The following is a 144,179-nucleotide window of genomic DNA, read 5'->3' as shown; positions in this document are numbered from 1 at the left end:
ACCCAATCTCTGTATGATTTTAATCTACGCATTGATAACGTCCCAAACACTGTCTCACAGGAATTTTTTTATATTTTAAATATTATGGATTTTACCCAACACGTCACACAGCCAACTCACAACAGAGGACACACCCTGGATCTTCTCATTACCTATGGCTTGTCCACTTGTGTGTCCTCTGTTGTCGACTTGGCTGTCTCCGACCACTACTGTGTGTTTTTTAACATCACCGGTTTTATTCAGCGGGAGATCCCGGTGCGAACTTTGAGGAAACACTATCTAACCTCAGAAGTGGCTGCAAATTTTATCAAGGTTTTAGATAAATGTCCTCCTCTGATTTTACCTGCACCCTGTGATTTTATTATTGAACATTTTAACAGTAAACTGAAATCAAGCCTTGATTCTGTTGCTCCACTAACAACAAAAAAGATATTCACCAAATCTACTCCCCCGTGGAGAAATAATGAAATCAAAGAGCTGAAAAGAAATTGCAGGGCGGCAGAAAGGAGATGGAGGAAAAATAAAATAACAATAAACTATCAAATATTATGTAAGCAACTGAAAATTTACAATAATGCTCTAAAGAATTCAAGAAACACTTACTTTGCTAATATAATCAATAACAATAAGAATAATTCCAAAGTCCTATTTTCCACTATTGATCATTTATTTAACCATGATTTTTAGGGATGCACCGAATATTCGGCCACCGAAAATTTGCGGCCGAAATACTTTTATCACCGAAACAATACGGCCGAAAATGTTGTGATGACGCAAACAGAAACCGCGACCTGCACGTGTGTCAGTACCCGATCCACCTGCAAAGCGTCTCCTAAGCAAAGAGGTTGAGACGGACCACGGAGTGAAAACAATGAAAAGTACGCTCTTAGAGTCTGTCAGCACACGTTTCACTGAGATCTATTCGGATCCTCTGCACTTCATCGCGACTGTACTTGATCCGCGTTATAAAGACCATTACTTGGATGCGGAAATAAAGCAGGGCGCACGAGAAATTATCCAGGCTGCGATGGATGCGGAGAACCCGCGTGGAGACGGAGACGGAGCGCGCACGGAGCAGCGCCCAGCGCAGGAGGAGATCAGAGCGCAGAAAAAAAAGACTCGTCTCTCTGTACCAGATGAGGGGCATGCACCCTCTTTGTCTGATATGTTCAGTGAAATCCTGCAAGAAAGTGCCTCAAATAATAATAATAATAATAATAGATAAGCTATTCTGTTCTTAGGCTACTGTATACTGTATGTGACTATCAGATTGTAGCCATATTTCTGCTAGATATTTTTTTAATTAAACTTTAATATTAATTTATACAATTGCAATGCCTTGATTTTAGTAAAGTTAGTACACAGTCATAGCCATAAATGCAATGGTACTAATAATTGGCTTAATTTCTTTCGGGGTTTCGGTTTTCGGTCTTGGTTTCCTCTTTTTTCGGTTTTCGGTTTCAGCCAAGAATTTTCATTTCGGTGCATCACTAATGATTTTAATCTCTCACAGAAAACTCCAACAGTCTCTCTTTGTGAAGAGTTTGCAGACTACTTCAGAGGCAAAATTCATACTATCAGATTTAACATTGTATCTTCTCAAAATATGGTTTTAAATACATCTGAATGTTTTTTTTCACCTGAGGAAACACTGGACAGCTTTGTCCTGGTTAATGCTGAGATGCTTGACAAAGTTTTGTCCACAGTGAAACCCACCGCTTGTGTTTTAGATCCAGATCCAGAAGAGGAGCTTTTAAACATGATGAATTGCTCTCTTCAGATTTCTTCAGGTTTCTTGCCTGCCGTCCTTTAGAACAGCGGTGGTGAAGCCCCTTCTGAAGAAGAGCAATTTAGGTAGTAATGTTTTTAATAACTACAGACCATACTTACCATATCTAAGTAACATTTTAGAAAAACTTGTTTTTATTCAACTCAATGATTTTTTAAAATAATTTTAATATCCTTGAGAAGCATCAGTCTGGTTTTAGCGTAAATCACAGTACAGAGACAGCTTTGCTGAAGATTTTAAATGACCTCAGGTCTAACTTTGATTCACAAAAACTCTGTGTTAGAGCAGCTGGATATAAGTGCAGCCTTTGTTATAGTAGACCACACTATTCTTTTAAACAGACTCAAACACCTGGTCGGCCTGTCTGGTATTGTGCACAACTGGTTCACCTCCTATCTCACAGACAGAACATTTACGGTAACTATGGATACATGCTCCTCAAAAATCCATGAAATGACATATGGTGTGCCCCAAGGGTCAGTTTTAGGCCCTGTTCTTTTTAATCTGTATATGCTCCCTCTTGCCAGTGTCATCAGGAGGCATGGAATCAACTTTCACAGTTATGCTGATGATACGCAGCTGTACATCTCCATGTCTCCTGATGACACAAGACCAATGGATGCTCTTTTTAACTGTATTTCAGATATAAAATCCTGGATGGCAGAAAACTTTTTACAGCTTAACCAGGACAAGTTTTAATCATCGGTCCTGAGGCTCAGAGAGAGAAACCCCAAACCAAACTGCAGGAATTTTCTTTAAATCCATCATCACAAGTGAAAAACCTGGACGTCATTTTTGACTCTGAGCTTGGGTTACTCCCACATATTAAATACACAACTAAAATAAGTTTTTATCACCTCAAAAATATAGCTAGAGTCCGCCCTATTATCTCTCGGGCCAACACGGAGACCAGTCGCCTTGACTACTTTAATGCCCTGCTTTCTTGCCTTCCCAAAAAGATTATTTCCTCATGGAGAGGTGTCGTTCCAGTACTATGGCCCCCGTCTGTGGAACAGCCTGCCGTAGGACCTCAGGGCTGCAGAGACTGTTCAGATTTTTAAGAGCAGGCTCCAGACCCACCTTTTTAACTTTTTTTTTAACTTTTCCGGCTCAGCCACATTTTATTGAGAGGGTGTGTGTGGATGTTGGTGGTGGGTGTATGTCTGTGGGGATGCATTTATGTGATGGGGGAGGAGGGGCAATTGCTTTTAACAGTAAAGGACTTTGTGCTACATTTTACATGTATGAAAAGTGCTCTATAAATAAAGTTTGATTGATTGATTTATTAAATAAAATGGTTGAGATAATCAGAAAACCACAATCATCCTTTAGATTACAGTTAACAAAACTAAGAGTCTATAGCCAAGCTAACAGCTCTGTGAGACTGTACTTAGGCACAGTGGTGCTTTGCGCTAAATGGTAATGCTAATGCTAAAGCTAATGCTAAAGTGCTCATATTTAGCTGCTATATATTTATTTTTTATGTTGTTTTTATTTATTTATTTACTGCTGCTGCACTGATTGCCACCAACGGAAATCTTGAATATAACGTTTACCATGTTCAACATTCTAGTTTAGCGTGTTCCCATGCTAGCATTTGGTAATTTGCACTAAAAACAAAGCACAGCTGAGGCTGATGCAAATGTCATTAGCAATGCAGGCATTTGGTTATAAAACAAAATAGTAAATGAATGACAATTTCGTAGCAATCAATTTTGCACCCTGACCTACACTTAATCCACTCTTCTTGCACTTTGTAATAAGAGGGAAAAGCATCCCCCCCCCACCCCCTTATTTTACAAACACAAACTGCCTCTGCTCCAACATGAGCATAGGTGAATCTACAGCCGTGTGGGCTAATAGGAAATCTCCCAGCCATATATTATAAACTTTGAAGACTCAAACTGGGGAGAGAGAGGGGAAAATGAAAACAAATGAGGTATAAACCCACGTTGGATGAATGTGTGCTATTGAATCAGCGTAAACCCTGGTTATTAATTATCAAATGGGCACTTTAATTGGTGACAGAATATATGGCAGCAACTCAGCCACTATAAAAAAAATCATGTGACAGCTTTGACAGAGGGTCACCTCTTCCGCAATTTCTTTTGAGAATTGACTCTCGCTTTTATGATTGGAATTGCAAACCAGGAGTCAAACTATCAGCAGGAGCTCCCAAACCGGCTGGCATGCGTCCATATGGATTATGAGGAATTTGGATCTGTTAATCAAGCTTGTCAGAAATTATATAAATAACAATTGCCAATTGCTGTGGTTGAAACTAATTATCCACATTCTTTATTAAGCACTGTTTGGTAATCCCTCTAAAGATTCTCTGCAGTGGCATCCTTCCAACAATCACCCCTACAGTCAGCCAGTCACAAGAGAACATAAATTGTTTTGCACGTATACTTCATCAAATCCTGATTATACTCCATCTACTGTTTGCATGGGGTTTAGTACAAGACAGGCCTTGGATAGATTCCATGCAGAGACACAGATCAGATTTCCCCTTCTGAAATGTTCATGTTTTATTGTTTTACAACATTGGATCAAAGTAGATGTAATTAAGCTTTTTTTGACACTGAACAACAAAAAAGGCCCTTTAACATTAAAGTAACACCAGATCTCTAGAAAATACAAAATACATGTTTACATGCATCCCCTTTAATAGAACACACCTAAATCAAAACTGGTGAAGCTAATTGGTTTTAGTGAATACCCCTGGACTACACTCTGTGTATAGTCCAGGGGTATTAGTGATTATAGTAAAAATACAGCTGTATCTGGAAGGTCCATCTTTTGGTGCGTCAGAATCATGGCAAAACTTCCACCATGAAAACGATTGAACACTCCAAGCAATTTGGCAAAAAGGTGACTAAAAAGCACAAATCAGGGGATGGATACAAGAATACTGCTTGAGCAGTCACAGCTTTATGGAAGAGTGGCAAAAAGAAAGCCACTCTAAGGCCTTTCCACACCGGGGGACGAAACAAAATACGGGATATTAGTTGAAGATTGTTCGAACCCTTTCACACCTGGGTTGATGTGGATATTTGCATTCCGTGCATTCCTCTGAAAATTGAAGAGCAGCTATTTTGTTGGTCTTAGTTTTGATTCAGGACACCTATAAAGCAGTCTGTCATGATTAACTGCACTGTAGATTGTCGGAAAACTTCCCATCATCTGTGCACTTTCTGCAGCTTCTCTGAAAGCTTGGTTTACGTACCTCATTATTTGACACTTTGGTATCATTTAACATTTATAACATTTTAAAGTTTTGCACCATCACAAAATCACCATTATCATCATGTTTATTACAATAATAATCCCACAGTAGTCTCTATACACTGCAGATGGGCTTATTGTTCCAAACAGGGACGTCGTTAAGCCTATTTTAGGGGTGCTGAAGCTACCCTAAAATGTTCCTAAGCCCCCCTAAATAATAACACTAACTACGGTGAATGGATCTTCCTTCACCATTCATCTGTGTGTGTCGATGTGTAGTGTGTCAGTTTTAATTACATTTTACAACTGTCAGCTGGTCGAAATGGCAGTGTTAGAGGCTCAACGAGCGCCCCACGCAACAAATGATATCCAGCTATAAAATAGCCGAAAAGTCGGAAGTTAGACAGAAGTATTGAGAGTCGTTGTGCTATCGAGATGATGCACCGTCTCGTTGCATTGGTGTGAACTGGCAGCTTTCAGAGCGTTGCAGACCGGAGCGTTTCAAGTTACTGGAGGATTCATCTCGTCTCGTCGCTATTCTTTGGTCTGAACTCGCTACTGCATGCACACCCCCATACACACACACACACACACACACACACACACCGATACACACGAATGGTGAAGGAAGATTAATTACACTTAGTGAGTGAGTGATGCAGAGTTAAATTGTTAGTTGTTTTTAATGACCTGCTTAGCTTTAGCTATGTTTTCTTGAGGTAAAGGAAAGGGGATATTTTGGTTTTCTATGGAAAACAAGTCTAGCTAGAGTGAACGAGCGAAATACAAGAAATAGTTAGCCTAGCAAACTATCCACAGCTATATATATCTATATGTATATACATAGCCTATCTTTATAATATTCTAAAACAATATCAATCCCCATAGAATGTTGTTGTCACTGAAAACTAAATGTGATAGGGTCCCTGTTAATGCTATTGTAACAGTGTATCCTTCAATTCATTGAGCAGATGGATATTCGAAGATATTTTAGCAGAGAGAAAGAGAAGCAGGAGATTTGCAGGGCAGTTGATTCTGATTGAGGTCAGTTGTGGTCTATAGGTCTAAGAAATGTGTTTTTTTTTTGTTTTCTTCTAACAATAAGCATTTGTTGGCAGGTCTAGACACTAAGGCATAGCCTAAACTAAATTATTTCATTATATATATAATATATGCTAGCTATGTTCTGATCAACTTAACTTTCTGCATTCATTGGCTGTGATAGATTAAATAAATATGTAGATGTTGCCTAAATGTACACTGTAAAAAAAAACAACGTAAAAAAACGGTAAAAAGTCTGGCAGCAAAGTTGCCAAACACTTACCGTCAAATTACAGTAAAAAACCTTACATTATTTTACAGGAAAATTCTTTTTTTAAATACAGAAATTTCCTGTAAATATTTTCTGTATTTTTACAGTCTAACTATTGTAAAATTAAAACAAATTCTTGTTGTAAAACATTTCTAGAATGTTAAACAAATGTATACATCTCTATCAAAACTAAAAAATATTGCAAAAATACCTTACAATTACATAATTTAAATGAAATATGCTGTTTTCATACGGTTTTCTTTGGTAAATTCACAAGCTTATCCAATCCATCCACAAGAACTCCCTGTTAAAGTACAGATTTCTGGATGTAAAACACACAAAAATCATGTAAAAGGACTTTCAAATACCCTCCTTTAGGCGTTTATTTTATGATTATCCAATCTATTTACGGTAAATTCCTGTTTAATACTGTTTTTGTACCGTACAAAAAAGAGAAGATAATGGGATAATACCTTCCAGAAACATTGTAATAATAGTCAGTACTTTATATAAACAATATTTGAGAGTATTTACAAGCAACTTTCCAATATATCTACGTACTTTTACCATTGATTTATCTTGTTTACTTTAAATAAACATTAATTTATAGTTATAAAAGTCAACTCTCCAATATATTTACATACTTTTACCATTAATATATGTTGTTTACTTTAAATAAACATTCATTTATAGTTATAAAAGGCAACTCTCCAATATATTTACACACCTTTACCATTAATATATGAAGTTTACTTTATATAAACATTCTTTTTTTAGTTATAAAAAGCAAATATCCAATATATACACATAGTTTTACCATTATTGTATGGGTGTTCACTTTATATAAACATTATTTGACAGTAATAACAAGCAACTATCCAATATATCTACAGATTGTACCTCATTATTGTATGGGGTTTTACTTTATATAAACTGTTCTTTATAGTAATTACAAGCAACTATCCATATATATATATATATATATACATACTTTTACTATTAATATATGAGGTTACTTTATATAAACATTGTTTTATAGTAATTTAAAAGCACTCTCCAATATATCTAGCCTACATACCTTTACTATTAATATATGAGGTTACTTTATATAAACATTTTTTTTTATAGTAATTTAAAAGCAACTATCTGGTATAGCTACACTTATATCGACTTTCCCTCATTGAGTAGGGGGTTTACTTTATATAAAAAAATGTTGACAGTAATAACAAGCAACTCTCCATTATATGCACATACATGTTTATTTTATATAAACTTTGACAGTAATAACAAGCAACACCAATATATCTACAGACTTTTCAGTGCATGGGATTTACTTCATAAACATTATTTGACAGTAATTACTATTACTATCCAATATATGTTCACAATTTCCTCATTAGTAAATGGGGTTTTGAATGTACAAAAACCAAAAAGGGCTATGTAAAAGTGCATTTGCATCAACTACTTTTACACACAATAAATATATAAATTTTTCTGCTGACATTTTACAGCATTGTCCAATCCATTCACTACAGATCTCTATTTGAGAACTATGAGATTTTAAGATGTATCATACCAGTAAGTATCATAAAATGACCATTTACTGCTTGTTTTACAGATAAATGCACTATTTAAACAGTGCTATCCTTAAAGTTCACATATGAATAAACTTATGGGAGCAAAAACTGTCTGGTACATTACATTGTAGCAAAAGGGGAACTATGGGCAATTTAGGAATTCATACATGTGTGTTCAAAATGTCAGGAAACATAAAAAACTCTCCAAAATCCCCAAACTCAAATTTGTGATGTCATCTGATATAATGTCTGGAGCTTTTTCAAAAACAATGAATTGAGAAAGATTTAAAAGATGACACTGAGAACATCACTGAGAACATCCAGGAGGATGTTCGGAGGTAACAGGTAGATTTTCTGTTTCAGAAATGAAACGCTAACATAGAATAAACATCATTTGTTTTTGTTTTTTATTCTACAAAATTAGTTTCACATTCATTGTCTACGAAGCAGCTTAGTAACCTGATGACATCATAGTTTGAGTCTTACATTTCTGGTTTGTGGCTTTGCGGGAGAGTAGCTCTTAATCAAAAATATCAGAGGTGAGATTAAAGGCCGTTGCACACCAGGGATGTTTTTTCCATGCGATTATTTCGCATGTCAATACATTTTTTGTTGTTTTTGTCACAAGTAGTTTTCACTTATGAGGATCACCAAACAACAACACGAAGGCTGCTGTCTGCTGTCTGAACTACAGACTGTACGTCAGCTAACTTTATTACTCCTTTCAACCTTTACAAAGGCAGCACATGCCAGAAACATTCTTTCTGTTTTTAACTTTCACAATAAGCCCGAGACATATACTACACTGTTTTGCAGAGGGAATTCAATTGAGTATTAACTGTATACTCAATTAGAGTTGGAGGAAACTCAATAAATAGCTTACAGTAGCTTAGTGTTACAGCTTTTCCTGGGACGCACCCAAAGCTAACCTCCGTCCCTCCACTCAGCAGTCTGGAAACCAGACAGGACACCTTTTGGTGATTTTGAGGAGCTGCTAGGGCTGGGCGATATGGCTGAAAACTGTATCACGATATAAGTGTTTCATATCGGTCGATATCGATAATTATTGATATTTTTTATGACCTATTTAAAATAAGGACCAGGAGAAAAATATATTAAATTTAAACATTTTTATATTAAATTTAAACATTAAACTTAACCTTCCTCTGATTATAATCCCCTCAGTTATAAAAGCAGAAATGTCAACACAACCATGGAAATCACTCAAATAATTAAAATGTAAACATAAGTCTAAAATCACAGTGAAGAAAGAATAAGTAAGAACTGCTTAATAAGGTGTAATAAAATGGTGCAAAGTGTTAAATATAAACATAGAGAAACCTGAGAAGAACTATTTTCTGCAGGTTTAGTGCTAGGTTGGTAACCTGGCTTCTGGACAGTGCTCAGCACGTCTGCCTCCGTTATTTCTTTGTAGCGTTTAGTAAGGCGCTGATGCAGAGTACCTCTCCATGGTGGTCTTCTGCTTGTGCGGTGTAGCAGCTGCAGATGTTGGACGTTGCTGGCGAATACGGCTTTGCTCCAAAGTGTGAGCGCGGCTAAGGTGGTAAAACAAGTTTGCGGTAGTGTTGGTGGGGACAACGGTCAGACTTATAAAATCCCCAAAACTGCCATACTGACTTTTCCTGTTTTATCAACAATTTGCTCGCTCGCTGCGGCACTCACTTTCCACTTATCGCTCCACGCCGCCGGTTCTGTTATTGTAGAATCCAACACGACAGCGAGATGTGGCGCAACCAAACATGATACTGTTACATGATTGGCTGTTAGAGTGTCACTCCCTACGTTGCTAGGTTACCAGAGAGTGAGTGCCTTTGTTCATGCAACCAAACTTGCTTTGCAACTTCTGGTTTCTTCCGAAGAAGAAAAAAACAATATATATAAAAAACAAGTTATCGAACGTTTTATCGAACGCATTTTCTATTGATATTGATTACGTGTCTATCGCGATACATATCGTTATCGTTTTATCGCCCAGCCCTAGGAGCTGCTACATTTATTTGTTCTCAAACTGCAGAATCTAGCTGCTGTACAATCACTTCATATCTTCACCACTAATCGCTAACTCTCCTCTGCTCCGACTGCTCTCTCTTTCTCGTCCGCTCACACCACATCTTCCGTCACTTTTTCTCTCTTCAGCGTCTGTCCTACTGACGCGGTAGATGAGCTGGCGCGAACATCCAAAACTTTTATTGAAAACTGTCGCAAATTTGCACCGCTGTCGGTGTGAATAGTTTTGATGTGAAATAATCACAGCCGATTATTTGGCATATTGGCGTCACTTATTCGTCATGCCCCCGGTGTCTTAAGTCACACGTGTAAGTCACAAGTCTTAACCTTCACCGTCTTGAACAAGTCCCAAGTCACTGTGTTTAGACCCAAGTAAGGCTGTACCAACAAAAAAGGGGTGTAACCTCTTGGTTGTTGTTTTTTTGTTTTTGTTTACAAGCACAGACCAGGTAAAGCAGCCGTTAACAATGCAGGGGCCCGTTTCAGGAAGGAGATTTAACAAACTGAGTCTAACCCTGATATCTGAGTTGATTTACCCTGAGATGTGAAACTCTGAGTTTTTGGTTTCAGGCAGCATGAATGGAGCCATGATACTACGATTCACCATGGTAACAACCACAAACAAACTGGTGGGCGGAAATACTCATGCACACATACAGCGAGTTTGAACATGTATTTAGTTAAAAAAGCAACAGAGCGGCTGCTGTAAAAGAGAGAATTTGCGTGGGAGAAAATTGCTGCTGGAGTCAATGCGTTAGTTCCAATATAGTGTATCATATTTAATCATAAGTATAATATTACTGGTGAAATGGTATTGAACCTATAATCTATAAAAATCCTAGGCCTACTAATCCCATTCTGAGGCTGCAGCACCATCATTAACAGAATTATAATTCATAATCTTTTATTTCAAAGGGTTTACATCATTCACCTGCAATACTGTGGAACATCTTTTTAATGGCTGTTACTGGTTTGTGTCCAGGGCTCTTCTGACTAAAAAATGTAATGTAACACAAAGAATGTGCTGGGATGTAGCGCATGTCCACGATGGGAGACGTTAGTGATACGAGGGTGGATATGGTTAGGTAGGCTACATAACTGATAGACTGGGAAGAAAAATGATAGCTATCAAATAGGAAGTTATCTAAAAATTTAAATGTCGGGGTTTCAATATCATCTCCAGACGTATGTTTAACTCCCTGCGAAGTAATACAGCTTCTTCATCAACGGGATCGTCGACAAAAGGAAATGCCATGTTCGAAAAAAAAAAAAAGTTTCATAGTCTGCCTAACATAAACCAACCCTGTTTTTTTATTCATGCAGGTAACAAACTGCGATAAAATGCGCCTGATTAAGACTGATAAATGAATGATGACATGAAAGAGCACTGTGTCAGAGGGAGGAGACTGAAAGGAGAAAACCTGCTCCCGACCAGGCTAGGTTCACAGAGTCCGAGGTTAAGTTACCTCTCTTTCTGAAACGGAAAACCCAGAATTAACCTCATCTCAGGGTTAGCAAACTCAGAGTTTTCACTAAACCTGCTTTCTGAAATGGACCCCACATGTCATTCGGTACCTCCTTCAGATGTATGTGGGTTTGTGAACTCCTTTGCTGCCTCCTTCTTAGCCTCTGCTGGGCTCCCTCTTGTTCTGGGCTATCCTTTTCTCAGCCATCTGATGCACGAGTCTTCACCCAGGCTATTCAGACCATAAAACAGGTTCTCAGGCTGGCTGTGGGACAGCTGTCTGGTCTGTTGACCCTTGTCAAACTGAACACAGAATGAGAGCCATAACATGGGTGAGAAAGATGTGGTATGGTACAGATGATAACGTGTGATACTGTATGGTGAACATCTATTTACTTTAGCTTTCTGTATGTCCTTGATCTTCTTATCTTGGTATCCTCCTTTCTTCCATCTTGCCTAAACAGGGATTAAAGAATTAGGGTGAGATTTGAAAATGACTAACAGTACTATACATTTTTTCAGATTTATTTGTGGAGGCTTCCCAGCATTGACCACCAGGTATTTATTTATTTAGATTTACAAAAATGACAACACATGACAAAAATGAAACTTAAAATACATATTTCATTACAGACTAAGTGCAATTGTCTGGAGGGAGAAACACTTATAAATAGAGCAGGTAGCCTACAGTATATCTTATTTCTCAGTTTGTTCAATTCCCTGTCCATTTATTTTTATGTGGAAAGCGAGAATGGAAAGACAGAATGATAATGTTAATTTGGACACACTGAATCATGAGTGAAAATAACGATCACATTCAAATTAAGATGTGGTCCACAAAGCAGACTCTCCGTTTAATGTCATGTTGTAACTTGTTACACTTGTAAATCTTAAATGAAACAGGGGTAAATTGTTAATTACAACGTGTGGTTCACTGTTCATAAAGTAGAACCAACGTGAAGTTAGTCAGCTAAGATAGATAGCTTATTGAATATTGAGGCATAACCTGGTAACGTTAAACGGCGGTTTTCCGGTTATAAACAGTGATGTTAACTACCTAGCGTTAGGAGCAACGGAGCGTTATAACGTTCAGTTACTAGTATTAGTACCCAGCTAAACAGGCTTACCTGCTTAACTGTCTACTACTAACCTTACGTTACTTAGCAAGTTAACGCTACTAAGTTAACTGCCACCTGTCTTTGTAAGGTCTGTGTTTGCACGAGGAAATAGGAACTTAAGTTAAACATGGAACGTTGACGTTACTAAATTAACGTTAGCATTAGTCAACTGACAAATATTGCTAATGTAGCTAATTAACTGTTATATATTTAGCTAGCTAGCTAACATTATGATTGGTGCATGGTTCACATTCAAGGCTAAAGTTACATAAGGACAGTCTTATGTAAGCACATAAACGGCAAATGCTAACGTTATCCCTACTGATATTTTAAAATTGTGAAAGTATGCAAGTGTTATCTTAACTCGTGTCCAGTTGATATCTCGTGAGGAAACTGCATGTAAATAAAAAGAAAAGTATTACTTTACCTTAAGTGAAAGCTGAATGTGAATCACCGTTGAAAAGTCCTGACTCCTGCAATACGTTATTATCCACACTGTCTCTGCGTCGAGACGAGTTTGACGTTAGCACAGCCCTCCCATGAAGTCAAACAATATCATTGGTCAAGATCGTCTCTGCCCGGTATGATTCATCCAATGATTGTGCAACATTCAATTATTTGGGGTGCACTTTCTTGATATCTGAAGCACATAGACTAAACATGTCAATGAGACTAACGGTAGGGTTCCACACAGCGAAACACCTTGCGAATTTCGGCCAGCGAAAGTTTGCCTCGGGGGGCGTGGTCGCGAAAACAACACGCAAGACCGCAACATTTTTTTAAATGTCCCGGGCTGTCAGAAGACACGGCGGTAAAAATGCACAGCAGCAAACATCGGTAAAATGTTAGCTCATAAATGCTCTGGTAACCTGGCTATGTAGCCTAGCTGCCTTGCTATGCTTACAATGAAATGCAATGTCCGAACATGCTAGCGGGTGACCTGTCGGCTAGCTGAATCATTTTGAGTGTTTAAACTATCTCCAGTGGTCTATTTGGTGGTGTGTGTTCGCCCTGTTTAAGTTCGTGTGACATATAAACAACAATCCGTGTTGCTACAAGCGTCAATGTTTGCCAATAAAACATGTAATCAAACAAATGCACAAGTAGCCTAGCTAGCTAGCTAGCTACCTACCTGGCTAGGCTACAATGAAATCCACTGTCCGAACATGCTAGCGATTAGCCTGTCGGCTAGCTGAAAAGTTCGAATGTTTAAACTAACATATACAGTGATCTATTTAGTGGTGTATGTGCCCTAATTAAGTTTGTGTGTCATATAAAACACAATTCGTGTTGATAGAAGTACCGATGTTCGTGTAGAAACATTTTAATCACATCAAAATTTTCATGATACTGCGCTGATGACCTCCGCCATCTTGGTCAGACTTTTTTTGTAACTCCCGCCTCCAAACACAAACACGCGGACCTGATTGCTTCTCGAGTGGTCCTCATTTGAATAAAGTTAAACTTTCTTCAACTTTATTTCGCTCCCCTCGGCGATTCGCTCTCATCTCGCTCAATCAGGGCGAATTTCGTCTCCATTCAACCTCAATGAGAGCAAAGCGAAATTTCGCTGTGTGGAACCCTACCGTTAGAGACAATTTCTGTTTACATTTCTGTTTAATCAACCATTTTAAGGTCATTGCTTCACGTCCAGATTATCAATGTTCACGTTGATGCTAGAAGCCTTGGTTAAACTGTTGAGCCCTAGCATCCCTTCCCAGTCTTTCACACATTGCATGTATTGCTAAATTAAAATATATATATATATATATATATATATATATATATATATATATATATATATATATATACCACACCAATGTAAAGCTTTATTCATACTGTGTCCTCCCTGCCTTTATTCACCATATATTACCTCAGCCCATGAAAAACTCTTTGTTCCCTTTGACCTGTAGAAATTGGGGAGAGGCAAAATGATTTGAGGGAGCAGTAGACTTCACAATGACCTTGCATTTTGTTCAACACTGTGACTCACTTTGGGTCTTAATATTAAGAGAAAATTGTTTTTACAACATTTTTAACTTCAGAAGGAAAAGAACATGTATGCTACATATTCTATTTGAAGTACACATAAAAAGGAGGTCTGCATATTAGTTTCTGACTGTGGGGAATTGGGAAAAACAGTAAAAACTTCCCAAAATTTCTGAATTGCTTATTTTCATGACATTCATAACAGCCTTTTATGAAAAGCCTACTCCTTCAGTTTTGAAATGAAATCACAGATAATTTCTCAAATAAGCATAATGTTGCAGATGTCCATACGGTTTGTTGATAGGCATGACATTCATAAGAGGGGATAAACTTTAAATGGGCAGCCGCACACAATTCAAGATTCCTTTATTGTTACATTAAATTACAGGTATAGGACCATATCAAGCAACATCTGACATTACACGTATGGCTCTGTTGTGTCTGTTGTGGCGTATCAACGCAGGGTTGAATTAAACTGGATGAGGGTTGGAACTAGCGGAACAAGTTATGTTAGGTGGTGTGCAAGTTAGGCAAGCAGGTACATATTTGAGGTATTGGTGTGCATTAATATTGATTTCTCACCGCTTATAAAAATGTAGCATAGCTGTGGCACAGGCAATCCATTTGTTACAAATTAAACACACATTGCCCAATATGTGCATCAATGCCTGTGTAACCATTGCAATTCAATGGAAGTTGTAGTGTAATTTCAGAGGCAGGGGTGGTCAGATCACCAAGGCCTTGGTGAGGCATTTAAGGTACCGTACATGCATGAATATTCATTCTACCTGACATAAGAGGGAAGCTCATGCTCTGAGCTGTTTGCATGACATAGACAGGAACAAACATCAAAAGCCAGAGTGGACACAGTATAAGACATCCCCACGGACATCAGTAAGCAGTCAATGGAAAAAGATGTTGGGCCATGAATCTGAAATAGGCCCATGGCCTCCACGGAAGTGAAATGAGGCAAGAACATCAGATGCCCCCTAAAATATTAGGATGGTGAAGATGTAGGCTTACGCAGGATGAAGGCTGTCTGGCTCTCTGTGTACTTTATCGTCATCGTGTAGGCCTATAGGGTTGTGGGCCTATGTGATGTGAACTGTGGCTGCACGATTCTTTTGTCAACTAATTCGCCAGACAAAAACATGATTATATAGTGATGACCATATCACAGACTTGGACTAAAATAGACATCATGTACATCCAAGGCTTGTAGTTTAGGTTGACTCTTCTCTCTTATGCATTCCCATAACTGAAGCTATGGCTTTGTTTCCACAAATATTTAGGTGAAAGAATGTTTATTTTTACAAAGACAGATCTAAATACAGCATCTTTGTCCGCATTGGCCCCAGTGGTGATTTGGTACAGTACAGCTTTTTAAGCTTGTGTGCTGCCAAGTTGTTTTAGTGTTTATATTACCATAAATATGCTTGCAAAATATTACAGTAGTGTAGTTTCTAATGTAATTGCATTGATCCAACTATAATTGAGAACAATTACTTGTAGGTTTTTGCTGTGAAGTTGTTGAGGCCATGCAGTGAGGGTTCATGTCAGTCTCATTCAATGCATTAAACGGGTATGGCTGGTCCTACCTGTCTCAGTAGGCTACCTCTGTTAACCCCTCTTCAAATAACTGCAAAGCTAAATACAAGTCCCACTCTATGGCTAGAATTTAGTAGACTTGCATTAAGAGATACTGGACATGATGATGTTTGACAGCGATTAAAACACTAACACACAGTATGTATGAGACCACATTGAATAAGCTAAAATAGACCCTACATTATACCAATATTTACCCTCTGAAGAGTCTCTGATGCATATATTATATGCATATATTTACTTTATAAACAATATTGTATAGTGTTAAAAAGAAACTATCTAATATACTGTACTTTAATCATTAATATATTAGGTTTACTTTACACAAACAATACTTTATAGTGATTAAAAGCAACTATTAATTTACTGTGTATATATATATATATATATATATATATATACATACATATATACATATATATAATATATAATATATATATATATATATACATACATATATACATATATATAATATATATACATACATATATATATATATATACACAGTAAATTAATGGAATAAGTCTGTAGATATATTGAATAGTTGCTTTTAATCACTATAAAGTATTGTTTGTATAAAGTAAACCTGATATATTAATGATTAAAGTACAGTATATTAGATAGTTTCTTTTTAACACTATACAATATTGTTTATAAAGTAAACCCTTATACATTTACGGGGAAAAGCCTGTAGACATATTGAAGAGTTTATTGTAATTGCTGATAAATAATTTACATAAAGTAATGACTATAAAATAATGGTTCTGCAAGTTATTATCACATATTGTTTTTTGTACAGTAGAAAACCAGTATTAAACAGGAATTTACTGTAAATTGATTGGATAATCATGTAAAATAAATGCCTAAAGCTTTTGAGATACTATTAATGGGCTGTCAAATAGGGTAATTTTACATTAATTTGACATGATTTTTGTGTGTTTTACGTCCAGAAATCTGTACTTTAACAGGGAGTTCTTGTGGATGGATTGGATAATTTTGTGAATTTACCAAAGAAAACCGTATGAAAACAGCAGTTTTCATTTAAATTATGTAATTTTAAGGTATTTTGCAATATTTGTCAGTGTTTGTACAGATTTATACATTTGTTTGACATTCTAAATATGTTTTTTGATTAAAATTCTTTTTAATTCTACAGTAGTTGGACTGTGAAAATACAGAAAATGTACAGTAAATATCTGTATTTTAAAAAGAAATTCTTTGTAGAATAACATAAGGTTTTTTACTGTCATTTCACGGTAAGTGTTTGGCAACTTTAGCTGCCAGACTTTTTACCGTTTTTTAACGATTGTTTTTTACGGTTTTTTACATTAAATTTAAGGTTTAACTGTAAAATACCAGAAAGATGCCTCAATTTTACACACCGTAAAATTATGTTGTTTTTTTGTCTTTTTACATAAAATTCAATGTAATTTAACTTTCAAGACCATAAAGCAATGGAATTATCCTGTTAAACAACTATATTATCTCATTATATCAATTTACAGACTAAAACCGTAATTTAATGGTTTTTTTTAAATAAAAGTATTTTTCTGTATTATTATGGCATTAACACTTAATGTGGAAAAAACGGAAAAAATCTGTAAAATTATACAGTGAATTCCAGTGAAATAACTTTTTTTTTTTACAGTGTAGGCTAGGCTAAACATGAGCCCACAGATACACGTGAAAATAAAATGAAAGCAATCCTACATACAGTATATACATACAGTAATTGTTACTCCAAATCTTTTATTCTTTCCGCCATCAGGTTATTATATTTAGACAGTATCCACTTAAAATAGGATCCTTATCAATAGCTTACATGATAAAGTATGCAGCGATGCCTATTTTGTTTCTTTTTTTCTTGTACTGCTATTTGTCATATTTGTTTAACTTACCAACTTATTAGCTGTCCGACCTCTGTTTGTCTGTTTTTGGAGATTTTGGGTTGTTTCATGTGACCAATTTGCATTTCGAAGTCATGAAATTACCATCAGGGTTTTTATCTTAAAGGGTAAGACAGAAGGAGAGTCTGAGGAGTGAAAAGGGTCAAAAGGCAAGCTGCTCGAGGCAGGGAGAGCAAGCGGGTCCAGAGACAGAGGAGCTTGAGCAAATGGAAATAGAGAGAGAGGGAGACCAAACTGATCCAGGGAGAGAGAAAGAGCAAACAGACCTAGATAAGGAAAATGACGAAGCAACTGCAGCAACTCCTTCCAGTAATGTGCATGATTTAGGTGACAAAGACACAGGGCCCCGACAGGTGAAGCTGAAATGGCAGCTAAGTGTTTTTTTTATAAATATTATATATAATCTTCAACTTGATCACTAAGGCTAGTTTGGATATAAAATAATAATAATAATAATAATAATAATAATAAATAGAATTTATATAGCGTTTTTCACAAACTCAAAGTCTCTCTCTCTCTCTCTCTCTCTCTCTCTTATATATATATATATATATATATATATATATATATATTAGGGCTGTCAGTTTAACGCGTTATTAACGGCGTTTACGCAAACCCATTTTAACGTCATAAATTTTTTTATCGCGCGATTAACGCATAGACAGTTAAAGAAGGATTGACATTTTTTCGGATCTAGCTAGACCGGAAGCAAAATTACGAATCCCACTATGGCCACGCCAAGACCCGTCCTACGAAGCAGCTCGATTGGTTGGAGTTAGGCATTTCACCTCGAGTGGTTAGGATAGCGGATTTGTCAGGGGATAGGACCTGAACAAATGGGGTTATGTTACCTTGGATGCCTGGCCAATAGTAGTGATTGAAGGGCGGGTCTTGGCGTGGCCATAGTTGGATTCGTAATTTCACAGAACGGAAACAAAACAGACACGCTGCGGCCGCACACACTTGTTTGGGCTTGCGAGCCGCGTAGCTAGTAGGCTTGTCACGGCGATTAGCTTCGGAGCGAGTAGTGACTCTACAGTCAGTGAGAGAACCAAAGAGTCTCCCCTGTTCTTTCTGACCACGGTGGGAAACCTGGAGCAGGAAAAGTTACCCCTCTCCTTGATTTTACGTTGGTTATGGTTGGTTATGGAGAACGAGAACCAGGAAATGAGTCGGGGGAAACCATAGTCGCTATGATGACCAGCCACGCTCGCCTCAGGCATGAGGCAGTACTATCTGGTGGAAAATGGAGGTAACAGTGTTACATTATGTGACAGATTATTAGTTCCAAGTGAGAATGTGTGAAATTGAACACTACGTATATGCCAATGTTGTTTTCAATAAAAAAAACATTTGCACAAAGCAAGCTGATCCACTTTTCCATGTTGATAAGAGCATTAAAATGAAAAAATATAATGGGACAAAAAGAAATCAAGGGACATTTAGAATAGATAAAAATGTGTGATTAATTGTGATTAATCATGAGTTAACTATGACATTAATGCGATTAATCGCGATTAAATATTTTAATCGTTTGACAGCACTAATATATATATATATATATTATATATATGTGTGTGTATATGTCATTAACCTACTGATCAGCATTCATGAGGTGCTTTGCATTGATTTTTTAATCAGAATTTTTTTTTTTGCCGTACGCCATTTTTGGCTTTTGGGCGTACGTACACTTTTAGTTAGGATCTTATGCACAGTTTTATAAATGAAAACCCAGGACTTGGAGACCCGATCCCAGTCACCCGATTTAAACCTGACACTTTTTAATAAATGGGCCGTTATAACTGATGTTCTCAGCAACAATTCTGAGTTGTTTGAACTACAGAAATCTGTTTAGAATTATCTTAATGAATAATGCAACAAGGACGAAGCATGTAAACTGCGCTGTTTGATTATTCAGAATGGAATGGATCGCAAATGGATCCGAATGAAGAAACCATACAGGAGACTTTCTTTTCTCGATCACCTAATTAATACTGTCCTTCGCCATGGTCTGCATGCTGCATTACCTTACACTTAAGTCAGTGCAGGACAGTCTACCCAGAGCTACGGGAGGAGCTGGAGAGGTATAGCTTTCTCCCCACTGAATTATGCTAATAAAGTAATGATTAAAAAAACACAAATGTTTGATCAAGGGTCCAGCCCGGCCAGGCCTGAGGATAGCGGCGGAAAATATTGGGGTCGGGTCAAGTTCGGGCTTGGGCTCGGGCTCTGGCAGAGAATCTAAACTCTAGTCACAACCCTTATGCAACCTGACAGAGCTTTCACTTTGACTTAAAGCTCTTTTTCGGTTGATCCCTGTCAAAAAATATAGTTTGTTGTAAAATAATAAAATTGATTCTTTTTATATTGGACAAAGGGACCCTTTTCCACCAGCCCAAGAAAGTTATACATAATTTAGGTCAATTTATTAAGAAGCCACTCGGCGGCTGATGAGATGTTGAGAAACGCAACGACAAAACTGAGTCTCTCAGGGCAATAAACAATCCCAGCTAACAAGCCTCCTCTGGCACAAATAAGCACAACAGTGTTGGCAGATCAAATGAAAGCAGACAAACAGAAAAGTTAAATGTGAAGGAGGTTGTTAGTAAGACACACGAATCATATGCACACACACACACACACCACACACATCGTGGGAACGTAAATGTGCTGTTGACGATAGGAGTGCTGCATGAAAGATTGAGTCAATGAGCCTTACTGAAGTAGGCATGCACACAATTATATAATCAACACCATATTCTCTTGCACTTGTAAGTCATTTTGGAGATTTGGGGCTCTCTGCTGTTGCCTGCCATCCATACGGTGTCTGTGCACTGCATCTCTTGGTGGAGCTGAGCCTTCGAAGGCATTCATAGTTTAATCAATTAAACACTGTCACGTCGCTGGCTGGCTAACAAGCAGAAAGGAGGGGGGTTAGGCCTTTCCTCTTCAAAAGAGGCTTGATTTGCTGTGATTTAAGCTCACAACTTATTCAGGCAAAAGTTAGGCTGCATTTTGTAGGATCTGTGGGAAATTCTAAGGTTTCTTGTGTGGCAAAATGAGAAGGAAAACAACATAAAAAAGCTCTGAGCCAGAAAATCAACACATCTCTCTACTGAAGTGCTGAGCAGAGAGACATCTCTGTGAAAATTGTCCCATGCGTGAGTCATCAAGCTTTTACCCACGAGTGTCCAATTTGCATAACTACAGTTGCAACCACCAGGGAAAGTCTGTTTCTCTAAGCAAAGTTCTGTCCTATCTTGTTTCTCAGTAGTTCCAGTCGTCGCCAAGGGAAATACTGCCATCATGTCATGGCTCAATACTGTACAAGGTTGAGAATTAAAGATCTTATATGTAAACAGAAAATACCAACATGATTAGATCATGCAGAATTAGCACTTCCTGATTGATTCTGCAGGAGGGTCACGCGGCAACTCGCATTTCACACTTCTATTGCACCTCTTATATTCAATGATGATTTTCAACCATCTGTTACCTGTAGGTGTTTCATACATACAGTACCAGTACACCACATCACTGCAGAGAGGGTGCTAATCTTAAGCAAGTGAGGCTACTTGAATATACAAGATATTTACATAGGGGCAACAGTGATAGCTGGGCGGGCACCACAACAGAATAAGGTTAACATTGAGGTTTCAAGGCCATGTAACTGATCAAGTGGCTAGGAACATCTTCTACTGACACCAGCCAAGGAAAGGTTGCTGGAGTTGCTTTAATACACTGTTCTACTACCTCCACCCTCAAATAGGAACAGATGGTGAGTTTTGGCAGCGTTTTGTTGGCTGGAAAACACCCTTTGATTGAGATGCCCATTCTTTTACGTCTAAAAAATGATGTGTAGAGAGCAAACAGTGAGAAAGAAGCACAGAAGCAGAGCCAAATTATATCTTGCTATGTATGCAATGTCTTATAGACCATCTGGATGGTTCATTTGGTTGTTCAGGTTTCACTGCACTTCCAAGAAATCTCTTTAACAGTCAGGGTCAGTGAGTACAATCAGCCGTCATGCATTCAGACATGCTGTTTTCTCTGTTTATTGTAGTGGTATCTTAGTTTTATGAGTACATCTAAGTAAAGAATAAAAAACTTGTATTTGCCTGCTACATTAACTGCAGTAATCAGCTAATGGCCAACTTTGGTCACAAACCACAGGGCTCTTCAAGGCTGTGTTATAGTCACCATTAGCCTTATATTGGTAGTGACAGCGCATGTATGCCCGGGTTTCTAAGTGACTCTTGGTAGTGTGCTTTCTAATCCAGTAATTGGTAGAGAGAATGAGCGAGAGAAATAGAGGGACAGAAGGAGAGAGAGAGTGTATGGAGAACACACAGAGAGGATTGACCGTTTTCTCTTTTCTTAATTAGCAGTATTAGACAAAGAGCCCTGGGAGAAGACAGATTGCATCCCATCTAGAGTGAGAGATCACTCATGTTGGAGTGGCCCTCTGCGCAAACTCAGTGCAATGTGCCAGCGTCTGAAATAAAGCCAGTAACCCAAACACACCTCCTATGGCTCTACTGGGACAGGACCTGTGTAGACATATTGACATCACTGGCAACAGAGCTGGGATGGATGGGAAATCAAATCAGTGAAAAGAAAACTATTTATCTGAAACATTTTTGTCTGGATAAATGTCCTTTTCATAAACTATAGACAAGCGTCCGCTTGTTATCTTTGGCACTTGCCGCATGATAGTTGCCACAGTGCAGCCACACACACACACACACACACACACACACACACACACACCATGCATGTTGTGCAAACTGCTGCAGTGGCAACAATTGAATGCGCGTTGGAGAGAGAGGAAAGTGTGTTTGTCCACGAGTATTAAGTAGCAGTACAGTTATAGCTGTGACCGTAGCAGCACAGTCTGTGTACAGTTTACTGTCGCTCCTCAAGACCCAAGGCAAGTTTGCTTGTGCTTGTGTCTCGCTTGCTACCTCAGGGTTACGGTACAGATCTACTTTTGCGACACGACTGTCGCGTGGTGTCGCGACGCCTCCCCTCATTTGTACAATTCAGTTTTTCCTCCATTTTTGCAACGTCCAGCAGAAAAAGGATCCCACGTTCTCCCCGTCTCCTCTGTGCTCTACTTCTATTGGATAGTCGCGTTGCGTTCAACGGATTCATTTGACGCGCTACATTTTCTCAAATGTAGCGCCGCCTTCCCGGAATGCTTTGCGTGCACGTTGAAGTCGCTTGACGTCACCCATAAGAATAGAGTGGAGCGCGACGCGACAGAAGCGTCGCATGGACAGATGGATCTGTACCGTTAGCCACAGAGCTAGCGACAACTTCAGCGCAGGCTAACTAACTTAAGGTGGGCTGGCTTTAAGGTGGACCAGCTATTGTCATTTTAAGTGACAAAACTGCTCCTCCAAGTTTTGCTTTAGTAATTTCACCCTCGCTGCAACCGACAACCGCTAAGCTTTATGCAAATAATTGTGCAATGACTCACTAAAATGAGTGTATGACGTCATTAGCACCTAAGCGCTCTAAAAACCTGGGGAACCCTGAGTAAATTGAATTTTATTACAAAATAATCCGATGCATACTGGAGATTTTCTCTGAATCAGTACGACATCTGGGAATTTTTTCTGCTATTATAGTATACGGTTTCGAAAACGACCATTGTGTATGGCCTACATAGACTTGACAAAGGCCTTTGACACGGTAGACTGCCAGGCTCTGTGGAGCATATTATCAAGACATGGCTGCCATGATAAGTACATCAGAATACTGAGGCTTCTACATGACGACAATCGGTCACAGTGCTCAGCAGCTCTGACTTGTTCTGACTCAGTCTTCTGACTTTACTGTGGAATCAAGGGTCAAACAGCGATGCATCATTACACCCACCCTGTTTGCCATCTTCATTGCTGCCATACTCCACCTCTTTGGCATATAGTTGCCACAGGGGTTCCAATCCTGTACAAAACTGATGGCAGGATCTTCAACCTTAATAGGTTCAAGGCCAAGAGCAAAGTCAGCAACACCATCATCTTGGAACTTCAACACCACCAAATATACTAGGATTCGCCGGATTAGCTGGGAGGAGAGACCCACTAACGTCAGCATTCTGGAGGAATCAAACATGGCCCCCATCGCCACCACAATAATGCAGTACCAACCCCAATAGACCAGCCGTGTCATGTGCATGTCCAACTCACCTCTCCCTAAACATATCCTCTACTCCCAAGTAAAGGAAGTCAGGCAAAAGAAACATTTCAAGGACAATATCAAGGCAATTTCAAATCACATTGAGCAACTGAGAGCAGGGTCGCAAAATTCCGGGAATTTTCAAAGTGGAAAATTTCCATGGGAATTAACGGGAATTAATGGGAATAAACTGGATATTTTTAATATTGCTTGTTATAATACTGTTAGTCTATAACAGGGAACTTAAATGTAGTTGAAAAAAAACTACAATTATTACAAAGCAAAATGTTTATATTTATGTTTGTATACGATGGAGTTTGTGAATGAATTACCCAACATTTCCAGTTAATTCTTGTAAATTCCCATTAATTCCCATAATTTCCATTAATTCCCATGAAAGTTTCCAAATTGGAATGTTTCCAAAATTCCCCAGCTTAACTTTCCATGGAAAGTTTCCAGAAATTTACCAAAAAATTTCCGGTCCGAGAAGAATTCCATGCAGGAAGAAGTTGCACGTCATGAAATGGAACTCGCCGTGCCGCAGAGACAGGCGACAGCAAAGGAGAGCAAAAAAGGCTCAACCACCATCACTTACCACTCAGTATGTGGATCGGCCTCTACAGCCATCTGAAGACCCACAGGTGCAAGACCCTACAGAGAACAGTTATGATGACCGCATGATGATTATGTGTGTGTGTGTGTGTGTGTGTGTGTTTTACCTTAAAACTGCAGTACATGATTCAATGATAGAATGAGTTTTGTTTTTACAAGAATCCTGAATAAGAAACCCTAACCTACTATTAAGCAGATTATATTATCAGTGTTTAATGTGGCTCACAACAAATACTGTATATAAAGTAAGTGCATAAAACATATAAATGAATAATTTCTTTTCATGAATATAGCTGTCCCCCCAAAACACTTGAAATCCTTCACCCTGTAAAAGTGAGAACAGAAATGTGTCTGCCACAGAAAATACAGAGAAAGAGAAACATGCCTTTATTGCCATGAATTTGTTTTCCAGTTTAGTTCATTCATTCTGCTTATGTGTAGCCAAGAGACCCAGTGCAATTTCCCACATTGCGCTGAGGCAGTTAAACACAAAAAACATCCTGCTTTAAGTCCTGCATCAGAGCTTGTAGCAGAATAATTTTGGAAGAAAGATAAGATTGATCTAAGGACATGAACTCTGCTGAAGGTGTCCTCAGCTCTGTAAAGTGCAACAGCCTGATCAATCACACAAATACATCCAAACCAAGCCCGCTGATTATCTAGACAAACAACATTAATCTGAGCTTAGGCTGGATAAAATAATGATGAGGTAAGATAAAATCACTGATGGACTGGCAATGGAATATGTCTTTTTCCTCATCTCCCATGCAGAAATGCAAAGATTAAAGAAAACCATGGAGCTTTTGCTTTTCTTTCTGATGATCCCATATTGAAAAGTGCTGAAGACGATGCCTGGAGGCTTACAGAGTGGGATGGGCGGGGGGTATGGCAGCCCATACATACCAATGACATTGATCCCTGAGCAGGGCCTGTAAGAATGCTGAGATGGCCAAATGCACATTTTTTATTCTGGTAAGAAAAGTGCGTTATGTTCCAACATCAAGCCATCTCTGGGCTGTTTTGATGAGCTGGGCGGTATTTGGGATGAGTGGGCCATTTTTGTGTCCTTCAGTTTTAAAACAGCAGCAGAGCAGACTGGGGACCAGAGAAAAGGCCCTTTATTGTGTTATGTAGCAGTGATCCAGAAAAGGACCCTTCGCTGCTCCCAGTACCTACCCCCAAGGACCCCTGGCTGCAATGTTCTACCAGGCCTTGAATCACAATGCTGTCACTGCAGGGACCCAAACACTTTGAGCTTCATTCTAATATCCTTACACATTCATATGTGTGTGAGGAGTTATACATATTTCATCACATTGCATTATCCATTTCTACCTGATGCAATATTTAATACACTTTATTACCAATGATTTTTCAGCTTCTCAGAATTATTATTATATTATTAGTATGTTTTTACTTGGAGAAAGATATAGAATTTGATGTAGCAATACTAATTATGCTAACTCTTCTTTTGTGTACTTTTTGAAAGAACTTTGAGTATACTTTGGCTTTTATTTATCTTACACATTATAATTCACATCCACTAAAGTATAGCCATGACAAAACGTCTTTTTTCACAGAAGACATTTTGATGATGGCTAAATTTCTTTTCTGTGTCAGTTTCAGGGTCTTAATTAACAATTCCAGTGGTAACAGCCGTTGTAGTCACATCTTTAAAAAGTCATAGTTATCAACAAAAGAATAAAATGTGGGGAGGTTACAGGCTCCTCGTCACTCTGCACAGATCTGATGTTCATCTGCTGCCATGTTTAGTCTCTTCACTGGAGCAGAATCTCCACCAACTTTTCCACCTCCAGTGTTGACCACCCAGAGTAACCTTGCCATTTGACAACATTACTGCCAGAAGCATACTCTTTCCTGCCCTATCATATTGATGTGTTAGCCTGTTACTGTATCTGGTTCATTGTTGCATGTTCCTCACTACTTGCTAGTTGCTAGTAGAGAGAAACCATATTTAGTTGTGTAAACACTTCTATTATAAACAATCATGTTTGTGGATCATTTTTTTCAGTAATTGTAGCTATGGTTTCTTGTACTGTAGCTTGTAGCTTACCTGTCTTTTACAATGTCCAGCTTCAGCTCTGCTTCCATCAAAGTTAAAGGTCCCATGGCATGAACATTTCACTTTATGAGGTTTTTTAACATTAATATGCGTTCCCGCAGTCTGCCTATGGTCCCCCAGTGGTTAGAAATGACGATGGGTGTAAACCGAGCCCTGGGTATCCTGCTCTGCCTTTGAGAAAATGAAAGCTCAGATGGGCCGATCTGGAATCTTCTCCTTATGAGGTCATAAGGAGCAAGGTTACCTCCCCTTTCTCTGCTTTGACTGCCAAGAGAATTTGGCCCACCCATGAGAGAGAGACATCATGGCTTTCAAACGAGAAAAGTGGCAGTTGGTCAAGGCCACACCCCCACCCTCCACCTTGCCCCCCTTGCTGACAAGCCCTCTATTTGGGACTGGCTCCAGAGGGGGGCCCCAGGCTTTCTCGAACAGGGTTACTTCTCCTCTCTATCAATTTTTCATAGGGTCTTTTTGAACCATTCTTAGTCTGGCCCCTCACCTGAGACCACTTTGCCATGGAACACCCTACCAGGAGCACCAGGCCAACAGCCCTCCAGTTTATAAGGACACACAAACCTCTCCACCATGATAAGGTGATGGCTTCCCGAGCTTTCTTGCTTTGAATTAAACTTTATTATTATTATTATTAAACTAGATAATATTTGGCAGTGTTTAGAAGAAAATAATGAGTTTACATTTCAAAATACAACTTGAGAGATCACAATTTGTATGATGTGTATTGTATATGCCTGTGTACAGTACCCTGGTGTGGGTTAACTGTAGTGTAAAGACTCTATGGTGGCACTGTGCAGTACGACCCCTGTCATTTCATGGTTTCCCCATAAGAGGCAGTTTCAGGCTTTACATGGACTCATAATGAAGGTCAATCGGTGGCCGTCATTCTCTGGAGTCTCAAGAGGGAACAACAGTTTGTCCCCAACATGTCACACACACACACACACACACACACACACACACACACACACACACACACATATATATACTCCCAAATACATACAAATATGAAGTACACACACATAAAAGTATGCATAGAAACAATCATGCATGCAGACACAGGCACACTCCCAGTGACACAAAGCCAACTCAGCACAGCTGTGGCTTGGTTTGATGTGAGCATGGTAATCCAGGCAGAAGAGGTCGTTTCCCAGCTTCACTCACGGGTACAACCTACACTCTAAAAAAAATTATAGTGGCTCAACTTTAAAAAATTAAGGTAACAATTTGCATGGACTTTTTTAAGTAGTTCCAACTCAGCCATTATTGAGTAAATTCCCTGATTCTTTTAGAGTCAGACTAACTCAATTATTTAAGTACAATCAACATGACTAACAAGCTTAATTAAAGTAAATCTACTTAAATTTCATGAAAATGTTTAGGTAATATTAAGTTGTCAAATAACTTAATTTAGGCTATTTTAACTTATTTATTTTACTTCCATTCTACTCGGAAATGTCTAATTGTTACCTTAACTTTGTGTTAGTAACTTAATTCACTTTAGCCAGAATAAAATACACATAGCAATTCCTTTTTAATGATCAAACATTTTATTGTAAAAGCAATGTAAACTTATAAACTATATTATTATAGTACTATTTTATAACTTATAAAAAAAATAAACATGCCTACTTAGACAAAAAAAAAAAAAATTCACACCCAAATCAGTTTTAACAGGGAACTTCAGTATTTTCCAACCTGGGCCCTATTTCCCCATGCGTGTGTGCCAGACTGATGGGGAGAAGAATGTCTTTATATAGTCCAGTACTGAGGGAGAGCGCATCAGCCGGTGACCACAAAATGAGCTAAAACGTAGTTCTAAGAGGCAAATGCACACCGTCAAAGTGTGTTCACAAATAGTGCTCTTTTTTCCTCTAACAGGCTCAGGTGGTTACTCTAATTCCTGACAAAAGTATGGAAAGCATTTCCCTTACCCTTCACTTGTTTCGGCTGTGTAAAACCAAGTCTCCTAAGAACTACGTTTTAGCTCATTTTGCAGCTGCCAACTGATACGCTCTCCGTCAATACTGGACCAATTAAAGATATTCTTCTCCCCATCAGCCTGGCACACACACACACACACACACACACATATAGGGCCCAGGTTGAAAAATACCGAATGTCAAAATGAAAAGTGTGTTTGGGAGCTTATAAGTCAAATACTTGCAGGCTTTTACAAGGAAGTTTCCCTAAAAACAAAGGAACATGAAATTAATGTAATGTCAATTTTGCAGGACCAATCCCCTGAATCAAATGCTTCATTCTCTGTGCATGTTGAAGAATACAATACAAATAAAACACCATGCACCATGTGAAAAGGAATACATAAATTAAATGTTGCTGGTGTTGGAAAAAACATATTAAACAGCTACATGTGTTTTTCATGGCGAATAAAGATTAATGTTTCCAAGGGACTTTGTAAATAGTGTCTGATACTTATTAACACTTCCAAAAAACTGGCAAGAACACTAAGCATTGTTATTAGGTGTACCTAATGAAGTGCCAACGGTCAACAGTACAGGTGCTGTTTCTTGCACAACAAAACTTTACAAACATAACAGTGCAACATATCCTGTTGAATTATTTGAGGACAGTCTAATTCTTCACATTTTTATCACAGCAGTTTACTTTTTAAAGACATTACCTTCGGACTGGCTTTCAGCTCATCCAGCTCAAGGAATATCTTTTTTAATACCTCAAAAGTATTTTTCAGTTCTTTTGGGTAGCTCAGGTTGAGTCCGTATATCAGCCCCATTAGCAAGGCACAGGCTCTGGGTACGTCCAGGTCTTGCAGGACTTCTGTTCCCTCAATGAAGATCCTCGCGCTGGTTGGATCAGACATGGTGGCACCTCTAGATATGACAATCTTCATCACTTCATTGACAATATCCCCAGCATCCTGGCATAAGTAGGTCAGAATCAATGTCAGTGTTTTAGTCATCATATTTAAAACAAGAGTAACACAAAGTACCAGTGTGTCTGAACTTTAGCGTCTAATTTACCTACCAACTGCTCTTTGAAGAGATCATCCTCCTTTTCTCTGAGATACACCATTAAGCCACGGATAGCGACCTCTTTTCTTTTGTCCACAGAAAAAAAAAAAATGCTAAACAGCTCCTCTATGAATTTGGGTTTTTAATAATTACATCACTAGGAAAAAACACCAAAGAATGAGGTTTATAAGACTTGGGCTGTACAAATTACCAATCTGTATTGTTTTTAATTAAAATCAAATAATGAATTGATCATTAAAAAAAAAAAGCCTTATATTAAATGTGTTGGCCATGTCTATAATGTTTTTAGAGATCAGTCCTTGGTGTTTCAATTCATTTTAAAACTAAGAAAACTGCTTGCAAAAATCTGAACAGAAATGGGCTTTTGTCTTACTCCATGCTTTTTCAGAATGCAAACATTAACGGCAGTTCAGTGCCAATTAACATTGTTAAGCTACCACTGCAAACAAAAGATACAAAAGACTGCTCTGAAGCATGGTGCTCTTAAAGGGGTGATAGAATGATTATATAGGGTATTTTACACTGTTCCTTAAGGTCTCCTAATGGGGTATGTAACATTGGTTGGGCTGAAAATTGCCCGAATGATATTTTATTAGGCCCTTAACTACCCTGTGAATATGGCTCTATTTGGAACAAGAGCTTTTCTTCCAAATATGGTATGCTCATGAATATTCAGAATGAGCTACGCGCTGATTGGTTTGAGCAAACTACATAGGAACACATGGGAGACTCTCATATTTCAGACACTGCAAAGTTATACATTGTTTATCGGGCTATTTCGTTATTAAATTCACTTCTGATACTTTTTTAAGCGAGAAATCAACTATATAAAGCTCAAATATGGGCCGTTTTACGAAGATTGATGGCTAATTGCAAATTTGGTAAGACTGTGTGTCGGAGTTCAGCCGCCGGTGCTGCCTCTTCGCCCGGCCTGCCTTCCTTCACAGACCCCGGCCTGCTATGAGGTACTTGGAGCTCGGTCACGGCTGCAGCCCACAGCAGGGACTACCAACACCGCTGCCCTGACAGAGATCCAGGGCCTTCAACTCCCCTCTTCCTGCTAGCTAAATGGCCCGTTGTGTGAGAGTGAGAGCGCCGTCAGCGAGCTTGTTACACCAGCAATCTGTTACCACATGTTACACACATGTCACGCCACTTATACAAAATCTAATTAAAGGTCTTATAAAGCTAACAACGGTGTCCGATTTCAAGTTAATGAATATTTGTGAAGACAAAGTGTTTTGTTAGCTGTGACTGTCCCCTTCAATCCTAGCTATGTGTAGCTACAAACCACGGATAGTTAGCTTCCTTTTCGCCTTAATTCGATTATATTTACAGTTTGAATTTACGTCCACTACACAAACACAAACATCTAAATATATGTCTTATAAAGCTAACAACGGTGTCCGATTTCAAGTTAATGAATATTTGTGAAAACTAGGTGTTTCGTTAGCTGCGACTGTCCCTTCAATCCTAGCTATGTGTAGCTAAAACCACCCACCGGATAGTTAGCTTCCTTTTCGCCTTATTCGATTATATTTAGGGTTTGAATTTCGTCCGCCACTTACACAAAATCTAACTATATGTTTATCTTATAAAGCTTATCAACTGTGTCCGATTTCAAGTTAATTTTTTTTTTTTTTTTATCCTAGCTACAAATCACGGATAGTTAGCTTCCTTTTCGCCTTAATTTGAGTATATTTACAGTTTGAATTTCGTCACGCCACTTATACAACATCTCCCTAAAGGTTTTATAAAGCTAACAATGGTGTCCGATTTCAAGATAATGAATATTTGTGAATTCCAGAGGAATTCTAAGAGGAGGCTAGCTAGCTCTCATTGATAGAGCTACATCCAGCCGCAGGCTCTATCAATGAGACTCGCGGACAAGCGGCGTTTATTTCCCCAATAGTTTGTTTAAATAACTCAACACATTATAATTACACACATTAAAAGATTAACTGGAACCTGTGGTAACAGATTGCTGGCGTAACAAGCTCGCTGACCGTGCTCTCACTCACACCCACCGGCATTTAGCTAGCAGGAAGAGGGGAGCTGCAAGCCCTGGAGCTCTGTCAGAGCACCAGCGTTTAGTAGTCCATTATCCAAAACCGGTGACTTTGGCGGCGCGGGCCGTATGGAGTGCTGTGGGTTGCCAGTCGTGGCGGAGCTCCAAGTACCTCAGAGCAGGCCCGGGGTGTGTGAAGGAAGGCGGGGTCGGGCGCGTGGGGCAGCAACACAGGCAGCACCGGCAGCTGAATTCCGACACACAGTTGGACAAAATTTGCAATTAGCCATCCATTTTCGTTAAAGTTGGCCCATATTTGAGCCTTACATAGTTGATTTCTGCGCAAAAAGTTTCAGAAGTGAATTTTGTAATGGAATAGCAGAGATATGCGCGACCTAGATTCTGAACACTACCTGATCTCAGGTCAGTTGTGTAGCCTATGTAAATGTTGGGGCGTGACCGTTCTCTTAATACACCCATGGGCTGACAAAGGTTCCGGTTTTTGGGAGGTTGAGGTCAACTTCCAGCTTTGTTGGGATTCGCCCGTTTTCAGCGGCAGTTTCAAAATATTAAATTTTCATAGTAAAGGGGTGTCAGTGGGACTTTGAGCTTCTATGTATGTCCTATTTACCCACCGAACTGTCGTTATTCAACTATGACAGGGTAAAATCGGTTTTGCATTCTATCACCCCTTTAAGACACTAGCTAGCTAAAAGTATGCTAACTCAACAGTCAGTGAATTAGCTACAAGCTACAACTTCAATTTTAGTGTGTGAAAACAACTTGTGTATGCTCATACAGTTAGTAAATGTTGCAAATAAAACAAAGAAAGATACTCACCAAGACACTTTTCTTGCAAACTCCCGTTTCTCCCGCTCTCCCTTTGTCTTGTAGAAGGCTGGTCAAGCAGCAAAACATGTCCGGGCAAGTTCAGTACTGAACTCAGCTTTTGAAAGATGCTCAGTAGAATGACAAGTAGCACTAACTCAATCCTTTTCTCTTGTTAAGAAAAGGTAAAAGTGTTTATTCATAATCAATCACTTTTCATTATTTTCATTTTGATCTACTTCTTAAAATAAGTTATCAACTTACTAAAACATGCATATGTAACAAATTCAATTTTTTATGCTGTAAAAGCTCATGATTATAAGCTTTACTTACTGATCCCATGAATGATTTTTTAGAGTGTATGATCTTGCTGTCTCTATCTTTCCGTCTCTGTCTCTTTCTCTGCCTCTCTTTCTGCCTTTCCCGGAGCTTCTGTTAGTGCCTCTATCAGGATCCCTTAGTGGCTAAAAGTTCAAGATGTTACAGTTTTTTTCAAATTGCTAACCTGCATCAGTCAATACTGAAGCGGTCCATTTTAAACTCTTCATACAGTCAGCATTACCAACATGTATCTTGGCCAAGCAATTAATCTCACCTCCAAAACTCCAACCATTAAAACACTTCATACATGTCTCAAAATCAGCTCGGTGGACCAAAACCCTGGCAACAAGTCTCACTCAGAAAGCAAACATCTCCACTCAGAACTCAGAGCATATTGGCCTAAAAAAACACTAACAACAGAGAGCATTACATAAATAATGAACTTTTACCTTTGAAGTTTGAATGATTTTTCACATAAATCTGTATTTCATTAAAGAATAAGAATAACAACTTTCACTTTAACTGTACTAAAGTTTATGTTACAAGAATGAATCTGAAATTTGCTTCAATATCCTTTATTTTTTATATATCTGTGCATATAGTCATTTACTTGTGAAAAATAAAGTTAAATCAAAAACCTATTCTATAAATTCCAGAGCTGCAATAATACTGTAATTACAAAAACTCATGTGTGGCCTAATGTTTGACCAATGCAACTAAAATCTGAACTAGTTAGTTGCAGTCACAAATGGTTTTTAATTTTTTAATTATTGAAGAATAAAGGGTCTTTGGGGATATATCAAGACTCCCTATTAGCCTTCAGACCTGTATACATAATATACATTTCTTCCTTTGTGACACTGATTCATCAAAAAAAAAAAAGAATAATTGTAAATGTTTACAGATCAGAAAAACCGACAAACTATTTAATTTCAGATGGACCATGTCTTATCGTCATTTTGAATGACAAGCTAAGATTGGAAAAAAAACATGGGACACAGAGAAAGAGCAGAGATTGAATGGCTTTGTTTTTCTGGCAGCCCTGAGGCAGCATTCAATCCCCACAGCAGTGCGACAGAAGCAGTTGATGGGAAATACAGTAGCTGAAGCAGTTTACATGTGAATATGGCCCCAGATATATGGATGATGCAGAAAAAGCACTCATTAGTATCTTACAAACCATAACACAAAAAGGCTTTTTGCTTTCAGCCTCAGCTTGTTCAGTTTGTTTTCCCTTTGTTCAATTATCAATGTCCACAATGTTGCTAAATTCATGAGCTGTGTTGTATTACAGCTCGATACGCTAAAGCACATGGAAACATCTCTCAGGAGAACTCTGGGTAATGAGTTAGAAAACTGCATTGATAATGTTGACCGTCACTCGCTGGACTGGTATTAATGTGTCAGGCTCGATAAATAATGTGTGCGTTCTCAATTTAGTGGATGCTCCCCTCACTGACCCTCTCACTTGTCTACATCTCACTGAGGCGCTTTCATTATGTAAACCTTTAGTCAGAGAGAGAGGAGACAGAGAGGGAACTGACAGCATTATTTCACTTGTAAAGTTAGAAAAAAAAATCTTTGTTTAACAAGCAAAAGAATATTAGCAAGAAGCACTTTCGGAGGTACTTGTTAGTTGATTTTTGTAATCGCCTCCTAATAATGCTAAATCTTCAAATACAGGCAGAGAATGTCTGCTTGTGGTTTTTATTAGCAGAAATGTTTTTGAAGAAAAACACAAAGTGGAATATTCAGAAAATATTTTCAGCCCAACAACCTACGCAGAAATGGAAAATACAAGACTCTAAAATGGGTTTTCCTCAACAACGAAGATTAGGAAACAAGCTCTGCTGGAGGTTGGGAGACAGAGCAGATCTTAAAGAGAAATGGAGGGATAGTTGAAAGGCCTATGAAGAGATAGAGGCAGTGACACACATCAGTGTGATAGCCTATTTGGAAAATGTTAGGCTCTATATCGCCTCTGTGTTCCTCTCACTTCCATGCGAGAGAACATGTGGTTAGAAACGGGGCTGGATGAGGGCAAGGGAAGGACAAGGTTGATGCACTCGTTTCATTTCTCCTCTCTGCTCAAGGAAAGCCCCTGCTTTGAGAAAACCGCCATCAATTGGCAGCTGTGACCCACTTTTACACATTCATACTTGAGCTACGCGCACTCACAAACACCCACACATGCTGTAATGCATCAGTGAAGAGGAAAACAGAGGCATCTGGAAAAGTCGTCCTTTGGGAGGCATTGACATGATTTGCGGGGGCTCACTGCGTTTCCCATAACTTTGGTAGTGCAGCGCTCTGCTAGGTGACTTCCCAGTGCATTCGCTGTGGCAACTGATGGCTGCACAACTAATTGGTGGAACACATAAGCAGACCAGCCTAGGGAGCTGAGGAATGTACTGTGCCGTACTATAAGGAGGCATGTGAGACCACACAATGTATAAATAATTGCACATTAATGTTTAACTGTAGTTTAAGTGTCTCCTCCGGAGTGAGGCGAAGCATTTAAGTTCCCTGAGGCTCAGCTGGAGCTGAATCGACAAACGTCATCATAGATCTGATGGACGTGTTTGTGGTTTTAGATGTATTTTTTTTTTTCTTATTCCATAACATATACTGCAAGCTCAGGTTATTGTTACTTAAAGCACTCAAAAAGAAAGAAATAACATTTTCACGCATACATTTGTGATGTGGTTTTATATATGTCAGATCGCCCCCAGTGGCAGCATAAAAAAAGATAGTGTGGTACATGTGAGAAGGGTGACGAAGAAACTGACAACATGAAATACAATGGAATTAATCTGATCACAAACACCAGCTGTAAACCGTTACTCAAGAAAATCAAGATGATCACAGATGCTTTGAACAAGACACTGCAGAGGCTTTTTTTTGTCGGTGCAGTTTGTTAATGGGAATAAATTATCCATTTAAAAATGTGCTGCACATGCTGATGCTTCCATGTGGGGGCCAGAGTTTCCCACAGTACCGAAAAAGAACCAGACCCTAATGTGATGCACACGGTGAGGTGATGATTACCAACCTGGTTAATCTGTTCTGCTTTTTTTATAAAAGGATGCAAAGGGACAGGAGAGGGAAAAGATCAGTCCAGCTTTCTCTGTCAGCTAGTGGGGGAGCAACACTGTTAATATGTTTGCAGTATTTAGGAGCAAAACAAATCAATTAGGGGTGCACGATATATCGACTCAGTGTTGTTTTTGCAATGTGATGTTGTGCAATATCAATATCAAAAATGTCCCGAAAAATCCATCGCATGTCTCATGGATGATCTGCTCCGCCGACAAACCGAGCTCAACTCCCTCCTTTTCCGTCTGGAGCGTGTGGAGAATCTTCCTTCCCCTCTTTGATCTGTTGGCCAAAGATGATGGGGCCCTGCAGCTGTTTAACCGGTTTGCCCCCCTCGCTGGCCATGATTTCGAGGAAAGCCTGGAGATGGCTGGGACACCAACATCCAAGGTAGAACACCATTCAAGGCACAGGAGACCGAGGAAGCGTTCCTCCTGCTGTATCAGCCCCCCGCACCACGGGTCTCCCAACGGAGAGCCATCCAGATCCAGCACCCTATGAAACAAGCGATCCTGGCTGTCAGCTCCGATAACCCTTCCTGACGAGCCCCACGACGTTCCCGCTCCAAGCTCCGGTTGCTATAACGAGGTTTTCACTCCGGGCCTCCCCCGCTGTTGCTCCCTATACACCGGTTCCATCCACGGAGCCTCCATTGACCAGCAAACCTAGGAACCAGGGACCCCCAGTGGCTGGTGAGTGTCCAACAACGACCAGGCCCTCGCGTCTGGCCTCCTCCGCTGCCTCCGTCGCAGCCCCAGCTCTGGAAGCTCTGTTTCTCTCTAGCAGCGATGCCGGGCCTGCACTTTCAGCTACTACTGCTAATGTTAATGCTAATGCTAATGCTAATGTAACCCTGGTTAGTTTTATAGTACTGTAATTTACAGAACCTTTTGAATGCATCTTAGTTTCTCGTCTGGTAGTGGAACTTCTGAGCTTACCTGAATGCATCACCTGCAGCTCTTGGTGTGTGAGAAGGTGAACGAAAACAAAGAAAAAAAGAGAAAAACCTTGTGCAGCCGTGCAGCAAAGTGAAGAAGTGCTTTAAAATAGAACCGACGTGATGGCGAAGTTTAAACCACCGGAGAACTTCAACTTTAGAAAGCCGGGTGAATGGCCTGCGTGGAGACAGAGGTTCACACGATTCAGGTCGGCAACAAAGTTAAGCTATGAAGACGGTGACGTTCAGGTTAGCACACTCATCTATGCTATGGGCAATAAAGCCGAAAATATATTCAAAACATTCGTCTTCACGGAGGAGGAAGACGAGAACCATTATGAAACGGTGCTCGCGAAGTTTGAGGAATACTTCGTACCGAAGAGGAACACAATACACGAGAGGGCGTGCTTCCACCAGAGACAACAGAAGCCAGGCGAAATGGCGGAGATGTTTATACGGGCCCTGCATGAGCTGAGTGAAAACTGTGACTTTGGCGAAAAGAAAAATGAACACATTAGAGACAGACTGGTGGTGGGAATCCGTGACAAAGAACTGTCCAGACGAATGCAATTAATGTCGGACCTCACTCTAGAAAACGCAGTGATAATGGTGAGGCCAGCGGAAGAAGTAGCACAACAGATAACCCAACAAGAGCAGCAAGCACAGCACACCGTGCAAGAAAAAATCCGCAGATGAAGAGAGGAGCGATGGACAGCATTACTCAGGGGATTTCAAGTGCCATCGATGCGGGAAAGAAAAACACAAAATCTCAACCAAATGCCCAGCATTAGAGTCGGAATACAGAAAATGTGGGAAAAGAGGCCATTGGGAGAAAAATTGTGTCTCGAAGTTAGTGAGGGAAATCACTCACAACAAGGAAGAAGAGGAAAGCTTCTACCTAGGTGCAGTAAGTAAAACAAAGCAAAGTAGTGTGGAACAGTGGACTGAACAGATTCATATAGGACACATTCCAGTCAGATTTAGAATCGACACAGGAGCAGATGTCACTGTAATGAACGTGAAAACATTTAGAGCTCTTAAGCCTGCAAGAAAGCTTGAGGCGCCCGACGGACCATTGGATAGCCCGGGCGGGACACTGGACATAATGGGCCAGTTCACTGCTAGTGCACTGCATACAAACAAGAAATACATCTTTAACATATACGTCGCAAGAGGGCCTACAGTAAGTAACCTGCTAGACAGGGAGACAGTGGTAGAGATGGGGATGGTGAAGAGAATACAGCAGATTAGGACAGCAGTGGGAATCCAGGGGGGGCTCAAAACCGACCCGCTGAAGATCCACCTAAGAGAGGGGGCTGTCCCATATGCTGTCCACACCGCCAGAAGAGTCCCTCTGCCACTTCTTCCCAAAGTCCAAGCGGAGCTACAGCGAATGGAGGAACAGGGCGTGATCGTAAAACCAAGACCCAACCAACAGACTGGTGCGCACCAATAGTGCCAGTTATGAAGCCTACAGGTGCCATCAGAATCTGTGTGGGGCTCCAAAAACTGAATGAGAACATAAAAAGAGAGAGATACCAACTGCCCACAACAGATGAGACACTAGCTAAGCTAGCGGGATCTACGGTCTTCACGTCACTTGACGCAGCTTCAGGTTTTTGGCAGATACCACTACATGAAGAGAGCAGCATCCTCACCACCTTCATAACACCTTTTGGCAGATACTGCTTCAAGCGGCTGCCCTTCGGAATCAACATCGCCTCAGAAATCCATTCGCATTCGAATTCCAACGCAAGATGAACGAACTGTCGGAGGGCCTGGAGGGCCTGGAGGGCGTAGCAGCGTACATGGATGACGTGATCGTGCATGGAAGGGATATGGCCTCACATGACAGACACCTACAGGACACACTGGAGAAGATGGAGAAGGCAGGCCTTAAGTGCAACAAGGAAAAGTGTGTATACAGACAACCTACCTGTCAAATAGATCAAATAGGTGGACTACAACAATACCACCTCTAAGCCTGCCAATGTAAGTTTTGGTGTGCCACAGGAGTCAGTACTTGGCCCTATTTTATTTTGCATCAATCTACTTCCCCTTGGCAATATTATGAATGCATTCAACATAAAGTTTCACTGCTTTGCAGACGATACTCAACTCTATGTTCCTATTCATGCAATGACCCCACCTAACTGAACCAACCGAACAAACTAGAGGACTGCCTATCCAAAATTAGGAGATGGATGTGCAGAAACTTCTTACTGTTGAATGCCGATAAAACAGAGCTCCTGGTAGTAAGGCCTTCCAAGTGCAAGAACTCAAAAGAGTGCTCATAGATGGTGCCACATCACTGAGAGCAAAACTGTTAAAAACCTTAGTTTTATTTTCGACTCTCAGCTAAACTTCCGAGACCACATTAAGTCTGTTACAAAAACTGCTTTCTACCATCTGAGCAATATTGCAAAGATTAGATCGATTTTAACAAAGCGCAATGCAGAAACTCTGATTCATGCCTTTGTGTCTTCTAGGCTTGATTACTGCAATGCCCTTTTTCCAGCCTCCCTGCATGTTCACTTAGAAGCCTGCAGCTCGTCCAAAATGCAGCAGCCAGGGTATTGACAAGGACCAGGAGATATGAACACAAGATATGTCTTAACCTCACTCCACTGGCTACCCATACAGGCAAGAGCCTTTTAAAATCCTCCTTTTAACCTACAAATCGCTGAATGGCCTTGCACCCTCATACCTAGCCGAACTGATTAACACCTACGACCACTCTGGTCCCTGGGGTGGCCGTGACGTGCCGACGTGTAAGGTGAGCGTATTGTGTCACTTCCGGTGTTCCCGTGTTACAAACGCTAGTTTGCTGCTCCGGCAAAAACTTACTGAACTCTGCTTCACTGTTTAAATTAGCAGCTATTTGCCTGGATTGCATTTGAATTACAATTGTTTTACTCAAGCACTTATACTTAGCTTCACTTACAGCGACTGACTCGCTGAATTTACAATTGTTAAAACACTGTTAGCTACTTTAGCTTAGCCATTAGCAATGGCTAATTCCTCTCCCTCTCCTGCTCTCTCTTGCTCTGTGTGTCAAATGTTTAGCTATTCCCCTGCCTCCTTTAGTGATAACGATAAATGTAGTATATTCGCTGTTTTGGAGGCAAGGCTTAGTGAATTTGAGTCACGGCTCCGCACCATGGAATCAGAATCGTATGCTTCCGTAGCTAGCCAGCACCATGTAGTTAATGCGGGCCAACATACTGTAGCTTCTGTAGCTTCTGCTAGCTGTCCCCCGGCAGACCCCGAAGCAGCCGGGCGAGTGGGTGACTGTCCGAGGAGCGAAGCGTGCGTTAGATCTAGACCAGGGAGTGCACATGATGAAGGTCGCTCTAAACCGGAGCGTCTTCGCCGCCTCTAACAGTTTCTCCCTACTCAGCGATACACCCGCTGAGAAGCCAGTTCTGGTTATTGGGAGCTCTATACTGCGATATGTGAAGCCAGCGGCCCGGCGGCTACAGTAGGCCTACCTACGGTCATATGCCCCGCCCGGGCTGGAGCGGGCGATATAGAAACCCATCTAAAGCTGCTGGCAAAAAGAAAACCGTAAATACAGTAAGATCATACTTCACGTAGGTGGTAATGGTCGTAAATCGGAGATCACTAAAATGAATGTTGAGTCACTTTGTGCATACGCAAGACAATGTCGGGATTCAGTAGTTTTCTCTGGACCCCTGCCAAACCTGACCAATGATGAAATGTACAGTACGTCGTCATCCTTCCAACGCTGGTTGTCGGGGTGGTGCCCAGCTAATGATGTGGGCTATGTGAATAACTGAGGGCGTTCTGGGGAAAGCCTGGTTCGATTGAGAGAGACGGCATTCATCCCACCTGGGACGGTGCCGCTCTCATATCAAAAAATCTGAACGAGTTTATCAGACATAAACCATGACAACCCAAGTTTGATATTAGTAATCAGAGGTGCAGTGCTACGCGCTCTGTGTGCTTCCGTTGGAGCAGTCAGCCCACTCATAGTCTAATAAGCACGGTGTCTGTCCCCCGGCTCAGATCGGTTAAATCAAAGGTAAACGAAAGATGGCTATACTTAACAACCTAATTGGAATTAAAACTACTGCAATAGAACAAAATAGGAAAATTAGATGTGGACTATTAAATATTAGATCTCTGTCTTCTAAAGCAGTACTGGTAAACGAGTTGATATCAGACAATAAAATTGATTTATTTTGTCTTACTGAAACCTGGCTGGGCCATGAAGACTATGTTAGTCTAAATGAAGCCACTCCTCCCAGCCATATTAATACTCAAATTCCTAGAGCTCAGGCCGAGGAGGGGGAGTTGCAGCCATCTTTGATGCAAGCCTGCTAATTACTCCTAAACCTAAATTACATTATAACTCATTTGAAAGTCTTGTTCTTAATCTTCAACATCCAAAATGGAAAACATTACAGCCAATTATATTCGTTGTTATTTACAGGGCTCCAGGTCCGTATTCTGAATTTTTATCTGAATTCTCAGAGTTTTTATCATGTTTAGTCCTTAAATCAGACCAAGTACTTCTTGTAGGTGATTTTACTATACATGTGGACGTTGACAATGACAGCCTTAGTACTGCTTTCAACTCATTACTGGATTCAATCGGTTTCAGTCAGAGGGTACACAAGGCGACGCACTGTTTTAACCACCCCTCGAACTTTGTGCTGGCATATGGTATTGAAATTGAGGATTTAATAATATTTTCGCAGAATTCGGTATTATCAGATCATTCTTTAATCACTTTCGAATTCTTACTACCTGATTATATTAAATTAGATAAAAGCTCCTACACCAGATGCTTATCTGACAGTGCTATAGCTAAATTTAAAGAAGATATTCCAACAGCATTTGACTCTATGTCATGCCTTAACATAACAGAGGACCTGTATGTTAACCTCAGTCCCTCTCAAATTGATGCATTTGTAGACGGTGTTACGACATGCCTACGGACCTAACTTTTAGACTACGGGCCCCCCTGAAAAAGAAGATGATGAAGCAAAGGAAACTAGCACCTTGGTATAACTCCCAAACTCGCAAATTAAAACAAATCTCGCGAAACCTCGAATGTAAGTGGCGTCCACCAAGGTGGAAGAATCTCGTTTGGATTGGCAAGAAAGTCTCAAAACCTATAGGAAGGCCCTAAGAAAGGCCAGATCAGACTATTACTCATCACTAATAGAAGAAAACAAGAACAACCCAAGGTTTCTTTTCAGCACTGTCGCCAGGCTGACAGATAGCCACAGCTCTACTGAGCCATCTATTCCTCTAGCTCTGAGTAGTGATGACTTCATGAGCTTCTTCAATGATAAAATTACAACAATTAGAGATAAAATTCATCACCTTTTACACTCAACTTCTAACGGTTCACCTTTAAACGCAGAGTCGTAGGAAATAAAGACTAGTCTCGACATATACTTAGACTGCTTTTATCCTATAGATCTTCAACAATTATTGTTAAAGATATCCTCAGCTAAGCCATCTACCTGTCTCTTGGACCCCATCCCAACGAGACTACTCAAAGAAGCATTACCTGTGGTTAACACCTCATTACTAGATATGATCAATATGTCTCTATTAACAGGTTATGTACCACAGTCATTTAAAGTAGCTGTGATAAAACCTCTTCTGAAAAAACCCACCCTGGATCCTGAGGTCTTAGCAAACTATAGACCTATATCTAACCTTCCTTTTCTATCCAAGATCCTTGAGAAGGTGGTTGCTAATCAGTTATGTGATTTTCTACATAGCAACAGTTTATTTGATGACTTTCAATCAGGATTTAGAAAGAATCATAGCACAGAGACGGCACTGGTGAAAATTACTAACGACCTTTTAACTGCTGCAGACAAAGGTCTTGTCTCCATTCTTGTTTTACTAGATCTTAGTGCTGCATTTGACACAATTGACCATTCAATCCTGTTACAGAGATTGGAACACTTGGTTGGCATTAAAGGAATTGCCTTGAGTTGGTTTAGGGTCCTATTTCTCTGATCGATCTCAACATTTGTGAATGTTAATGATAAATCCTCCAAGTACGCGTAAAAGTTAGCCATGGGGTTCCTCAAGGCTCAGTGCTTGGACCAATTCTATTCTCCTTATATATGCTTCCTCTAGGCAATATTATTAGAAAACACTCAATTAACTTTCACTGTTATGCGGATGACACCCAATTATACTTGTCAATCAAACCAGACGAAACCAGTCAGCTAGCAAAATTTCAAGAGTGCATTAAGGATATAAAATCCTGGATGACCTATACTTTTCTGATGTTAAACCCTAACAAAACTGAAGTTATTGTGCTGGGCCCTAAACACCCTCCTTAATTACTAGAGATATAGCTACTCTGGATGGTGTTGCCCTGGCCTCCAGCACCACTGTTAGAAATTTAGGAGTTATCTTTGATCAGGATATATCCTTTAATGCCAATCTAAAACAAACCTCAAGAACAGCCTTTTTTCATCTTCGTAACATTGCCAAAATTAGGAATATCCTGTCTCAAAACGACGCTGAAAAACTAGTCCATGCATTTGTTACTTCCAGGCTGGACTATTGTAATTCCCTACTGTCAGGTTGCTCAAATAAGTCTCTTAAGACTCTCCAGCTGATCCCGAACGCTGCAGCGTGTTCTCACAAGAACTAAGAAAAGAGATCATATTTCTCCTGTATTAGCTTCTCTGCATTGGCTTCCTGTTGAATCCAGGATTGAGTTTAAAGTCCTTTTCTTGACCTACAAAGCTCTAAATGGTCTAGCACCATCATATCTAGAAGAGCTCCTAATACCCTATTGTCCTACTAGAGCACTGGCGCCCCAGAATGCAGAGTTACTGGTGGTACCTAGAGTCTCTAAAAGTAGAATGGGAGCCAGAGCCTTCAGTTATCAGGCTCCTCTCCTATGGAACCAGCCTCCGATCTGGCGGGTGGGGCAGAAACTGTCACCTCATTCAAGAATGAACTTAAAACTCTCCTATTTGATAAAGCTTATAGTTAGGGAGTGAGGAGTTGCAGTGTTCACCTAACTGGCCCAACTGCTTCTCTTCATAATTGTTAGATTAATAATACATAACAAAGTAGAGGGAGGCAGGCCAGCCAAGCCAGATCCGGCAGGGGGAGAGTTCTAAGCCCGAAAAAGCTACCTCTCCTTATGACCTGTCTCTCTTAGTTACCTGTTATAGTTACGCTGTTATAGTCCTAGACTGCCGGGGGACTTCCTTCCTTTGACACACTGAGCTGCTCTCTCCTCTCCCTTTCTATTACTGTTTCTATTACTGTTACTATTACTATTACTATTTGTGTGCAGCCCGTCCCAGAAATGCTTGTTACTAATCCTAGCTTCTGGGGAGTTTACTCCCCGGAGTCCTTATGCTTTTTTTTCCCCCAGCGTATTTCCTTGGAGAACGTTGGCACCAAGACCCTGGTTGCAGCTGTCGCCGTGGTCCTGCTGCACTCCCTGCTGAGCTCAGCGATGCCCTGCAATGTCATGCTGCGTCCTGCTGAACCCTGCAGCTTCCCGCTACATCCAGTCACTGTTCCATTATTAATGTGACTACTATCGCCACTGTTCATCACACCCCCAACCGGCTCGTCAGACACCGCCTACCAAGAGCCTGGGTCTGTCCGAGGTTTCTTCCCAAGAGGGAGTTTTTCCTCGCCACTGTCGCACTGCTTGCTCTTGAGGGAATTACTGGAATTGTTGGAATTGTTGGGGCTTTGTAAATTATAGAGTGTGTTCTAGACCTACTCTATCTGTAAAGTGTCTCGAGATAACTTATGTTATGATTTGATACTATAAATAAAATTGAATTGAATTGAATTGGTTACCAACCTTTTAGAAATTCCTAGGGTCAAAAAGATACGGCCACCATGCCTTTTCTTACTGAGCACCATACTTCTGGAATAATCTTCCATTGTGTGTCAGAGAAGCCAGCTCTATCACCATTTTTAAATCAAAACTCCAAACATTTCTTTTGTCCAAACATTATGGACCATCATTATGACCTTCTCTATCTTTTGTTTTTACCCTTGTACCACTTTTTATTTCATTTTTATGTAAATATATATGATTTTAATGTATTTTTTGTATTTTTATTCATAACTTTTACTGAATTCCCTGTTGTACAGTGTTTTGAGACCATGTCTTATGGTGATATTGCACTTGAAATAAAATTGAATTGAAATGAATTGGAGAAGAAATGCAAAGGAGATGCAGAGAAGCTGCGTGAGAAAAAAGAAACAGGCCCTTCAGGCAGACGCTGCAAAATGTGTCAAATTGACAGACATGTTTTCGGCAGTAGCAGGACCTTCATCAGCTCCCGTGGCTGATGATAGTGGTGGTGGTGTCGGCGGCAGTGGCATGCACAGTGAGGAGGAGACAAAGATGAGGGAGTGAGGGTAGAACCTGCGGTAAGCAGAACTCCTCTTAAAACACTTTGCCCCTTGATCAAACTCAGCCAAAAACAATCTCAGTTACAGCGAGTTACAACGCATTTTAACTCGACATTTAGTGGCGTTTGTTTTTTTTATAATTCACAAGACCGTGAAACATTTCGGCACAGAAAAAAAAAAAAAGTCTGCGAGGATTATTTCCTGTTGCTGGATTCAGTGGTTGAAATGACTGCAGAGACAGATACATTTGCAAATGGACATTATTTTCAAGAGTTATTTACGCTGCGTTGAAGCAAGCTGGGACATCTGTGTCCTGTCAGTGCCGACAGCAGTGTGACCGAGCAACTGACAGATAACAACATGTCTTTAGTCTTGCTACACGTAATATCATTACATTTTATCAGCGGTGGAAAGTAACTATACCATAGGCGACTTTTTATTTTCATTTTCTCCTACTTATTAGGCTACTTCTAGTCCACCACAATTCAGAGTCAAGTAGGCTATTGTACAATTTACTTAACTATAAATTTTATAGCTTTAGTTACTTTGCAGATTCTGATTAATAAATACAAAATAATATGAATAAATTATTATGTATATAGTGGATAAAGATGAGACTTTGTTGATCCTGTGGTGAAATTCACAAGCTACCTGCCGAGTCATACTTCCACTTTTATTTTGGTGAAAGTAACACAAAAGTAGTGTAAAGCATTACAATTCAGAGACAGTAATATTGTAATATAACTAATTACTCTCAAATGACAGTAAGTAGTAATCATTAATGTATTACATTTTGGAAGTAACTTGCCCAACACTTATGAGGAGTATACTGTTTTATTGTATTAATAAATGGCACTTTTTTGAAATATTTAATGTATCAACTCTTACTGTACAGAAATTAATATATCTATATATTTACACTACACTAACATAAGTTGTTTTTATATGTTCACCTTTAAATATGTCACATAAGGGAGAGCTGCTATAGGTGAAGTATACCATTAATAAGCCCCACACCAAAACTCAAAACACAGTGCAAACTTCCAACTACTATACTACTACACAATCCTCAATTAGTTTATATATTACTAAAAATGTTTCAATTTTCATATAGCTCTACATCAGAAAAACACACAGACAATCATAAGATGTATGCCAGATGTTTTTTCCCCAACTGAGTACAATAAGCATAAGCAAATAAAGAAATCTCTTACCAGGTTTGAGATCTCACAAATAAACACATGGAATGAGTATGTAACCTCTAGGTACAGTATATCTAGGTTAATTTGAATATGAATGAATTCATAATTAATGACTTTAACCTGGAAACTGGGAACCACAATATCTGTGCTGGTTTGTGTCCTGTGTTAAACTGTTTAAGAAACGGGCCTGGTGATCTTCTGGCAGGATGTGGAAAGGGGGGCAGGTGCAGCACTGCTACCTCGTAGAGTCTTTGGTCACGTAGTCTTGCTTTGCCAGACCTTCCTCCACAGTGCTGCAGAGGAAGGTCTGTCTAGTCCACACAGCATTCCGGGATGGGAGAAATATGTGTTTCTTACACAGCCGGACCCTTCTCCACAGCGCTGTGGAGGAAGGTCTGGCAAAGCGAGATGTAACCTACTCCTGGGTAAGTACACCTTCGCTTTAGGTTCGTGAGGAGGGGAGTTCAAGTGCAATGAGCAGACACACACCTGGGTTAAAGTTACTTAGACTTTAGTAACCACATGTAAAAACATAAAATGGGCCCATTTGAAAATAAAATAAATTGTCCTTTAAGTTGACTTATTGTGTTTCCTTGGATTTAATTGAAAGTTCCTTTCCAATCCTCGCTTCAAGTGTAAAGTCAAGTTAGTCAAGTCAATAGTCAGTGTGTGGATATCCGAAGAGTGATGACCAGTGGAGTGACTGGTCCAATCCTACCACGAAGCAGATAGGGCATCTGGCTCCTTCAGTGGATAGGATTCAGTGACAGAAATCAACTGGGTTGGCTCGCCATCTATGGAGATCGATGAATCTTCTCCCAGGACTTTTCAAATCCAACCAAAAATGACTTAGTTCTAGGGCTGAAACGATTCCTCGAATAAATTGAATAATTCGATTACAAAAAATCCTCGATGCAAAATGACTTGCCTCGAAGCTTCGTTAAATCAATGTTACCAACGTATCGCTGATGGATGGTGTTTCCGTACAGAGCATTATTACTGTCGCATACCAGACGCGGCTCAGTCTGCTGCTGGCGACAGAGCGTAAATAGTGAGGGGCTAAGAGACAGGCTGGAGAAAACGACAGAAAGTGTCCAAAGTTTGGAATCAGTTCAAACGTAATTAAAACTAAAACTCTGTACAGTGTGTCTACTGCAAAATCAAACTAGCTTACCACGATAATAGAACGACGTCAGTGCTTTAGCATCTCAACAGAAAACATGGAGTCTAACGTAATCATCCATTCCACGAAGCGGACCCGACAAAAGTAAATAACAGTCGTATGGACGGTGGAACTACACCAAACACAACAACTACCAAAATCAAAGACAAGAAAATACGTAGTGGTGACCACGATCTGATCTAAAGAGCTGACGCGTTGACTATCCCTTCGGAAAAACAGCTGATTGTTGCGCATCTCGCTCTCTCTCTCTCTCCACGGAGAAACAGCTGATCATTGATCTAATAGCATAAGTGTAACAGAGCTGTGTGACATTATAATCAAATATATAAATGAAAATAGGTTGAGTATAACTAATATTTACATATAGGCCTACTGTATATACAGATCAGTCTCAGGTTGAAACTTGTAGTTAAGTTGCACAACTTAATGTAATGTTTGTGTATGTTTAATGTATGCCTTAGTTTGAGGTTGATATTTGAAAAAAAAAATCTTTAAAAACAATGTAATATGGCACTTAAATGCACTTAATATGTTTTGAGAGATGATATTGTAAGCAATGTAGGCAATACAAATGTAGTTTTTTTCCAAAAATGTTGCTTTTTTCCCTAGTTTTGGTTGTTTAAAAACGCAAACAAAATTTATCCGATTAATCGATCGATAAAGTGCTAGATTAATCGATTACAAAAAGAATCAATAGCTGCAGCCCTACTTAGTTCCTATGTACTCGCTTATCAAAATTATAATCTGTAACAATTTATTACTTACTTTATTACTACTTTATTACTCTTCTTAATGTATTTATCATCTGGGTTACACCTGCCCCCTCTAAATAGGCATGATTCCCTTCATGGTTGTCTCTAATGGGAAGGATTACCCTCAAATGTTTCAACTAGAGCTTTATTAAAACTTTCTAGAATAGTCTGGGCAAAAGAAAACAGGGGTTTACCTAACTGGGGATAAGTAAACTTTCCTGGTGCCCTTCTCTGGCGTTCAGACTTTCGTAAGGTGTTACGATCTTGCTCTTACGATCTGTACTTACAGGATTAGTAACTGTGGGTGCTTGATCATGTATCTGAGAGACATCTGCCAAATCAGCTGGACTTGGCAGGGGACTAAGAATTTCTGCTATTGCATTATCACTCTGCTCTTGAGAAGACGGCCTTGGCAAACTTGGCTCACTTGCAATCAATGGGTCCATCTCTCTCTGTTCAGTGTGTGGCTCAGTTTCAAGCTCCAGGTTCAGTTGAGCATCTCTCTACAGATTCAGTGTCAACCGGAGGATCATCAGCTGAGTGCTGAGTGAGGTTTGCATTTCCTTCTTCTGCAGCGGAGTTCAGTGTATCAGTATGTCTAGCGTCAGGTACACACACTGACCCACAACACAGACGGTGTACACTGGTAGCTCTCCAGCTCTCTTCTGGACAACATACACATGGGCTCCCATCGGTCAGCAAGTTTATGTTTGCTTCAAAGTCTGAGATTGCATACCAGAACTCTATCTCCCACTTCCAGACAAGACTCTCTTACTCTCATGTCAAACCTCTTCTTGTTCTTGTCAGCCACCCTCTTGGCGTTTTTAACAGCTAAGTGGTCTGTCAGGTAAGATTTCAAGTTTTTCACATATTGGGAATGTGACGTGGATGAGGCTCCTTTGACGGGTAGCCCAATAGCTATGTCGATCAGCAATCTGGGCTGCCGCCCAAACATGAGCTCATATGGGGAATACCCAGTCACATTATTCTTTGTACAATTATATGCTTTGGTCAAAGGCTTGACATACTCACACCATCTTGACTTTTCTTTCTCTTTCAGAGTACCCAACATACTCAATAGAGTACGATTAAAGCGCTCTACTGTGTTACCTCTGGGATGATAGGGGCTTGTTCTTACTTTCTTTGTACCAACTAAGGCACAGAGCTTTGATTAGCTGATATTCAAAATCACGGCCTTGATCACTATGAAGGCACTGTGGGAAACCATAGTGAACGAAAAACTGTTCCCAAAGGCAATGAGCTACCGTGATGGCCTTCTGGTCTTTAGTGGGTATCGACACAGCATATTTTGTGAAATGGACGATAATGACCAAAATGTCCTTTGTGTTGCGGCTATCTGGTTCGAGGGACAAAAAGTCCATACATACCAATTCCATGGGTTGGCTGGTCTGGATACTGACCATCGGTGCAGCCTTCTCTTGCTGACATTTACGCTTGACACACCTTGGGCAGGTTTAGACCTTGGACTCAATATCCGATGACATCTTTGGCCAATAAAACCTGGACCTGGCCAGCTCAAGTGTGCGTTCGAATCCATTATGACCCTCTCTCATCATGGAGACTGGTGAGAACGGATGACCTCAACACAAGCGGAAGAACAAGTTGGTATTCTGTCCCGTTTTCACGCTTTCGTTTCCAGTATAGCAGACCTGAGTCTTTGAGTTTGAAGCGACTCATCTCTCTGACCATCGAAAGAAGCTCTGTCGATTTCACTTCCAGTTCAGGTGCAGATTCTCCATACTCAAGTGACTTAATGATAATGCCAATTGAAGGATCTTCTCGCTGTAGTCTGACTAAATCAGTGTCACTGTGCTTCGGGACTGTGAAGAGACCATGGAAAGACGGCTCAGCATACTCAAACACAGAGGGAACAGCATCTGGGTGAATGGCAAGAGACTCTACCAGACAGTGGGATGGTGCATCCTCATGCACGGCTGCATGGTACTGACAAGTCACCTTGACAACATCCACTGGAGTTAAGTGATGAGTTGTAAATTTGTGAATCCTTAGACTCTCCTCCTCTGAAGAGCTGTCAGTCAACTCCCCATGCGGCCTCCTTGACAGACCGCCCACGTCTTGATTGTGCTTACCCGCGCGATATTTAATATCAAAAGAGAAGGTGGACAGAGCAGCCAATCAATGATAGCTGGTGGTGGTAATAACGGAGAAAAGAACAGAGTTTCTTAAAAGTGTGGGATCTCGGCCAAGTTTTGAGGGCCTCTGTCTTTTGGGGATCCATTTCCACTCCCTTGTGAGAGACGATGTGCCAGAGATAACGTACGCAAGTTTGGAAAAACCAGCATTTCTCCGGGGATAACTTAGGTCCGTTCTCCCTAAGGCGATCCAGCACTTTGGTCAACCGAGCTTCGTGTTCCTCAAGAGTTTTGGAAAAGACTATTATGTCGTCCATGAAAAGCAGCACTTCACGCAGGTGTATATCGCCCATGCACTTTTCCATTAAGCGCTGGAATGTGCTTGGCGCATTCGTGATTCCTTGCAGCATACAGTTCCATTCCCAAAATCCGAGAGGACATATGAAAGCGGTCTTAGCTTTGTCCTGTTCATGCATCTCTATCTGATAGTATCCTGATTTAAGCTCCATCACAGAAAACCACTGTGATCCACTCAGTGCAGAGAATGATTCTTCGACATTGGTAATGCATAAGCATCCTTGGTCGTTTGCATGTTTAATCTCCTGTAGTCAACGCATAAGTGTACGTCACCATTCTTCTTTTTGACGATGACTATAGGTGATTCGGAGATTCGGAGATTCGGATTCACGGATAATGCCCGCTTCAAGGAGAGTTTGAAGATGTCGCCTCACAGCATCATAATCCTGTGGATGGATAGGACGGGGTCGTGTTTAAAGGGCGTCTCATCCTTAAGTTTGATACAATGCTTGACCTTCGTTGCATGTCCGAAATCAAGGTAACGATGAGAAAATATGTCCGGGTAAGCGCTCAGTGTTTGTGTTATGCCATTCTTCAGAAAGTGGGGAATCTCCAAAGTCAGATTTGAAGTTGATTCACTCTGTTCTTGGTCTGGCTCACTAAGGGACTGCTGTCGACTAGAATATTCAGCTGTAGACGATGAGCGACCATGACTAGGGCTTTGCTGTCGACTAATGGGTGTTGTGGGTCTGTATGATTTCGTGAGGGATGCCAAGTTCCGCAATGACTGAGTTAGTTGGTAAACAACAACTTTCTGACCAGCAGGAATGATGCCTGGTTCATGGTGGCCTATTCTGATGACACCAATCTGACCTGTTGAGTTTTGCTTGTGTCTTAGTTGTAGAGTTTTCAAGACTTGGTGGTAACCGCAGTACAGGTTGACTTCAAGGCTGTCATCACAGAACTGCTCATAAAGAGGATCTAAAGTATTGGTGCCGATCAGTACAGGTACACTACTGCTGGACCGAGTATCTGGTAATTTCAGAGTAAGAGTCTGTATATCAGGCTGAGAAGCTATAAATTCTTTCGGGAACTGAATAGTTAGTTGTATGTAGCCTGTGTATGGGACTGCCTGGCCGTTTGCACCCTCAACTTCCAGTATGTTGCTCACTGGGTAAACAGGGTGATCTGTAAAGTGTGAGTCATAAAAAGACTGAGACACACTCGTAACTTGCGACCGAGTATCAAGTAATGCATTACATTCAATTCCATTCACTTTGACATTCACTGTGCTCTTATTTCCTACTAGGCCTCTTGGCAGTTCTCCCATTCTTACAGCTCTGTGTTCGTTTAGTGTTGCTTTTTTCATGACTTTCTGTGTTGGGGTGGGACTTTTAGTTAACTCTGCTCCTATTTGTCCTTTAATAGGAACAGTTACTTTTTTATAGGGAGATCAATGCCAAGCGGGTTTGCTCTTTCCCATGCTTGAAGCCCTTCTTTAGACTCTTTTTTCTTTGCATTGACTAGCGCAGGGTTTGGAGGATCATTGCAGCTGCTCACTATATGCCCATCCTCACCACATTGAAAACAATACCACGGCTTGGGTATTTTAGTGGTGTTGGCAGGCTTCCCTGGTTGTGCCTCAGCACTAGTTGGTTCTTCTGGCTTTGACTTTCCAGCCTGGGGTTTATTTGGTTTTTGTCTTTGGAGTAAAAGAGCGCCGCAATCTGAGCTTGGAGGTCAATTATCTGCTTTTGGAGCTGATTGATTGCTGGGGGGTGGATGGATCATTTTGCGGAGCTGGTAAATCATATTCTGCACTAGTAGACGCACAACCACTCTGTGCTTGAGCCTGAGTTTTTGCCTTTGTGAATCCTAGATGTTGTTTTGCTGTCTGTCTATCTTCTTCTGTGCGCAGAAGCAACAATAGTTCTGCGAAGGTGGGGGGATGATATTTCTTTTGCTCAAATTGAAGTGTATTGATCAAAGTATTATTCCAACACCCTCTGCAGAATTGTTTGAGAAGCTGTCTATCTGAATCAGTGGGTGAAATTGCTTTCACTTTCACAACTTTGTTCAGAGCAGTCTGAAGGTAGGTAGATGGTTTTTCACCAGAATTTTGATTGATGTTCAGAAACTCTGCGAACAGGTTGTTGCCATCTTTGACTATGTCATAGGCAGAATCCAGTAGGTCAAGATAAGCTCTTGGAGAAGAGTGTGGGTCTAATGATTTCACTACAGTAGCAGCGGGGGCTAACAAACTGTCAACTATCTTTCTCACTAGCTGCCCTTTCAGAAAAGCAGGGTCAGCTAAGTAAAACTCTACACTGCTTCACCAAGTGTCGTAATCAGCCTCAGTGCTAGAGCATGGTAATCTGCCTGAAAAAGTCCTCAGCTTGACTGAGTGTGAGTGTGAGTAAAAATCTGCGCTCTTAACAAAATGCTCAACAATTAAGCGCTGCATCTCAGGTGGGTTTAGGTGATCAGGTTGGGTTTGACAGTTGCCAGTGAATCACCTAGGCCTGTGTCTGGTGTGGTGATTCTAGTAGTCCTAATATCTGGGCTATGCTCGGCTAAGTCTGACACTGCTACAACCATAGATATAGAACAATTGTTTATTGTCTATATCTATGGCTACAACAGGGTCTTTCAGACTTTCAGTCTTGGAGGGAGTCTCTACAGTAGAGCTTAGATCGGGCCCAAAAAAATCAAGCCCGACCCAACCCGAGCCCGGCCCGGCCCAACACATTAACTGGAAATATGAGCCAGAGCCCGATTTGAACCCCAAATTTTTTTAATACGTGGGCCGTTATAACTGACGTTCTCAGCTACAATTCAGAGTTGTTTGAACTGCAGAAATCTGTTTAAAATGATCTTAATGAATAATGCAACAAGAGCAAAGCATGTACACTGCGCTGTTTGTTTATTCAGAATGGAATGGATCGCAAATGGAAACGTAAAAAAAACAACGCATTTCTCTGTGAGGGCTTTTCTCTCCCTCATGCTTGGAGAAGTAACAAAAGAGGACATTGAAGGCTGACTATCATCTTTTCTGCCACGGCGAGCCTGCTTCATGTGTCTGCTCATCATCCAAGTCCCTGTGTTTTTGCTGTCATAGGCGAGCAGCGTGCTGCACTTAATGCACTCGACAAAGCCGACACATATGTTGTCACTTCCCACGACTTGTTTAAAATGGTTCCATACCTCCGACTTTCCTCCAAACTTTCTCAAAGTTAATTCTCCTGTTTTTCTTTTTTTCTTTACATCCTCAAGTTCCATGTTGCACTTAAAGGGAAATTTCACCGCTGGAAAGCTGAATATATCTTTAAATTGGGTCACTAATGTAGTAGAAATGTGAAAAGAAAATTGAAATTGGTGTGTTCTAGTGCGAGATAAGCCAGAAAATGTGTTTTTGGCTCATATGGATGAAAGACACCAAATCCCAGAATGCACTTGCTTTGCTGCTGTATGAGGCCACTCCCAAGCCACGCCTACCCTTTACAGACAGACAGTGAGACGATCAACTCAACAAGTGTGTTTTATTGTCATTTCAACCATATACACGAAAAAACGTTTCACCGTGGCTCAAGTGGTGTTACACATTTAAAACATACTTTTTTTTGGCCACAGCTGATACATTATCCGGACTTCTTTCAGCGGATTGATTGATAGCTCCAGAGTGAACAGAACTGTGTCCATGGCAACGCTCTGCTATGTATGGCAACGGTGTGTTATCCTTAGCAACGGTCTGTTATCAAGAAATAACAGACCGCATTCTACATTAGAATTCAACCAAGCCATGTAATAAAAGAAGGCTAACACATAGCTACTAGCATTAGCTCTTGGTGGGCTGTGGTATAAACATCGAGTATGAACACAGCCGTACATTTGCATGGGATGTAGCTAGAATTGTCGGCATTTTACAGTAACAAACTCCACCAGCAGTTAGCAGTTAGTTGGATACAAATCACCCCATTTCTGCAACAGGCAGTCCGGGGTAACACAGCCCACCTCCACTAGTAGTCTTACCCGGTGACCGAGCAGCAGGCTGGATTGTCCACAGCAATATTTCCACAACAACAAAAACACAGCACAGCAGTCTCTGAACTCGCATTGGGAGTTTCGTTGAAGTTGGATGTAGTCCAGTTTGTTTGATGAGCGGACACTTGCAAGCAGGATTGGTGAACAGATGGCTGGCTAGCGTTAGCTTTCCACTGGCACACTTGTTCAACGCTCCCCGCTGATGAGGTCACTTTACCGGCCACAGGAATCGAGCACCACCGCTGGTCTCCGTGCAGGCAAAGCTCGCGTAGTGTGTCGAGTATTGCGTCTGTAATAAAGTGTCCTGCATATTCTCCGATGTGTTCCAATGTATCCCGGTGGTACACGTGTGTGGTAGTTTGAATGCACATAATTGTTGAGAAGCTAAGCGAGGATTCAAGATGGCTGACACTTGTTTTTTCCTCGGCAATCTCCGGAAAAAGCCGACAGTCCAACCCCATTTGGGCTATGCGGAAGTGGCTCCTAGTACAGGCTGTACAACCTCAGATGATGCAAAAATCGTCATTTTGCGTCATCTGAGGCTTTTTTCCAGACCCACAATACAGAGATCTCCCCTCTCAGGGGGACATGAGGGAGGGAAGCATGGTCATTCAAAAATACTACCAGGTTTCTACTGATACAATGCTTATCGGTGAAGTTTCCCTTTAAGCTCCACAATACAGCCCAGCAGCCCCAGTGTGATGTGTGCGAGAGGAGGAGACTCCGCGCATGACACATGTTGCATTTTGTAGGCTAACTGTAGTCTAACTTGTGTATCTTTTTGGACACATTTGTTACTTTGGCCTAAATATAGCCTATATAGATAATATTTCGGATTATGGCATAGCTTTCTCCCCACCCAATTAGGCTATAGTAATGATTAAAAAAAAACACAAATGCTTGATCAAGGGCCCAGCCTGGCCCTGCCCGAGGATAGTGGCGGAAAATAACGGCCCTGCACGGTCTCGGGTCGGGCTCGGCCTCGGGCTCGGGCAGAGAATCTAAACTCTACTCTACAGCTGGTCCACTAGGTAAGTCAGTTGTAGCTGTTGCTTGTACTATTTCAGCCGCTAGCTTTGGCTTGCCAACGAGATCAGTAATCCTAGCTAGTTTGTCCTGTAAAACCTTCTCAAATGACTTCCCACTAAGTTTGGCCATGCCTTTTAACTCAGATAGGAAAGAATGTGTGATACCTGTACCTTTCTCAGAAGAATACACATTGGCTAGGGCATCAACATGATGAACAATGTCAGGGTCTGCATCGCTAACTCTGTCATAAGGCAAACTTTCTTCAAGTGTCTCAACAGCTGTGCCAGACTCAAACTCTACAATAATCTGGTCGCCTGCTTCAGTAACCTTAATTATTCTTGAGATGTGACCATATTGCTTCAAATAGTCAAACAGTTCTTCATCTACTTTTGTTTGAGATACTCCCGTAACAATGAGGGAGTTTGGAACTCTGTTGATGTTTTTAACAATGACGACTTAATTCCTATGAACTTTCTTATCAAAATTATGATCTATAACAATTTATTACTTCTCTTCTTAATGTATTTATCATCTGGGTTACAGAGACTACTGCTGAATACTCCACTGTGCTCACCAGCTAGTCTGTAAGTGTGTCTGTCTGCTGTTTGCTGCTGGGCAGGTAGTGTCGTTTTGCTGAGGACAGTTGCTTGTTGCGTCAGGATTTGAGATTGATGAAAGTGGAGTTGCGGGCCCAAAACCCTCAACAAGCTCAGCTCAAAGACACTAAAAAGCTCTATAGAGCTGAGGGGAACTGCAGAGTTGGGTGATAATTCTCTGTAGGTTCGTCAATACAAACGACCCCTTTCCCATTAGCCATTTCATTACCCCTGGTAATATGAAATATGTATTTGTGCATCTTTAACAAGGTTGCTAAGAAAAGGTTGTTTGGGGTATGTATGTATGAAGGAAAGGTACTTCAGCATATTCCACTCATCTCAACTTGAATCCGTCCAGGCTCCATCCTGTTGCCCACATTTGTATTTTGTGGCACAGAATGTCTCGTCACAACCACAATGCCACAAACACATTGCATTTTTTACAGTGTAGATTTGGAACATCCCAAGATTCCCTAAAGACAATTATAGCAGATTATCATGATCTGTAACTTATGCCAGTTTGAAAGAAGGCTTCCAGTTTCTAGATGAGGTCACCACTCCCCAGGCACACACACTCCACCTCAACTCCATTCATTATATTCTACAAAGCGCAACTACAGTAATAATCATTTATATCCACTGAGCTCTCTGAATATATGACCCTGATCCAAAGCCAACGCTGAACATCAAACAGCTCACTCAGTTGTAAGTCTGACTGTAAATTAGCGAGACATTATAACGTGCCAGCGCGGGTGCCAGGGACAGGAGCAGGGACAGGATTTTAGACTAACAAGACAGTTATGGGAAGTGATGACAGCATGCTGGCAAGGTTCATTACTCCAGACCTGACACACTATTCATTCTGAGGAGGCAGCTGGCAAATGGCTGAGAGCTGAGAGAAATATTGACAGGGTTCAAATGTTTTGGTACTCGCTAAGTGATGGAATGCATTCAGTTGGTTTCATTGGGCGTTAGTACACCATACTTATTGCAGAAAGGAGACAGCATATGAGGCTAAATCAGCGATACATGCTCTGTTTCCATATTAGATTAGCTGCCCGGGCTGTAATTCTCTGCCCAGCGCCACTCTCCGCCAGGCCAAAGCCTATGGCTCAGACTTGTAGCCCTGTGGGGAAAAAAACAAAGAGCATTATCAGAAATTCTTGACAAGGCACTTTCTGCAATAGGACTCAGCAGCACGCATAGTTAAACTCAAGGGGACAGTTTCTCTTAAAAGCTCTTGTACCAGCCTCGTCTCTTTCTGCAATTTAGGAAACACAGTTTTCTAAAGAAATTGGGTCATGGTAATGGCAGAAGAACATGGCATGTATAAAGGATCGGCCCCTGGAGAGAGAACAAGAGGAGTCAAGAACAATGGTGGCCTGCTCAGACGGGGCCGCTTCATTGCTTTGTCAGTGGCGTAACAGCAATGTCTTGTCTGCTGAAAGAACTGGCATTCCTCGGCCTGCCTTTCTGTTTCCCCCACATTAAGGTAATGTGCATCATCTGAGGGCAACGCGTGCACACGGCACTGATCCTGGGTCATTCCATAAACAAATAAGAAGCTTAAAGTGTTTCTTAGCCTCTAATGATTGTGAAGTTCGAAGCCTTTTCAGATGAAAAAAGGCTCTTTTGGTGGTCATGTGGAAAAAAGAAATCCAAAGCACTTCGAAAACCGTGCCTGAAGCCTTTATTCTGCATGGCTAGTCATAATTGCAAGCTTAAAATTACAGAGGGAAAAAAGAGATCCGAGGCACTCCAAAAATCAGTTAAAAAGCCTTTATTCTGCTCAGCTGGTCACTGTGAACTTCATAACTTGCAGTTATGACTACATAAACAGAAATGCAGACGCCTTTGAACAGATTTTTGCAGCGCCTTGAAACACTTACTCTTTGATGATAAACACATCTAAGAAGTGCCTGACTGTATCAAGGCTAACAGAACAGAATCCTATATGGATATATATATATATATATATATATATATATATATATATATATATATATATGAACAAACCCTTACAGTGTGTTATAGAGCATGTGTTAGTAGGGCTGTTGGAACAAATTGCGAAAGTCAAATATTATTTGAACAGCAAAAAAATCAACACTATTTGGATGCTGACTGAAATTACTATTCAAATGTGATTGTTTTTATTAATATGTTGGCTAAAATTACCTTATCTCCCTCTTCAGGCTGCATTTGAGCATTAAATATTCGAATATTATTTAAATATTTAAAAAAAATAACAAATGAAATTCCAATGGTATTATATTGGAAGATTGACAGCTCTATTTGTTAGCTGTATAAATCATTCACAGACAGGTTTAAGGATGTTCATGAACTTGGCCAGTGTTGGACAAGTTACTTTAGAACTGTAATCAATTACTCATTGAAAAAGTTATTACTAATCACTAGGGGTGGGAATCACCAGAGGCCTCAAGATAGAATATCATCATGTTATATTATTAACTATATGTTAATATTCTGCGATTTATTACTTTTTTCAAACTTTATTTTTATTTTGATAGGACAGCAGAAGACATGAAAGGGGAGAGAGAGGGGGAATGACATGCAGCAAAGTGCCGCAGTAGATGTGTAGAAATAGAAAAGGAGACATTATGGTTTAACAAGCAGGCAGCCCACAATTTAGAGGGATTTACAGACCGTCCAGCAGCTAGCTTAGCCTCGGTGACTGCACACAGCTCTCCAGAAGTCCCGACATCCGCTCTGGGAGTCACACACCTTCCAACTCTAAACACAGCTAAGACAAAAGACTGCTCAACATGTGAATAAGACAACTTTGGAATCAGCAGAAGTTGTGTTTCTCCTCTTCTGGTAGAGGCTAAGCTAACAACCCCTCCCCCCTCCCTGCACCAAGCTAACATGCTGGACCAGTCTGTCCACTGGACGCAGACATACCAAACTGATATCAACCCTCCATTAAACTGAACGTCAAAGTAATATAGCATTACTGGGAGAAGTCAGTGTCCCTTCCAATTACAGGATAATGGCAAATGCTAACGTGGTGGAACAATAGCACAGGCACAGACAAAGGAGTTCAACTTTTTTATTTGTAACAGGATAGTCTCACTTTGCCAGACCCTCCTCCACAGCACTGCAAAGTAAGGTCTGGTTAGTCCACACAGCATTCTGGGATGATAGAAAAACGTGCTCTGGATTATTGGCATTTCTTTAAACCAATCACAATCGTCTTGGGTGGCGCTAAGCTCTGGACGGAGCCACGGTGCGTCTGCTAAATAGCCTCAGGAAGGAACTTGTACGTTCAAAAGTTATTTTAGTTGTGCAACAGAAAACTCAGATTGGACAGATAGTCTAGCTAGCTGTCTGGATTTACCCTGCAGAGATCTGAGGAGCAGTTAACCATAGTCCTCATAAATCCACCGGAGTTTAGAAATCCAACACAAAGACAGAGGAAGGGGATGGACATCCAGTGGAAGCTCCGGCGGCACTGGAGTAATCCCGGAAATGAAACTTCATCGATATAGACTAGTAACAGCACGAATGTGGTCTTCTTCTTTCAAAAGTTGCAGTCTTGCTTTACAAATGTCCTTTATTTGCTTATGACTACATTATACAGTACAGGCCAAAAGTTTGGACACACCTTCTCATTCAATGCGTTTTCTTTATTTTCATGACTATTTACATTGTAGATTCTCACTGAAGGCATCAAAACTATGAATGAACACATATGGAATTATGTACTTAACAAAAAAGTGTGAAATAACTGAAAACATGTCTTATATTGTAGATTCCTCAAAGTAGCCACCCTTTGCTTTTTTGATAGCGCTGCAAACCCTTGGTGTTCTCTCAATGAGCTTCATGGGGTAGTCACCTGAAATGGTTTTCACTTCACAGGTGTGCCTTGTCAGGGTTAATTAGTGGAATTTTTTTCCCTTATTAATGGGGTTGGGACCATCAGTTGTGCTGTGCAGAAGTCAGGTTGATACACAGCCGACAGCCCTATTGGACAACTGTTAGAATTCATATTATGGCAAGAACCAATCAGCTAAGTAAAGAGAAACGAGTGACCATCATTACTTTACCAAATGAAGGTCAGTCAGTCCGGAAAATTGCGAAAACTTTGAATGTGTCCCCAAGTGCAGTCGCAAAAACCATCAAGCGCTACAACGAAACTGGCTCACATGAGGACCGCCCCAGGAAAAGAAGACCAAGTCACCTCTGCTGCTGAGGATAAGTTCATCCAAGTCACCAGCCTCAGAAATCGCAAGTTAACAGCAGCTCAGATTAGAGACCAGATGAATGCCACACAGATTTCTAGCAGCAGATACATCTCTAGAACAACTGTTAAGAGGAGACTGTGCAAATCAGGCCTTCATGGTCAAGTTGCTGCTAGGAAACCACTGCTAAGGAGAGGCAACAAGCAGAAGAGATTTGATTGGGCCAAGAAACACAAGGAATGGACATTAGACCAGTGGAAACCTGTGCTTTGGTCTGATGAGTCCAAATTTGAGATCTTTGGTTCCAACCGCCGCGTCTTTGTGCGACGCAGAAAAGGTGAACGGATGGATTCTACATGCCCGGTTCCCACCGTGAAGAATGGAGGAGGTGTGATGGTGTGGGGGTGCTTTGCTGGTGACACTGTTCGGGATTTATTCAAAATTGAAGGCATACTGAACCAGCATGGCTACCACAACATCCTGCAGCGACATGCCATCCCATCCGGTTTGCGTTTAGTTGGACCATCATTTATTTTTCAACAGGACAATGACCCCAAACACACCTCCAGGCTATGTAAGGGCTATTTGACCAAGAAGGAGAGTGATGGTGTGCTGCGCCAGATGACCTGGCCTCCACAGTCACCAGACCTGAACCCAATCGAGATGGTTTGGGGTGAGCTGGACCGCAGAGTGAAGACAAAAGGGCCAACAAGTGCTAAGCATCTCTGGGAACTCCTTCAAGACTGTTGGAAAACCATTCCAGGTGACTACCTCTTGAAGCTCATCAAGAGAATGCCAAGAGTGTGCAAAGCAGTAACCAGAGCAAAGGGTGGCTACTTTGAAGAAACTAGAATATAAGACATGTTTTCAGTTATTTCACACTTTTTTATTAAGTACATAATTCCATATGTGTTCATTCATAGTTTTGATGCCTTCAGTGAGAATCTACAATGTAAATAGTCATGAAAATAAAGGAAACACATTGAATGAGAAGGTGTGTCCAAACTTTTGGCCTGTACTGTATGTGTTATAAACCATTTATGAATAGTTTATATGGCTAAACATAAAGTAGAATAGAATAGAATATGTGATGAAAACAATGCAACCAAAATATATATAAATCAGTGTTTCCCATACGTTGAGAATTTACTTGTGGTGGCGCAGGATGTGACTGTGGCTGGGTTCAGTAAAACCTAGTCAAACAAAGTTTTATGAAGTTTTTATTGAAAACAATGACTAGGCTACATAACATTAACAGATACTTTCGAAATAAATAACTATTTACATATTAAACATATCAGACTAAAAGATTATACAGATACAGATGAAGTATAGCTATGATGTGCTTTGTCAATTAAATCCGGTTGGTTTGTCAAATGCTATGGTTCAGCAGATAAAATTACGGTGGCCGACAGGGGCAAACGCCCTGCAACTTCAGAAAACACATGCAAATAGACAAAACACAAGCAAATTAAGAAAACAACTACATTAATGTGACAACACATGTGCAGCATTCAGCAAACGCGCTGCATATACACACAACACAACCAAATATACAAATGCGCTGCAATTAAAAAACGATGCAAAAAGGAAAGCAAACCCCGAAAAAAGAAGCAATGCAAAAAGAAAAACAACTTCATTAATTTGACAACACATGCGCAGCATTCAGCAAACGCACAACACAACCAAATACATAAACGCGATGCAAATAAAAAACGATGCAAAAAGAAAAGCACACAAACCCCGAAAACAAATGCAAAAGAAAAACGCTGCATCCAAATTCCACAACGGAAGTTCTCCAGACCTCTGGAGGGACTTTTCAAAATAAAACCTCGTTTGGTCCGCCGTCTTCCTTTGGTGTTTTGGATGTTTTTGAACTAAACAGTACGGCAATTATGCTAATGAATACCATAACTTTTTCAGGGATGTATTACTTACAACACAATGGAGCAAGCAAAGCAGTTTTGTCTTTATGTGCAGGCCGGATTTAGGCTATTCCGTTTGATAAATCCCACAGTAAATGGCTGGTTTACTAAACAGGGAGGGACTATTTTAAATAGTCTATTTTTTGTATCTCAAGAGCGTATTGCTCCACAATATGAATACAGATTGGTCACTTATTTTGTTGTATAATCACAATATTACACTAGCAGTGGAACAGCTGATTTTCTTTGGGGGCTGGGGGAGAGCATAGTCTATGAGAGAAAAAAAAAAAAAAAAAAAAAAAAAAAAAAAGAGAGAGAGAGACGTTCAATCTCAGAACGGTGTGCAACGGTGAGCTCACAGACTGTAAATATTAAGTCTATGTTTGAGATATGTTTTCTCGTTGGGTGTGGTCTCGCTCGGGTCACAGCTGATACTCAATCAGCAGAGACGTGTCTGTAAACTCGTGGTAATAAAACATTTAAAACTGCATCAGTGTTTAACGTTGACGTTTGTTTAAGCCACATTAAATAAGAGGGGTTTAATTTCCAGGTCCGGCGCGCATCACTGAAGTGTAGACCTCATCATGTGTAATATTGTGATTATACAACAAAATAAGTGACCAATCTGTATTCATATTGTGGAGCAATTCGCTCTTGAAATACAAAAAACAGACTATTTATAATCCCTCCCTGTTTAAAAAACCAGCCAATTTACCGTTTATCAAACTGAATAAATCCCGCCTGCAAATAAACACAAAACTGCTTTGCTTGCTCCATTGTGTTGTAAGTAATACATCCCTGAAAAAGTTATTGTATTCATTAGCATGATTGCCGTACTGTTTAGTTCAAAATCATCCAAAACACCAAAGGAAGACGAGCCGACCAAACGCGAGCTTTTATTTTGAAAGGTCGAAGCTCGAGCACGGCACCAGCCTCCCGGCTGAGACGGGAGCAGAGACATTACTAATATATTATATTATGTTATTAATAAGGGCATGAGACAGGAGTTCTCTTTTTACTATGCAGCCATACCCGACTCTAATAAAAAGGCAGAAAAGGGGTCGAAAATCCAGCTGATTAGCTGTTCCCTGTCTGGAGAACTTCCGTTGTGGAATTTGGATGCAGCGTTTTTCTTTTGCATTTGTTTTCGGGGTTTGTGTGCTTTTCTTTGACATCGTTTTTATTCCGCGCATCGGTTTTATGTATTTGGTTGTGTTGTGTATTTGCATCACGTTTGCTGAATGCTGCGCATGTGTTGTCAAATTAATGAAGTTGTTTTTCTTTTAGCATCGCTTCTTTTTTCGGGGTTTGCTTTTCTTTTTGCATCGTTTTTTAATTGCAGCGCGTTTGTATATTTGGTTGTGTTGTGTGTATATGCAGCGCGTTTGCTGAATGCTGCACATGTGTTGTCAAATTAATGAAGTTGTTTTCTTAATTTGCTTGTGTTTTGTCTATTTGCATGTGTTTTCTGAAGTTGCAGGGCGTTTGCCCCTGTCGGCCACCGTATAAAATACCTAGGCTATTATATGTAACTTAACCTTAATACAATGATCCATACAGACAGTTACATGTTATTAAAAATCTCAACACTGTCTCCTCCTAATTCCTGTTAAATCATATAAGACTAAGAATTGTTAGATCATTGTTTGTTTGTGTGTTTTATTCCGTGTTTTGGGGATCGTAAACACACAGTTTTGTAGGCTACTATAGCTACATGTCCTTGTTGCATTCATTAAGATCTTATCTGAAGATTTCTGTCATTCAAACAACTCTGAGTTATAGTTTAAAACTTTTACAGCAAACCTAATAAAATCTTGAGTTTTATCCGGGTCCATAAATACATGGATTCAGGCACGGAGAATGACAACTGAAGGCTCAGCTAGCAACGATTATCTCCGTTAGCGGTTACCTTCGGTTAGCTCCATTATAAAGATATGGAGTGGAGGAGACTTCCGCGGACAGGGTTAACAACCAAACTTTGATGAATGACATTCAGCGATGTGGCCATTTCTAGGGTTTGTTAATACAGTTAATCACACGGTAAAACCACCAGCAGCATGCTACTAGCCTGAGGTGAAGCATTGACGCTGTCATGCATGCGGAGCGCGACTTCACAAGGGGGAGGGGCTGGAGGCCGCTGGTCTGTGTGCGCTGTAAAAAATACATTGTTGATTGGAAAAAAATGTAATTCGGATTTTGGTGGGTCTCAATCTACCTGGTGTGCCCAAATAGAACCTAGGTATGGGAAACACTGAATCCATAAAATAATAGCAGCAGTGATCATACACCCATAAGAAAAAAGCAGGGATGTTGTAATAACACCAAATGCAGCCTCATACACGATGCATCCTCAGTCATGTTTACTGCAGGAACAGAAATGGATCTAAAACATTAATGGAACATCATCCCAGTCGGTCACAAACGGCAGCACACAGATGTAGAAGACTCGGGCAAAAACATGATCTTCCATCTATGCATTACGGCTGCTTTAGGGCCACGTAGGCCTACGAGGTACAGTAACAGGATTCATCAATCATGGAATAGCAGTAAGGGCTGTATTCCTGCTGTGTGTTTGCATATTTTGCACCACTGTGTGCTTTTATGTGATGCCCTTATCCATATGTCTCTGAGTACATCTCATGTTGAAGTCCTAGAAAGTAGTGCAGTACTGAGGAGTTTAAATTTTTCATTACAACGAGTATGGATGGCATCGTAAAACGTGGTTACCAAGCAACTGCTTCTCAGCCTCCCAATCAGCGGCGTTGCTGGTTTGAGATTCAGACACAAATATCATCACACTCTCTTTTCCTTCTCTGTGTGTCACTCAGTGTGCAAAACCTTTATTGAATGGATTCATTTGATAGGTAGTAAATGAAAAAACAAGTGCTTTTGATCAAAATGTCTTCCAATTTAGTGTCCTGAAGGACAAATCTATTTCCTGAGTCAGTCTATCAACTTCAGCCTGATGTGCTGAAGGTGTATAAGCCATTCAGGAGATACTGTACATTTTATAGGAAAGGGCTTAGACTTTAAATTAGGATCTTTTGGTACCCTAACCTGCTGCCAGTCACACCACTGGTGATAGTGAAAAAGATGCTTATGCAAAGCATTTTTTCCTCTACTGTTCCTGTCAGAGAGCTTTTGAAATCCCTTTTCTAATGAGAGCTGGCATTCCACCTTCCTTCAGTATTTCCTCCAGAGGGGAAGCAGGGAGGGTTAGCGACAGAAGGGGGTGACAGCAGTGAAAGTAACACATTGTCATTGAAAGTCTTCTGCTCTCAGCTTATAGAGAAGTCTTACTTGGGTTTATGTTTGTCTGTTTTATAAACAATATTATATGCTTGCAAGGCGGCGGTCAGCTGTGTGACCTCCATCTGCAGCGGCGATATCTGATCTGGCACCACTGGCTTTGACAGGCCGTGCTGATGGAGGCGGATTCAGGCAGCTTTTAAAGGTCCCATAATAATCACTTTTCATTGTTTTCAATTGTACCACAGCGCAGAAATATGAATTGTCTTTGTATATTTTGCAAATAAATGTAGTTTAGGTAAAAAATATTTTAAGGATAAGGCTGTGTTCTATATTCTTTAATCTAAACAAATCCCATGGAAAGAACAAAACCAAGATTTTTTCTTCTTTATAAGCTTGACATCATCCCTGAGCCACTGGTTCCTACTGAACAGGGACGTGCACAGGTACGGGCTATTGTTGCCCGGGCAACTGCCCGTTTGCCCTGATTGGCTTAGCTGCCCCTCTGGTGAAAGAACCTAAATAAACTTTTCTTTCTTTCTTTTTTTTTTTTTGCTGTTGTTGCTGCATCAATACGACCATTTAAATCAAATTAAATCGCTATATCATCCAATCTTGCCCTCAGCAATGCCCACTGCCCCCTGTCACGTGACTTTGTTTTCTCACACACGGAGCAGTGCAAGAGGGAAAGCCAAGCCTTTCTGCCTTCACGTGAGTTTTAAAAATTATGGAGATTATGACAAATGCCCTGTGAACAGTAACCAAAAAATCCACTTGAGCTTTGAATAAAGTGCAGCTTCAGCTTGTACCGTTTGCATCACTTCATGCAGCATTGCCTTAGCTATAGTAACGTAAAATGCTACATTATTGTCTTTTATCCAGATTAGAGCAATAGCCCCTCCAAATGCCTTCCCTGCTACTGAACATGTTGATTTTTAAAAGAGGGGCACAACATATAGTTACATAATAGTTACAATGCTGTGTTGTGATTGGTTAACACTGTACGTCACTGCTCCAAGCTGGAAACACACTATGATTTAAAGCTAGATTTTCATCCTGATTTGGCCACGGCCATTTTCCTGATTGTGGCGAGTCTGCACTTATTGCAGTAAACAGAGGATGTCATCATGGACAGTTGGCACATAGCAGCTTTAATGAGTGTGTTCTCACCTCCTGACCTACTGAGTGCTACCTTTCCACTTTAAATACTGCAAACAAGACTTTTAGTAAAACCTCAAACACACACACACACACACACACACACACACACACACGCACATGGGGGAGGGTTGATTATAAAAGTGCCTTTTGGCGAATAATTAGAGTAAGTTAATCATTGTTTTATTATTTAGGCAAAACTATCTTGTTTGTGTAACTCACCACACACACACACACACACACACACACACACACACACACACACACACACACACACACACACAAAGAGTGGTCATAATCAGCCTACACTAGTTGCATTGTACATACTGGGTAAATGAAGTCACTCCAAACCTTTCAAATGAGCAGGGAAACATACAGTATTTGGTTTTTAATCAAGTGTTTCTACACTCCTTTGGTGTGCTCTTGTTCAAGCCTTGACTCACAGCAAGACATTCACACAGCCATACCTGCATTTGCAATAGAGGAGGAAGGACTTTAAGCTCCAAATGTTCTGTTTTTCCATTATCACTTACAATTGGGAAAATCTTGTAATGTGTCCTGGACCTGATGTTGTGATAAGGTTGCTGGAAAATGGATTTTGAATAATAATCACAATAAACACCTGTGATCACAAGTTTACTGTGTATAGATAAAGAGAAACCTTTTCATCCTTTGTATTTTGCTCCTCCAGACTATCTGTCCTGGGCCTTAAGCCACTCTGTCTCTTCTCTGTTCTGTGCAAGTGTTCCTTTGACTCACATCATTACAGCCTGCTGTCAGAAACAATGTGCTGTATGATCTTCATGTTGAATGTGTTCCTATCCAAGGCGGATAATTCCAATTTAAGGTCCCGCTCTCGGCCTGCAGCTACCACACCTCTCTGTAGCTGCTCATGTCAAGACAACCGCTGTAGTTTGTAGAGAGCGCTGAGCTATATTGCATCATATTTGCGCTCAACACTTGCCGATTACAAAGTGCCACTGAGAGCAGTTTGTCATCATAAACAGGCCCTATACCTGCTGGTTAGATGTTTGTTCATTAGTTTATTTGAAAGGACCTACACATAATTATACAGTGTTTTCATTGGTGAGCATGGATAGAAGAATAAAAGGCTTTTGTAACAAGGACAGAGGTGTGTGTAGGAGTGTGCTATACAGCGTTGGTTCATTTTAGCGTAGCAGTGTTGAAACACACTTGACTTGTAATTTAGCCCTATCAGTTCTCCATAATCCCCCAGGTGCCATGGCTTGGCTACAGACCAATATGAACGACTTTATCTGAAATAATGAGTGTGTTAAATGAGAGAGCACAGCCAATTACTGTTTCGTCCTGAAAATGATGCTTGTTTATGGGCAGGTAGCTGCAATAAAAGCCAGCTGTACAAAAGGTTGAGCAACTGTGTGCAAATAAACATGCCAGTGTTAAGAGAGTGGAGAGGGTTGCCGGAGAGACACAGCCCGCAAACATGACAGAGGTCTGTACAGCCATTTCATTTAGATGTGTTAATGCCAATGAGCAGGCTTTTGTTCTTGCTTGGTTACTTGACTGAGTTCTGACGCCAGCACTGAAATGATGTAAGATACAGAGGGAGGGAGAAAGCCGATAAGGAGGAGAGAAGAAGTAGAGAGAGAGGGAGAGAGGAGGGGGGTGGGGGGGGGAGAGAGAGAGGGGTTCACAGCTCTGATATTCTCCTCACTTTCAGAGACACAGACAGAGAGCAACTCCCCAGCGGGTATCCTAACTGAGGTAGGCTGGCTTATTACACTCTCACTCTTTGAATATATCAAGAAATTTATTATTAAAGTTATATTTGAATTGTATTTGAAAACACTATCAGTAATTGTCCTGTAGTCACGTTCATTTGAGTGCAGCGTTGGTATATTGTGATGCTTAACATACAGATGACATACCACATTCATTTGGAAGATGTTTGTGCTGTGTTTGACAGATTTTGTCATGTTACCACGTTGAATGTGTCATGCAAACTGCAAAAACGATTCCAAACGGGATGTATTCTCATGGCAAAATCTGTCAAGTTATTTGGACGTGTAGAAGCCTACTAAATAAATAATGACGTGACTCTGACGTCGTGAAAATACCTAATGAGCCCATTTGGCTTATTTGTTCTACAGCCTAACTTTGACTGGAGCATAACTGACTGGGGCTCCAGGAATCAGCACCTTGGACAGCGACGCACCTGCTCTCACACGCCACTCAGCCGAGGGAGAGAGCGCAGAGCCCGGGCACCCAGCAGCTCCCCTCCCGGTCAGGATACGATGCTCTGCTGCCACGATGGGTCGCAGTTTTTCCGTTGCATAATAGCAGCCGAGAAATGCCCTTGACCCCCCCCCAAAAAAATTTTTTCCGCCCCCCCGCCGCCCCACCCCCCCCCCCCCCCAGGGGAAGACTCGGCGGCGAAACTTATGCAAGACTAAACCCTACATGTTTAACTAGAGTTAAAGTGTCTTTGCCGAAACATCAGACTTAAGTTATTCACACTACAATGGGGATAAGGCACCTTTTGTTGCTGCTAATATACCTGGACCCGCTGTGCGTGCTGAGCGCCGCTGCAGGCGGTAAAAAGCCCAAGCCGGCGCCCCGGAAGGCTCCCAAAGCAACGGCGGTCCCCACGGCCGTTCCGCAGAAGACCCCGCAGCCGGCGCCCGCCAGCAACCACGACACATGCCTGGGCTACTACGACGTGAGCGGGCAGTATGACAAACTGTTCGAGTGCAACAACACGGACCACCGGTACTGCTGCGGGACGTGCTACCTGCGCTTCTGCTGCGAGTACAAGAAAGACCGGCTGGATCAGAAAGCCTGCAAGAACTACCAGACGCCGGTGTGGGTGCAGACGGCACCCACACCTGACCCCCTCCCGACCGGGGAAACGTACGATCCGAGCATGGATCAGACCAGCACGGCGGTGTACATCACCTGTGGGATCATAGCCTTCATCATAGTGGTGGGAGTGTCGGTCAAAGTCGCCTACGACAAAGCTACAGAGCCGCCTCAGGAAATGAATATACATAGGTGAGTGGGCAGAAGACATATAACATATTATGTGAGAATGAATCCACGCAGTGTGTTTATAGCACAAATATTTACTCTGCTCATCTTTACTTTACAATGTTGTCCCCTCAGTGAGATAGAAAGAGAAACAAAGTCCCATCCTAAGAGATCATCACGTGCTAGATATATAGACCATGACTGTTATGGTCGTATAACAGTATAGACTTGTTTGCAGTCAGGGGTCAAAGGTCAAGATTCATGTCAGAAACAAGCCTAGAGCCATGTTAATGCAGTAGTCTCCGATGTACCATAATACAACTTATTATATTTATATCTTAAGTCTGAGTGTTTATTTCCCTATATTAGAAATAGTGAACCAGAAATCACACTGACAGTATGTTTGAATTTTTCAGATCAGATTAGAATTGCGACAGATGTTAAATCCCAAAGAAGTACATGGGAATGAAAGATACAAATAGTTACCAAGGAGTTAAAAGAGAACTATTACAGTCATTGTGGTAGACTGGTGCACATGGAATGTGTGTGTGTGTGTGTGTGTGTGTGTGTGTGTGTGTGTGTGTGTGTGTGTGTGTGTGTGTGTGTGTGTGTGTGTGTGTGTGTGTGTGTGTGTGTGTGTGTGTGTGTGTGTGTGTGTGTGTGTGTGTGTGTGTGTGTGTGTGTGTGTGTGTGTGTGTGTGTGTGTGTGGTGAGTTACACAAATAAGACAGTTTTGCTTAAATAATAAAACAGTGATTAACTTACTCTAATTATTCGCCCTTGATGCCCAACGTTTATATTGGATAATAACTATTGCATTATATTTTTCCGTTAAGCTGGGATAAAAATGGCGTCTCGCATGTTTGAATCACTATAGCCCAGATATTTTGTACATGAGGCAACCAAGTCAAGGCAGCCAGCTGTCAAACATCCTCTGCACATCAGCACAAGGCTGTCTGGTGTGATCAGGTGGGGTTTTGACAAGAATGTTTAGCAGAGATGGGATACCATGGTGAATGATTGCATCTCAGCTCCTCAGCTGACTCCTGGGGCTTCACCATACCAAGAGTGGACCACATGTTGTAGACTGTTCCTACATCAGTAAACAAATGCTGACACACATTATTTCCTCAAGATTGAATAGCTTTTTTTATTTGATGCATTATTCAAAACTTGAGCAATCTTAAGACTGTGCATAATGGATAGTGTTAACGTTGCGGCTGTATCAAGGTCGTGTGACATGCATGCACCACTGCACATTCAATAAGGAACAGGAAGGGGGTGGGGGGGGTGGGTGAAGCTAAAATATGAATTTAAAAGCAAAGGTTACGTCGGTGATACATTTGTGGTCGTACAAAAGCTTTGAGCTGCTGCAGCGCTGCAAAAGTAATTTGATTTCCTCTTTCAAAAGCAATGCCAGAAAAAGCAAACAAACACTTTTTGAACTTTCTTTCATCGTGATTGCTTCTCCCTCTCTTCCTCTCTCTCCTCCCTCGAGGACTCCATCCTTCCACATGCACCTGGTGCCGTCTGAAAAACATTCAAATTCAACCCAATTAGACAAGATACTCACACATCCAATGTTATTTCTCTTGCAAATGAACATTCGTCATGTTCCCAGATGCATAAAAAAAAGAAAAGAACAGAGCAGCCCTGAATTACCCATAATAGCACAACACTTTCTTGACAATTAGCAGCCATTCGGCGTGCAGAAAACAGACGTGCTACCACTTCATTTTAAACTGAGTTCAGCTGCACTGAGAGAGAAAAACTGTACAAGAAGAGAAACATGGTGCAGCATTAACAGCCATTCTTGTTTGTTGTTCTCGGGTTGCAGGGCCCTCGCAGACATCCTGAGGCAGCAGGGGCCCATCCCCATCTCACAATACGACTGTGAGAACTTTGCAGCGATGAACGGCTCACCCAAAGACAACACGCCGCTCAGAACCTCATCCAAGAACCACTACACCCCTGTTCACACCTCCAAATCCAACCACGGTAAGAGCTCTCCTCTCTCTCCACTCAATACTCACAGCTTCATAAGCATCCACTAGTTGATGTGTCACGACTGTTGGTCAAACACAGCTTGAAGGCCGGTTTCACTCTCAGTGTGTCTTTGTACAGCATTTGCAATACATTGATTGTTTCGGCGCAAGATTCTGCATTCCCCTCCAAAGATCAGCCACTGTGCTCACCCTTTCAGCGGTGTAATCTCCGATGTTAATATCCAGTAATCATCCGATTTGAGCAAGAGAGTGCGAGGGAGAGAGCGGCAGAGAAAAGACGGGCCTGCTAGCGGAGATAATTACAGGCTGGCAAGGTAGCGCGGCCCCGCACTCTCTGACAGGCTGCAAGTGATGGCCTCTCAGTCACGCAGTGGGTGAATCACACGCTGTGCACATGGCGTGGTTTAACGCAGCCATTCAGACAACAGGCAGGGAGCATAAATCCATAATATGGCCAAAAACGGTGCAGGAAAAGCAGGTTGATCCAGGGGAAGCCAGTCAGCGCCGGCAGCTTCCTCCACAAAGCAGGTGTTATCAGATCGAAAGAGGCAAAGACACTCAAGGAGAGGGACACAGATGGAAAATAATGAGATATATGAAACACAAAGGAGTCGGTGAGATGGAAAGAAAAACAGAAAGATGAGTGCTAATGATAAGTAAAGAAATATTCCAATGGGGAAAAGTGTAGTTGTTGATTTCAGCCGAAATGATGATGTGTGCGCAGTTAGCTTTAAAAAGACTTATGAACACATATAGGTAGAATACATCAATCAAAGAATTCTTATTGGGTGAAATGTCGCTAAAAACGTACATCTCCAAATCTGCCGATTTTAAACTTTTAAGTAAAACTGAAAGACTAACTTTTCCTTTCTGGGTTGCGATATTTCTCCAAAACTCAAAAGATGACATTTTGGAGCACAGCGATGTGCATAATGGTCTCTTCAATCTTTTCGTAATATTTCTGTATTTTTCAAAACATGTTTTATGAATTAACTTAGATGAACGTCGGTTTTGCTTTTGTTCATGAAACAGAGATCATCACATTCTTTGCACTCTGTTTCATTACTTCTAGGGGTGGGGAAAAAATCGATACAGCATACGATCATAATATGTTTCGTGGCAATACTGTAGCGTTACACGCCAAGTATCGATCTATTATTACATACGTAAATTGCACATGAGAATTAAACTTTTTGGTACTAGAATAATACAATTTATTGCTTTTTCAGTCCACTAGAACAAACTTACTTAATTTACTTTGTAAACAAAGTTGAAAAAGTTTTCCTTTGGGGACATCATTTAAAGTTGGAAAAAAAGGCAATAAATCGCAATATATTGCAGAATATCACAATATGTTAAAAACCGCAATAATATCATGTCGTGACATAAGTATCATGATAATGGTATGGTGGGGCCTCTGGTCATTCCCATCCCCACTTCTTCCACCCTACACTACAACACAGCAACATGCTGTTCATACTATCACAGCAAATATTGGGTTAAGAAAGATGTATTTCTTCTTTTTAAAGATTCTTTTTTTGCGCATTTTGGACCTTTATTTGAACAGCTTAGACTTGAAAGGGAAGAGAGAGGGGGAATGACATGCAGCAAAGGGCTGCAGGTCGGAGTCGAACCCGCGGCTGCTGCGTCAAGGAGTAAACCTCTATGTATGGGCGTGGGCTATACCAGGTGAGCTACCCAGGCGCCCAGAAACATGTCTTTCTCTGAGGACCAGGAGTGTGGTGGCACTATGGGGACACCTACAGAAATGTCTCACTTTCGCTGCCTGCAAGACCCAATCAGATTCCACACAGCCTTTTAGACCTCAACATGTGTCTGTGTCAGTATTAGTAGATTAAATCCAGGGTTTTCACTGGCATTATAAGGTTTAGGTGCAGCACACGAGCCGTTTTGGACAGCAACTAAGCCAAATGAACGTAATTAAAAGACTTTTCTCAGAACTAATGATTGTAGTTTGACTTCTTTAGCAAGTTTTGTCTTTAAGCTTTTTGAATGTTATTGATGTATTTTCTGCTCTAGCTTTTCCAACGTTTTAGACACAGATACTATGGTGATAATAACGCTCCAAAATGATGAGAAAAAAAAGCGCAAAACTACCCCAAAGAGACACAAAAATGACATTAAATGTTTGGGGGAAATTGTTTTTGTTTTATTGAAAAACGCCAAATGGAAAATCACAGTTAAAAGCAATAGATAAAAAAAAACGATGATTTAACGATGTGAAATAGTTACTGTTACAATGCTTAGCTAACCCGGGCTCGTAGAACAAAGAAACACAGCTACTAAAGGCTAAGCTCGTAACATTAATGGTATTGGTCTCCTGTCCCTGCGTGATGCCTTTAACGCCAGAACGAGACCTGTGCTTGCCTGGATGAGAGTTTGCTCCTCTGCGTCGGGATTGGCGAGCCCGCTCTCCCTGCTGTAGTTCAGGCTACTTCCTGAAACAATCTCCTGAATGAAACTCCCCCCCCCAAACACACACACACACACCTGCTGTTTGGCCGTTCTCTAAATAATAAATTGTGAATACTTTCAGCGGTGTTTGGGTCGACAGACTCTTGTGTGTCACGTTAAGCTGGCCTCTTTCTGCCACATTGCCGTCTATCACTTGCTGGGAACATTTTCTTGCAGCTCAGTGTTGGTCACGACCACAGTCTGCGCTGGTTCACTTAGTGTCTCCCTCTCTCGTCTGCTGCATCAGTCTATCGCTAATGGTCAGTAGCCAGCCGTGCACGGCGGACACACAGCTGCACGTGGCAGGCTGCGTTCACTAAGTCCTTGCATACATTTATACTCAGTAAAGGTCGAGCATCACTTTATCTGTCTCTCTGCATGACTATTTTGCCTGCTTGCACACAATCACTGCAACGAGAACACAAATCAGCTCAGTGTAGCACAGCCTTCATCGGGGGACCATGGCAGTCCTGATGGGGTTGGACATGAAAGACAGTGACAGTCCGGGCCAAAGCGTGGTTAATGTGTGCATATAAATTGGGAGCTCCGCTCGATGCCTTCACAGGCTCCAAGGTGCACTCACTCTCTGGAAAATGCATATTCATGTGCGCCTAAATGGACATTTGGCACAGAGCGGGGAGGCAGGCCTCTTAAGGTGAGAAAGAATGGCACTTCACATCCGGAGGCTTTTTCAGATACTTTTAAATCAGGTGGCAAGACCTCACAAAGCAAGTGGCTAAAGGGCCCAAGAGGATCCTATTAACTAATGTCAAGAGTGGGAATAACATCCGTTCCTCCTTTCATCCTCAACATGCGACCGTGCTCTCAGCAGTAATAATTTATTTCATCCTCAGAGCTTTGTTTAGACTCAATTCTAAAAATACATGCTGATTTATTTTTTTCACATTGCAGGCCTTTTGTAGTGACATGGTACCCTTGGTGCACTGCAAAAACGTCCCTGCATTTTTAGAACGATATATTCCTTTAAAAAAACAGAGCCCAAAGCAAAACAGTACAGGCTGCATAATATGATACCAGGGCAAGTGCTGCTATTTCTATTCGTATCCACTCTGCATTGTTGTGCGCTCAGATCCTCCGTGTTGTGCCCCCGGCCAAAACACGGAGTAGACCTTGAAAGGGTGGAGGAGATACCTTTACCGGAGTTGGCCTCTGGTTAAAGTAAACAATAACCGCTTCTCCAGTAATGCAGTTTGGCCCACAGCTCTCTTCAGATGAAGTGGATTTATTTACCGCACACCACAGGCAAAGATTTGCCTCTCTTTTTGTTTTTTGAAAAGTGTTGCTTGGTTTCCTCTCTGACATTTTCCTAATACGCAGAATGATGAAATATAGTTTTCAGGTAGTGCAGAGAGAAGCGGTTTCCTCCGTCTCAGTTTACTCAACAGAAACCAAAGAAAAACAATTTCTCCCAAATAGCACTCCTGCAAAAAAACAAAGAATAGGCAAACTGGATTATGAGTTATGGCTCTGTGTTTACTGCACCAGAGGAACCAGAATAAGCAGGATATAGGAATGACGATGTTGGAGCGGCCAGCGTCTCTCCGTGTCGGAGCTATTCCAGCACTGCAAACATCGGAGCCGTCGGTTCGTTTAGTCTGAGCCGAGCGCTCAAAGGTCACCTGCTGTGGACAATCAGAGGTCCTGATGATAGAATAACATCCCAGCTATTTAGCAGCTTTGACATGACCTTCAGATATTTTTATAGCACGAAGCTGTGTGTGTGTGTGTGTGTGTGTGTGTGTGTGTGTGTGTGTGTTGAGTTACCCAAACAAGAACTTTTTCCTAAATAATAAAACGATGATTAACTTACTCTAATTATCCCCCCGTTTCCTAAACCCAACCGTAGCCTCGCGATAACACGTAGCCTCGCAATACCACGCCATGTGGCTTTAGAAAGTGGCGTGTATCTTTACGCTGTGACGTTGCAGACTGCCGTCTGCTGTATACATACATACGCGGACAGCTCAAAATGCCTACAGATAACAAAAGTTTACGCAAAGTCATGATGTCATGTTGTCCACTGTGACCTCGCTGGCTCCCCATTGGCCAGATAATCACCCCCCTGCCCCCCCTGCCACCCCCACATGTTCTCTGCTGACTGCATCAACATGTTTAATAGAAGCTTCCTCCTGAGTGCACCTGTGTTAAACCTCAGCATCTGAGAGACCCTGCCTAATTGTCTCCTGCCCTAGATCTCATTATTGCCCCTGATTATGCAGCTGGACCTTTGGCCCCCTGAGTGCTCATGTGTGTGCGTGTGAAGAGCGTTCAGGTGTGGAGGCAGGGATCCATCAGCATCTCTTTCCAGCAGCGCTACTATTTCATTATGGACTGGTTGTGGATCAGGACTTACTGCACTGCACCATTACAGTCACGGGAGGACGGGGGCAGGGTTAAGAGAAAAGGGGGCATGCATTTGCCAAGACGGCATTTAAAAAGCTCCAGCGTGTATCTCAGACTGAGAGGAAGATAAAGCTAGGCAGATATGCGATGCCAAGCTCCAGCTGAACAACTTTATCGAGATGATGTCCACTCCAGCAGATCGGCATCTGATAATGCTATAAAAATCTATGTAGCATGTAAATGACCTCCGCCTGGCTGTGTTAAAGATTCATCCACCTTGGATCACTTCCCCGATGCAGTGCGACATCCAGCTCGCTTCATGATATAATTATCTTATTATTCACATGTTCCCCCTCTCAGAGGTAATTCAGAGGTTTAGGTGTCCAGTGAAGAAGTCTGATTAAAAAAAGTATTACCATATGAATCCTCAGCGACACATGGATGAGGTGAAAGTCACGATATTCTTTGTATCAAGGACGATAAATTCCTAATGCGTAGCTTCCCCCTGCAGGCTCTTTACTTTAGCTCACCTTAATGAGCTGGGAGTGGGAGCAGGAGAAATGCTTCTGAAGGGGCTCTCCGATTGGAGGGTTGTCGCAGTGGCTCGTGGAGTGGCCTACCAATGACAAAGGTGACAAAGTAAGACACATGGTGTATGTGTGTGTGTGTGTGTGTCTGTCACACACAGAATTGCTATGACTGAATGGGAAAACAACCCCAGCAGATCCTCCATGTGCAGCCGTGGGTGCATTGGTATGTGGGTGGTTCTAACATATTGCTTTTTTTCTGAGGATCATTGCACAAGGTTTGCTTGTAAGGTTAACTTTTCCACCATTTTCCCTCTTATCTGTGCCTGAGGAAAAGACACCACCGGAAGCTCTCCGTTCAACACACAAGAGTGCCACTGAGAACCTGACGGAAAAGCCAAACGCTATTTTCTTATCGCCAACAGACAGCATTATGGAAAGGATCCCTACAGAGATAGACCTTTTTTGTTAAAGAGTAAGATCCTTTTTTTTTTTAACATGAAACAGCCCCAAAATCACCATCACCAAACCCACTAGACTTCATTTTAATAAACAATACTTTTAGCGTGTATAGAGCCAGCATATTTCCATATGCACTGTTTCCCTTAAGATTTTTGTCCAGGGGGGGTAGTGACTCTCCCCCAAAAAGTTGTTGGGGGTGGGGGTTGTGCGACTTTGCCTACATTGAACATGTAATGTATGCGGACTGTTGGCGGAGCGCATGTGCCACTGAATGTATCTTTTACCCGTCTTTACCTGCAGCGCCAAACGGCGTAGGATTGTATGAGTCACAGGTGAGACAGAGAGCTTTTGCTTTGAGATTGTTGTTTCTTCAGTTTTTTGGAGCCGGCACAGAGCTGTGAAAAAGTCAATCTACTGTCAGCTGTTATCAGAGGACACAGGGGAGGGAACCAAGAAATAAAAACAGAAACTCTCAAAATGAAACTGCCAATATGTTCATTCACATTCATTAAGTCGTTTCCTGTATATCGGTAGTTTAATTTAAAAGAAATATAGACTCTTACTACACCACTATGATCTATTTCTGTGTAAAATTATAAATAGAAGACTATTTTTACACTTGTAGAGTGGATATCCGCGGAGCAGACGCACCACTACGCTGCTCTCTGCCCGGTGTCGCCAGTTTCATTGATTAAAGTGAAAGCGTAGTGTTGGAACGTCCACTTTGCATACGTTACATGTGTAATGTAGCCAGCCCGTAAGAATTGAACTTTTAAGGCGAGGAACGTACCCAATCCTCCTGCTGGGACTGAGGGGACAGTTTGTCGGTACTCTATTCTTCTGTAATCTATTTTTATTATAAAATATCCGAGCATTTCAAACACGTGTATCACACTGGACAAACACTGAACACACACTTTCCCAGAAGGCAACAGGTCACAACAGGCTATGAAACTGAAAAGCATTTCTAATTGTTTGAAACTGAAAACTGAAGCCTACAAAATGAAATACAAAATAAAATGTGTTAATTAGGAGGAGTGTTTTAATTAGTTTCACCCTGGCCATATTTAAACATTAATGGTACCCAAACATTTATGTATGGCAGTGCATTAAGCAGTAAAATGTAAAGCGACGCCGACACACCGTCCTCTCTCTCTGCTGCTGTTGGAGCTGAGTGGGAACCTGCAGGCGGTTCTTCCTGCTCCGCCATTTCATCTGTGCTCATCATAGTGAGACTGACTCGCACGCCAATCAGCTTGTTGTGCTAACCTCACACATGTTGTTAACAGTGCACAGCTAAAGGTTTACAGGTGGAAATCATGCTTGTGAGCTCTGGTTCTACACTAGTGCATCAATCTACATTCTGCCTGTGGCTGCACGCACAGGGCCGTGGCGGTATATATATTTATATATATATATATATATGTATATATATATATAAGGCTGTAATACTGTATATATATACTGTATATATACTATATATATATATATATATATATATATATATATATAGTATATACACACACAGCGAGAGGAGAGAGAGAGAGACAGAGAGAGAGAGAGATTGTTTCCCTGTTTTATTTGAATAATCTTTAGGGGAATGACGAGCTAAAACTATCCAGTAATTCAAATTTAATTTGTAAGTAATTCGCATAAATATTTCTTTTCTGCTTGTGAGCCCTCAGATTTATCTTGTGACTTCTTGGGAGGGTCTGGATCTCCACTTTGGGAAGCACTATTTTAGCTGCTGCTAATGTTGCTAATGATTAAATGACACTGGGCCCTATCTTGCACTCAACGCAATTGCCTGTGATTGTACTTTTATATAAAAAAAAAAGCAAATTTCTCTTCCTCCGCTAGGTAAAAAAATAAAATTAAAACCCAAAAGGAGGGGGGCAAAAAAAAAAAAGGGGGGGGGACACCAAACGTTCCCTGGTGCTATTTTGCAGATCCAGAAAACAATTCCGCCACAGACCAGGAAAAACCTGGTCTAAAGTCAGTGGCGCTAGTCTAAAGTCAGTGGCGCGTTACTCAGATGCTCTTTTAGGGGTGCATGCTTGGCCATAATGTAGCATGCGCACAACGCGCAAACACTTTGCTTCTCTCATCTACACGGACGCAGCAGTTCCCATTTTTACAAACCATACATAATTACAAGGAAAAATATTACTGAAAATGCGCTTCAGGTGTTTGGGTCGGTCAGGAGGCACTTTACAGTACAGTCCTCAAAAAGTCGCAGCATTCTTTGTGGCTTGTTGTGTTTTATACAACATTTTCATGAATCATGGATGTGTAGATGACATAAATGAGGAAATATTAGAGGACTTATGTACTTATATGTGTCAGTATATACATATATATACTGGTCAAAAGTTTTAGAACACCTGGATCCAGCAAAACAGCCCCAGACCATCATGCTTCCTCCTCCATGTTTGACAGTTGATGTCACACACTGAGGAACCATCCTTTCGCCTACTCGACGGCGTACAAAAATCCTGCGTGATGAACCAAAGATTTCACGTTTTGATTCATCAGTCCATAGCACCTTCTTTCAGTCTTCAGTAGTCCATTGATGATTTTTCTTGGCCCAGGCAAGCCTCTTTTTCTTTTTCTTTCTGACGTCTTAGCAATGGCTTTTTTGCTGCAACTCGACCTATCAAACCTGCAGCTCGAAGTCTTCTCTTTACAGTTGAAACTGAGACTTGCTTATTACAACCACTATTAAGCTGTGCTTGAAGCTGTTGTCCTGTGAGCCGCCTATCACGCAAGCTGTTGACTCTCAGAAACTTGTCTTCTGATTCTGTTGTGGCTTTGGGTCTGCCAGACCTCTTCCTGTCAGAGTTTCCCCCAGTTTCTAAGTGCTTTTTGATGGTGAAGAATACTGTACTCACCGACACCTTGACCTTCTTCGCAATTTCTCTGTAGGAAAGACAAACATTCTTAAGTGTTATGATGGTCTGTCTCGCTTCCATTGTTAATTGCCTTTTTCCCGCCATTTTTATAGCAACACACTACTTTCTGCAGTACAATACTGTTCAAATAATGCTCACGAAGGTATGGTACCACAGTGTGTTCCAACAATACTTTTATACAAAAAGAGGGGGTTGTAAGTAATCCAGGCAAGTTGGAACACCTGTGGGAATTGGTAGCACCAACTTTCAAAGCTTGATCAACCTCCATTGCTGCAGAACAGCTTTACGTTGTTAACCTATTTCTTGCTCCCTGAAAAAGGCCTTTTTGTAAAATACTGAAATGTACATTATTTTTCAGTATTGGGTAACCTTACTTTTTTTTTTTAACCTCAGGCAGTTCACCACTTACCATTTCAAGCTATTCATTGGACTTGAACTACAAAAATTTCTAAAACTTTTGACCAGTATGTATATGACTGCCTGACTAATTCTATCTGTGTGTGTGTGTGTGTGTGTGTGTGTGTGTGTGTGTGTGTGTGTGTGTGTGTGTGTGTGTGTGTGTGTGTGTGTGTGCGTGGTGTGTGAACAGGTCTCCACTATGGAAAGGAGAGCGTCCGAAACAGTGGCGGCGCTGAGCTTCATAGCTTCATCTCCTCTGGTTTTGTGACATTGGGTCGAGGCCATCCGAAAGGTAAAGTATCTTTTCTTTCCGCCTTTTCTTCTCTTCTCTCTCACAGGAGATCAAATTAACTCTTCTTTTCTACGAACACTGTGCTGTATACTTGCTCAATGCTAAAGCGACTCGCGTAATGTTCCACTTGCAATACCAGTAATCAACAACAAGACACGGACAAAAGGTGAAATGTTTGCAGATTCAATTTCCCTCCCAAGCAATTCACATGAACTCCTGCCTCTGCATTTTGCAATTAAATACAAGCAGACAAACACTTACTGCTGCTGATGGGCAACTACGGGGTGGAGAAGGTGACTCTGAACTCGCACACACCACACACACACACACACACACACACACACACACACACATACACATACATGCAGCCATTAGCCGGGGGGTAGGCAGAGTTTTCCCAGGGGTAATACACTGATTAGTATGCAGCCATGTTGGCCGAGCTCTAGTGATTTATTCCCATCCATTTTGGCTCCACAAATCAGCCCCTGTGTGTGTGTGTGTGTGTGTGTGTGTGTGTGTGTGTGTGTGTGTGTGTGTGTGTGTGTGTGTGTGTGTGTGTGTGTGTGTGTGTGTGTGTGTGTGTGTGTGTGTGTGTGTGCATAACTCCTTTACCTAATACCTGATACTGCTTTCCAATGTTTAATTGAATGTTTGTGCCAGATTGTGAATGCTTTAGTAAAAACCGACATGGTTACACTAGATGTAATCTGGTTCCACTGCTGCATATGTATTTCCAGCTTCTCCACTTTTATCTCTAATGGGGAAGCATATTTATGTTTACATGAAATCTAATATATTAGCTGTTTTTCTACGTGCTTTTTGCTTTTATCCCCCCCCCCCAGGTTTTATGAATCCTTATTCTCTTAAATAGATTTTCCCCTCTGTACAGATCTCATAACAACATCACTCTGGCATCTCCGGCTACTTGTCACAACAACAGCATGGGGTATGGTTTAGCGCTGAGCATCTGTGCAGTGAAATCTGTGTTTTCTTGCAGCGGGTAGCCTTTGATTCCTCTGCTGCAGAAACAAATGAAACGTGACAGATTGAGATCTTGGAAAGGTCTGCTGACACTAAGATTTCTTGCAAAAAAGTATGTAAAGCATGTGCAAGAGCCTCACTTTCTGAACAGTATTCTTCTTTCGTCTCTTTTGGACTGCCCGTGTGCCCAGAGGCAGGATTTTACTGTGGATTGCAATCTAAAATCAATGAAACATTGGTCTGAAGTTTGGTTTGGGTATTGTTACTGCTTGGTATTATCTGTAGTATTTCACAAGTGTACAATCACTTCAGGGTGGTGGAGGGAAAAACCAAGCCTCCCCCGCTCTCTCATAGTCTCTTTACAAGCACTCTTTATCTCCACAAAAGCAAAATGGCTTCAGCTACATAATCAGCACTTCTCTCCTTCACTGATTGGAGGATATAAATTGCTCCTACCTACAGCATATTCAGTGTTTTTGACAACACACAATTATGTATCTGTCCAGTTTAACGATTTACAAGTAGTCAGTAAATCCCTTGAGCCCAGTATTGAATTTGTCCAAAATCTGTGGATGGATTTTAACGTTGAGCACAGCAAATCTGTGGGCTGATGTGCACTCGCAGTGATGAGATGGAGTCATGTTAAGGTTAAACAGTCCTGTTAAATCATACTGAGCTTTACTAGTTTTGAAGAGGTTTGCACAGCTTGGTTTGCTCTGGCAGAGAGTAACAACGCTGGGAACAAAAAGAATGCTCATAGATATCACTGGCCAGTCAGTGGAAAAATTCTGTTCACATGAATCTGGAAACAGATGTCTTCTTTCCTGCGTCTCAGTTGTTTTTTTTTGCCCCGCTGACAGAACAAGGTTTAGGGTCTTGGTGTAGTCCTTTGGCTTGGGTAAGCACGCCGTGTCTTACGGTGCTTAATTATACAGGCGGAAAGTGTGTTTGCTTGTTAATTATATGGCAAGTTGTAGTTTGTGTGTGTGTGTGTGTGTGTGTGTGTGGGTGTGTGTGTGTGTGTGTGTGTGTGTGTGTTTGTGCGTGTGTATGTGCGTGCAGCACAGCCCTAGGGGAGGACAGGTGAGGTCAGGGAGTGTTGCTGAGCGTCGGAGCAGCTGGATGCTTCACATCTGTGCGCTGGGGAACAAAACAACCGCGTGCTGAACTCTAAATGAGATCTGCCGTAAGCACCGGGATGGCAAACTAAAAGCCAGACTCTCATACTGCAGTCCAAGAGTTTGCTGTAATGCATCTTTGTGGCGTACTAACCTTCCCCTCGGCTTACCCTGTGTAATTCTACTTTAGTTAGTGCACGGCGTCCTACATTTCCCAAAATGCCTCTCAGCAACCTTAACAAAAGGGTCATGAACTTGTTGTGACCATGTCTCGTGAGCACAGAGATGGACTTTTCTTTTGTGTCCTAGTGTCATACTGCATACAATTTCTAAGCAGGTTTTGCATTCATACTGGAAGTGGCTAAACTAAGCTTTTATTGTGAAGGAGCTATAGGAAATGCAAAGTATCTTTCACCGAGATTAACAGAGCAGTGCTGAAGGTCAGGAAGAAGAAGAGGTACATTTATATAAATGCCAGATGAAAATAATAATCTAATCAAAAGTCTAGAATTGTTTTGCATTTCTCCATCTGACACACAACATAGTGCTCTATGTTGAAGGACCATCTTTCTTTCTCTACAAAAATACCAATATGTGGACAGTAAACTCTTTTTTTAATAAGATGTTGTTTTTCTAGTTGAAAAAAAGAACAGGCAGCAGGAGAAACGACAGACTGGTGCAGTTAGATCGTTCAATGAACACAAAGGTTTCTCAAGTCCAAAAACAGGCAGGTCAAACTAAACTCCAATCCCCTATGAAGATGAGCTAAAGATGAGACAGGCACAGACTAAATACACAAGGGGGACAAAACACAGGTGGAACAAAGCTTCAAACCTTCAAAATAAAACAGGAAGTAGTCCTCCAAAACTGGAAATCAAAGAATTCTTGCCACATCAATCACTGGACAAATTTAATCTCCAGAATACATCCCAATGGAAAAACACAATGCACACAGAGAGAAGCAAATGTCAGCCTTTGAAGATACCTGGTCCCCATTTCTAACGTTTCTAAATTCAACAAAAATATAACTACAAGCCGTGTATATTACCAGACATATTCCTCCCTCCTCCATTATGTAATACCCCGCCCTCCCTAGTACTTTTACATTACTTATATTTTTTTTAATTATTCTAATTTCCCCTTTTTTTTCTTGTCTTCTTTTCTTTTTCTTTTTTTTTTCATTATTTCTCCCTTACAGTTATTACTTTACTCATACACACACTAGCAACACCATCCACACTTATGCATAACATGTTTTTCCAACTCCCTTCAAACACGAAAACCGTGATCAACCAAATATGAATCGTAGATCATTCTACCCAATTATTAATAATACATTCTTGTGTTTGTCAACTGTCCTGTCCAGTCCTGTCTTGTCAGTTCTGTTATTGTCCCATCTCACTTCCTTCTGTTGTTCTGTTTGTCACCTTGTCGCGTTTTATGTGTTATGTGTTACACTTCGTACGTGGTGCTTTAAATCCCCCCCGCCCTTATATGGATCCAGGGTCTCACTAAAACAGGGTGAATGGTCACGGTGGGGCAACCGTTAATGCACTGAATGTAATTCTAAATCTGAATGTAACATACTGTGTATAAAAAAATATCGCTCTATAATAAAAATTAAAAAAATAAATAAAACAGGAAACAGGAAACAGACTTAATAAAAATACAAACCCACGATAATGACAGTACCATGACAGACCTTCAAGGGACGGATTCCTGATGTCCTCAAAAAAAACAAGAGTCTGACTTAAACTGGGTGGGTAAAGGGGTCCCAGCAAGTGTCGAGGAACTGAAGAACAAGGGAATGTCTAACAATGGATTGTCTGCTTGTGCTACACAAATTGTTGCATAAAAATTCACCAAAATGCAGGAAATTAAGGGTTTGACGCTCAAATTTTTCTGGGGTAGGATCCCCACGCTGCCTGGATATAATCTGTCCCTCCCAATGCTGAGACAAGATCTATGCCCTTGCTTTGTGCAACAGTATATGGGAGAACAAAGATGTGTAAAATGAGAGATGAGAGAATGGTGCTTTATAGTCACCATCACAGCAGCTTACAGACCATTCACGTCTCTTCAGATGGGAAAGAGCGATGTAACCATATTTTTGTCAAACCACCAGCAGAGACAAGCTTTTTGCGCAAGAACATTTAATTTTTTCGCAATAGAATGTCTCCTCCCGAAACCTCCTGCTCCTGTATGGAGTCAGGTGTAGTGTGAAGGTGAGTGGCCGTTTTCTCTTTGCTTAAAGTCCCAGCTTTGTCCAAACAGCAATGAACATCGAGAAATACTGGCTGCATTGGTGGCTTGGATTTGGGATTTTGGAGTGAATGCTTGATGTTATTATTTTCTTTTTTTGGGGGAAGATTTAATGGCACAAACACTTTTATTTGTTACTTGTGTTTTTCAAAATTCCTCCAGCCTGGTGTTTTCCCAGAGTGACAATCTTTTAGTAATGCTAAACTTAATTTAGCGTGCACAGCTTCTTACCTTGCTCCTGTCCCGTCAGCCATCTGTCCAGATCGATGCACCGCCTCACACATGCCCAGTTCCTCTGTATTCTGTTGTCCTCTTGTCCAAAATTAGGAGGCAGCAAGTTTGAGGTTTCTGTCAAACGGAGCCCAACTAATGAGGATGCTCACTGATCGGTTGTGTGTGTGCTGCTGTCAGATGGGACTGCACTGTTATGCTGCCTTGGGTGTATAAACTGCAGAACTCGGTTTGAAGCTTCAGAGATTGTATAAAAGTTCTCTGGAAACATCATTTCAGAAGATAGATAAGAGGGAACTTCCCCTTTTTTTCTGGCAGTGGTGATGCAACGCTACATCACATCATTGCTTGTAGCCTACGCAGACTGAAGCCCAATTGCTGCCTTATGTTAATTGTTTCTGTCACAGAAGAACTGCGGTGTACTTTTCTATTCACTCACTGTCACCGAGCAAACCTCTTCACTGTAAATCACTGTCACATTGTCACACATAGTTCTGTGTGTTTCTGCGTGCGGCCGCTTGGGATTGAGAATCTCTGCCTTCGATGTAGCTGGATTACCTCAGACAGGACAGTGGATTGACAGCCAGCATGCAAATTTGATAAGGTATTAAAAATGCAGCTTGCCAGCTGAAATTGGTTGAATGCGTCCGTTTTAATTATTTTTCCATATGTCAGTCTTGTTGACATGAAACACAGCCAAGCCACAGCATCCGGAGAAGTGATTACCTCAGACAAAGCCTCGATCCTTGACTTAGCGTGTGCCATACTTCATTACCTTGCTAAGCCCAACTTTTAATTCTGTCCTGGAGGAACTCAAATTGGTTTTCATGGCAGGCAATTATTGTTTTTATGAATATGATGTGTCTGGAATAGTGGCTATGGTGATGTAGCAGCAGAATTAGCAGGGGATGTTATCACAGAACTTTTATTTACTGTGCAATTTCAGCACATTAACGACTGCAAGAGAGACTGATTGGTGTACTCCTTATGCAGCAAGTTGTACAGTAGCACAGTGCAGTACTAAGAGGCCGTAGGGACTATCAAGGGAGAGGATCTAACAAAGCATACTGTTGCCTTCTAACAGCTGTTTGCCTCTAATTTGTCCTTTTTGTTTACCTTTTGTGAAGAACTTGATGACAGAGTATAAAAAGCTCCTCTCTGCGTCTCAGTACTTCCCTCTGATTGTGAAACAGTCATCTCCTGTTTCTCCGAATGAATCAGAAGCCGTGGAACAACAAGCCCACAGGCAGTATCGTCATTTCCAGCCCGTGTAATCAACACTCCAGGATGATGAGGCACAAGATGAAAACATCCGCCCGTGAAAACCTTTGGTGTTGTTTAAGCTACACGAGTAAAAAGCCATCCCAGACAGGAAGTGATTCTTTCGGTGGCCATGAAAAGCTCCAACGCATCATCAAACCAGAGATGGAAAATTAAATCTCTGATGCAAAACTCACATTTTCCAGCAGATCAAATAGTATAGACATTCACTTCAACCTTCAGCTCAGTTTGCCAGCTTTACTGACTCACTGATGGTTTGCGCATTTGGCCAGGCCTGTGTGATTTTTAGCTGCATTAATGAGATGTGCAAAGCCTTTTTACCCTCCTCTTTAGACTGACAAAAATCTATGAAATAAACCACAGTAATGTTTTATCATTATATTACTTACAACTAAACGCCAGATTGTGGAAGGACAGCTACAAGGGTCATGACAGACGGAGGTTGCTGAGCCAGTGCTAGTAAGCTAAGGGGACATTGTGCTAAAGCGTCAACTTTAAAGCTGCAATCAAACTTTTTTTTTTTTTTGTTTGTAGTGACGAACCCACAGACAATAACCACGAGCCGTTCAGCAGCATTCAGCAGTTTGAGTTGACTCTCATCAACCTAATTTCAAACGTCAAACTCTACACATTTATACTGACACAAACATGCAAGCCATGCATTCTTGCATGGCTATCATTGTAAACACACCATTTAATAAAACACACTGACACACTGAAATTATAGCATTGAGTGAAGAAGAATTAAAGTGAAAATTATTTCATGGAGCAAAGGATTTAGTTCTTCCTTTTTAGGGACCGATGATGCTGTTTTTTTCAAGGCCGATGCCGATTATTAGTAGTTAATGAAACCGACATTTGGACCCGATTTACAGTGAAAATGAAAATCTTGAAGTCAAAATTAAGATTTTGGAATGTTACAAACTCCAACACAAAACTTTTGAAATGAGAAACTTTGAACATAACACCCAGTAACAGATAGTCAGATAGTGTTGTGGGGGGAACATTAAGTCAGACTCAGTGGTGAGTGATACCGAAGCAGAGGGACAGACACAGAGCTGTAGCCGAGCCAAAGTAGAGCACTTTTTAATTCATGAACTTTATCAGTTATTAGGCAAATTAAATGCAGAGACAGATAATCTGCAAACTGCCAAAAAACAGACCGATAATTGGTCTATCCCTACTTCTTTTCTGTTTTATTTATTTAAGGTTACTGTTTAAGGGGTTGATAACAGCATAGGCAGGTAATAAGACATTTAGCCATCTATTTAAACCGGCATGAATTTTAGTGAAAAATGCAGATTTTTTTGAATCCTTTATCCAATGGCATTTCAGTGATTGCATTTTCAGTATGTAAAAGTTTCTACAGGAGCCCTCGACACATTTACCAGCAAAAGCTGCACAAAAGCAGTTAGAACCAAAAGTGAAATACCACAACAGCGCGTTAAGTTCTGCCACTACTTTTGGCTGTCCAAATCTGCACAAATAGAGGTTATGTTAGCATGAGTATCCGTGAAGGGTTCAATGTCACATTCTGTAGTCTTTGTTTCTCATAATGACAACGCAACATTTGAAAATGATGACAGAGGATTGCATTTGATTATATTAAAGAAAAGGGACATTGCTTTGTATGTCAAACCTAAATTGAGGAAAAACAAAAACAAAACATCCCGTACCGTATTTTCCCTTTGCTATGAAAAATAGCATTGTATGCTTCTCCACTGATGACTTTATTAAAAGTACAAGTAGTCAAGCTAGCAAAGCTGCTGAAAGTAGCGTCCAGTGATCACCTTACACACCATAGAAGTCTCATCAAAGTGAATGATTATCTTTATAGTAAAAGATATTGGTGTTGGCCAGCGATGATGAGAAGCTCACTGGTTGCTCTCCTTCCAAAGATTACTTTTCTTCCCTCACTGACAGAATTTCCTCTTTAAACACTTTGAAACCAGGTCCCACTTCAGGGAGCAATCTGTGCCCCCAAATTAGTTTTAGTGGCTGAAAATCTGGCCAGCCGGCTCACTTTTTAAGCTCGGTGGCTGTTTTTGATTGACAGCGAGCTCCGATCGGGCAAAAGTGTACTCGTTCATAAGAATTGATGGTCAGGTTGAAAGGGAGGTGGCAGGGCTGACCTGCTGGCTAAGCACTCTGTGGAATAACCAATAAGACAGTGTTAATAAGATCCAGGAGAGAGCAGGGCCTGGGCACTCATTACCAGAAAAGAGAGATCAAGACAGATTTCTCTTGCACGCAATACGGATAGATGGCCCGACATCTGCATCTGTTGCTCTACTGAATATGCAGGCGATGCAAGGAGAAGGACAGAGGTGCTGTGCAACTGTATGTAGAAGCAGAAAGGCGCTGACCCTTAATTGCACTTTTCTCCCCCCTCATTTGAGCGTCTCAGTACTATCCTTGGTGTCCTTTAGCCCAGGGACTGAATTAAGGACTAGCTCTGGGTATTGAGAAATGAACACATGCGACAAACTCCTTGTAGCATTTTTCAAAATACCACCATAACTCAAATATGTTGAGGTCAGTGAATGACAAGCCACCCTGACATGACTCTTGGGTATCCTGAGGAACAATAGCACCTCCACATACATTGCAGTCAATTACAGTGATGTGAGATGTGGGGGCAGACGGAGGAAATGACAGTTTGGGAGACAGCTCTCTTATCATTGTCCTTCTGTTGTGGCCACTTTGAAACAAGTGGAGCTATTTGTCTGGCAGCGTGGTACAATATGCTGGAGGGAAGAGAAAGCATGCTTTTATCTCGGAGAGAGACGGGAGAAGAGAATATGCAAGAAATGTAGCAGAGACAGAATATCTGAGTGGTTAAAAAGTGAGCAAGCTAAACAAGAAAAGGGATTTTGAGAGCAGGTTAAATGGCAGGAGAAGAGATAGAGAGTCCTTGCAGGCAGGTAGTTGGAGACAATGGGCTGTCGAGGATGCTGTGTGGTTTGCTTGGGCACGGTAACATACTCTTAATGCGCAGCATCAATCAAGATGCTGCCCAGCGCACAGCATGGCAACTTTTATCGCCACTCATTAAAGTAAGTGCAAATATTTTATGCATCACTTGGAATGCAGGGACTTTTTCATGCTAATTTCCCTCTGTTAGATTCGTTATTCATCATCTTTGATCAACGGGGTCCTGCACACAAATAAAGTGCAGTGGAGTCTGGAATCCGCCGTGTGCTGAAGCATCACATCTTTGGAATGCTACTGCTGCTTAAGTTTATTTAGCAAGCTCAGGAGTTTTAGACATGTTTAATGAAACTGTATAATGGATTAAACCCTCCTCCAGTTGTTTAACAGGACTTTTCGTTAGAGTCAAATTAAAGAAGTGTAACACTAACTCCTTTTTCACAATGAAATATTTCATCCTTTAAAGTGGAGGACAAACAGCGCGTTGAAATCAAAGTTCCTGTCCCCCAACTTTCCGACCTTGATGAAAAGAGCACTTAAACACTTTAAATCCACACCTTTACACCCACTTCTGCAGGTCAACCCAGAACTGATAAGATGACTTAAAATGCCATGGCCTGCTCTGAAATATAATGAACTTTGCCCCAAATATCCATCCCTGTGGACCATTTTGCCTCCCCCGCGTTCGCCTTAGCAGATGAAAGGAGGTTGGCATGAGCAGATGAATTGTGTTTTGGTTCGGGGCCCAGTCTTTGAATTTCAAGCTCCTGCACACTGGGGCTTTTCTTCTTCTTCTTCTTCTTCTTCTTCTTCTTCTTCTTCTTCTTCTTCTTCTTCTTCTTCTTCTTCACACCGTACACAAAGGGACTTTAATCCAATGTTTAGTTTTAATTGATTTTTATATGACCAAACGTGAGCAGTGAATGCCCTTTCTGATTCGAGACATGGGCGCAGATCTGAGAGCTGTCAATCCACTCCTAAAAGGAATGTGTCGAGCCTTTTTCTTTCAACCTTCCCTATTTAAGATGCCTCTCACTCCTGACTACATTAATTAAACCAGTGCATTGCCCGTTCCAAGCGTGCCTGTTAACGGGCCAATTGCTTAAGACTCCTGTATTGCTGCTTGCAGCTTTCTCCAGAAAAATTGTACCCCGAAATAACTTACAGAATGACCCCAAAGCACTTAATATGCAACCCTACTGAATACTACTGACTTACTGTGTACTTCAACTTCAGAGGAAAACATTGTACTACTACATACTGCCGGGATGTTCCTCATTTTCGGCCGGATGTCCATCACCTTCCTCTTTCTTTGTGTTGGCGTTCTAAACTCTGGTGGATTTATGAGGACTATAATTAACTGCTCCTCAGATCTGTGCAGGGTAAATCCAGACAGCTAGCTAGACTATCTGTCCAATCTGAGTTCTCTGTTGCACGACTAAAACTACTTTTGAACGTACACATGTTCCACCAAAACAAATTTCTTCCCGAGGCTATTTTGCAGAGGCACCGTGGCTCTGTCCGGCCCCCAAGACGATTGTAATTGGTTTAAAGAAATGGCAATAAACCAGAGCACGTTTTTCTCCCATTTAGGAATGCTGTGTGGACTAGCCAGACCCTCCTCTGCAGGGCTGTGGAGGAAGGTCTGGCAAGACTAGGTTCAACTAGGCGTATTATTTGCTTGTTTTAACCGAGGTGTTAACGTAATAAGTTATTAGTGGTGAAAGTTAATATGGCAAACTACACAGATGTTGCGATGTTCCTGTAGGCTTTCTGCGCGTGCTTGTTACGGATGTATCCACCCCTTCCCCGCTGTAGTACAGAGCCCCTTACATCATTGTATTGCATGTGATGTCTTTTGAAAGAGCACGCACACACACAGAGTGTCATAGTTTGATTACACGGTGGCGGTTATTTGGGATTTTGTTTTCTCTGAATATGCCTAACCTGCTAATCAACCATAGTCGCTCCCCACCGGCTGAAAATCCAACATAACAAGCATTAAGATTAAGGAGGGATGAAATACGTAAAGAGCTGGGTTACCAAATCTTTAGCAAGAGAAGCACCAAAAATAGCTGGCCCAAGCTGTTAATTGTGCTGAAAAGCATGACATTGTGTATTGACCAGCCATGTCCTTCACATAGTTGCTTTGAGTGATAAAACAGACGTTATAAATAGGGCGTTTTGAGGATACTTCTCCAAGTGTTCGAGAAAGGCCTGGTAAAAGACTGATCTTGGCTTTGCCGTGCTGACCTCACACTGCTTTATACCCACTTCCCTGCAAGGCAAACTCCCGCTCTCATCTGTAATCTATTATTCATAACGAAGAGACGGAGACTGGGAAAGGCAGATAACTTGGTAGCTTTTTCCTCCATCCACCCCCACCCCCGTATTACTATTATCCAGAGGCCATTGTGTGGGAAAACAAATGGAATGATTGCCTTTTGTTGTATAGGGGTGGGGGGATTTTGTATTCTGTGCAGAATTTGAATGTAGACTTACTATTCAGAGCACACAAGCTATGACTGCCAGTTGCATTGTGCAAATAATGATGCATGGGAGGGATCAAATTAAAATGTATCAGCTCTGGGTTGGGATCCATCTCCAAATCTATTTCCAGCAGATGAAAAATTGAAAAGGCAAATTGGAGCATGTGTTTTAGTTTGGTGTTAATTTGCTCCATCAGACTTTCTTGTTTTTTGATCGATTCTGGCCAAATGTTAGGAGTTAGTGAGTCTGTTGGAGCAGAGGTAGTGTTTAATTTTTAATTCCATCTCTTCAGTTAAGACATGTACATTTTAAACACTTTATTTTAATTTATCTAGAGTTAAGGGCCGTCCACACCAAGAACGATGACTATAACCATAACTATAACAATGTGAGCATCACACTGCTGAGCGATAACATTCTGCAAACAACAACGTCATACACACGCACTGCACGCTCCAGCTGATAATAATACATCACAGCAGACGTTGCAACACACGATTACAGGAATGTCTGTAGTTATATCCTACATATTTGTGAATTCAGGTACATTTTATGAACCAAAAATGTCTCCTGGAGGTCCCCGGGGGAACAACACCGCTGCCTTCTCCAGGAAACAGCGGCACACAGAGCTGCAGAGAACCGGGGGATGAGAGCGGGTGGGCGGTGTGAGATCTGTGCAGAGGAGCGCCAAGGGGAAAAGTCACGGCACTAACCACCTGTGTGCATGCCATGTCTCTCTTCGCCGTGTCTCTCTCTGCCGTGTCATTTTGTAATTCTGATTCTGAATGTTTCTATTGTTCATCAAATCTCTCTAAAAGTGATCCCAACGATATCGTTCTCCAGTGTCGTTTTCGTTATAGTTGTGATCTTGACTACACCATCCACTGGAGTTAGAACGATTTTTAAGACTATATTTATAGTTATCATTTTTGGTGTGGACGGCCCTTTACCCTTACCTATACCCTTACCAGTACTTGCCCTAACCACAACCGTAACCCAGGCCAAAACCCTAGTCTTAATTGCAGTGTTGTCAAGACCACCTAAACCGAGACCAAGTCATTACCAAGACCAGAGTGTATCGAGACCAAGACAAGAACAAGACCAGACAAAACAACTGAAACATACAGTATATACACAACTAGAATATTTATAGCTAATATTCGCAAAATCCCTTTGGGTTAGGGGCGAAGAGGTCTCCGGAGAGTTTTGGTACAGAGGCCGATTGATAACTTTAGCTAGTTAGCTTCGCTAGCGTCAATTACACTTAGCTTACCTTTCCTGATGAGTCCTTACTCAGTGCAGAATTTTTATGTTTCGGTTAGCGTTACATTGCAGAATTTACACACTGCTGTGTGTTTTCTTTTAGATGTTGTTTTGCAAATAGACTCTTTTGAAAATATAAATGAAATGATATTACCTAGGATTTGGCTGATCTCCCAGACAGTTAGAGCTTCTTCTCCTGTCACCTACATTCACTTTGGGAGTACATGTTAAGGGGTCGGGGAACGGGGGTTAACAGTAACACATTTCAAACATTTCAAACTAGAAATTAGTCAAGTTATTGGTTGGATTTGAAGCAGGAAGTGTTACATCCAGTCACAGTAATGATGTTAACACATAAATCAGACGATACACAGGCGGTTTAGTGATACCCCTATAGTTGTGGTCTTGGAAATAAAATCCCAAGTCGATTCCAAGACGAGACCTTCAAAAAGTGGTCTTAAGACCAAGATCAGTCTTGATTACTACAACACTGATTAATTGTACTACTTTACTTTGTAATACAAGTACACATCCACCTATTACACATGCAAAAACACAGGCACCGACCTACCAATGCAAAGACCTGCAACCATTTTTAGCAGCCGTTGTGTCTTTGTAGAGAATGATAAATGTCTCCTGTGGTTGTGATAATCAGTAATCATTATCAATTTACAGTGGGTAATTGTTTACTGAGCACCTAAACAATTTGCTAATTTCACATTCACAGAAGATAAAACATTATGAGACACCTTTAGTTTGTGGCTCTCAATAAATGAGTGCTGTGATAACTCAATTCGCTAAGCTGGGTTAACCAAACCTATAAACTACCTTTCTAGTATCTCTGCCATATATTTAACAGCAATCCGAGTCGCTCGGCTTCTTCATAAAGTAGGCGGTGTTTTCCTGGCCATCCGTTTCACTATGTTGTTCACGCAACACGCAAGCTGGAGGGATGAGGGATCAACACCTTGTCACGCTTGGCATTAGGCTCCAATTTGAAATAATCACACAAGACGTGAGAGACTGGGCATGCCGAGAGCAGCTCCATCGGGCTGATGCTGAGCTACTGCGTAAGCCGTTGGTTGAAGAGAGAAATCTGAGCCATGTCTACATGCCTACATCTCTCTCAGCTGTCACTGACTCCATCCCTCTACCGCACATTACGCTGCAGCATTCCCGGCCCTCTCCAACCAGAGTGCCAAATTGTCCCCATGTTGTCACTGATGCACGTTCCTCGAACTTCTCACATGGTGGGGCGCCTGAGTTGTCGCTGATAGAGGCTAAAGGTATTCAATCTACTATTCACTAACTATGGGTATTATAATTGAAAGGCCCCTTCGTTAGCGATAAATAATGAAGTTTCCCTCGGGGCCATTAGGGTTTGGGGAAGGGAGTGTGTCTGTTGAAGGGAGATGCTCTCACATATGGAGCCGGCCTGTTAACCCCTCGCTGAGTGAGCCATGGAGGGAATATGATACAGGTGTGAAAACACCAGAGGGGGAAGCACTCACACTGCTTCATCATCAATCAACCGGAACAAGTCTATGCATGACGTAGCTGTGGTATTACTGTTCGCCGAGGTGTTATTTCCCGACATAACCATTTCAGTTATGAGTAAGTAATGACATTAAAGCACCATACCAGTGCTTTTGCATGTTAACGCCCATGTACTACAAATTATGTATATTTTTTCAAAACATTGTTAACTGTAGATGGATGATATATATTATCAAAATTAGAATGATTTCCTTCCAACAGTTCGAGGCAACAATAAGTTTCAGAATACTGCGGACTTTCTAGAAATTAAAGGATGTGGTAGCTGTTGCTTTCCATTTATTATCTGAGCCGACTGCTGACGCCTGCTTTAGTTGTGTAGTCACAGTGAACATCAAGCTTTACATTTGTCTGTTACATCTTTTTCAGGTTTGGGAATGCAGATTTTTCCAATTACAGTTTTTGGGATTGCTTTCAGAATCAGAATCAGAAAAATGGTTTATTGACAAGTAGTAAACACTACATTTAAGAGAACATTAATAAATAAACAGATATGTACAATATAACTGTTTAACAATAAGAAAAGAAGGCTGTATGGTTTAGTGCAGGATTTGGAAAGGACGTTGAGGGAATGTGCAAAGGTTCAAGAGATATAGTTTGTGCACACACTTGTGGCAGAATGTGACTCAAGTGTATACCTTTTTAAGTCTGTGAAAGATTGTTTGAGTTTAGTACATCTACTCACATTTCAATGAACAAAAAAGTAGCAAAAATAGAAAGGCTATTATATATATATATATATATATATATATATATTTGAATTTAAACATTTTGTTAACATTGTGAAACGGTTGCAGTTTGGCTAGGTTTAGACTCAAAAACTACTTAGTTAAGTTTAGATGTTAAGTGGTTTGTGTTCAAATCAATAAGTTTGTTACGTTACGTCACTCACGGTTACGCACGTGACACAGAACGTTCCGCAGATCTGTTTGGTCCATAAAGGTAAAAAAAACTTTTCTAAACGTTTCCTTTTATTTGAAACGGGACACAGACCCTGGTCTCCTGAGAAACATCCTGTGTTTGTTTGACCCATCGACCACCCCGACCTGCCTCCATACGCAGAGTTTGGCACTATCATAACTACTATGGCTATTTGCCACTGTTCATCGTACCCCCAATCGGCACCGTCAGACACCCGCCCACCTAGAGCCTGGCTCTGTCCGAGGTTTCTGCCTAAAAGGAAGTTTTTCCTCGCCACTATTGCACTAACTGATCTTTGGGCAATTACTGGAATTGTTGGGTCTTTGTAAATTATAGTGTGGTCTAGACCTACTCTATCTGTAAAGTGTCTTGAGATAACTCTTGTTATAATTTGATACTATAAATAAAATTGAATTGAAATAATATAAACGTGGGTCGTAATTGCTGCTTCAACAAATTACTTATGGGGTCGTTTCCCAAGGTAGGATAGTCTCATGCTACTAGCGTTGGGCATCGTTTGGATTTTAACGATTCTGATTCCAATTCTGATTATTCCTTTCGATTCCGGTTCTTATCGATTCTCGATTCCGATTCTTTGAGGGTTGGAGTTGAAACGGGTCACATGCCTATTTTCACAAATAAGAGGAAAGTTTTATTTTGATTTATCGGTGGTTTGCAGTTTTACAGCTTTTTCAATGTAAAATAAAGCCACACTAGAGCTCCGCTTACTGTGCTCCAAGGCTACATCACAACAAGCGCCTGGCCGCTACAGAAACCCAAACTTGCGCATATTAAATTTGGAACCTATGATCAGATTTGAAACCAAATCCTCCAAACGATTCCAAACGATTCCAATAAAGAAACGATTCCACTGGAATCGTAATTTTTGAAATGATTCCGAGTAGGAATCGGTTCTTGATGCCCAACCCTACATGCTACGATGTAGCAACTCAGATTGGGCTGGACTCTGCCCTGCCTCGCTCATTGTCAGGCCATGATTTATGACACGTCCTAATGTCATCGAAATATGTCTCTTCTGTTGCCTGGTCCCCTTCGTTGTTCCTGTCCTCATCCTACTCCTCCTCCTCTCGCTGCCTCCACATTTGCAAAGTTCTCACAAAAGAGGGGAGCTTACCTGAGTAGTGCTAATGCTCGGACTGCTTGGTGTTCAATTAGTGTATAAGTGTGTGTGTGGGCATTGTCAATTTCAGGTATGTTTTCCATGCTGAATAGAAGTGTTTTCCCAATGATTGCAAGAGATTTCATTCTTGAACGAAGTACTTATTATTAGAAACATTGTGTAGTGTTTTACAAGTTATGTGTTGGAGGATTGCAAACACATTTATGCAAAGCACAAAATGTGTTTGTATTTTTGGTGCCTTTGTTTAAAGAGAAAGAGATCTTCATTTGTCAATCCATAAGGTACATGTAATTGGCAGCTGAAATGTATCTTACGCAAACCCCTCTTTATACATACAGCACTTATACACACAGCACAGACATGTAACACAGCCCGTAGTGCATGGTCAACCATGGTAAGTAACCTTGAGCAGTACTTCATTTTTCAATTTCATTGCAGGTTTTACAGACTTTTTATGTAGCTGCTGTCAAACCTTAATCTTATCAGACGTGGGCATCTTAGATTTAATAAAATTCAAACATCATGATTGGCTGCTATCTGATGTTTGATAAAAAGGTAAATATCTAACTGTAGCCTGTATGTCGTGACATAGGTGACAGAGGAGGAACATAATCAAGCAAAAACAACTTTTCTTTTCCCCAGACTGCACATGGCTGCCATGCAAGTCACATGTCACTGCCTATAGTATGCACATAGTAATTGGCACACCCTTGAAGCGCTTTCAAATGAGGCAAAATTAGCAGCATGCTGCCGCTTCTGACAGATATGAGCTTTTCAATCCTCTTCCCAACTGAGTGGAGGAGTTTTCTGTGTCTTAATTACCTCACATTTGGCACAGTGCACTGCAGAGCTAGCGGGAGCCGCCGGGAGTTAGGGACTCAGCTGAGACACTCAGACAGCGGTTGGTGACAGAAGCCAGGGGAGAATGCAGTGGAGAAAAGGCTCCCGGCAAGCACGCCTGGGATGACAGGAGCGGTGGTGGAGGGGGCCTGAGATCCCCGAGGAGGAGCAGAAGAAAGAGGAATAGCTAGCTGAAGGAGAATTCCCCTCAGGCACATATGGCAAAATTGAAACATCCATATGCCGGCGCAAAACAGAAGATTTTCAGTGTGTCGATGCTCTCAGTCTCTTTTTTCCTTTGGAGGAGTTGGGTACTGGCTGGTCTGTTTTATTTTGCACATAATGGCAAACCCCCCCGGGGATGCTGACAGTAGTAGAGTCAAGACTGGGATGTTTCAGATGCTCTAGACTGGGACAGTCTGGGACTGAGTGGTCAGTTTGTAGACCATCAGTTGTATTGTTTTTTTAATCAGGGCAGCAGTTTTCAGATTACATTATGTGTTTACATCATTGCAAAAGGGTTCTCGACTGTTGTAGAAAGAAGAACCATTCATCCAATGTTCCAAAGGCACATTCTGTTTACTAATCTGATATAATTTTAAATGGCTAACTGAGAAAACATTGGAGAACCCTTTTTCAATTATGTAAGCACATGTAATCTGAAAACTACTGCCGTGGTTAAAAAAACTATGTAAATGATCTCAGCTGGTATTCTGTCTGTAATGGAGTGGAATGGAAATTATATATATATATATATGTGACTCGGTACATGACTCACTAGCACGCCGCAAAAGTTGACATTGTGTCGCCTATAGCAACACCAGCTTTTAGTTAGTGCCAAAGGACGGTTTCCAATGCACATAACCTTTTTTGCGAGAATGAAAATTATATATCTGTGTATAGTATGCAGCAATAGCTCTAACACAGTGGTTCACAACCTATTTTGGGCCAGCACCCCCCTATCCAAAATCCAGGTCCCTTACGGCCCCCATCAATTAAAAAGTAGGCTAATGTCTTCCTAGAATATTAATGTTGATTATAACTCAGTGTATATCATTAAAAAATTTGAATGCCAAATGACAGATTTGATTAAACTGGACAGTTGGAATATCATTATCATTATCATTAGGGAGAAAAAGAGCTATGTGAATAGAAATTACATTTATGAGTGTTAAACAAATGCAACAGTTTGAAATTTGACATTCAAACTTTAATTAGGTCTCGTTATTGATCACAAACAGCCAATCAGAGAGCGTTAATTTGGCACTGGTGCCAAACAAGAAGCATTCTTATGAATCATTCCAAAGGAAAACAAGACCAGCCTACCAAGGACAAAGCCTGAGGCTACTGCAAAACGCAGAAGATTATGTAGCCTATCCACTTTGAAATTAAAATATCGGATTTTTATTCCACACGTTTCAAAGATAATTACATTTTCAAAAAGTGTTTCGTAGGAAAACAAAGCTAGTATGATTCTAACTTAAATAAGAGGTTAATAATAATAACAACAAAAATAACAGGATAATAATAGCCTACGATGAACAAGAATAACAATGAAAGCCTAAAAGATGTGTCACAACACAGCCTGAGCTGGCCAAACTTTCTCAGAGGAAGAAAGCTAAACGGAGTTTGGCTGAAATCATTTATTGTACTTTTGGCATCCTGCTATTCTAGACTTGGTATATGCCACTTTGAAGATTCCAGTAGGCAAATCTCTCCAGGAACACGGCCTGAGCTCCATCATGGGCAATCCAGCTGATTAGATAATCGGACCTGCGGCGGTCTGGCAGAAAGCGTCAAATAAAATAAGCCAGTTCAAAGGCTGGGTTTATATGTTAGCAGAGCAGAGTAGGCTAATCGAAATTCCACTTTTGAATGGACTGCAATTATCCATAAATGATCTAACAAAGAGCGAGGAGAGCTGACTATACACCACTTACCTACAGACAAAGCTTCTTGCTATGCAAAAAAAAAGTGAGATGGACGCCGCAGTCTCTCTGCCGAGTCCCCCTATCTCTCTGTGACCCCTTTTCCACCAACAAGAACAAAGTGCTGGTTCAGAGCTAGAGCTAGTGCCGTTTCGGAGTTGGTTTGATTGACGAGCCTCCAAAGAACTGGTTTGCTTTTCCACAGGCTAAAGAGCCAGCACAGAGCCAGGTCTTACATCACTGTATATGTCTCATCTTTCCCAGCAACGTTAGCGGTGCCAAACACACCATCAACGGTGTGTTTGGTTGGGGACGTTGCTTTGCTATTGATGTTCATGGCTTTGCGGACCTACATATCCAAACTCGGCGGATCCAACGTGTTCACGCGGCTCGCCCTTATAGTGCAAGAAAGCAGCTCGTTTCCTCCTCTGACCACTGCTGTTGTTGTTTAATCGCGTCCATCGTCTTTATCTGCTAATTCAAAAATGGCCCCGCCCCCCAGCCGCTGACGTAAGCGGTTCTTACTTCTGGCCCAGCAATGATTTGGTGCTACTTAAGAATCACTTTTACTGGTTCGGAACTGGTGCTTTGGTGGTCGAAAAACAAAGAACCGATTTGAAACTAGGCTCTGGCTCCGAACCAGCACCAGCTCTGCCTTGGTGGAAAAGGGGTATGTCTAAAGCACTGTTGGTTTTGCAACGCTTCCCTTGCAAAAGTATGATAGCTTTCTATTTTGACACACTTTAAAAGAATTGAGGTGCGCCCTGGTTTCCACCTGATGCCGCTGTGCCACGTTTTGGCTCTGACCACGTTTTATTCCGTTCTCCGCATTGCTTTATGCCACTGGGAGCATTATACAGAAGTGGAGCGTTTTGCCTCCCCCATTTTGTCAGCTACCATCAGTAAGTTAGTAGCTACGTAGTTAATTGGTTTCTTTTTTTTGGTCTGTTTTAATTGTGTTTGTGTTTGTTTGTTTGTTATTTGCTACTTTGTTGTGCTGTTACCTTCAGATAAAGTTAATATTGTTAAAAGTCCAGTTATGAACGACATCAAAGACCACTCTTTCAGCTCTGGTGGCCATGTCACAGCTGGAAGGCGGCCATAGAAAACAATGAAAAGCTGCATGCAAGCAATTCAGAAAAAAAAGCCAGTCGACAAAATTTGCGACTAAACTGCCGTTAAAAAACAGACACTCACACACACATTGCTTCCAGCGTCCCCCAACGTTATATGAACGCCTTCTGGGGGGCCCTACCACCCCTGAATAAAAAGGTTACTCTTACACCATCATGGTTTATATTTTCTCACACATTTTCTTACTTGGCTTTGAAACAAGGTGCTTTGGCTGCGACATGGCTACAGGATCACATTATTTGTCAGCAGTACACCAATCAAATGGCAGAACTAAACTCAATCCTTTCAGCTAGTGTTGAGACACCATGGGGCTCCAAACACTTAGGGGCACTTAAGTCCTCCATTCAATTTAATAACTGCAGTTAGAGAGGAACTTAAAATAAAAGCCTAATGTACTAATGTGTTTTGTATCCAGACAATTTACAGCCAGAGTTTTCTTTGAGTTAGTTGATAGTGGAAAAGCACAAAAAGACCCTGCAGAGAGAATTGAGTCCTACAGGCGCGTGCAATGAACCGCAAAGGCTGACACCCAAGGTGTTGGTGGGTACACCATGAACCAGCAACATGATACTGATGTGAGATCTTGTGATGCTGCAAAACATACGTTGTCCACATAAACAACCGGACTGGTGGTGGATGTAAAGACGCTATCTTATTCATGTCTGCTCAGTGTCATTGCACTTAGATGATACACAGCCTGCTGAGGCTTTATGTTGTAGCCTACCATGTATCCTTTCTGTTGATTTTCAACCACACAGAGTAGATCTGCCTCCAGTTCAATTGTGCTCCCTTCCCTAAACTGCCTCTATTCCCTTGATGTGGCATTGATCTGTCTACTCAGAGCATTGTCTGTGCCAGCCTGACCAGCGCCATTAATATTACATCAGGTTCAGTCTAAACAGCTCAGAACTCTTTTGCAGTCCATCTAGGGAGAGGTAATAAAATTCATGGCTGTCTTCGTTCCCTCGGCGGGGAGAGTCACTGGCGGCTGATCTCACTCTATAGCTTTATTTTGTACACCAGAGGACAGAATAATTCAGAGGCTCTTGTGCCAAGACGGGAGGTTAGGAAATTATACTCTTGGGTTGTACAAAAAGTGACTTTTACATTATTAATCGCCTCAAGCATTAATTAGTATTCCCGGTAATTAGTGTTTGGTCCTTTCATCATCTGTTCCGAGGAAATTAAATGTTTACAAGAGAGTGAGTCAATATTTGCTCGCTGGAAGTTAGATTGAATTATCTCAAGAATGACTTTTGAGCGCTGGAACCCACCTGAGCAGCGCAGGGAGTTGATAACGTCCGGCTCTGTCGTCTGGAACACAGTTGGACCAGATTTTGGCCCAAACTCCACCTGACTTTTCATTGTTCCCTCCTCCATCCTTCTCTTGATAATGGTGCTTTATCTGGCATACACAGCAATCTAGTGAAGCATGAAGATATTAAATTAAACCAGGAGGAATCAGCCATGCAGCTGCCACAATGCCCTCTGGGAAATATAGTAAAAAATGGAAAGTGTTTCAGAGGATATCTACGGTGCTGGCAGCACACTGACTTCAAGCCTTTGAGCCGACTGATTCTGCAGACCCTGCTGGCTCTGTGCTTGTGCTGCTGATGTTAAACTATCTTGCCTTTGATGAATGGCCTGAAAAGATTATCTCAAAACCCACAGTGTGTATTGTTGTGACACAGAATGGAATTTGATAGTGATTAATGCACAATTAGGGTCACATAACAAACTTCATGTCTGACTTGGTTGTTCGAGTTGAGCCCCCAGAGCGGAGGGACCTATCAAGTCCACGGCCTATTTCTCAGGGCGTTGGGGTTGAACTGGCTAACTAACCCGGGGCTGCCATCTTGGACTCTATTTTAAGAACACTAATTGAGGAAATGTCATTTTCCCATTCCCATCCATTTGATAGGTCACACATTTGCATGGTAAAAGATCTAATGCAGGGGTTGTCAATGTTTTTTAAACCAAGGACCCCTTAACTGAAAGAGAGGCAGATACTATATATATATATGTATGTATATATAAATACCTTTTTTGCATAGAGTACTAAGCTGTTGAAATAATAATTGTTGGCATGATTTTATAAATCATGTTTTAATGGTAAACATACTGTACATGTGGCACAGTAAATCCTTTGGGATTAACAGTATCTGTGAATGGCTACCTTGGTAGGCCAGTAAGCCTATCATCAGTGGGGATTTATATTTGCCAAAAATATGTTGGATTCATGTTAAGACATTTTTATTTTTGAAAGAAAAAAAAATATAATAATTTCGAGGCCACCCTGCAGGACTCCCTATGGGTCCTGCACCCCGAGTTGAAGATCTCTGATCTAAAGGACATATTTATAAAAACAAAATTTAAATAACAAAAACAGGTCAAGTGTTCGTTCAAGTAACTCCCCCTAATCAATTAATAGGGCATCACTAATATACTCTAATTGGTTCTAATTGAATTTGACTATGCAGTTAGACTGGAGCAGATGCATTTGTGCAAATAAAACGACTTCTCTTTAACACAATCATGTCCATACACCATCCAAAAATTGTGATTTACAAAACAAATAGCTGCAGTATCAGAATGTGCACAGTTGAGTGATGGTTTCTTAATGTAGGAGGTTGCTTAATGCTGTTAAATTGAGGGTATTTAGTTAATTAGCCACATTAGTAGCATTTCTAATGAGTCGCCCTTTGTAATGGGTTTACAAGCTGTAAATAATAACTGTCGTCTGATCGAAATGTTAAATGTAGTAGTGCAATAAACCTAATGAATAAACTGCACTAATCTGCACCTTTCTGCATAGAAAGCATATTGTACACTGTGTGTATGTGTGCATTGATGCAATGTTTTATCTGTAATCTGATGATTTGTATCTGTTTGGGTGAGACCAAAGAGGATTTTCCAGCCTCGGCTGGACAATAAAGTTTTGGTGCACAGAAGTACGTGACATCATCGCTTTCCAACTGAGCCCCACCCACTGTCAAAAAAAATACATAAAAGGAAAACAGCAATCAGAAGTGTGGAAGCATTTAGGATTTGAAAAGACCAAAGGTAACATTGTTTGCTACCTTTAAAGCCTCACTGGTGTTTCAGTTCTTCTGGTTGATTAAACTCAGCTCAGGGTGAAGGTAGTCCAGAACTTTGACCGGAATTTATTAGGTCACAAATCTACATCTACCAATAAAAATGATAAAGGTGTCATTTGTCCTGCCATATCAGGTGCAGCAGAGCTAACAGGACACTCAGGAAGATGTCAATCAATCACAGTCTGTACACTCCCACACAGTCCGTAGAAGAGGTCCAATCAGCCAGATAAACTAAAAACAACTTTGCTGGTGTTCAAAGCCTTTAGAAAATACAACTAGTAGAAAACAATCTGTCAGTTTCTCACTCAGTGAGGTAGATGAGGCACCATGAATGTTCATTCAGAGTAATTTCATTTTAATTTATACTTTTTATTGATCCCCAGAGGGGGAGACCAGCGACACTCCGGTTCCCAATCAGTAGTTGAGCATTAGGATGCATGGGTTGGTGTCCGTGGATGTCACCTCAGTCTAAGGGTCAAGCAAACAGTTTGTCACTGTTGCTCTCTCTCTCTCTCTCTCTCTCTCTCTCTCTCTCTCTCTTCTCATTGTGTACAGAGACTAGGCAAGGTCAACACAGACATATTCCTCCCAAAATACATTGGACAGTTAACACAATGACATCCAGGAGGACAGAATGTGAGTGATATTTCTAAAAGTCTCCTTTCATAAATAGCTGCTGTCTGTCCTTCATGGCTTTCTTCCCCTGGTAGGCTGATTGATTAGGATGCGCATAATCCATTATTTTGGCCTATTGATTGAGCCCAGCAATCAAAGATCAGTGTTGCAGCAGAGGTAACCGGACCCTCCTATAAGACATCTCCGTCGCACAGGCGCAAGCAAAGGTGTCAGCCGCCGGCCCACTAATCACCCTGTGCTGTGAGTAATGGCTATGAAAGCAATCACAGGGGAAATACATCATCTCTACAGACCCTCAATCTATCAACTTGACACGCTCTCATTTGACTGAAATGCATGCCAACGTGAAATATGACGCTTTGTCAAAGGCAGAGGGAGCACGTTGGCTCCAGAGCGGCAGAATGTAATAATTAAACACACCCGTAAAGACCCATTGTATTTCATCCATTGACACGTACATGTTGCACATTTCTGAGCTGTTTCCCTGGGTAAACATTTCATGCTTGGCTCCAGTGCATAATTACAATGCTTCACCAGTTTATACAGAGCTACAATATACAAACAGTCATTTTACACTTCAGTCACCTTTCAATTTGTTTCCCCACATGATATCAAAAGAGAAACAGTGGAAGAAGAAAGACATGCCTTGCTTTGCACACCATCAAAAAACTATTTGTCCGAGAGTTTGATGTGTTTGGCCCGAACGAAAGCCACAAGTGGGTGTCCTCGGCTAACCCATCCTTTTGACGGTTTGCATTATGAAGGGGAGCAGGAGACAATCTCTGGTTTTCTTTACAAATCTGGGATATTTGAAGTTGTTTGTGTTGCAGTTTTTGCTGTGCACATGTCATTTCACACAGTGGGGAACATTTCCTCTCCAACCACAGGAGTCCTCAGTCCCATCACCTTGCAATCTGCAGACTGGCCTCTTCTCAATAGTGCCTCTCCATTATGTTGCATGATGTTAATCTCAACAGGCGCCCAGAAATATTTGCACAAGGAGCCCTGGATTTGCTAGTTCAGGAGTACACTGAAGCTAGACGACAGCATAGAGTTGGAGTGAAAAACTGTAGAGGACACAGACAGACGTCCTTCCAACAAGCCCTAATGTGCCAATTTAGCAAAGCAAAATGACCAACAATGTAAAATGGGGTCATTCACCCCATAACAAATTCGTATGATGATTTATGTTTTTGTACATCCAACAAATGCAATATTTGTCATTTTGAAACAAATTGCCACTGCATCTCTGGAAATGAGTTCTATAGATTTTCCTCTCTGCTCATTCTGGGTTTCTCTCAGCGAGGTTATTACTTAATTAGATCAGAGGGAAGGCTCTGTCAGATATCTCCCCTGCCTCTGACTGAGACTCGCCCTGCCTAAGTCGCTCACACAGAATACTGATCGCTCAGGACACTTGGCACACCAATTACCTGACATCAAATCTTTAAAAAAAGGCATGAATACATTGCTATAAAACCTGTTTCTACCTTTTCTCCTTGTTGCTGTGGGTTGAGTCGCTGATTTTCAAGAATGGAATTTAAATCTTTTAAGTTTTCCTCCTTATTAGAGAATACAACAAACTTGATTTGAATTGAAATCATTCTAATTAAAAAAAAATATTATAGAAAGGAAGGATCCCCACAGCATGCAATGGGGATTTCATGCTCATGATGATGTGCAGATTATTTTTGAACAGAGTGCCTAATTTACTAACACTAGCGCAGTTTGCGCTGCGTCTGTTTATGCGAGTTCGGTAATAGCGCACGCTATTCTTCCACATTTTGCGTAGTATTTATCAACCCTGACACCCATCAGGCAATCAGCGTCTTTCTCCGCCCACTATACCGTAAATTGCGCTGTAGCAAAGCGGTACTGGTGCTATGATATGGCTGAGTGCAGACTGCGATATTCCCACTGCTGATGCTAGGACTGTTTGAAATGATCCTGATGCCAATATTTGTAATGTAGCGAGGAGTTTAACAGCTGCTGGAATGGGATGTGAACGCTGAGTGGGAGATTCAATTTCATCTTTGATTTCTTCCAGTAACTCTAATATTACATGGCTGCTTGATCTGTAACGCTAAATGATATTGTGTTCACTGACAAAGTGTGATTCTTGTGTTAAAAATATTTTCAGCCGCCAAGCCTCTCTTGCTCAAAAATTACTGTTGCCAAATTTCACCAGCGGCATAAAGGTCTACGAGGCTTCCGTTTCGGCTGGTTTGGACCTGCTTTTAAGAGGCGGAGAATTTCCCCCGCAGAATAGAGGCACGCTCTTACTGACAGTCTTTGTAAATACCACGGAATATATAATTAGGTGCACTTTGCGCTTATCCTCCCACCTTTTCGGGTGGAACTCCCACTTTCCCCACGACCCTCCCACGAACGCATATTGAAAGCGCAACTTGTCTCTTGACAATCTGCGATTTTACCCAAGTGCGCCCTGTTTGTAAATAGCCCGCATCGGTTACGTCCGTCTTTGCGACCAATTAGCGCCTGGAAACAGGCGCAAACGGCTTGATAAATCTAGCCCAGAGTGTGCTCTATGAGATTTTTTTTCACAGGAAAGTGTACAAAATTATCATCCAAATGTTATCTGTGATTTTTTTATTCATTACCTGAGCTAAAATAAAAAATGCAGAAACTATAGTACTACAGTATCACTCCCACTGGAAGTTGTGATATCAGGCCAATATCTCTGGCCAAAAGGCTCATTTGGACTTCATCAGACCACAGAAGCTTTTTCTAGCTGACTTCAGAGTCTCCCACATGTCTTCTGACAAAATGTACTGTATGTAACATGTCATGGGAGCACTTTCGACTCCTTGGCACTCTCCCACTTAACTGCAACTGGTGAAGTACATGGCCGATCCTTGTGGTAGGGTTTTTTGATCTGATGAAGCAGGACGGCGTCATTTGTCTGTGCCTTTCACATCGCTGCTGAAAAATATACGAGTTTCATGATGTGACAGCGCTATGGTTGAGGTTTGCTCAGGTTAAGGAACAAATGCGACTTGGTTAGATGTAGGGAAACATTGGGTTAGAGTTACAATTACTAAGTTACAATTACTAATTTGTTAAGGTTAAGGTACCTTTGTTGTCATGACAATAATTACTTCTTAGTTTAGGTGTGGGAACAGTCGTGGTTTAAAAAACATTGTTGCTTGTTGTTAAAGGCCAACATTTTGTTGAGCCAACCATCCTCCCTACGCACACTTTAGTGATCTATAAAGTCACATGATTCCTGTTGTAATTAGAGGGCTTTGTCACTTGAACATAAACATATGTCGTTGTGGGGCATTTGCTGAAAGGACTGCTGAATGCTTTTATTGTAAGGACAGTCATGAGTAGACATAGGTGTCTTGGTGTCCTCCCTCCCTACTCTCCTTCTTGGCTCAGTCTTTAGTCAGCTCAGGCAGATTTACAGAGGTGCCACATTCTTTCCATTTCTTAATGACTCAATTAACTGGACTCCAAGGAAGGTACGGTGCCTTGGAGGTTTTCTTGTATCCATTCCCTACATTTTTAATCACCTTTGTTCTCGATACAGCTCTACTAATACTACAATCAATAGAATACCCACAGGTGATCTCCATTTGATTAATTATGTGACCAGTTGGCTGCACCAGTGATGATTTAGCTGTCACCCCTTAAAGGGGGTGAATGAATATGCAAACATGTATTTTGTATTTTATATTTAGATCACTTTGTAGAGATCTGTTTTCACTGACATTTAACAGCCTTTTTGGTTGATCAGTGTCCAGCAAGAGTCTACGGTCATGCTAGCAGCTCTATGAGGCTTTACTGAGGCACAGCTGTTCTCTGTGCTAAATGCTAACATCATTATGCTAACATGTTGATGTTTAGCAGGTATCATCAGGAGTCATCACCTGGGTATCATGGATATCTATGCAACATTTCATGGCAATCCATTTTATAGTTATTCCAGTCTGGACTAAATAAATGGTTGAAACATGAAACCACCACAAACATGAAAACCACATTAATGGGTTCAGAAGACTCTCTGGAGATGATAATATTTTAGCTTTTGGACTCAGAGTTTTTGAATTACAGAAGTAACTTGAGAGGTATAATAATCATTAAATTGACATGTTTGACCTGTCCTGTCTCTCCCTCCTCTACTCCCTCACTGCACAAATCACCATAGCAACAAGTTCACACAGTGTGTGGCCTATGAACCTAAATGATACAGCTTACTTAGTACTGGTAATATTGGCATTGGGTTGTGCACCAAATAGCACACTGTCAACATTTTTTTGTTATAGGCACTGAATATGGTATGGTGTGTGTGTGAACTCAAAAAGCAGAAAATGGAAAAAAGAGAAAAGGATTTACTTCCCTGTGAGATCCAATCATGATGAACTATTACCATGCCTACATGTGGTGCCATAAACCTCATCCTAAGTTACAGCCCACCGAGCTCCCTTCAGTCTGATCTGGCAGGCCACGATTTAATCAAAATTGCTGTGATCAGTGCAGCCGATGTGACTATTGGCACTTTTCTCAAATGTTAATCAAGCCATATTGAATGGTGCACTATTCTCGGCAGGAAGTCCGTAGCTTGTGGCTGCTCACTAAATCTCAATGACTTCATTAACTCATTATGAGTCACAGCGTGCAGTGCCAACAGCAATTAAAACACGACAGAAACAAGCGGTGTCCTTGGGCCACTGTTCTGCTCGTAAGACTGATACGCTTTACTAGATTTAGCGGAATGATTGACATATCAATAAGTGCCGAGGTGGATTAAATGGACTCAATCAATATTCACATTTGTCTCACTTGCGACTGAAGCCAATTGTGCACACCTTGTCAAGTGCTGTCGGCTTTTGTGCTTCAGGCCGTGTGACTGCTGCTGTTGCAGCACCATATCCTGTCTGTCACATCCAAGAATATGACCTGCCTCTGACCATTTTTATTTGAATTTGTGATGCTTCAAAAAAATTTACTTTTTAACTCATAGTAAAAAATCACCAAAAGCTAATCAAAGTGGAAGTCAGTGAAAAAGATCCTAGAGGGCATGAATGGTCACCAAGATTTTCTCACTGTACAGAAAATATTCATCCAACCTTTTGTCTCTTTATTCCTTATTCAACCGGGAGGACTGAGGAGACGGAAAAATCTTAACTTTCAATGAATATGTCAGGGTTTTAATTCAACTCTCTCCTCTGTCTTTTGTAGAAACACATTTCTATTCATGAAGCCAATCCTCCGTAGTCATGACACTGCATACTTATGTTTCTTTTGTAAAACTCCAGCAATATGCTAATTAAATTGCAACTGTGGGCTTCTGTCCCCTATGCAGACTTAAAGAAGCCTTTATCTTAGCAAATGACTGGCAGTTGATTATGAAAAACCCAACATTTCTTCTTTTTTTTTCCTCCTGCGTGAAGGCAGTCCACCCACACCTTCTGCTTTTGTGCGCACTATTGTTATAGCTCCGTTGTTAATGAGTTTAGAATTAACTGGCTGTAATGACTGGAGCCCCTGCTGAGCGTGATTATGCTGTTGAATGGGGAGCTGGAGGAGTAATGTATGGATGGATGTGCACACTGTGTGCAGGTATCTCTGTCTGTCGCTCGCTGGAAAAAATACAAGCGCTGGCAGAACTGGGAGGGTCGTTTTCTTGGACGGTCACGCCTCGATGCTCGATGTTGCTGTTCAAACTGACATCAGGTGTCATCCTGTGGCCATTCATCTACTTTAGGGGATTGGTTTTTATTATTGGTTTTTGATATCAGGCAGACATCAGCTGGTAAAGCTGTGGCTTCAGTCAGCTGGAGGCCTCAGGCTTAAACTCATTCGTCACACATTTACTTGGCATTAAAACACAGATGTGGAAACATTCATTAAAGAGTAGACTGATATTTTCTTTCGGTGTGGTGTTAGTCAGTGATGTCAGGGATTACAGACTGTAGGAACAGCCCAGTTACTCTTTAGAGTCTCAGCAATTTAACCTTTACTGCTCTCCGTGATCACCTAAACTGTGTTTTAATTACAGACTGTAAAAGTAATGGATGTAGCATCCGTGATGTCACCCATTGGTTTGTGGACTGCCCTTGTGAAGAATTTGGCAATAAGGGCGTCACCATCTTGATTTTTGCAACCAGATCTGACAATTATTTGTGAGAGGTGGGAGCTGGGGAGGATGATGCAGCTAAGCCACTGTTGTTAATGGTTGCAATGGTGCTGTGCTAAGCTAAACGCTAAATGCCGTAACGTTGCCAATTTTCAACCCTTCTGAAGCGAGTCATCCAGCGGTTTAACACAGACGTCCAGGTACTGCTGCCATTCATCTGCATGTACGGCAGCACAGAAAATCTGCAAACTTTCCCTTACGTTACCAGCTATTGCTAGCGCTAGCTAGCTAGCTTGGTTGGCAGAACGCTGCAATGTCCACAGTGTTAGCAATATTAGCATTGCTAAGCCTCTGTCCTGATTGACAGGTCCTAAAGCATCCACTGCTTTATTGTCTAGTTTAAAATAAATGGGAGCATCATTTACTAAATGAACATCATTATGTATTAAAGAAGACTTGAAACTAACGATTGAGACCATAAACTCATTATGAAAATGTTTACTGAGGTAATAAATCAAGAGAGAAGTAGGCTCATTTTCTCATAGACTTCTATAGAAACAGACTTCTTTTTGGAGCCGTTGGAGTCTCCCCTGCCGGACGTTAGAGAGAATGCAGCTTTAAGGAGCTTCCGCATTGGCTTCACTTCTCAGACCCAGAAGCTCCGTTCATTTATTTTAACAGTCTATGGTTTTAATACAACCAAGCTCATGTAATACTCAATTTAGTGTTTCTATTTACATATCTCTCTGTTTCTGTCACCAGACGACTGAAAGAGCATAAAATGGTGATTGGATTGCGGCTCTTAAATGCTGCCAGGCAACCACTAATGTCTGCGCTATACTGAGTCATTAGTCACAACACTATTTTATGATTGTGAAGTCAAAATAAACATAAACACTGCAAAATGTCTGCTCCTTTTTTCTGACATTTAAAACGAGTGAGACACAAAGTGTTAGAGGCTACAGGAAGTTAGCTTATGTTTTCCGAGAGCTCACTTTTCCTCCTCCACACTTAAAACACACTGCTGTCATTTTAAGATTCATCCACTGTACTCTCAGTAATCATATTGCTAATATGTTTTTAACATATGTTATAATCCCAACCCGCTCTGTTACTTAAAAACACAGGGTTGTACAACGAACGTTGTCTTTTTGTGATACACAAGAGGGGAAAAAAGGGAGGGTTGATGTCAATTAAATTTTATTTATAGTGTCAAATCATAACAGGAGTTATCTCAGGACACTTTACAGATAGGGTAGGTCTAGGCCACACTCTATAATTTCCCACGGAATTGGGTTACTTTTAAAGTGTTGGCGCAGGTTGAATTTTTTTGTCCGCTGGTTGGGTAGCCCAGCCCACACAGACAGGATGTGCCCCACAGCCCAGCACCTGCCTCTTAGTTTACAACAAAACTAAAAAAGCTAGTTTGTGCAGCGGTGAATTGGTCTACAACTTCACAGAGATTTCTTTATTTATGATAACATACTGCATCTAATTACACAAGGCAAATTTAGCACCTATGTGAAATAACTTTAATGGGAAACTGCTTTTAATGTTGGTACACTATTTACTCTACACATTTAGGGTGTTACTTTATAGATATTACAATACATTAAGCATTTATAGTATTGCTGTTGGATTTTTAAAGCAGTGTAAGGGTTAGTGTAATAGGTTTTGGGAGGGAATTATTTTGAGTTCTGGTCTAGGTTTGGTTTAATTGGATGTTGGGCTGGTTTTGGGCTGGTTTTGATTGACAGGTTTTGCCATACAGACCTGGCAACCCTGAATGCAGTGTGGTGTGGCGTGTGGGTGTGGCAGCTTTAGAGTTGTTGAAAGGCAACTTTGATGGACCTGGGCTGAGCAATGAGATGACTAACATAGCTTATTACTACAACTTACTCTCTATAACGATGTCAAATGATGTTGTATTCAAGCTTGGCCCCCTGCTGCCTGGCTGCACCACTGAAAAAAAGCCTCCACATCGCCCGTGTACAACATCTACAACAAGTCGAGAAAGGTTAGCTGTACATCAGTGCTTGGCAAAATTGTATTAGGTACACTGTGGTAGACATGCTGGAGTTTGGGGGCTTTCACTGTGTGCCTCCTTCTGCTCTTCTGCTCTTCTTCTTCTTCTCCACCCCACCCCCGTCCTGCAGCATAATTCTCTATAATGAGCTTGTGGACAGGAGATGAGATATGATTCTTGGAATTAAAACAGCATTTTCTACTTTGATCATCCAGCAGTGTGTGAAGCACTGAAATAAGACTCTCCCCTTCTTTATCGAATCTTTGCTCGCGTTCTCCCTCTCTTAATCTTTCCCTTGCTCGCTTGCCCTACTCTATCTGAGCTTGGGGGATTGCAGTATGAGATGGAGTTAATGAAGAAAGCTTTTTTTTCTCCCCTACAAAAAGACTGGTAAACTCTGGCAACTTTATACTCGTTCTTTGTTAATCGCGTCACGATCGGCTTTCATGCTTTACAATCCCAACCCCTGAACCAGTTAAGCATAAATATTTAACATCATTATTTTCAAGCCCCTGAGAATATGTCTTAAACAACTGCATAAGCACCAACACAAACGAATCCAAACTATTTTTTGCTCCTAAAGTTGGCCGAGCAGCTTCAGCCTTTCTTCGTGAAACAATCCCAACATCATCCCCTTTTATTACTTTCCACTACACGCCATCTTATTTGACCTCACTTACAAGCCAAACAGCAGTCACACGGCCCCTCGCTCTCATGTGCACACGAGCGCTCACACTTAGAAGTGGCCTTGTCTTCGTTAACTGCGAGGGAGATGCAACATTGTCAAAGAGCCATTTAAGATGCTATCATCTAATATGGAGGCTGACGTGGGCTGCTGCTGGCAGCGTGGTTATGTAAGCTGCTTTCTCAGGGACTGATAGCGATCCAACACACCCAGCAGGGGAGTGTTAGTGTGTGTGTGTGTGTGTGTGTCGGTTGGGGGTGAAACAAATCACACATCCAGTACACTACATAATATTGCACCCAGTGTTTTGCCACAGGTACAGAGAGACACTCTTTCGTGCCAATTGATTTGTTAATATGCTAATGTACCGTGATTAGCAAAGCAAGAAACGGAGTGCGTCTTCGCTCAGTGAGGTGTTGATTGAAAGAAATCAACAACCGGGCTGGTAGATGACAAAGAAATGCACTTTGTTTTTTTAAACGTTGAACTCTTTATTGTAATTACAGTCCAAAGCAGATACTTTGGGGATAGGTTGTGATTTTTTCAAGTAAATCCTAATACAATACTAACATGTCATATCTACATTAAAAGAGTCCTCTCCATACTGGTCATGAAGCAATATCTCTGTATAGCGACAGCAGCCACATATTGTGGGTATTTTCCAGTGTTAGTCTTTTTTAGTACAACGTTCGCTGTTTGTGTTCCCCGTATTCCCACGCTGAGCCACAACAGAGGGTTACTTCCTGGTAGTCCTTAGTGCGAGGACAAAACACTTAACGTTACATGTGCTTGTTGTTATTTTTTGTATCATTTCTATCAGTTAGAATAAAATACTCGCCAAAGTAAACGCTGAGCGATTCTGTGTCGGAACATAGCAACATCGCTACTCTAAGACCACCAGAGAGGGAAACACAATCAGACTGGGTGCATCTAGCCAACGGTTTAGCCAGATAATCTAAATCACTTTATTTGGAGGTAAAACCTAAAGCGAGCACTCTCAAAATGGTGGCAAGAATCCCTCCTGTGCACAACCTGGGGCCACGTAGCGCACAAGTTGTGAACACAACGATGACATAATCCCTTTTTGAACGGAAATGGTGAAAGTGTTAGCAAACAGCTTCTTACTTACACCAGCAGTTACAGTTTGTGTTTGTGTCCACCTGATGAATGTCAGTCCAAGATTCTCTGTCTTTCAGCTGTTTTTGGTCTCTAATAGCTCCTGCTGGAATCTCTGTCTCTTTAGCTGCTGAATGCAATCAGGGTTGCCAGGTCTGACAAAACTAGCCCAATGGGCAATCAAAACAAGCCCAACACCAGAACTCAAAATATTCCCCTGCCAAAACTTATTACACCAACCCTTACACTGATTTTAAAGTCCAACAGCATTGCTATAATTGCTTAATGTATTGTAAAAGCTACAAAGTAACACCATACATGTTTATTGTACCAACATTAAAAGCAGTTTCCCATTAAAGTTATTTCACCCAGGATAGGTACTAAACTTGCCTTGTGTAATTAGATGCAGTATGTTATCATAAATAAATAAATCTCTGTTAGGTTGTAGACCAATTCACTGCTGGACAAACTGGCCTGTTTTGTTGTAAACTGTGTACTAGTCCAGTTGCTGCCTTGGCTAGAGAGGCAGGTGATGGGCAGCGGGGCATATCTAGTCTGTGTGGGTCTGGGCTACCCAACCACAGGACAAAAAATTCGACCCACGGCAACACTTTAAAAGTCTGCGGGAAAACCACGGACCTGGCAACCCTGAGTGACTTATAGAGATCTTTTTTTGATCGCTAAGAGTGTTGAGAGCGAACCAGATGAAGAAATATGTGGCTCAAAGAATATTAATTTAGACTCAGGGTTGAATTAAAAACCCAGAATAATGTTCAATGACGACATTATCACTTTTTATCTCGCTACTTAAAGGACACAGTATTTCAAGCATTGGAACTGAACGTCCAATATGGGGGTAATTCCCAGGGTACTGGGTTGTTTTTTGTTCCCGTTCTGGCTTCATTTTTAGTGATGACGCTGTGTTGTCAGATCTCTGCAATGAACTTGATTACTACTGAGAGAAATGATAGAAAACTACAAAAACAAGACCCAAGCTGTAATAAACTGGACGTATCATTTAAATCATACAATCATCAAAATCTTACTCCTCAGATTGTGCAGCAGTAAGGCAGTAAAGTATGCTAACAGCAGCTTTGCATGCTACATTAAAAGCTCAGAGTTGGCACATTACAATGATACATTTGTGCTGATAAATTCATGAGCAGTTTTTTTGAATGCGGTTTCAGCTTCCAGGCTCATGAGCTGAATGGTGACATTAGCAAACATGGTTTATGAGAAATTACATATGCTACAATATGTGTTAATATGAAATGCAAGAGTATGTGAAGTCTTACAGTCATAAAAAAGCATTTAGCTTTATTGAGACATTCATCACAGCATGGCAGCAGCCCCTGGAGTCACTGTTCCCAATGTGTAGCCTGAAAAAACTGAAATGCCCATTACTATCAATGAAACTCACAGCTATGATGGCTACATGAAGTTTGAGCAAAAAATAAATTTAGCTTTCTGTATTTTGTAAATTACATACAGTACTGATCAATAAAGATCAGAGTAGGACCAAAAAGTTTTTGGCCGCACATAAATTCCTACCAGAGTTTGTGTTGCCCTCAGTTCTTTTTGCTGAAAGTTGTTGAAAAGAAATCCTCTTACCTTGGCTTTGTGTATATTGTGAACACATGACACGTTTGCGGCTGACATTTTGTGGGCTGAGTCCACATCATTGATTTCAGGAGATAGCCCTGCTGATATGTCAAGGCCAGCCGAGGTAAGGGCGGCTGGAAATGCAGCGGAGCCTTGTAGAACCAGTTATCTTGAGCTGAAAACCTGAGCAAACATTGTTAAGTGCTGATGGTGGGCATGCTGGCCCTGGGAGGGAGGTCTCCTCAGTGCACCGACTCCTCTGCAGCTTTTCACTCCAAGTTGTCTTTCCCCTCAGGGATGCTGTCCCAGCCAACACCACTCCTGCTCACTGTATGTAGGTGTAGCAGTTGACTGTAAAACACAATCTTATTCCAATTAAGGAGCATAACCAATGCTGTTTACACTTGAGCTGCCAACTACGTTTGTCTTTTGTAGCCCTGCTTTAAGTGTCATTTGCAAACATTTCATCTCTCGACTGACAGTCAGTTTTAAACCTTTTGATTCCCCTCCTCTCCCTGCAGTGCAAGAAAATGACGCTGTGAAATGAGACGATTGTTTTCTTGTGCAGCGCTAAAGGAAATGCTGAATCTTCCTGTAGCATTCTTCAACCTTACAAGTTTCTGCTGACTGAAATACTGTACATATCGTAAATACACCGCATGATGTTGAGTCGGGAGAACTGTAACTAATGTCTGGGCATCAAGGTAACCACGCGGGAACACTCAGGCCGGTAAACTGATGTGTGAAAGACCACACATGGATGAGTTTGGTCTTTTGCAGCTTATATAGCAGGATCACTAACACATGAAGTACATGCATTACCACAACCAATGCAAATAAAATACAACTACTCAAGCTGAAGGTTTAGCTCATCCACAGATTTCCCCAAGCCTTAAGCCTGTATAGTTGGGTTCACTGAGTCCACCATCTCTCTCCCTACCCCCACCCCCCAGCAGACATACGGACCAAACAAAAGATGCAGGAGATGACAGAGTGTGTCCTCTGGGGGAAAACATTCTGCAGCCATCAATATGTCAGCCTTGCATTACAGCCTGATGGATTTATCAAGCCATCGATAAATTATTGACTGGAATAACACTCAAGGTTATCTCGTAGGAATCTCCAGTAACAGAGTACAGTAAGAGCTTACTGTCAGTGGTCTCTGCTGTTCCTCTGCTGTGATGCGTTCACTGCCTCGTGAGGGCACAATGAGCAGAATACATCGCATGCGGGGGAGCTACCATTTTAAAATAAAAAATGTAATGATTCATTGCTTTTTTTTAGCAAAATAATCCCAAAGTCTTTTAGAGATTTAACAACTGGTAAATACATTAAAGTGCTCATATTATGCATTTGGGTGTTTTCCCTTTCCTTTATTGTGTTATATATCATTTTTGTGCATGTAATACAGTCCTTCCAGAAAAATTCGTTTTTCTTTGCGTTTTTTTGTGATTGTTGTGGGCAAAAATCCTTGATTATGCGGCATGTTTTCTTAAAAAATGCGATGGAATATGCGGGATATTTATGCAGTTTTATGCAATGAAATTGCAGGAACTTGCAAAAATTGCAGGAACTTGCGAAAACTGCGGTTTGATGAAAAAGAGAAAAAAAAAGTGATTCCCCCAACACCCTGCTTTTCGATTATGTTCACGTCGCGTAATTACATCACTTCATAACGTTCCCATGGCAACAAGGGAAAATGGCTGCTCTTGTGTGAAGTAAACGCAAAATTTTTCAACTTTCTGCTAAGAATATATGTGACTTTTTTGCAACGAAAATGCGGAGATTATGAAATCATGCAAGCCCGGCATATTTTGCGTGGAAATTAGCAATTTATGCGTATTTGAAAAAATGCAGCCCCTGCATAAATATGCAGACTTTGGCTGATTATGCATTGAATTATGCGATCGCATAATTGCGTTTTTCTGGAGGGACTGGTAATAGGCTTCCAAAGTGAAATAGCCCAAAGTCCACCCAAAGGGACTTACCATCTTCCAGAGAAAATACTGCTCCAAACAGCTCTATTGTAGTCCAGCCTTTACTTCCGTGACGAATATGCGTCACTTTGTAACACCAAGTAATGCTCGCCTAGCTGCTAGCGTGGCACGCCCTCATACTTCTGACTGGCTAGTAGTCCTTACCTAGGTACTGAGCATGTGTGACTCCCAACAAAGATGGAATAGAAGTGAGAAGTGAGATGCCTCACTCTGTAGCTAAAACAGAGAGCTCAACACACCGGGTGAAAAGAGGAGCTGCAGCAATATGCAGTGCAACAAAAATATGGTGTTTTTTGAAAATTAAGAATGTAAACCTATTCTAATATAACCTCTAAATACAATTATGAACCTGAAAATGAGGATTATATGAGCACTTTAAGATAATAAATACATTCACACATCAAATACATGACACATATTACAGTTATTTTATATTTTACTCATTTTAAAAGTAATTACAACTTTAAATTATTTTTTTTTGCAATGACGATACAACTTGTAACAGAGGAAGGCTGGAATATGCAACACAAAGAGAGAGGGAGGGGCAAAGCCTGACATCAAGCATCATTTATCCTGGAAATGTACTCCTGTTGATCCAGACCATACATTGCCCCCAACAGCACCTAATGTCAGAATATCTATCTAAAGTTTAGCTAACAATAGCCTCTTTAGACTATTGGTCATACCGGACCAAGTAAGGTTGTAGCTGCAAATGCACTGAGTGTATTGAACTGAGCCAGAGTGTGTTTTATTGCTTAGGAATTTAATGCTTTAATTGAAAATAAAGATATAACTGAAAATATGTGCGAGATGTGCTGTTTGCATATTTCTCTCACAGGGGGTTTCATGTAAACCTCCTGCTGCTATCACTGTGCTGATATGGAACAATATGCACTATCAGTGTATCTACAGCAGCACTCCCACCCCTTATCATGACGCCAAACAATAAGGCTTTATGCGGTCAGTGGGTTTAAGGTCAGATGTGGTTTGCACATGGTTCCGAGCCGGGGAACACATCCCTGTGGCTCTGTGTCGCTGTGTGGGAGGCAGCAGCCGTGAGAAGCTGATGGTAAATCGATAGTGATGGATCAAAGTGCCGCATGGCTGGAGCCCTGCGCTGTCAGGCTGCGGGAACAACGCCGACTTTTTACCCCTCCTCCCTTCTTCTCATTATCCTCTCCTCCTACTCCAATTCTCTCTTTTTATCTTCAAATTCCAACTCCTTTCTCTTACCCCACTCTTGGTAACATTTTACGTGTGTGTGTGTGTATAAGTGTGTGTGTGTGTAAGAGAGAGAGAGAGAGGTGATTTGATGCCTTGTGTCATGGTGTCAGGTAGCATCAGCCAGTAGTTGATGGGAAGATAACATTTAACACCATCAATATCCAAACACTAAAGTTGTACTCATTTCCAGCAGCCTCCTGCACTACGTTTCCACATATCTGTTGCTGTAACATGGGCAATATTTGATTGACTACAGAGATGTTATTCATATAATGATGTTGTCGAATGTTTGTGTGTCACAATTTCCCTATGTTCACGAAAAGGGTCAGTTTCACTTATAGCCCAGATAGGTGTTGTCACTTTAACCCTGTCCTTGCTTTTCAGTGCAAATACATTAACTGCCAGTTGTTCAATGTGACTGTATTTTTTTGTCTATTACAACAGCACAATTTAATAAATAACCACTTGATTCTGTTTTTCAGGAGATAACCATTGGCCAGTCCGCTCACAGAGTCACCATGGTAGGGATGGCTGTTTTTTGTTAAAGGGTCAAAGTTGCCTCTAAACACTTCTTAATGGTTTCTGTATTTCTCTTATGAACCTGTTAAGGAATAAAATTGGTGGTCTGAAGTACCATCTGATCAGTGTTTGGAGGCAGCTTACACCTGGAGTGTTACCTGTAGTGCAGTGCCTTTCCCTTGAACTACTGTATATGTATGTATATTTCTAACCTGTGTATTCCCCCCCGACATGTAGCTCTCCTGTCCGTGTGTTGAGTAATGTGTGCAGCCTATGTTCGCTGATTCTAGGGGTGTAACGGTATACAACATTCACAGTTTGGTAAAGAAAAATAAAAATAAATGATTAAGACAAGTGTAGCAGGTTTATAATGAACTTACACTTATTGGCTTCAGATGACAGAGTTGATACACTCTAGTGTTTGCTCAGTATGCTTGTTTACATAGCAGGCACAACAGACTGACTAAAATGCATGTAATATAATATAACATGTATCCCTGTGATGGACAAATAGTTTAGGCTAGCATGCTTGTTTCTGTTTCCACAGACGCAATGTTCCACACACACACACACACACACACACACACACACGCACGCACACACACACACACACACACACCGTTACACCCCTATCTGGTACTGTTCAAATCAATGGTGTGGTGATGTGGGCTCGCCTTCAAGGAAACATTGTAAAGAGGAGATTTCAATTGTACAATAGTTTTTAACTTCATGTAAAAATTCCATTCTATGAGTAGAGTCTGGGCCTAATTAATGTTACAACTCACCAAACTAGGACATAAACAAAAATATTCTGTACCTCTTGATGTTTGTTGCAGCTGGCCCACATTGTTGTTTTTCTCATTGTGCTGTGCCTTTAAACCAAACTGGTCCCATTTCACTCCTCTGTTCTAATTCCTGCTCTTTGAAATGTATGTTTTGAATTGTTTCACTGAAGCTTTTTTTCTGTGTTGGCCGAAATGAATGTCCTAACCTCTATGGTGTGCGTGGTCTTCGACTCTGTCCGTCTCAGTGGAGAGGAGGGCTGGTCTATAAAGGCATGGATAAAGGCAGTTTTGATGATGTTACTTCTTTTATTTTAAGAAGACATCAGATAAATCTGTGCTTATCCTTGCTTAAGATATACGGACCCTCCTCTTCCTCCTCTACCTCTTCCTCGCCCTCCGCCTCCTCTCAAAGGAAGTCTGCTTTTCAACAGCCCGCAAATGGAGTCGGCTGGTATGTCAATCAACTGTTGAGAGAAATGGCTTTTTTATTCCTTCGATGTCATGCTGTAATACTGTTTGATTTTCTGGAAAGATTATTACCTTTAAACCCAGCGAATCACATGAGCTTTGAGAGCACAGGGTGAAAGCAGATGAGCGTCATAGGAACATCATGAAGCACTACTTCAATAAAATGGATCTCTTATTGCCTTTTACCACACAAGGTCACAATAGTCCATGCTGGGTTCACTGTCTATCACATTTCAAAATGAACTGGATATGAAGTCCATCTCAACCTCCTGCCCTTTCCTATCCCAGCTCGGTCTATCATGGCACATTTGTCAAGCTGCAGAGGCAGCGACGTGTCAAGTGACTGCTTGGCCTTTGGTGCCCTGGGGGTGATTGTGAGTTATGGGATAAAGAGTGATACTTAGATACAGAAACCGTCTGGACTGGTGTGTTATTGCACTTGGAAGAACACAGGGACTTTGCAATCTGCAGCTCTAGTGACTCTCATTAACAGAGTTATCTATGAATGCATAATGATTATGATAATAATGATGATAATCAGTGTAGCTATTCATTTCAACCAATTCAAAACATGTGTTAATTGGTTTTCACTCATTAGCAGACATGAGATGTAGATTGTTAACCGACATGCACAGCTATTTAGAACTTTGCAGACTTTACGTATACAAATGGTTTTAGCTGCAATACAAAACAATATATCAGTCTTTTTGCGTTTGTTAATATTTCAGTATTTGTTGATAGTGTTTCCCAGAGTGCTTTATCTTTCCCTGCAGTCCTGCTGAATGTAATGCACCTTCTGTTCCTTTCATGACACAGAAATACAAGCAATAGCCATTTTCACTTTTAGGCTATTTGTTATTTTACATGCACATGGAATTGGGATTTGGATTTGGAAAAGCTGCAAATCTACAATATTTTTACATGGACATTGCCTTTGGATAACGTGAAAGATTTAGTGAGGAGCCTCCGGAGCAGTTCCTCTCAGCTCGACAGAGATGAATTCAGCTTTAAATAAACTGTGATGACCTCACACTTGTTTTAGGAGCTTTCGAAAGACACAACTTTCTTGTCTGAGAGCAGATGGATTTGGTAGCGAGGAACTTGTCAAACTACAGTATGATGAGGTTCTGGATATCAGTAGCTGAGGTGGAGTGACACACAAGCAACTGTATGTAGGATATGAACATATATGGTACAAATAAAGACCCTGGCATGAATGAACACAAAGACTGCACACATTCTCACAAATTCTTTTGTTTCTACAAACAAAAACAATTTTATCTGAATCATTTAAAAGATTCTATAACAACATGAAACTGTGATTTTGAGGAGCCAGACAATATGCTATATATGAGTTCAGAATGTGGAAATGTCTTGCAGTTGCACAATGTCCAATGTTGGAGCTGGAGCTGAGTAGTTTCTTAATCCTGTCTTCTGTTTTCACTGCACATTCAAATTTAAATTTCTGTGCATGCAAGTATTGACTCTTGAGAAGTATTTCATTTGATATTATTATTATATTATTTGATACAGTTGTGTGTGTATAGATAAATGCAGTGTTGCCAGAGCAGGCTGTACAAGGTTTACAATGTTACAAAGTGCTGTTTCACATTTGTTGATGGAGTTTGAGTTTCTGTGGGTGCCGTTCTTTTGGTTGTCATGGCAGCCACTGTTAATCATCAACTGCCCAATTCATTTTACTTTTGTCAAACAAGTTACCATTGCACTAGCTTCTCATTTCTAACTGCGACAAGACAGACTTTTATAATGTAAAGGAGACATTTATTTAAAGATATAAGTTAAGCTTTTTGCCAGGTAAATCCCTGTTTTAGCTTGAGTCCAAACTGACTCACAGTAGCCAGTCAGTTAAGAATCAGAGCTGAATGCTAAAATTAGCAGAGCTAGAAATACTTTAAATATGACTTATAACTATTATCACCAGTGCTGCAATTGGGTTAGAGTTAATGGGGATTTTCGATATTTTTTCAACATGGACCCTATTATCTCATGCATTGGTGTCTAAGTGACTAATGTGAAGAAAAATTGGTCCAGTATTAAGCGAGAACACTGTAACCGGCAGCCATGAAGCAGGCTGCAATGTAACCCTATAGGACAAATGTGTCAGTGTACTTCTACCAAAAAACTGTTTTTGCCACTGACAGGCTGAGATTGTTATTAAAAGTGTCTCTCCACATTATAGAAAGATGGTGAAGTTTCCATTATCCTGCCATGCTTTCCTGTGTAACTAACCGATGCCAGGTCAACACAATAACTTCAGCTAATAGCATTAGCTTACCTCTGCTCTGTCTGCATTTTTAGCTGTAGCACAACTTGCCTCAACTTCAGCCTGTCCCTATCCAAAGATAACGTCTATGAAAGCTGCACCACAAATGGAACATATTGGAAATGCGCAATTGAAAATCTTTTACATAAAACCAAGCTACAATGTCTGTACTCCAAAACAACAAACTCCCCGGATCTCCTCTGTCCCCACTAGCAAGTCACCTGGCAAGATTTCAGAAGCAGATTCCATCTTCCTATAATGTAGTCAGACACTTCTCAGAGGCTGTCAGTGGCAAAAACAGCACTTTTAGTCTGACGGTGCACATTTGTCCTATAGGGTTACATTGCAGCCTGCTTCACGGCTGCTGGTTACAGCGTTACAGTGTTCTCGCTCATGCTGGACCAATTTCAATTTTTTTTTGCTGTGGCTCAGGTGGTAGAGCAGTTGTCTGCTAATCGGAAGGTCGGTGGTTCGATCCCTGGCCCTGCATACCATGTCAAAGTGTTCTCGGGCAAGAAACTGAACCCCAAATTGTGAATTGGTGTGTGAATGTGTGTAAAGGTTTACTTGATAAGCTGGTTGCACCTTGTACGGCAGCCTTGGCCACCAGTGTATAAATGTGTGTGTGTGTGTGTGTGTGAATGGTTATTAGTTCCTGTATGTAAAAGCGCTTTGAGTACTCGTTAAGACTGAAAAAGCATTATATAAATGCAGTTTGTTTACATTTACATTAGTCAATTAGACATGAATTCATGGGAAAATAGGGTCCAGGTTGAATGAAAAATACCCAAATTCTCCTTAAAGCCTCAAGCTCTGCCAGTGAAATCAATGCGGAGGTTGGCGCTTCTGTCTAGGGGCCTAAAGCTTTGTCCACTACTAACCGAGTGAGGTTGGGCTATTATGGCAGTTAACATTTAGCGATTAAATGTGAACACTTTTGTCAGTTGTTAAATGTCAAGCCCATGGTGGCTTCCCTTTCCTCTGCTTCCTGTGCTGTGAGAGGAGGGCAGGGATGTGCTGGTAGCACCGGGCTGTCAACAGAGCCAATAGGACAGAGATATCCGCATTCATTTCTGTCACACACATGCACAGTGCACTCTGGACCCCCATCACCTCCACCCCCACCACCCCCTCCTCTGGGCCTTTCAGAACTCCAGTGGCTCCACTTGGCAGGGCTAATGGGATGGCAGGGCTGTGGGTTTTAGAGAGCAGCAGAGAGCTAAGGACAGCTCTCTAATAGATCTGAGGTTGGGGGAGTGAGGGGGAGTGCTGCCTTGTGATCACTGGCCCATGTTTCTCTCCTCTTTTCATCCCACTGCCCCACCACAGCCTCCTTTTTCATACTTTTCCTTCTCTTATCTGCTGTCTGTGTCAGTTTATCCTGCGTCCACTGTTTTTCTGCCCCCCCACCCTCTATGCTGTTGAGAGATAGCAAGCCTTTAGGGTTTCCATTAAGTTGTGCCTGTCTGTCTGTATTGTCAGTGTTTTGTAGTCTGTCTGTGTCCACCATGGTTTCTACCATGTCTACTTACAGCTTGCTAGCTCACATCTGGTGCATAAAGCATACGCTGCTGCAGGGTTTTCTTCTTTCTTATCAAATTCTTTTAAAAGTAAAAGTATGAAGCTCAAGTTACATATCACCCCCTCCGATTTTAGGAAATAAATTGTGTATAGTAAGTACACATTGGTGACAAATGAAAGGGAACACCAACATAAAGTGTCTTAATGTCAGAATTGTGCATCCAACTGATTTAGTCATTTTCTGTAACTGCCAATCCGACAAGCATGCAGTGATTGGCCAAGTGCACAGGTGATGATGGTGGTGGGGAGTGCTATAAGACGTATATCCAAACGGTGGTCAATAATATTGTATCCTTGTCTGACTGTAAGGCCATAGCATGTGATGCACATCATTTTAATACTTAGGCAAGGCAGCTTTATTTGTACAGCACATTTCAGCAACAAGGCAATTCAAAGTGCTTTACATAAAAACAGCATTAAAGAGCCAATCAGTTAATAATTTGTTAAAGGGAATATTAAAACAGCTAAAATAGAAATAGACAGACATATATTAAATACAAGAATAAAAGTTACAGTGCAGTGTAAGAAATGAACAATTACTTAGAAAAAGAACAGTCTTCAGCTTTGATTTAAAAGAAGTGAGAGCTGCAGCAGAACTGCAGTTATCTGGGAGTTAGTTCCAGATGTGTGGAGCATAGAAAGTGAACGCTGCTTCTCCATGTTTAGTTCTGACTCTGACAGAAAGCAGAGCTGACCCACCTAAGAGGTCTGGAGGGTTCAGAATGTAGCAGCTGATCAGAAATAAACCGTTCAGTGCTTTATAAACCAACAGTACTATTTAGAAACAATTATCTGAGAGACAGGAAGCCAGTGGAAAGACTTCAGAACTGGACTCATGTGATCGACTTTCTTGGTCTTAGTAAGGACTGCAGCTGCAGCTGTCCGATTGATTTTATAGGGAGACCTGTAAAGACACCGTTACAGTAGTCGAGTCTACTGAAGATAAAAGCATGGACAAGTTTTTCCAAATCCTGCTGAGACATAGTCCTTTAACCCTTGATATATTCTTAAGGTGAAAATTGCCTTAATGTGGCTGTTGAAATTCAGGTCTAAATCCATGACTACACCAAGATTTCTGGCTTTGTCTGTTGTTTTTAAGATTGACGATTGAAGCTGCGCTGACTTTTAATCGTTCCTCTTTGGCTCCAAAAACAACTACCTTAGTGTTGTCTTCGTTTGATTTAACAAAGTTCTGGCACATCCAATCGTTGATTTGTTCAATGCACTTACTCAGTGTTTGTATTGGGTCTGACATGTGGGAGCTCACACCTGGAGGTTGCTCAGTTGATAAAGCAAATACTCTGATGTGCTTGCTTGTTTGTTTGTATGTTACGTTTGTTTGCTCCCTTGTAGTTGTCACGGAGATTTGCCTCATTTCAACTCTCTGAAAGACTTCCCAATTCATAGAAACACAAAAGATTGGCCAAACACACACACACACACACACACACACACACACAAATCATTTACAGAGAGCGGACTGGATATCATGATGTGGCTGTTCCGTTGTTGGACAGAATGCTAATTCATAGAAATCAATGTTCTGATGGTTTCCAGGATAGCTCTGAGCATGTGAGGCATTGAGTTCAAGGTGTCTTGTGGCCGGCTCAGTATGCCATCTCTTGCCTCCCCTGTGTGCTGTATAGGGATGTGATGTTTGGAAGTGTGATGTGAAACAAAATGCCAAGCCAAATGTCAGATTACTGAGTCACTTGTGTGCCATCTGGATGCTATCATGCAAACTTGCCAAGGAGGTATTCTCCGGAGATCGGTTATAAGCCAAGGGAAATTTAATGTGACTAATCTTGTTGCGGAGGTGAGGGCGACTGTATCCAGAAGAATGTGTCTGTAGCCCACCCATCATAGATATATGCTTGATTCAGACATTAAATCTGGCAAACACACAGCTCATCAACATACTGACAGAAAAACATCCATTTAGCAATTCAAATAAGGGCCCTGTGTAACCCAACGATCTGGAAAGCACGTCAATCATACTCAATCAGTCCACTGTATAACAGCACTGGCTTGACTAATGGACAGCAGTGTATCCAGGGGGTCCCACCCTCACTGTAAGCTCCCTTCATCATCGACATATTTTCTCGAGCTGCTTCATGTGAACACGCCGTGTGGAGGTTATTTGGCGATGTCAGCTCAAAGAGGGGAGGAGGGTGGCGGCGTGGTGGGCTGGTTGGAGATGATAAGCAACTGCAAGGCTCTGAGAGGTTGGGGTTGCTGGTTGTACTGGGAATGTTTCCTCAATGCGGTTAATTGGTCCCCAGATTACGGAGGGATCACTGAACATGACTTTCCAGGTTCTTAATGAGCTAGACTCTTCCTCTGCTTGTTCTCAGTGGGCCATTCAGCTCGGCCCGTCCCACTGGACCCCTTAGACCAGGTTTTGAGTGAATCACCAGATTGAGACGAAACTTCTCAGAGATCAAGAACATTGCAGAGTATCGCTCCGAGTCAGGGTTCTCTAACCGTACTTTTAGGTGAAAGATGGGGAGCTGTGCTGATAATACCTGTTAATGATCAACTCTGGGAGAATGAGGGGAAATAGGTTTTGCAACCAGGGTTCACATGAAACAGAATACACGAAGACAACATTGACACAGCAACACAATCAATCACAGAGCTAGAGCAGGGAAATTGAAATTCAGACAAGTACACATGTACAGGAGTGCAAATGTGCCAGTGTGCAAGGGAAGTACAAGGAATGCAGCCAGAGTGCTATTTGCTATTAAGCACATGAATAGCACTTGGGATGAAGGAAACATGGAATCTCTTATTCCTCCTAATGGTGCCCTGAGCAGCGTCCTGAGGCCAGTTCTGACTTCTTTTTTTCTTTTTGTGAAGTTTGTCTTTCTGTGGTTTTAGAGAAGCTACAAGTTGCAGAATTAGTGTATCAACTATTTTCCAGTAGCATGTCAGAGTTTATAGATTCTCATAATAATAATTCAAATATCGGGTTGACTTAAGTACTCTTCACATACTTGTACATGCCTGGCGTTGGACTGACGACATGTCCAGCACTGCCTGATTGACTGGACTTTTTTTTTTTTTTACAACTTTATTTGCATATTTTCACAAATATCATGTGATACAAACAATTGTAGAACAGTTGATCCAAATTGCAGCAGATCAAATAAATTAACAGCTTTTGAATTAAAATAGTTTCTACTGGATGATACCTGCCAGGTCATATGGTGAAAATAAATTACAAATATACTTTACTTGGGCAAAAGAGTAAAGGTAATCCAGCTCACTGTCTGAAATTAAACAGACAACTTGTCATAAGATATATTATTTTCTAACTCTCCCTGCCTCCCTTTCGGCAAACTCTGCACCCTAATTTTCGACATTTAGGTAACTAGTGCAGTGCCCGTTGAAAATATGCCTGTTTGGAACAGGCCGATTGCTTGGCCTGCTGCTTGTAGAATTCTTCAAAACCAAATTGTACCCCAAAATGACTTACTGAAGGACCCCAAACCACAATGCAACTCCCCTGTATACCCCACTACTGACTTACAGTGTAGGCTACTTCTACATCAGAGGAAGACATTGTACTACTATATTTACCTGACAGAGAACGCTGCAGATTCAGAATGTAATCACAAAATATCACAATGACAATGTGGAGTAATCAGACATTAGCGTCATGGACTCACGGCAGTGCGCTACCCATCCGGCCCGTTATGAGAGCTAATCAGCAAATCTGCATTCATCAACCACCAGAACCGGACCGTTTGTGTGTATGTGTGTGTGTGCGCAGAGAGAGAGAGAGAGAGAGAGAGAGAGAGAGAGAGACTTGTGTCGTTTGATCGTTAATGTAGTGGTACTTTGAACATTTTTGTGGGCCTAAGGTGTATGTCACATATTAGCTGCCAAAGCTCCGCTTTCTCTGTCTCTGGTCCTGCTCACTGAGTGAGCAGAGGGGGAGTGGCAAAAGCCTATGTGTGCTTCTTTTACCGATATCTTTTGCATTTCTTATCCAAATAACATTAAACTTGGCACTGCACTTACTCGTGCCCGTAGCAAGACACCCACACAGACAGACAGACAGACGTTCCTGCAATTTATAGATAGATGTTTTGGGGCTTTGAGATGAACAGCTCTAATGCCATTTGGGCTCAACCCAGTAATGGAGACCCCACAGCCTGTTAAGGAGCATTTAGAGCACACTGTCAGTACTCATATTTGAAGAAGATTAACGTTATGTAGTTTGTGGTGTAAGTTAGTTAATGTTTAGGGCAATGAGGGGAAGCCAAACACTGTTCATCCCACACTGCAAAGACACAAACACCGGTGGAAAATCGGCATAGCTTCCCTTTTAATTTAGGGTGAGGCTATTTGTACCCCTTGTACAATTAGCAGTGTATGCTATTTGTACCCTGGTGCAATTAGAAGTGCTATTCGTACCCTGGTGCAATTAGAAATGAATGCTATTCGTACCCCGCCGGTGCACACAGCAATGTGTTCTATTAATACCCCGTCTGGTACAAATATCTATGTATGCTATTTGCACCCCTGTGCATTTACAGTACCTTGGCATATAGTTACACACAGTTATCCATACTACTCATGTATTACACCTTTTTGGAATATTATCGCCCTGACATTCTTACCCTAACCATAGCCAATCCCACTCCTCTTGCCTAAACCTAACCAACCCAACCAGAGCAGGCATATTCATGAGTCTTCCCATACCACCCTGCGTTCGCGGGCCCTGACTTGCGCAATTGCATGCAAATTATCCAATCCAAAATTAAAAAATAAGATCACCTCACAGTGGAATTGAACTACAAACTCTCATACCAAAGGTAAGTGTACTAACCACTCACCTAGCAGTTCTTACTGAACATTGTTTAACTGTTTACCACTTGGTTTCTTCAAGCCTCGGTTGCTAGATAACGGTACTGTATACAAAAAATAGGTAATAGCTAACAAACGGTTGTATGCTTTCACTGAAGACAGAAAGCGCAACTGTAGTATCCATTTTCCGCTAGAAATTCAATTGTTATAAACTTCAGAGACAAAACTTTGCCAGTTTTTGCGGTCATGGAAGATGAACGTCCCCCATGATTTCGGTGCACGCAAGCAACGTGTTTTTGTTGTTACGTCACAGGGTGTGAATAGCTCAGCTGTGTGGCCGAGGCTATTCGTACCGGGGGTGCAAATAGACACTCCATTTAAATTAACTAGATATAACATTACAAACGTTATACATCGTTTGTCATGACAAGCTGTAGAGGAGACTGTCAGCTAACGTTGTTAACTAACACGTAACTTACGTTAACTTAGCTAACGTAAGTTACGGTATCATTTATTAGTAAATGATCACATTGATCATCAATGAGAACTTCTTCAGTAACGCTATCCGTTAGCTGTCATACATTGATAATGGTAAAAGTGTGTCTTCACTAGTGGATAACTGCAGTGGATACTGTGTCGTTAGTTTTAACGTTACTTGCCAGAAACAATGTTGTCAGTGAGTCTCGGGACATGGATGTATAATAAGGTCTAGGTCTCAGATCGAGCCGTGAACTTTACAGTCTCCTAGCATGTCTGTGTGTGAGCATGCGCGCGTACAGTGGGGTCGGGGTTTCTTCATTGGTGTTTATTTGGGGTGGCGTAGGAAGCATTAGCACAGAACACACGAGAGATGTAAAAATAGTTTTGGTTGATTTCCCACTGTGGTCAGAAAGAACAGGAGAGACACTTTGTTCCTCTCATTATGACTCCAGAGTCGGTACTCGCTCCGAAGCTAATCGCCGTCACTCACTTTCTCCCTCGCTCTACCACACACACACACACACACACACACACACACACACACACGCCGGCTCGAGGCACACACCAACGCACAAGTATAAACATCAGGCCACTTATGTAGGCTATGCCGAAAGCTCTGCGTGGAGCCTCTGCAGAACCATAAATCAGGCTTTAGGGGGATAAATATTGTGCATAATTTTATATATTTTCTTTCAATATATTCGGGATAACCCTGTGGAGTGATTTTCCTTTTGCTGTAGAAGTAATTCCTTATATGTTTACTGGGTGTAGGCTGCACGTGAAGATGCCTGTTTGGAATGAATGACATCACAGCAGATCGAACTTTGTATTTATACCATGACTGTAATGACATCACAACCCTGTCTTAAAAAAAAAAAAAAAAAACTGCATGTACAGTATTAACTGATCTGCATTAGCATATCGGTTTTGTAGGAAGGATGCTGCCCAAAATGTTTTTTATCAGCACAACAAGAAATGTATACGTTTCCTTTCTTTTCCCACAACAGCCGCTCCTGTCAGTTGAAGCATGATTTACGCTGTTATGGTTGTTTAGGCAGCCCAAAGCACTTTGTTCAGGTTAGGGAAAAGACTATAAAAACAATTAGCTTTTTGTAATAGGTACAAAAGCTAACCTTGTCCAAGTGTTTCAGTAGCCTTCACCTAGAGTAAACAATGTGTGGGACACAGGATTGACATCCTATGACTTCTCTGCAGTATTGGACTGTCCTATTCTGGAAAAACTGTGCCAGTAAACGTAACCCATTACAATAATTATGTGACATTTGCTCCAACTACTAATCTATTACTAGTATATAAAGCTATTCGATAGGAGGGTTGGAAAAGAAAAACTTGCTGAAAATTAAAACTTTGTGGTGTTCATGTGCTCTGTCCTTGTGAACTAAGTGAATTGAGCAGTTCATTAAGTATTCATACATCATATAAAAAATGATAATTATATCTGTAGGTGGGGTCACACAGGAATTTTAAATGTAGTCTGTAAAACTTGCACTTCTATTTTTGAAGAGGAAAGATTTTTAAATGTTTCTACTCATCATTTGTACGAGGATTTTTACAGACGTGCAAGAGTTGTTAAATAAATAAAAGACCCTTCACATTTACCCCATCCATCCACAGACAATGACATATTGTGTGAACAGACCTAACGTAGACTACATTTTGAGCACTTTGAGCATTAGTGTCTTTCTGTTGAAAACACTCTGTGTTTTGTTCTGTGGCACCTTCTTTATTTCGAAGGGACAGTTTGTAAAAGCTTTTACATCCTAGCTGTAGGTTCAATTACTCTTGTAACACAACAGATAGTGAGACAGTCTCAGACTACTATGAGTTCCCCCCTTTTCAAATCAACTCTTCTGTGACAATCACTGTTAGGCATTTATACGAAAAAAGAGAAAGCCAGTGAAGGAGCACACAGAAGACATATCCCATCTATCTCCATAGCTTGAGTAAATATTGAAACCCATGATGTGAGAGCAGCGGGCCTCCCCCTCCTCCTTCACTCCTGTGACAGATGTAAATGACTGTTTCAGCAGTTGGCTTTAATGCATTTTTAAACAGGCACAGCAGTAGACAGCAAATGAACGTGTCGCGACAGCAACACTCTACGACGGGGTCTCCATCTATCGCTGCCTCCTCCTCACTTACAAACATACAAAATCACCCACCCACACACACACAAATACACTGCCCTACGCAATCCTGAGAATAGCTGTCATTCATCAACTTTCTCAGTACAATGGGCTCTGTAAAGGGCCCATCTTTCAACTAAAGCACCTCCACACTGCGGTGCCCAGCCGAGCTCTGTACCACTGCATCACATTCCCTGTCAAACACAAGCACTCCTGCACAGTAGGATGGAGAGATGATTGGCTGAACTGTTGTTTATTCTCTGAGTTGGAAATTAAAATGGCTCTGCGTTCCCAGATGACAACACAGAAGACTGCTACTGCTGATTAGACCATACGCATGCACACAGAGAGCCAGAGAAACAAGGGACAGAGTGTGTAAATGTTTAAAGAATTGTATCGTTGACTGCAACAAAAAAACTGTCACAAAAAAATGCTGCATAAAACACCAGCACATTCAGAAACACATACAAACATAAGCAACAGAAAAAAGCACTGCACATAACTTACAGAGAATAGACATGCTTTACAGCTGAGATTCAGATTTGGTTTGTCAAACTACGGTGTAAGAGGGATCTTTTACACGCAAATATTTCAGTTGAAACATTCTGATTGCAGGTGTATAGCAAAGTGGAAGGTAAAAGCTTGAGGTGAGAAGATAACTACATCTCCCAAGGTGCATTTGGATAAGAAACATCCACTCACTGGGCTTAAATTCTGTTCTGTGCGGAAGCTAGAGATAATTTGCATGGTAAATAAATTGACTTTTGGATTCTGGATCACATCTACAGTTTAGTTCATCTGATTTACGCCTCTGACGAGCTTATGGTCTCTTCTGCAAACCAATAGTTGCTGAGGCTCATGGTTATTGTGCCAGACTGACAAAACATGATTTTTTAGGAACTAAGAAATACCTAAAATACCTACCTTATACCTAAAAGTGATGGTCATAACTTTAACCTATAGCAGTGTTGCATTAGTGGCAGACTCCCATGTTTCTATGTTGAGGATCATTGATTATATCATTATAAGAAAACGTTTTACAGCGACTGTCAGAAAAACGAAGGGTGGGGCATGGGTGTATGTGTGTGTATGTGTGTGTGTGTGTGTATGTCAGGTGAGGATGTGTCTGCAAACAAAAAACGCTGGCACAATAATACTTCTACTTCCCGCTTTGTAACTGGATTTGCAAAGCATCTGTGTGTGCCGCCATGTGTTGTTGTATTGGTAGATGCTTTTCTTTGCTTGAGGTTTATGAATATGAGGTGATATTTTGAGTGCTGTTGTCAAGATGATAAAAACGTGCACCATTTGGTTGTGTTTTGTTGTTGTTGGCTTGTGGTTTCTTAAATTAAATTGTGTTTGAAGCATCTTTTCATGATACACCAATTTCTGTAGTCTGTGTGTCTTTACTCTCAAGTAATACAATTCCCAGAGAGCATGGGAGTGTGTTCCAGCACAGGATGGGAACAATGTTATACAGCTCTGTTTTTGTGTGTTTGTACTCTTCTGACTTTCTGGATTCTGATTGATGTGAATATGTAACACTGAGCAGACTACAACGACTGCAGTTTCACTCATCCCATAATGTCTTTCATTTCTTTTTATGTCCATTCACTTAATTTGAGGAACTTAAAGGGATACTTCACCCACTCAAGTTAGTCAGCAACAGAATATTGATATTGGCTTCGTTACTTGAGTATACTATAAAAGTAAATTCAAATTTCTGTACATCAATCTGTATTGTGTGAATTATGTGAAAAGCATGCATCAAAATTGGTGAATTATCTCTTTGACTGTCCCCGTCCCACTGCTAACAGTTTGTATGTGAGCTGATACAGAGCATTCCTCATGGACACTGAACAGATGTTCATTGCTTTTGTCATTGCAGGTACCCATCAGCACAACTATAACCATGTGGCTCTAGGTAGCCCTACACGCACACCTAAGAATGGTAAGACACACTAGGGGCAGTGGGAATATTCAAGTGAATTCACAGCTGAGTTCAGTGTTTGAGATGACGCCTGGGCCACCGAGGCATTTACTTGAATTTAGTGCTTGACGTGGTCCTCTCTTCAATTCGCCCCACTGCGAATCCATTCTGTTATTAAAATTAGGCTCTTTCGTTAAAGATTGAATCATAGACGTGTCACATCCCATAGTCATGAACAGCTTTCTGTGAGTGGGATCAGGCCGCAGTCGCAGTCCATCTCTTTTTGAAAGGGAATACAATTGGCGGAGGATCAAGTTAATGTTCTGTCGAGGTCATCATGTCTCTGTTTGACAGAGCATGTGAAAGTTATCACCATAGCCTCACAGGAGCATCACCGTGAATCGTTTTTTATTGCTGATGTCATGCAGCTGTTTGTTTGAACAGTTGTTGAGCGAGCCGAGGTCTCGCCCAGGGTCGCAGACCGGCCGATGTGGAGAGTAGCAGTTGCATAAGAAAGCAAGCTGGAGGCTGGAGAGAGGAAGGACAGCAGAGATAAGAGGCCATAAGCGGAATATTCACTACCTTCTGTATTAATTAAATCACTCTTATGTGGCCATTTGATTTATATTTTGTTTAACTACAAATATAGAAAAATGGCTTGCTTGCTCTCAGGCATTCAGTGCTATGCTTGAATTCTGCAGCCAGAATGGCCTCTTCTTAATGGACATAATTGTCCATGTGGTCCATTTCACACACTCATACACACACACACACACACACACACACACACACACCCACACTGAGAAGCAAACCGCAGCTTTAGAGAAATGCCTTGGAGATCTATGGAATCAGGTTGTGACTGAAACAGCTAGGAGTTACAGCTGCAAATCACAGAAAATGCATAAGTGTACATCACTGCCTCTGGAAGTAGTGTTGATTTCGTTATTTATTTATGAGCCATGCTGAACATGGAGTAGGTCTTTGTAGGTTCTGTTTTGCTCACCATCAAGATGTCTCTGAAATATTTGTTTTTCACTTGGGTTTGGTAGCTCACCGATCATTGAGACGTGGTAAGTCTTACATTTAGTGTAAAAGTCATTCATTACATTCCAGCACACATTTTTGTTCACCTACACCACAAACCAACCCCAGCGTTTGTGTCTTCCTGTGTTTTCAGACCTGATTTAAGTACCATTTGCTAATAATTCTTGCTTGTTTGTTTGAACCTACTTCAACAAAAAAATGTGTCTTAGTTTGTCATGTTGGGACAAAGAATTTATCCAGAATCCTTTTGACTGATGAAAGTATGTGAAAGTCAATTCATGTGATTTCATGTAAATGTGCAACAAAGTATAATTTGTGTCATTATATTGTTTTCTTATTTTTAAACTATTCCCAAAAAAGACCAAAACCAACCATTTCTACTTTCGAACTTCCCACCCTGTCTGTGGCACTTAGACCCAAGCCCACTGGTTCCTACTGAAGACATCGATCTTTGGAAAAAATACACTCTCATTTAATTTTTTTAAATGAAGGGGAAATAGTCAATTTGTTGGGGACTTTTTTTTAGCAGTGGATGAATACACATTTGATGCACTAGTGAATAATAATGGCACCATAAATGCATATATTAGCCTGATTCCAGACCTTTGAAGAACCGCCCACATCTTCTGTTTGTTCACAGAGAATTACATAGGTCTGTCGTGGTGCTTACTGATGGCCATTTGTACTGGATGGGAAAACAGTTGACCAATCAGAGCTTAGATCTGAGGTTAAACCCTCCTTCCCACAAGTGCCAGGCAGAATAAATGAAGTAAAGCAAAATTCCCATTCAGTCTGGTTGTCAGGACAGGTGTATGTGTCCATGTTAATCTTGATGCAGGAACATGTCCCCCGGTGCACTGTACCAGGCTATAGCTCGAGAGACACTAACAATCAATGAATCATTGGTTTTGGTCTTTTCATTGCATTTGTTGGCAATAAGAAAAATAACTCCAGACTTCCTAAGATCCTTTGAAAAAACATGCTAAGATTTGCAAAGACTACTTGAGTCAGGTCTGTGTGGTTGTACTGTCCATCGTGATGAAGCAGTGAAATGTGTTTGCTGTTGAGATAGCTAACAGCATGCCACAGTCTGAGTCGATTCTCCCCTTATTGATGCAGTGTGGCAGACAGTCCCGTCACAGATCGCTCCCAGGACCCCCTGCTGTCGCCCGGCCCTGCCACCACCCCTCCGTCCTACTCTCCCAAGCTCCCCTTCTCCTTTCATTCCACTATATTCTTTCCTTCTTGTATTTCAGTCTCCTTTTTCCTTTTAGATTCTCTAATCTCCTACTCTTTTTCCTCTTTCCTTTCCTTCTCTCCATCCTGCAGCAGTTACTAAAGCCCTATTTTTATCTTTCCATTGGAGGCTGGTGTGGAGCCGCACCCATGCCCGCTGCTCTGCACTGCGTGACAGACTCACAGCCCACTGGGGAGGGCGAGATAGAGCAGGAGTGAGAAAGAAAATGAGAGAGAGGGGAATACTGAATGGACAAGAAAGAATTAAGGAGCGAAGGAAAGTGGGTGGCAGCATGGTAGGAAAGATAAGATTGACAGCGCAAGGAAGACGGCGGTGAATGGGACAGACAGAGGATGTTTGTGTGCGTGCATGTGTGAGGAAGGGAGATAAAGAGAAAATAAAAGAGGGCTTTGGTCCAGTCACCCCCCTCCATCCCCCCTCCTGTGCGTCTTCCTGGCATCATATCACGTCACATCAGCGGTAGCCAGTCCAGGCATTGCTGCCCGCCCGGCCCCAGATCACATCACAGCACTGTCCCGAGCAGGGTCACTCTGCAGCACACATCTGTTGTTTGGTGTGTTGTCTCGTTTTTTTGTTGGTTTTTTTCTCTTTTCTTTTTTTGGACCGCTGTTTCCTCACGTCAAACCATGCCACGTGTCAAGTAAGTCCCACACCAAACACTCACTGAGTGCCTGATGTGACCGCCTATACTCCCCCATCGCTGCCATCAGCAAGTTGGAGTTTTAGATATGCAACCATTTCTCTCTCTAAAGCTTTTTTCTTGAGTAAATGATGTTAAATGAAAAGGCAAGAGGAAAATATATTTTCAGAGACGGTGGCTCTGCAGAATAGTCTCAGGAAGGAACTTGTTTTGGTGGAACATTTGCACCCCAGAAAACAAAACGCCACATACAATATTAAATTAAGTTAATTGTTGACACAATACAGTAACATGAGCTATTTAAATTAGCTGGATATATGGTTAACCTCATTAGCTCTTACTTGTGTATCCGTGTATACTTCGTCCACAGCAATCCCACCAATCACTCCCAAAACGTCCCAGTTAGAGAGGAAATGCCCTAAACATATTCTTTGTAAATTTTTGCAATCATTTTCCGAAAGAACCAAGCAGGCCTGTCTTGTTGCATGATCAAATATTAAATAATATTTAAAAATTTTCAGCTCAAAGTTCTTTGTTTTTTCCTGTATCGAAGGGATTTTGAGAACGGTAACACACACAGAGCGGAAGGTGAGGGACATCTGGCTCGTGAGCAGGATGTCAGGCAATTTTCCTGGAAATGTTCTTCCGTTGATCCAGACAATGTGAACCCTAACCCTAACTGACACCAAAACAAGCCTTAAAAACTATGTAAAAAAGAAAAGAAAAAAATATGTAAATTAAACGCCTGAAGTCCCAGAGACAATACCAAGGACATGTCCTCTGTGTCCTCAATGATAGCTACAGCCCTGGCAACAACAATGAATTATTTAGACCTGAAAGAGGTCTCAAGAAATTCTGGTATATATTTTGTGTAATATTTTTAACCCAAATGTACTTGTACAATAAAGAGACTACTTCCACAGATCCAACCCTGGGTTCTTACTTCATACCAAGGAGATCATTTCTGAGATATGTTCAGAGCACCTCTGCCTCCAGGAAATGTTTGTAACACTAAAGCTCCAGCCTGCCCGCCAGCTCAATCTTCCCTTCTCTACCTCAGCAGGTGGTCTTCCATAATGACCTAAACCTGGCTAGCTTTTTTATTGGAGGGGTTGGGGGACAGGAGTAGCCAGCCTGCCCATGTCTTTTCTCTTCCCTCTTCTGTGTCTGTATATGTATGTTATGTGTCTCCAGAAAACAATCGGATAAGTGGCATCCTGACCTCGCAGACGGAGCCCTACGACCTGTCTTTCTCACGCTCCTTCCAGAGCCTGTCTCACCTGCCGCCCTCCTATGAGGCGGCCGTCAAAGCCGACCTCAGCCGCTTCTCATCCCTGAAGAAACTCAGTAGGTCCAAGTTCACTGCACTAATGCAAGAGTAGGCTCCCTGCCCTGATGCCCTGCATGACAGAAATACTGCATTAAGTGTGCTTTCCTGACTCCTGACTGGGACTTACTGAATGGCTCCGAAGTGTTTCAGCTGTGAAAATGATTAGCGTGTTGTACGAAGGACATCAAACAGTCAAAAGTAAAGTCCTCATACACATTTGTCTGGAGATCTTTGCACTCCCCATTGATCATTTCAGTGGATGGAGAGGGCCTGAAACAGAATCAGAAAATACCCATTCCTCAACTCTGATCCTTCATGAAATCAGCCTAGGCCTCTCAAGAAACAGTTAGTCATTGATATTCAATGCTTCCCTTGCCTTCACTCAAAGGCTGCAGCCACTATTCTTCTCTTGGAGCGTATAAGTACATTAAGCAGCTTCTTGTGCCCGGCTCGGCTCCATATTGATTTAGTGGTGCTACGCTGAATTTCTGCTGCGTAATGAGGTCTCATCTCATGATGTTCTCCGAATGGAACGCAAATATTCCTCAAGGCTTGTGTAATTTCATCATGACTGCCCCACTTCACTGCTGGCGTGCAGTCAAAGTGAAGGATGACGATCTACAACTCATCCCATCAGGGCTTACTCCACACTGGCTCCCCCTGTTAGCTGCCAGACACCACCTCACACTAAATCGCAAAACAGGTTTGCAGGATACAGTGCTATTTACTGGTCCTCAGTTATTGGGAGAAAACACAAAAAAAACATTACAGTCCTTTTGCGTGAAGAATTAACGTAATAGTTTATAGGCTGTAAAACAAAACCAAATGAATAAACTAGTCAGAGATGGAAGCCCACAGAAGAGACAAAATATCCTAAGGCAGTGTCCTTCAGTCTTCCCAACTTTCTTTCTGCTTCCAAAGCAAATTATTTGTTGCAGCAAATAGCCAAAAGGCTCTCCAGTTTCTTTTTGTTGCTCAACTAGTGTCTGCACACTGATAGATCATGTTGGATTGTGCTGGAGGGAAGATAGAGCAGCGTTTTCATTGTCGGGATAATAAAAGAGAAGAATGCTACTGCTTATTAATGCAAATTGGTATCAAACTGAAGAAAAGCATTTAGCCCATTGCAGGGCAGGACAGTATACATCACAAGTTATTCATTCACTCCATGGTAATATATTTGATGAGTTTGCAATGCCCTGCCCAAATCCTGAAGACTATTATGCTTGAGAAAGGAACATCTTGTTTTTATTATCTCTCATAATGAATCGATTTGCAGCAAGCAGCCGTGGCTCACTGCTGAAGGGGATTTTGGCTGAGTGTAATCCTGACAGGTGGCGTGAACACTGCTGAAAAAGACAGGCTCAGAGTCATCCACCAGTTCTCAACAAGGTGGAGAGGTCTGCTTTCCATGATTTAATCCCACCATATGGATGACATGATGGTGAAACATTAATGCTAGTGTTCAGAAAGAATACAGAATGTGCATCTTTACAACAATGGACTTATTGTTTCCACTTTTTAATTTGAGCTGCATTTCGTCTCTTTGACAAGATGTCTGACAGAGTTTTTGTGAATGTGCGTCACTATGTGTGTGGTTCTGTATTCAAAGACAAGTCTTTCTGCATGTGTTGTGTGGCATGCAGTTGATGATACATTCACTCCCACGCTCTACGGTCTCTGGAAATGTTTTCTTGTCTTTGTGATCTGCTTCTAAATGCATGTTGTAGTTGTTTGTACACATTAATAGGGATAAAACATCCACTCAAGGACATTCTCAATGGAAAGTGATGAATAAATTCAATACTACATAGACAGCTGTCCAGCATGTACTACATATGAGGTGCCTGCGTTCTTCCCTCCGTATCTGTATGATATGACCACGTTTCACATGACCTATGAAAAGTTTGCCCCTACAGCAGAGCTGCCTGTAGAATCCCAAATGGATGTGTAGATGTTATGTGCCTAGCATGTATTACAGTCTGACTGCGATTTCTCTGTCTCTCTATTTTTTTATTCCCCTCCATGAGCTTGGAAAGGTGAAACACAGATGGGTCCGCCAACACTTTTCTCTGCATTGTGCACAATGTTCTCCAATCCCACTTTATCCAATTTCTCCCTTTGCATTCTAACACCTTCCCATGTTTTCTTTTGCTTTCACTCCCTGAATCTCCTCTTCACCTCTTGATTCTGTCATTTTATTCCTGTCTCCTCTGCAGCAGATAAAGATGTCGACGACTACTACACTCGTAAGCGCCACCTGCCCGACCTGGCAGCAAGAGGCACTCTTCCCTTGCATGTTCTCAAAATGAGTCAAGACCAGGTGGGTACATAAGTGCTTGGTTTAAGTGTGCAGGCCTCTAAACAAGGTCATGTTTTTTCTATAAGGCAAATCAAGTGTGCTATCTCTGAATTTTTTTTAAGCTATAGCTGGTCTTTCTCTTCATTTCTGCAGTGGTGGGTGGCAGAGCCTTTTCCCCCTCAGCTTGTGAATAAACTCACCTCATTCATCCTTTGCTCAACAGCACCGGGAACAGCAGCAGCAGCAGCTCCAGAGCCAGCCCCCGCAGTCCTCCATCTCCCAGGCCCCTCCCCAGTCCCAGTCTTCACAGCAACAGTCTCAACAAAGGCAGAGGCCCCGTCGCGTCCAGAGGGCCATGTCCCAGGACCGCGTCCTGTCCCCGCAGAGAGACCCACAGCAGGACTACAGCACGTCCTCTAATGGCATGTCCCCGTATGGAGGCCGGATCCTCTCAGACGAACAGCTCCTGTCTGCTGAACGTCTTCGATCCCAGGAGCGTCTTTTCCCACAGGACCGCCACACCTCCCAAGATCGTCTGTACTCCAAGGACCGCATGTACTCCAAGGACCGACTTCTATCGCAGGATCACCTCTACTCAAAAGACCGCCACTACTCTCAAGACCGCCTCTATTCACAAGATCGGCTGTACTCACAAGACCGCCTCCTATCCCAGGATCCTCTGCTGTCACCGGACAAGCTGATGATGTCGCTGAAGCGTGGCATGGTAAGCAGCATCTCCGGTGGGTTTCATGGCAGCGACAAGTCAATGTCACGTGCCATCTCGCACACAGACGTGTTCGTACCAACCACGCCTCTTATGGACCGCTACAAGATGACCAAAATGCACTCCCATCCCAGTGCCTCCAACAATGGCGGTGGCAGCGGGGCTCTGGGAGCGGGAGGCAGCGGGCACTCCAACACTTTAGCCATGAACCAGACAGCAACCAAGAGGCAGGCATTTGCCACCAGACGGACTCACACTATGGAACAGCTCCACTACATCCCACCACATCACCAGCAGCAGCAGCAGCAGCAGCAGCAGCAGCAGCAGCAGCAGCAGCAGCCGCAGCACTACCGCACAGGCAGCAAGACTGAGGTGACTGTGTAACGGCAGCCAGCACAACCTGAACTGCACTGGAAGGTGCACTGCTGTGTGCCAGAGGTGGGGTTGATAGAGGTACGTGGGTACACTGGCCTTCTTTTAGAATAGGATGGTGGCAATTTTACTTTCTTTGACTGAAGTTCCCGCAAAGTCAGAGATTCCAGGACCAAGAACATCCACAAGCTAACTGTGAGAGACCGGAAAAACAAGCTACACTGTACACTGCATACACAGGCCCTGTTAGATCTGAAGCCAGAGAGGGTCGTAGATGGGAGAGGGATGGTATTATCCAGCTAACTTGCCTATTATTTTCCACTGTAATTGTTTCCACTTGATTACCCTATTCATCCACAGGCTACAGCCTCATTCTGTGTGTGGTTTAGTGAGAAAACACTGATTGTGTCTGTTTTAGCCTTTATCGGCCCACTTTGTCCAACAAATCTATTCTGTGACCTTTTCTGGCAAATCTTAAAGGGCTTTGCATGGTTAAACACATAGACTGACTTCTCTGTGACTTCTGTTGTGCAACACAACACCATCACAGGTGATGAACTAGGTTGAGCCTGTAATAACTTTATGAATATATAAATAAATGAATAAAATACAACCATTTGTACGCCCTGTCCTACTCATAGCTCTAGTGAATCTCAATGAGAGAAATTGAAATGGATGTTATTAGCACTTCTATTTGGTGCCTCCGACAGATGTTTCATTTCTAAAAACGAAGTGGTTTTGTGGGTTACAAAGCACAATCAAAAAAATATTGTTTTTGATTTGTTGAGTTTGAATAGTGACAGCTAGCTTGTTTTGTTCTTAAAGCAATGGCAGGTTTTTTTTTTGCTTCCAGTAGATGATTGTAAATAAGCTATTCTAGAAGCAGTATTATGGACAAGTCTGTACTGGATGGACTTTATATTAGACTGTCTGTTTTCAATAGATTCTTAAAGAACAACTATAAATCATCACTGTTTTGTGAGTTCAGAATAGAAACCCACTTAAACAAGTATTTGACAGGATCAATTAATACTATACTGTGTGTCTTTGAAAAACTGTTTGTAGGACGAAAAGTGAATGATTTAGGTGTTTTTAATTGATTTTTATATGGTGATATTTAAATGTAATTTTTTTTTTTGACATTACATATACATGTTACATTATGATTTGTATTTATTTTTTTTATTTTTTTTTTTTTGAGATGTTTTTGTGTGTTTGATACACCACATTAC

The 144,179-nt window shown here is 41.3% G+C and overlaps 1 protein-coding gene and 1 long non-coding RNA gene across 7 annotated transcripts; one reads left to right on the top strand and one right to left on the bottom strand.

The window, feature by feature from the left end:
* Positions 1-11,439: 11,439 nt before the first annotated feature.
* LOC120551760 lies at positions 11,440-13,004 on the bottom strand. Its single transcript, XR_005637914.1, has 3 exons — positions 12,945-13,004; positions 11,796-11,855; positions 11,440-11,702 (listed from the first exon to the last, which is right to left on the bottom strand). It is a non-coding gene; the product is annotated as an uncharacterized LOC120551760 (long non-coding RNA).
* Positions 13,005-69,663: 56,659 nt separating this feature from the next.
* Positions 69,664-143,792, top strand: LOC120551360 (protein shisa-6). Of its 6 annotated transcripts, XM_039788759.1 has the most exons (9): positions 69,664-70,293; positions 72,107-72,267; positions 81,605-81,706; positions 120,751-120,789; positions 135,236-135,298; positions 136,327-136,347; positions 139,414-139,566; positions 141,769-141,872; positions 142,075-143,792. In XM_039788759.1, exons 1-9 carry the CDS (start codon positions 69,764-69,766, stop codon positions 142,957-142,959), a joined length of 2,058 nt encoding a protein of 685 aa, XP_039644693.1. In that variant the 5' UTR covers positions 69,664-69,763; the 3' UTR covers positions 142,960-143,792. The 6 variants fall into 6 exon arrangements, with proteins under 6 accessions (XP_039644693.1, XP_039644694.1, XP_039644695.1 ...); XM_039788760.1 differs by lacking the exon at positions 120,751-120,789; XM_039788761.1 differs by lacking the exon at positions 139,414-139,566.
* The last annotated feature ends 387 nt before the right edge of the window (positions 143,793-144,179 follow it).

Source organism: Perca fluviatilis, chromosome 21 (genome assembly GCF_010015445.1).
Source record: "Perca fluviatilis chromosome 21, GENO_Pfluv_1.0, whole genome shotgun sequence".
Lineage (NCBI taxonomy): Eukaryota > Metazoa > Chordata > Actinopteri > Perciformes > Percidae > Perca > Perca fluviatilis.
Note: the sequence above shows the minus strand (reverse complement) of the source record. Positions and strands in the feature narration are given on the sequence as shown.

Coding starts and splice junctions, on each gene's coding strand:
- LOC120551360 (XM_039788759.1), top strand. CDS start 69,764: ATGGGGATAAGGCACCTTTTGTTGCTGCTAATATACCTGGACCCGCTG. Junction 135,299..136,326: donor TACACGCACACCTAAGAATG/GTAAGACACACT, acceptor TGGGTTTGGTAG/CTCACCGATCATTGAGACGT. Junction 141,873..142,074: donor TCAAAATGAGTCAAGACCAG/GTGGGTACATAA, acceptor TTTGCTCAACAG/CACCGGGAACAGCAGCAGCA.